General features: G+C 45.6%; 3 protein-coding genes and 1 pseudogene across 11 annotated transcripts; 2 read left to right on the top strand and 2 right to left on the bottom strand.

Moving 5' to 3' along the window:
* Positions 1-3808: 3808 nt before the first annotated feature.
* Positions 3809-13801, bottom strand: LDLRAD1 (low density lipoprotein receptor class A domain containing 1). Its single transcript, XM_056815097.1, has 5 exons — positions 12273-13801; positions 11668-11725; positions 10351-10482; positions 5946-6611; positions 3809-5587 (listed from the first exon to the last, which is right to left on the bottom strand). Exons 1-5 carry the CDS (start codon positions 12291-12293, stop codon positions 5439-5441), a joined length of 1026 nt encoding a protein of 341 aa, XP_056671075.1. The 5' UTR covers positions 12294-13801; the 3' UTR covers positions 3809-5438.
* Positions 13802-26495: 12694 nt separating this feature from the next.
* TMEM59 (transmembrane protein 59) lies at positions 26496-60073 on the bottom strand. 6 transcript variants are annotated; one of them, XM_016427088.2, is made up of 9 exons: positions 59873-60073; positions 53421-53456; positions 52461-52566; positions 49259-49353; positions 47275-47427; positions 45955-46039; positions 45124-45208; positions 44083-44191; positions 26496-26680 (listed from the first exon to the last, which is right to left on the bottom strand). In XM_016427088.2, the coding sequence occupies exons 1-9, from the start codon at positions 60071-60073 to the stop codon at positions 26621-26623; spliced, it is 930 nt and encodes a 309-aa protein (XP_016282574.2). In that variant the 3' UTR covers positions 26496-26620. The 6 variants fall into 6 exon arrangements, with proteins under 6 accessions (XP_016282574.2, XP_056671071.1, XP_016282573.2 ...); XM_016427087.2 differs by lacking the exon at positions 26496-26680 and adding an exon at positions 32276-36765; XM_016427083.2 differs by lacking the exon at positions 26496-26680 and adding an exon at positions 42606-42830.
* Positions 60074-60391: 318 nt separating this feature from the next.
* Positions 60392-103935, top strand: TCEANC2 (transcription elongation factor A N-terminal and central domain containing 2). 4 transcript variants are annotated; one of them, XM_007505884.3, is made up of 5 exons: positions 60392-60529; positions 66664-66811; positions 78744-78885; positions 94547-94740; positions 102327-103935. In XM_007505884.3, exons 2-5 carry the CDS (start codon positions 66710-66712, stop codon positions 102513-102515), a joined length of 627 nt encoding a protein of 208 aa, XP_007505946.1. In that variant the 5' UTR covers positions 60392-60529; positions 66664-66709; the 3' UTR covers positions 102516-103935. The 4 variants fall into 4 exon arrangements, with proteins under 4 accessions (XP_007505946.1, XP_056671073.1, XP_001364305.1 ...); XM_056815095.1 differs by lacking the exon at positions 102327-103935 and adding an exon at positions 102014-102309; XM_001364268.4 differs by having other exon boundaries at positions 60447-60553.
* LOC100617502 (pre-mRNA-splicing factor SLU7-like) lies at positions 61059-63279 on the top strand (annotated as a pseudogene).
* Positions 103936-107847: the final 3912 nt, after the last annotated feature.

Here is a 107847-nt window from a genome sequence, read left to right as displayed (position 1 = left end):
ATTATGCAGGGGGATGGATCAGAGTGGGGAGAGGACGGCTCTTGTCCATTAGTCTGCTGACCGAGGAGGCAGCTCTAGGGCAGGAGGGAGGTGCTCATCTACGGTGGGGGAGGGGGTTTCCTCACTGGCAGTGCCTCCAGGCCCATGGAATGCTAGATGCTGTGACGGAGGTGCCTGATATTCCCATTTCACAGAAGAGGAAACAGAGGCTGGCCAAGCGCAGCTACCAACGATCAGAAGCAGATTTGAACACGGGCTTTCCATGCTCTACCCACTGAGTGACCCAGCTCCCTGTAGACCGCAAGTTTAGGACCAGCACCCTGTGTGCCTGGACCGGTGCATTCGGGATCACGGGGTTCTAGGGCCGAGAGGGCCCCCGGAAGTCCTCTAGTCCAGCTCTGCCATTTTTGCAGAAGAGGACACAGGTTCAGAGAGAAGTGAGTGACTTGGGATTCGAACCCAGGTCTCTTGACTCCCAGTTAAGTGTTCTTCCTACTCTCCTGAGTCTAATTTGGATTTGGAATGAAAATGGCCTTTCCCATGCTCCCTCTGTCAGCCTTCCATCGATACACACACAGCATATCCACTTATGTCCTCAGCCCTAGCGCTGAAGGCTCCTGAGGGCCCCAGGGATGATGGCCCCAAGATGGCGCCAGGGCTGGGGCTCCTTCCACAGTGGGTGCCCATGCTGGCCCGCAGGCTCCTGTGACAGCCGGTGGTGGCCTTTTCCTCTGGGAAGGCCCCTCCTTACGTGGCTCGGCTCAGGCCCTCGAGCGGAGAAGCGCTGGCTGGCTGCTTAGAGAAGCCCAAAACCCCCAAAAGCGCCCCATTGGAGCGACGCAGCGTGCCGGCGAGAGGAAGGCTGGTTTTCCAGACCGAGACCCTCCATTGCGGGCCTCTTTGCGGTGGTTTTCCATGCCTGAAGCAAAATATGCAGGATTACCCAGGAAGCCGAGGGATCGAAGCCACGATGCTGATCTTCTGCCCAGATCTCGGGCCCTGAAATCTGTCCCAGGAGCCTCTCTGGGAGGGTGTCGGCCTCGGCTCCTCCCCCCATAGGCCTACCAAGACGCGAAGCAGCCTTTCCCTTTGGAGCCTCTCCTCGGGGAGGTCTTGGATCCTCAGCTGGGCTCTCTGTCCCCAGGAAGGATTTCAGCCACCAGCACACGGAGCAGGATAAGCTGTGGTCAAAATAAAGGAGAACTTCCTGGTTGTTCTTTCTAGGTTTGCTGGCAGCTGATGGGCTCCTTCGCCCCCATGTCTGGACTTCATTTTTCTGTGCCTCGGTTTACCTCAGAACTGGGCTCCTGCTTATCCTGCTTCTCCAGAGCCTTTTTGTTCTGGCATCCCACTGTCTCTGCAGACTTGGGCATCACAGAGCCAGTCTTGTCGCCTGGCATCAGACTCAGCTTCGGGGAGCAAAGACAAAACAAGTCCGTCCCTGACCTCGAAGAGCTCACAAGTCCTAGATCAGGAGCATAGTGCCTCTTGTGGGACCGCCAGCCTGGCCGGGGCAGGGGGGGGGGGGGGATCCAGGCTCCGGAGGGGGGAGCTTCTTTTTGGGCTCTGATCTTCCTAGTGAGGCAGGGCTTCCAAGTGGCTTGTGCCAGGGGCAGGAGATTTTCCTCCCTCCCTGGCAGACCCAGGAATTCCCAACGTCTGTGATCCGATCCCTAATCCCAGGGCATCTCCTGAGCGTCCCCGAGAGAACAGGTCTCAAAGTAGAGGGGATTGCCTTTCCCCAGAAGCACTTAACAAGGGAATACCTTCCTTAAGAAGCCAGCTTCCCTACCTTCTGTTTTAGAATCTTTTTGGTTTGGGGACAGCTGGGTGGTTCGTGGATTGAAAGCCAGGTCTAGAGACTGGAAGTCTTGGGTTCAAATCTGGCCTCAGATGCTTGTGTGACCCTAGGCAAATCACAGAACTCCAGTTGCCCTGATCTTACCTCTCTTCTGCCCTGGAACCAAAACACAGTATTGATTCTAAAAAGGAAGGAAGGGAGCAGCTGGGTAGCTCAGTGGATGGAGAGCCAGGCCTAGAGATGGGAGGTCCTGGGTTCAAATCTAAACTCAGACACTTCCCAGCTGTGCGACCCCTGGGCAAGTCACTTGACCCCCATTGCCTAGCCCTGACCACTCTTCTACCTTGGAACTAATACACCATATTGATTCCAAGATGGAAGGTGAGGGTTTAAAATAAATAAAAAGGAAGGAAAGAGGTTTTTTTGTTTGTTTTGTTTTTTAAGAAGCATATTGGTTCTGTGAAGATTGGATTTAGCTCTCTCCTGGTTGTAACAATGGAGCTTAGCTCTTCCTTTATAGTGAAGCTAGAATTGTAAACTACAATCTATTTTTAGATCTTAACCACAAAAGGTATTAAGTAACTACAAAAGGTGAATTTACCAAAAAAGGTGTTAAGTAACCCAAAAAGATATAATCTAACCAAAGAAGATGAGAACTAAGAATGGGCAGTCCTGGAGAAAAGCATCTGCTGTGATTGATAGACGTGAAAATTTAGAGGAGGTGACACGAGAGAAAAAGGTCTTTAAATAGAGGGAAAAAAGACTGAAGAGGGATTAGGATTCAGACATTCCTATGAGTTCAGTGACAGTCAGTCACCCTGAGCTTGGAGTGAAGGACGGAGGAGTGACTGGAAGACCAACACCCAGACTTCTTTTAGACTGTTATCGTTGGTGAGTGAAAAGCTGGCTTAGTGACCTCACCTTTCTGGAGGCATGAAGCCTCCAGGAAAGGCCCATCATCTGGAGATTCTCTTCCCCTGGCTGGGGCTTAGAATTTCTAACTGGTATCTGAGGAAACCAGAACTCTCTCTCTCTCTCTCTCTCATTCATTAATATCTTCCTTCTATTGTAAATATTGTAAATAAACTACCATAAATTCTATTTACTTTAGTAATTCGTTTTGGGATTTAGAAATAATATGTTCAAAGTCCAACCACAATTTAAATGTTAACAGTTCTAAGGCAGAAGTTGGACAACTGGAGGTGACTTGCCCAGGGTCACACAGCTAGAAAGTATATGAGGCCAGATTTGATGATTCCAGGCCTGGCTCTCAATCCACTGAGCCACTTATCTTCCTCCCCCCCCCCCCCAATTGATGATCTTGAAAGCTCCTGCCAGCTCCCAAGTTCTGTGACCGGCAGACCTTGAATTCATCACAGCTCTTTTCGTTTTGATTTTGATTTCTAACTAATGTATTATTTAGAACCTTTGAAGTTTGTGCCTTTTTTTTTAACAGCATTTTCATTTCTGGGCATCCACCAACTCTTGGGGACTCAACAATGAATAAAACTGACCAAAACACCAACTACCTGAGAGTGTGTCCAGCATTGCACAACCAGAGTCCCTCATGTCTGCCGTGAAGGGAGAAAGGTACATTTCCTGGACTCTTCTTCTTCATGTTAGTTCTTTCCATGCTATCATCATGTCGTGGGCGTGAATTTCCTGCGTTTAATTATTTCCCAGCATTCCCTCAGGCCCACCTTCCTTGGTTCTCTGAACTTTTCAGTTTTGGCAATAAGAAATCCTTCCATGGTGCCTGTGTAGTCAGTCAATAAATGATGAGCCACTTCCGGTGTAGTACTTAGCAGAGAGGGATGCCAAGGCAGAGTGTGGATGGTCCCTGCCCTTGAGGAGCTTACATTCTCCTGGGGGTGAAAACATCCAAGCAAAGTGTGTGCCAGGGAGGTGGGCGGACTCCTAAAGACACCTAGATGTACACACATGTCAACTATATGCCTGTGTATTTAGTCATATCAATGTGCATGCACATGGAAATCCGTACATATATTTCTTTCTTGAAATAATATTTTATTTTCCCGTTACATGTAAAAACAATTAAAAAAAATATTTGCTTGTTTAAAAGTTCTGAGTTCCAAATCGCCTCCCTTTTCCTGATCCTCCCCCCTCCCTCCACTCTTCCTGACACGGTGAGCAATCGGACAGAGATTTTACACGCGTAATCCTGGAAAACATTTTTCCATATTAGTATTGTGTGGAAGAGAGCTCTACATGTCTACACACACACTTAAGTATGTAAACACACAGGTTATATATAGAATGCATTCTATGTATATATACACATATGTGATACGGCGTGTGTTTCTATGCCCACAACTACGAGCACATATAATATACATGTTTCTACAAATTGCATGTCATGTGCATTTACATGTGTGAATACGTGTGTACCCAGTTGTAGAAGCACACGTGAGTTTTTACATGTCCTTTCACATGTAGGTTATGGGCCTATAAGTGCATCTCTGTGGTGCAAAGGGTACACAAGGTAATCTCAGGGAAGGCCCGTAGCCGAGGGGCCAAGCAGGCCTTCTACAGAGAAGACAGGATTTGAGCGGAGGCTTCGGAGGCTTGAAGGGAGCCGAAGGGGCATCCCAGGCATGGGGACAGCCAGGACAAAGGCACGGAGATGGGAGATCCGGGGATCGGGCTATGGAGGTAGATTCCAGAGCACAGCGTGTGGAAGACGTCAGTGTGAGGAGGGTCAGAGGCGGGCCCTGGAGGTGCCGGGGAGCCCCTGGAGCGGAGGGAACGCAGGGAGGTGCCACGCTGAGAGCGACCCTTTCAGAGGATCACTTTGACGCCGAGTGGAGGGTGGCCTGGAAGGGGGGGTGCAGAGGGGAGGGGGGCGGGGCCAGGACGATGCTGAGCTCCTGAGCCGAGGCGAGGCGAGGGGAGGCCCTGGCGGTGCGAGCATTGGCCGGCCCATCCGGGGTTTTCCGTAGGAGTCTCACAGCGTCTTGTTGGCCTTGGATTGGTTTTTCTGGGAAGCTTTGGGGGGATCGTCGGAGACGCCGGCGCTTTAGGCGCTCCTGGGCCGCCATCTTGGCTCGCCCCCAGCCTGGGAAGTTGGGAAGGGCCGGGTCCGGGGAGAGCCACAGCTGGGACCCTTCGGGAGTTCCAATGAGGCCTCAGACGCCCGGCTGGGTGTCGCCAGGGCCGGCTCTCTGCCCTTCTGCCTGGGAGCCCCGAGGGCACGCCTGGCTCCCAGGACGCAGCCATCTTAGGCCCTTTGAAAAGGTCCCTCCGTCCTCGTGGTTTTCCAGAACGCCGCCGGGCGGCCCTGCGATGCCTCCTTCGCTGCTGGCCCAGCATCGGGACTGCAGCCGGGCCCCAGGCCGGCCGGCCCTTCCCCTCCCACCCACAAGCCCGCCACGGCCCGGCTTTGGGTCACGGAAGGGACGGGCTCGGGTGGGTTGGTGGGAAGTCCGAGGAGCCGGCTTTGGGGTGGGAAGAGGCGCCCGATTGGGCGGTGGGAGAAGCGGATTCGAACCCAGGGCTTCTGCCGTGGAATCCCCAGCACGTAGACTGTCGGCACCGGGCAGCAGGGAGGATCTTGGGTTTCTGCCTCCTGTTAGCCGCAGCCCGGGAGGCCGAGGGGGGAGGCCGCACGGAAGCGTCCTCAGCGCCCGGGACAGGCGTACTCGTCGGACCAGTCGGAGCAGTGCTGCACCCCGTCCCGGCAGAGGCGCCGAGGCACGCAGCCGCAGTACTGGAAGAAGGTGGGGGTGCAGCCCCACCCCTGAGGTCCGCAGGGTGGGCAGCGGGCCACTGGGGAGACAGAAGAGCCCGAGGGCTGCCTCCGCTCCCCGCTTTCAGCGCCTCAGATGGCGGACGAGGGCAAACTGCTTTCCAGCCAGACACCCCCTTGTCCCCCCCTGAGTCCCCCGCCAGCTCTCCATTCCGCAGAGAAGGCCTTTTCCTGCCTCTGTGCCTTTGGCCACATCCTAGCTCTGACACTTCCCTGCTGGGTGACCCTGGACAAGTCACTTGACCCCCCTTGCCTAGCCCCGATCGCCCTACCCCGGACGAGTCCAAGACGGAAGTCAGGGTTCAAATAAAAAAAGGGCGTCTGAGCTTGCCTGGGGCCCCCTCGGGCTCCCGCCAGCCCAAACCTTGGGGCACTCACCGGCGCCTTCATCAGAGCAGTCTCCACAGTCGTTGGACCCGTCGCATCTCTTGTCCTCAAAGGTCCAGGCGGTGGGGCGGCTGCATCGGAACACCAAGAAGCTGGGCAGGCTGTGGGGGACGTTCCCTAGAAAGAGGCCGGCAGGAAAGGAGGTCCACGGTAAGCTTTGTGTCCTGAGGGCGGCTGAGAGAAGAGGGTTCTGGGAAAGGAGCATCTTCCGCAAAGGGCAGCCGATGGTCTGTGACTGGGCGGCCCCTTTCTCTCGGGGCCTCGGTGTCCCAATCCGAGCCGTGGGGCTAAGGGGCAGGCTAGCGTCCCAGGGCGGTGACGGAGACCCCAAGGTCAAGGTTCTGACCCGTTCGGCCCGAGAGGAGCAGAGGCTGACGGGGACTCCCCTTACCCAGAAGCCTCTACACCCCGTCACAGGTCTGGCCAAAGAAATCACAGAGGCTGGGCCCTGGCTCCCCGGGGGGCCGGTGCTCCTCCCCCTCTCCCTGAGGGCCAGCGAGGGCTCGAGCCCACACTTGCCGCATAAAGCCGAGTCTTCATCCTCTCCACGTGGGCAGGTGCGGACGCCGTCGCACACGAGGCTGGCGGGAACACACGTCTGGCGGTCATCGCATAGGAAACCCGTCTGGTTGGAGGCAGTCGCACAGGCCCTGGTCACTGAGGAAGGAAAGGCTGAGCAGACACCAGGGAGCCCCAGCGGAGCGCAGGGTGGCCTCTGGAGGAAGGGCCGCCACCCCCAGCCAATGACTCCCCCACCTCCTGGGCGCGTTCTCAGGCCTTCCCAGCCCTGAAATTCTGCCTTGTGGGCCTTTCTGCCCCGCATGCCTCGCCCCCAGGTGCTGCCCAGCCTCCACAGCCTCTGCTCTGAGCCCTGCCACCGAGCTCTCAGGTCAGCCCACGTTCTAGGCCCCTTCCGGGCCTAACCTTCCCTGTTCTAAGCCTCCTCCTGTTACTGCTCTCTCGGATCCGAGTCACAGGCAGCCCAGGGGGCGGATGGCCTTCGCCAGGACCCCCGGGGGCGCCAATCACAAGAGCCAAGGCACGCGGAGAGGCCCGGAGGCCAGGAGTTTCCTTATAGCGGAAGGAGGAAAAGGAGGTCGGCGGGTCTGGGAAGCCCCTTCAAGCACCTTCTCGGGCTTCTTGCTCGTCTCAGGGCACGGCAAGAGCCGCCGCCGAGCTCCGAAGCTGGCGCCGCTGCGGCCAGGCTGCCGAGGCCCGGCTTTCCGCCCCACACAGGGAACGTGACGTCTTGTGTGCCTTTGCAGGCCACGCAGGCCCGGGAGTGCAGGGGCCCGACTGCTCTCTGGGGGGACATTCCCGGGGGAGGGATTCCTTCTGCCTGAGCACATCGGCCGCTCTGTAGGGGGCAAGTTTAGGCCGGAGGTCCGGGAGCACCTCCTGACAATGAGGGCTGCCCCCTCCCCCACTGGAGATCTCCGGGCAGAGGCTGGAGGACCCTCCCTTGGGGGTGCTGGGGAGGAACATTTGTGCAGGGATTGCACAGACTCCAAGCTCCACGGGGGCTTCTGATGCGGAGATTTGGTGATTTGGTGGGAAATCTGGAACCTTCCATGTTCTCGGCCAGACTCAAGTCTTTCTTTTCTTTTCTTTTTTTTTTTAAATAACCCTCACTGTCCGTCTTGGAATCAATACTGTGTATTGGCTGTAAGACAGAAGAGTGGTAAGGGCTAGGCCATGGGGGTCAGGTGACTTGTCCAGGTCACATAGCTAGAAAGCCTCTAAGGTCAGATTTGAACCCAGGACCTCCTGTCTCTAAGCCTGGCTCTCCATCCACTGAGCTACCCAGCTGCCCCCCTCAAGTCTTTCTAATGATAATAACCAATGAAAAGTCTCTGCCCTCCAAAGGACGTGCTTACACAAAAATACACACAAAAAAAAATTTATAGCTGCTCTTTTTATGGTGGCAAAGAATTGGAAACTGAGGGGCTGTCCATCAGTTGGGGAATGGCTGAACAAATGGTGGCATATGGTGGTGATAGAATACTATTATGCTGTAAGGAATGATGAACTGGAGGATTTCAGAAAGTGCTGGGAAGTGTAAACCTTAAAATTTCTTAGACTTATAAATGTTGGAAATTTCACCATTGGGAAATTTCATACTTGAAAAATTCCCTATTGATAGTGGGTCTTGGCTATTGGAATGTGAACCCCATTGGCATGGGAGGTTCCTCCTCCTCCCTTCTTAAGATTACTTTAGGACAGAAACCTTTTGCTGAACAATGGAAAGGGCTTTGACCTATGCTTAAGCATAGAACAGGAATTTCTTTGAGTCATGATTGATTTTAGAATTGATACAATGGAGATACTTGGAATGACAGAACCAAGTCTTGGAAATTGCAATCTCCACCCTACTCAGTCCTAACAAGATTTAGGAAGGGCTGCAGCATAGATCAAAATTTAATTATTCCAATCTCTACCCTACTCAGGGTAACAGGATTTAGGAAGGGCTGTAGCAAAAGATCAAGATTTAATTATTTGAGAATATGACCTCCAACAGACATGTGCAAAGCCACAGACCTTTGGGCGGTCCTGGGTTAAGCTAGAGCCATCATTGGCACAGGGAAAATGATGGACAGTGATTGGTAGATGTGAGAACTGAGGGGAGGGAACTTGGATGGTTTCCTTAAAGATAGAGGGGTCTGAGGACTGGGGTGGGGGTTGGAGAGTTTTGGCTCTGAGTGGTTGGAGAGGTGCTCTGAGAAGCTTGCTCTGAAAGAAGCTGGAGGTGGAGGCCCTGGAGACTGTTTCTCCATTTTGGTCACGTGAGTAATAGGGACTGATCTCCTTTCCTTGCCCCAGCTATCTAAGGGCTTGGGCCTTTTGGCCCAGCCTAAACAGAGGGGGTATTTAAGCCCTATTCCCTTCTCTCCCCTTTCTCTCTCTCTCTCTCTCTCTCTCTCTCTCTCTCTCTCTCTCTCTCTCTCTCTCTCTCTCTCTCATTCCTTTCTTCCTCCTGTTTGTAATTAAACTCTATAAAAGACTGACGGCTGACTTGAGTTTTCATTTAGGAATTACATAACTGAATTCCTTGGCGACCTTAAATTAATATATATCAGTCTTTTAAAGTGATTTCCTTGTCACAGAAGGGAGCAGCTGAGAGGCTCAGTGAATGGAGAGCCAGGCCTAGAGATGGGAGGTCCTGGGTTCAAATCTGGCCTCAGACACTTCCCAACTGTGTGACCCTGGGCAAGTCCCTTGACATCCCCATTGCCTAGCCCTTACTGCTCTTCTGCCTTGGAACCAATACACAGTATTGATTCCAAGATGGAAGGTGAGGGCTGAAAAAATTTTAATATAATTTAATTTGAAAAAAAGAAAGACTGATCACATGGGTCGAGGGGATCTGATTAGGGATGTAGACTCTAACTGATCCCCCTAGTGCAAACATCAACAACATGGAAATGGTATTGATCAATGACACATGTAATACCCAGGGGAATTGTGCATCAGCTATGGGAGGGGTTGGGAGGAGGGGAGGGAAAGAAGGTGATTCATGTAACTATGGAAAAATATTCTAAATTAATTGATTAAATAAAAATTTTCACATAAAATCACCCATACTTTCTTATTAAAAAAAAAAAAAGAGCTGGAAGACCTACAGGAACTGATGCAGAATGAAATAAGCAGAACCGAGAGAACACTCCGCAGTAACTGCACTATTGTGGGATGATCAACTATGGATGACCCAGCTATTCTCAACAATGCAGGGATTCAAGATAACCTCAGAGACTCATGAGGGAAAATGCCATCTGTCCTCTGAGAAAGGACTGACAGACTGAAACACACTCTCACGTTCTTACTTTTTCTTTTGAGATCTCTCCCACAAAATGACTAACAGAAAAATGTTTTCCCCTAATTACACGCATTGTAAAATTTGTAAAAAAAAAAAAGTAAGCAATTGCTTACCAAGGGGGGGGGGGGAGAGAGAATTTAGAATAAAAACTTTAAGAAAATGAATGTTAAAATGTTGTTTTTACATGTAATTAGGGGGAAAGAAAATATTGTTTTTTAAAAAAGAAAAGTTTCTGCCATTAATGAGCTTAAGTCTGGTAGAAGGATGTAGAATGTTAGGGTGAAGATTCTGACCCAAAGCTAAAAGAGGAATTCCTTCAGCCTCCTAAGGTTCATCATTTCTTTAGAGGCACCAAAGTGCCGCATAACCTTGATGGACACGCTCCCCAGGAGAGAGGGAACTACAGAGGGGTGGTCAGTTTAGCCAGGATTAGCAGGTTTCCTAGGCCATGTTTGGAATGATGAGGTGCCCTCAAGGGTAGGGCTTCCCTTTAGAGTACCCTGGACATAAGGTCATCTAGCCTCCATGAGAAGAGCTGTGGTGCTGGGGAGTATATTTCTCACTGGAAACAATATACCCTACCAGGAGCCGGTGGTGGGAGTCCGAAGCTGCTGACCAGCCAGAGGACGGCAGTCAGAGACACAAGGAGGAGCAAGGCCCAGACAGAGAGCCAGAAACCGCGGCGGCTGCAGCAGGAGAAGGGACCACAGCAATCTGCCCAGGAACATGGAAAAGGTGTGACTGTCACAGGCACAAGGGAACCTAGGAAGCCCTCAGTGACTGCTGGGCACCATACCCAGTATCATATCTGTCATTTACTCAGCATGGTCCATTTCATCCCCTGGGAGCTTTCAGTCAAAATCCCAGGCCTGGAGCAAAAGCTTCCCCTCCAACTCTCCATCTTGCCAAATACAGAGGCTCTCCTCTGGTGGGGTACCCTTGTGCTGACCCAGGGCCCAACCCCTCTAGTCTCCAGTGTAGAGTCTGTAGCCTTTGATGGTACCAAAACAGTTCATTCCCTTGTGGCCAGCATGAGCTACTCCACACTTGGCACTCCCAGGACCCTGACCCCAAGTGCCTTAAGGACAGTGATGCTTCCAGCTCGAATGCCCCTTCTATAAGGAGAGGCAAGGTACGAATATTTAGTAAGTGCCCATTAGGTGCCAGGCCCTGGGTGAAGTGCTGAGGGCACAAATAAAAGCAAAAAGGAAGACTGGCATTTAAAGAATTTTCTACCGTTCACCTTAGAATCAATACTATGTATTAGTTCCAAGGCAGAAGAGTGGTAAGGGCTAGACAATGGGGGTTAAGGGACTTGCCCAGGGTCACACAGTTAAGGAAATGACTGAGACTGAACACTTCTAAGGCATTCTGAAAACTTTACAGTCAGAGGGGAAGCAAGGATGAGTTCTCAGACCAGGGTTCTATTTGACACTGGGCCCTGAGTGATTCCCTTCCCTGATCTGAGACTGTTCTTTCTCTGCAGAAAAGGAGTAAGCCTATATGACCTCCTTCAGAGCACTGGTATGGGGATTCAGTGATGTAATAGATGTGAAATGTTTTGTAGATTTCGAGGGGCGGGGTCCCAGCGGGGACCATTGTTGTTCCATTGAGATGGACAGACAGTTCCTGTACTTGCCATCCTAGGGTAACATGGGGACCATTATTGTTCCACTGAGATGGACAGGCAATTCCTGTGCTTGCCATCCTAGGGTAACACGGTCAAAGGCCCCGCCCAGACCCAGGAAGGTCAGCAAGAGGATAAGCCTGAGGGACAGCTGACTCTGCCACATTAATCTCAAGTCCTTGGGCTGGCTGCTTTGATAACGGGCTCCTGGGCAAGGAAGAAAGCCACCCCCAGTCTCAGAGTATGAAGACAGTGATCCTAGGGGCACCTACCTTCCTCCCCAGCAAAGGTCTTGATTTCCCCCTCTGTGTTTTCTTCCAAGGCCCTTGGCTAGTGGCAAGAAAGAAGCACTGATTTGTAGCACAGAAAAGCTTTTACAACGGAAGCCTATAGTTGCACAGTTTGTGTTCTGAGGCTGCTCCCAGCTTGGGCATCCCATGTTCTAGGCTCCTTTCTCATGTTCTGTGTTCTGCATGTTTCTTCCCAGTTTCGGTATTCCATGTTCTCAGTTCCCTCCCTGCTGCCTAATGGTTAGTGAACATAGTTCGCATTTCTCCTTATTTACTATTACAACAAACTAGAGAATCGAGAGCTAAATAGGGCAGCTGGCACTGTTGAGTTGTTGCCCTCCCTGTTTCCTAGCCAGTTTGCCAATGCCCAGCTTTCTCTCAGGTGGAGGGAATCTTTCTTTTTTTCTGGAGCAAACTGAAGTGCCCTCCTTGGGCTTCCCAGGTATACCTTGGCAGCACGGGACACAGCTCTGTTATTCCCCTTGCCATCCAAAAGGGCGACTGAGCTCTTCCTCACGGGGAAACTGCCTCCCTGGGCCACCCAAGAATTACTCTTAAGACTAAGGGGGTGGAGAGCTGCCCGTTACCTGAGGAAAGATTCTGTTCATGGTTGCCTCAGTGTCCGCAGGGGCCTGGCACAGCAGCTCTTGGATGGGAGAGAGGCTAAGCCTGGTCCGGCTCTGCTCAGACGGAGTCCCCTCCTTGGGTCCTGCGGGTGTTGGCAGCCAGAGCCCAGACTGTTACCTGGTCACTAGGGAAGAGGACAATAAGGAAGGAGGTGGTAACTGCTTCCCACCCCACCCCCTCCTGCCCTTCCCTCCACCGGGCCTCCTTTCCCAACCCTGATTAGCCCAGATCAGCTTTGGTCCATCTCCTGGGTCACAGGGAAGAGACAGCTGAGGATGGGCCCTAAGCTCTACTGGGCGCTCACGGAATGACACGAGCTCAGTCCTTCAGAGGGCAGAGGGCAGAGAGGAGCCCAAGCCCTGAGAGGACAGCACACAGGAAATGCAGATGGAAGGGAAGCCTGGGCTGACAGATGAACTCCTCTGCTCCCTGGCTAATGGGGCAAAGCCTCCCATCCCCCAGCAGGAGATGAGGTGAAAACTTCAGCCACCCCTGAGAGAGGAGGGTGCCAGGAGGCCTCCGTGTGACCTTGGATTCATCATTTCTTCTCCCAACACCCCTGAATCTCCTTTAATAGAAAAGGAGGAGATGTTAGGATCCCTAAGCCCCTTGTTAGATGTCCCAGAAACCTACATTTCTGGTTTGGGGATGAGGTCTGCTCAAAACAACTGGAGGAACTAAGATTCTGTTCTAAGGGCCAGGGGAGCCCTGATATTTTCTATTCTAGGCTCCTCCCAGCCCTGACACTCCCTGTCCTCAGCCCCTCCCCTGACACTCCCTGTTCTAAGGCTCCTCCCAGCCCTGACACTCCCTGTTCTAAGGCTCCTCCCAGCCCTGACACTCCCTGTTCTAGGCTCCTCCCAGCCCTGACACTCCCTGTCCTTGGCCCCTCCCCCTGACACTCCCTGTTCTGAGGGGCCTCCCTGTTCTAGGCTCCTCCCAGTCCTGACACTCCCTGTTCTAGGCTCCTTCCAGCCCTGACACTCCCTGTTCTAGGCTCCTCCCAGCCCTGACACTCCCTGTTCTAGGCCCCTCCCCTCTGTCACTCCCTATTCTAGGCTCCTCCCATCCCTGACACTCCCTGTTCTAGGCCCCTCCCCCTGACACTCCCTGTTCCAGGTTCCTCCCAGCACTGAGACTCCCTATTCTAAGGCCCCTCCTCTTCTGATACTCCTTGTTCTGAGACTCCTCCCTGTTCTAGGCCCTTCGCAGCCCTGACACTCCCTGTTCTAGGCCCCTCCCAGCCCTGACACTCCCTGTTCTAAGGCTTCTCCCAGCCCTGACACTCCTTGTTCTAAAGTTCCCCCCAGCTCTGACATTCCCTCCCCTCTGTCACTCCCTATTCTAGGCTCCTCCCAGCCCTGACACTCCCTGTTCTAGGCCCCTCCCCCTGTCACTCCCTGCTCTAGGTTCCTCCCAGCACTAAGACTCCCTTTTCTAAGGCCCCTCCTCTTCTGATACTCCTTGTTCTGAGACTCCTCCCTGTTCTAGGCCCCTCGCAGCCATGACACTCCCTGTTCTAATGTTCCCCCCAGCTCTGACACTCCCTGTTCTAGGCCCCTCCCAGCCCTGACACTCCCTGTTCTAGACCCCTCCCAGCCTTGACACTCCCTGTTCTGAGGCCCTCCTCATTCTCCCATTTTCAGGTCCCTTCTAGATCTAACCTTTTTTGTTCTCAGATACCTCCTGGTTTTAATGATCTGTTCTAAGGCCTCTCTCAGCTCTACCATTTCCTGTTCTAAGGTCCCTCCTGCTTCTTCCTCCAACATGGCATGACTCTGGGACCTAACTGGCTTCCAAAGCTGAAAAGGGCCCGATGCTGGCTGGAACCCACAGTTATGGCTGGAGATCCAGCCAGGGGATTAGACAGGAAACCTAATAGGTGCTGGAGACAACAAAGAAGGAGGAATGGGAGAGCTGAGGAAGGACAAGAGAGGCAGTGCTGGGGGGCAGGACAGGGGTGATGATCAAAGAAGCCTTCCCAGAGGAGGCTGGAACCTGACCGTTCAGGAAGAACCACAGAGGACGTAGGATGATGTCAGGAGGGCCTCGGCCTTGGGTCAACACTGACTCACTATAAAGCTCTCTGAAAGGGACTTCACTGGGGCGGCTGGGTGGCTCAGTGGATTGAGAGCCAGGCCCAGAGATGGGGCTATGGATGGGCCTCAGTTTCCTCATCTGTAACGGGAGGCAGCTAAAATGGATCCTCTTTCAGCCATAATCTGTCTCTCTTAGGGTACAGCTCACAGAGTGGTGTCCCTCCCCAGAGGCCACTTTCTTCTCATTTCTGCCTCTCTGGCTGGCTGCCCAGCCCCAGGGGACTAGCCTGGGCCTCCCCGCAATGTCCATCTGTGGTTGCAGCAAGAGTGCCAGAATCCAGGACAAAATGGGAGCTTTCCTCATGATCCCTGTAGCCTGGGCAGAGGGCACGGCCTCTCCCATCTCCTCTGGTTCCTGGATTTGGGATGAACCTCAGTTTCCTGCTGTTGTTGGCCTGCACCAAAAGAGGGAGCATGCGTCACAAAGGTCATGGAGAAGGAAAAGAAGAGAATCCGCATTTATTAAGCATCTACTGTATGCCAGGTACTGGGCTAAGCACCTTACAAGTGTCTCATTAGATCCTCCACAATCCTGAGGTACCTGCTGTTATCTCCATTTTACAGATAAGGAAATCGAGGTAGAGAGAAGGTAAGTGACTTGCCCAGGGTCACCCACCTAGTAAAAGGTTGAGATGCCTCACAGCAGCCTCTGAGCCAGGCAGACATCCCGACTTTTTGTAAAATGGGAGAGGATGGCCACAGGCCAGTGAGCTCCACTTTGATTCCTGGTAAAACTGGAGGATTATGGCTCAACAGGGTGCTAGGAGGTCAGGGTGCCGCAGGCCACCCAAAGGAAACTCTTCGGAGCTTTATTTCCCCCCCCCCCCGCCCCGCCTCCTCCCAAGCAGTTCTTGTGGTCAGACACCCTTTGGGGTGTCCTTTGGGGTGTCTCTGTTTCAGTGATGGAGACAAAGGGACTCACATTAATTCTCACACCCAGCCACTGCCAGTTATGGCTGAGGGCCCAGTAGAGGGAGCATCCAGGCCCAGGGCCAAGGCAGAGGAAGACACTTTTCATCCTGGAGGGCTTCCTGTAGAGGACTGGCCTCAAGTCAGCTAGGCTGACAGCAACAGGGAGTGTCAGGAGGAGGGGCCTATAATAGGGAGTGTCAGGGGGGAAGGGCTTAGAACAGGGAGCATCAGAGGGGGAGGGACCTAGAACAGGGAGTATCAGGGGAGGAGCCTAGAACAGGGAGTATCCGAGGAGGAGGGACCTAGAACAGGGAGCATCTGGGGGAGGGGTTTTAGAAAGGAGAGTTAGGGCTGGGAGGAGCCTAGAACAAGGAGTGTCAGGGCTGGGAGGAGTCTAGAACAGGGAGGAGCCTCAGAACAGGGAGTGTCAGGGGGAGGGACCGAGTACAGGGAGTGTCAGGGGGATGGGCCTAGAACAGGGAGTGTCAGAGGAGGAGCCTTAGAACAGGGCATGTCAGGGGAGGGACCTAGAATAGGGAATGTCAGAGGGGGAGGGACCTAGAACAGGGAGTGTCAGAGGAGGAGGATCCTTAGAATAAGGACTCAGAGGGGGAGCTTAGGACATAAAATATCAGAATTTGGAGTGGGGAGAACCTTAGAACAGAGAATGTCGGAGGCAAAATATTATAGGATAGGGCACTAAACTTGAAGTCAGGAGGTCTTGGGTTTGAATCCTGCCTCAGACAATAGCTAACAGTGTTACCTTGGCCAAATCCCTTCCTCTCCTGGTGTCTGTTCCCCATATGTCAGATGAGGAAATTGGCCTCAATGGTCTTTGGGGTACCTTCTAGCCCTAATTCTATGAGCTCTGTGATTTGAGGCCACCGTTGGGGGAATCAGGGGAGGCTTCATGGAAGTGGCTTCATTCTCCAGGAAGGAAGGGAAGGATTTCACCAGGGCTTGGGGGAGGGGTGTGCTGAATGGAAGTCAGGCAGAAAACTAAGGTGACCTCAGAGTAAGGCCTTGATTCTTCTCTATAAAATGAGGGTGCCTGCTTAGATTATCTCTGCTTCGTGGGGCTCCTACACCCCCTGGGAGCCAGAGATGTCCTCAGATTTCACCTTGTTTAAATCTCTCATTTTTCAGATGGGAACACCGAGGTCTGGAGTCTGTGTTCTTGAGTTAAATGTTCCCTGATGGCTGTGGGGACCAGTGAAAAGACTCCTTGATTTGAAGTTAAGAGAGATCTTGGTTTGAGCTCAGCCTCAGACACTCTGTACTCAAGTGACCATGGGGAGGTGAGCCTCTCTGTGCCTCAGTTGCCTTGTCTGTAAAATGGGGACAATAAAACCTGTCCTACCCACCTCCCAGAGTTGTTCTGAGGACTAAATAGTGTATTTCCTGTCAAAGTGCTTTGTAGAGGGAAGTGGGGAGACTTAGTGGAGAGAAGTCAAGCCTGGATACAGGAGGTCCTGGATTCAAATCTGGCCTCGGATAATTCTTAGCTGTGTGACCCTGGGCAAGTCACTTAACCCTCATTGCCTAACTTTTTACTGCTCTTCTGCCTTGGAACACACGGTACTGATTCTAAGACAGAAGGTAGGTTTTTTAAAAAGGTGCTTTGTGAACCTTTATGCCCTATTTTAATGTTCTTTTTTATTGTTATTTATTGATTTTTTTCTTATTTAATGTTCTCTATTCTAAGGTGGCTTCCGATTACGGTCTTGGCTTGGAGGACTGGGGCGGGCAGAAGCCCTGCAGAGGCAGGAAACATCCACCCACAGAAACTCCAATAAACCCAGGAGAAAACCTCATCCTGAATTTTATGCAGTGAGCACGGGGAAAGTCCATTTATAGCCTTGAATACACAGTAACTATTCAAGTTCATCCACCTTCCGAAAAAACCTCCCTCCATCCAACACGGGGCAGTGAGGCCCGCAGTCATGTCTGCTACTTACCTGTCTGTAGAGCTCTGAGGGAACTGGGAGGATGGGGCCTGGCCTTTCTGTCCAATGTAGACCTGCAGGGAGCAGCGGGAGGAAGAACACGGTGGAGGGTAGAGTACTCCGTGACCTCGGAGGCAGAAGAGATCCAAGGTCGACTCTTGCCTCCGTTGCTGCTCTGTGACCCCTTTTTGTTTGCGTTCTCATCTGTAAAATGGGCAGCATGGTACTCGGATCCCCCACCTCACAGGGTCATTTCAGACAGCTCTGGGGATGGGGATCGTTCTCGTCCTGCCCCTCTGGACCAGGATGCAGTTGGAAGACTTCAAAATCTCCATGTCCTCCTTGATGTGTTCCTGGTTCTGCCCTTCGGGGCCAGGGAGGACAAATCTAATCATTCTTCCATGGGACACTGGAAGTCACTGGCTGTCCTCCGTCTCCCATGCCGATTCCTCTTTAGACTGATCCTTAAACACAATTCAATTAGGAAAGGGGTCATCTCATTGGAGTACGGGCAGAGGACAACTCCTCAAGATGCTTCAGGAGATGCTACGGCTGTGGGACCTGCTGGCCTGGGGACCAGGGAGCCTGGGGGTTCAATCTGACCTGTGCTGACAATGAGGAAATTACTTTGCATCTCTGGACCTGTTTCGAAGCCTGTAAAATGGAAAACTGCTTGGAGATGGGAATCTAAGGGGGCAAAGATGATCGTTAAAGCCCTCGGAGCTAATGAGGCCATCAAGCAAGACAGCGCAGAGTTGGAAGAGAAGAGGAATTAACTATTGCCTTGTGGTAAAACCCCTCCTAAGGGGAATGACGCGGATGATGGAGCCAACAATGGAGACTGTGAGGGAGTGGTCAGATGGGTAGGAGAAGAACCAGGAGAAGAAACGTAGGCGCTGCCTGAAGTTCCTAATTAATATTTTTGTGGGTGGAGAATTGTGAGATTTATAATGATTGAGGTCTTAAACTGTAGTGAGTTAAAATGGTGGAAGATATAAATTGTGATAGATATAAGAGAGGGTGAGTAAATTTTGACCTCAGAAATATGTTTCACTACAGTGTCTTGGTTTTTAAAATCAAATATAAGGTGGTTGCCAGGGAAATATTCCCAATTATTCAAATACCCAAGTCAATTGGGTTTTATAGAGATTTTAATTAACAATACAATGAGTAATCAAAGAAAGAGAGAGAGAGTAAGAAAGGAATAAGTATGAAGGGCCTCAAGCCAATATGGCCTAGACCTGAGTCTTAAAAGAGAAATCAGTCAGTTTTTTAACACTCACCACAAGGTCTGACTAAACAAGGATACTAGTGACACCAGGCCAGTGTCCTTCCTCAATGAGTCTTCCAGCCAGAGATTGTTTCAAAGGGCCTCTCTCAAGAGCCTCCAGAGCTCCTACCCCAGAGGGACAGAGCCCCTCAGAGGAGCTCCTCAAGGAGCTCTCCTTCAGAATGAGATTTCCTCCAAGACCACTTCTCCTCAAAGAGATCTATCTCCAAGGAAAGAGCCCTCAAGCATCAGTCCTCAAGGAAATAAGTCTCTCAGAATAAGATCCTCCAGAATGAGAATCAGAAATCAAGATCCCTGAATGAGATCCAAGCTCTTATTTTTAAGGGCAAAAATTTCCTCTGTCACCTCCCCTAAGTCCTTACATCTACCAATCACTGTAGATGTTTCTAAAGGACTGCCCATTTTGAATTCACAGCTGAGTAGTTTTAATCTCTTTAGTAAGTCAGAAAAAAATGCTGCTGTCTCGACAAATTTCATTAAGAAAAAAACCTCTGAATAAGTTATCACCCTTTTAGGTTTAAGTAGTTTACAAGTTGCCCCACCTATATGGGTACCTAGCATCCCATTGTATCAATTTTAAAAACAGGCATGACTCAAAGAACTTCCTGTCCTTTCCATAAGCATGGGTCAAAGCACTTTCATTGTTCAGCAAGGAGTTTTCTGTCCTAAAGCAGTCTTAAGTAGGGTGGAGTAGGGATATTCCCAAGGCAAGGAGTTTTCACATTCAAGTAGAATTCTCACTATCTGCTAGGGAATTTTTTTAAGTAGAAGATTCCCCAATGGGGAAATTTCCAACATTCATAAGTCTGAGAAATTTTAAGGTTTACAGAATGGAGACTGAGGGAAAATGGGTGAAGGGGTTAGAGAGAGAGAGAGAGAACGTAACAAAGGAACAGAGTCAGAGACAAAGAGTTAAAACACATGGGCTCCAGTGTGCTCCTCTGATGGTATTGAGAGAGCTGCAGGTATTCCCAAACTTTTATCGAAGAATCCAGGAATGTGGAATGGGAGGTAGCTAATGAACATGGGACATGACATAGGATTTAACATTGGCTCAATTAACAACCTCATGATCAAAGAGGAGGAGGTTAGTCATACATGTGACTTGGTATGGACCATCTGGCAACAAATGTCCTGCTCAGGAATTCTTTTGTCCTTTGGCCTGAAGATTTGGAAATACATCAAGAAGTAACAAGGCCATGAGTCTGGTTTATGAACACATAGGTTACATTTTCAATACATCAATAATACTTTCAAGATGATAATATACCTGGGATGCTACAAGAAATGCTAACCATTTACAGAACCAGAAGCGAGCGGTATCACCAAAGTCTAGACAGGAGAAAGTATCCAGGAGTTGAGGAGGGTCAGTAGTGTCAAAGGCCACAAAGAGACTGAGAAGGAGGAAGACTGAGAAAAAGCTAGCAGGTTTGGTAATTAATTGGCACCTTTGGAGAGCACAGTTGCCACTCAGTGATCACTCAGTGGCAACTGTGCTCTCCAAAGAAAGACAATGAAGGGTGAGGAGATGGAGGCAATGGGGCAGTGTGTAATTGGAAATCTTGTGCCTTTGAACTACATTTCCCAGGAGCCCACTGACTTCCTGTCATTAAGTGCTGAGTAGACAGGGGATAAATAGGGTGGTCTTCTGTGGGTCCTCCTGGGTCAGGACATTGGTGGAGCGAGCTGTTTGAGCAGGTAAATTACGCATGGGCACATTGGTTTTTTTTGGTTAACTTTTTATTTTGTTACTTCTAGTGATTATTAATAAATCTCTTAAAATATATTTGAAATTGTATATTAATTTTAATTTTTACAGTAAATTGGTTTTTCTCAAGGAGTTTGACCATGAAAAGGAGAAGAGATATAGAACAATACTTTGAGGTACTTAAGGTCTAGAGAAGGTTTTGTTTTATTTTGTTTGTTTTTTAGGATGGAAGAGGCTTAGGAGTGTTTGTAGGAAATATGGCAGAAGGAATCAGTAGATAGGGAGAAAGATTGAAGATCTGAAATGGAAAATAATAGGAACAATCTGAAAGAACACAGGGAATGGGGATTAAGGGAGCACTATGGAGAGGACTGACTTTGACTAGGAGAGAAACACTTCTAAGCCTGGATTAAAAGAGGAGAGAATGCGAGTGTTAAGAAGTTTTGAAATGGAGAGGAGAAAAGAGGAAACTCATAGCAAATACCCTTGATTTTTATCAGTAAATTTTAAGGAAATTTCCTCTTGAGAGGACACTCTTTGCCAAAGTTACTAATGATTGTGGAGAGTGAATCAAACTCTCTTTGTCTATCAATCAATAACTTTTAAGTTAATCAATTAAAACTTAAGTACCCCTACTTAGTACCTTACCAGTCACTAAGTATGAGAGTTCACAAGTCACTTGCTAGAGTGGGTGAAAACTCTAGAGAGGTTGCTCCCTCCCCCTCCCCAGTAGTAGGTAAATTGAAAGACTTCGATTGGTTCAGGTAAAGTGGGGAAGAGCCAGAAAGTGATGTGGAAAAAGGACTATAAAAAGTACTGAATTTCCTGTCCAAGGGACTTCTCCTTTTGAGTTCTCTTTGGGGACTCTGTATTGGTGAGTCAGACTAGAGGAGGATATGCTTTCCCTGGATCCTGTGTCAGTATACTGGGTGAATAGCTGGCCTTCCTTTCCTGACTTTTGGAGAGATTGGTTCTGGAGATTCCTGTTTTGGCTTTGGAGGAGGCTGCATTGGTGGAACCCTGGCTGAAGACTTCTGACTAAGGATTATTGGGAAAATCTATGTGGAGACAGAGTCTCGGGGAAGCCCTGCTGGGGCTGAGCCTGGCTTCTCAGGAGAAGGCTGGTAGGCTTATTAGAATCTGTCTCTTTATCTACATTTTTCCACTTTCACTCTTTCCACCTCTTTGTAAATAAAGCTGCTAAAAGTCATTTTGACTTAAGCTGTAATATTTTTAAATCAGTGACCACAATATTACTTTAGAATTCTCATATTAGCATATAAACTTAAATTTAAATTCTTACATGATCTCTCTTTAAGAAAAAAAAAAGTTTTGATTGATGTTTTTGGTTTCTTTCATCTCCATAGTACCCTATGTATCCCTCTTCTTTTAATGTTCATTATTATTTTTTAAATAATTAAATATTTTCAAATCTGGCCTCAGATCCTTCCTAGATCCCGGGCAAGTCACTTTTTACTCCCACTGCCTTGCCCTTAATGCTCTTTTGCACAGTATTGGTTCTTAGATGGAAGATAAGGGTCTTGAAAAAAATATATATATGCTTTTTCATTTTAACATTAAATTTTTTTAAACACTTACCTTCCATCTTGGAATCAATATTATATATTGCATCAGTTCATATAGGTCTTCCCAGGTTTTTCTGAACACCCCCCTCATTATTTCTTAGAGCACACTAGTATTCCATTATGATCATGTATCATAACATGTTTAGCCATTTCCCAAATGATGGACATTCTTTCAATTTCTGATTCTTTGTCACTACAAAAAGAGCTACCCTCAATCCTTTTGTACAAATAGGTCTTTTTTGTTTTTTTTCTGTGATCTCTGTGGGATTGTTGTTATTTATATTTTGTTTCTGAAGAAGACCCATGGATCCCGTTCTTTTTCTTCTTTAATTTTATAATCCATTATTTTAAAAAAAGTTTTTTTATTGAAAATTTTTATTTAATTTAGAATATTTTTCCATGGTTACAAGATTCATGTTTTTTCCCTTCCCCCTCCCCCCAGCCCTGTAGCCGATGAACAATTCCACTGGATTTTACTTGTGTCATTGATCAAGACCTATTTCCATATTATTGATGATTGCACCAGGGTGATTAGAGTCTACACCCCCAATCATATCCCCATCAACCCATGTGATCAAGCAGTTGTTTTTCTTCTGTGTTTCTATTCCCACAGTTCTTCCTCTGAATGTGGATAATGTTCTTTCTCATAAGTCCCTCAGAATTGTCCTGGATCACTGCATTGCCACTAATGGAGAAGTCCATTACATTCGATTGTACCACAGTGTATCAGTCTCTGTGTACAATGTTCTCCTAGTTCTGCTCCTCTCACTCTGCATCACTTCCTAGAGGTCGTTCCAGTTTACATGGAATCCCTCCAGTTCACCATTCCTTTGAGCACAATAGTATTCCATCACCAACATTTTGTTGAACACAATTTGTTCAGTCATTCCCCAATTAAAGGGCATCCCCTCATTTTCCAATTTTTTTGTCACCAGCCCAACTATGAATATTTTTGTATAAGTCTTTTACCCTATGATCTCTTTGGGTTATAAACTCAGTAGTGGTATGGCTAGATCAAAGGGCAGTCAATCTTTTAAAGCTCTTTGGGCATAGTTCCAAATTGCCCTCCAGAATGGTTGGATCAGTTCACAACTCCACCAGCAATGCATTAATGTCCCAACTTTGCCACATCCCCTCCAGCATTCATTACTTTTCTTTGCTGTCATGTTAGCTAATCTGCTAGGTGTGAGGTGGTACTTCAGAGTTGTTTTGATCTGCATTTCTCCAATTATAAGAGATTTAGAACATTTTTTTCATGTGTTTTTTGATAGTTTTGATTTATCTGAAAATTGTCTATTCATGTCCTTTGCCCATTTATCAATTAGGGAATGGCTTGATTTTTTGTATAATTGATTTAGCTCCTTATAAATTTGAGTGATTAGACCTTTGTCAGATGTTTTTGTTATATTCCCCCCCCCCAATTTGTTACTTTCCTTCTAATTTTGCTTGCATTGGTTTTGTTTGTACAAACCTTTTTAATTTAATGTAATCAAAATTATTTATTGTACATCTTATAATTTTTTTTATTTTTTATAATTTTTTCTAACTCTGGTTTGGTCTTAAAATCTTTTCTTTCCCAAAGATCTGACAAATATACTATTCTGTGTTCACCTAATTTGCTTTTAGTTTCCTTCTTTATATTCAAGTCATTCCCCAATGGGTTCTTTTTTTTTTAACATTATTTTATTTGGTCATTTCCAAACATTATTCATTGGGAACAAAAATCATTCTCTACATCCCGCCCCCCACCTCTCCCATAGCTGGTGCATGATTCCACTGGGTATCACTTGTGTTCTTGACTTGAACCCATTTCCGTGTTGTTGGTATTTGCTCTAGAATGTTCATTTAGATTCTCTCCTCAGTCTTATCTCCTCCACCCCTGTAGTCAAGCAGTTGCTTTTCTTCGGTGTTTTTACTCTCACAGTTTATCCTCTGCTTGTGGATAGTGTTTTTTAGATCCCTGCAGATTGGTCAGGGACACTGCATTGACACTAATGGAGAAGTCCATTACCTTCGATTGTACCACAGTGTATCAGTCTCTGTGTACAATGTTTTCCTGGTTCTGCTCATTTTGCTCTGCATCACTTCCTGGAGGTTGTTCCAGACTCCATGGAATTCCTCCACTTTATTATTTCTTTGAGCACAATAATATTCCATCACCAACATATACCACAATTTGTTCAGCCATTCCCCAATTAAAGGGCATCCCCTCATTTTCCAATTTTTGGCCACCACAAAGAGCGCAGCTATGAATGTTCTTGTACAAGTCTTTTTCTCCATTATCTCTTTGGGGTACAGACCCAGCAGTGCTATGGCTGGATCAAAGGGCAGACAGTCTTTTGTCGCCTTTTGGGCATAGTTCCAAATTGCCCTGCAGAATGGTTGGATCAATTCACAACTCCACCAGCAATGAACTAATGTCCCTACTTTGCCACATCCCCTCCAGCATTCATTGCTTCCCTTTGTTATCATGTTAGCCAATCTGCTAGGTGTGAGGTGATACCTCAGAGTTGTTTTGATTTGCATCTCTCTGATTATAAGAGATATAGAGCACTTTTTCATGTGCTTATTAATAGTTTTGATTTCTTTGGCTGAGAACTGCCTGTTCATGTCCCTTGCCCATTTATCAATTGGAGAATGGCTTGATTTTTTGTACAATTGATTTAGCTCCTTATAAATTTGAGTGATTAGACCTTTGTCAGAGGTTTTTGTTATATTTTCCCCCCAATTTGTTACTTTCCTTCTAATTTTGCTTGCATTGGTTTTGTTTGTACAAAACCTTTTTGATTTAATGTAATCGAAATTATTTATTGTACATTTTATAATTTTTTCTAACTCTTGTTTGGTCTCAAAATCTTTCCTTTCCCAAAGATGTGACATGTATACTATTCTGTGTTCACCTAATTTACTTATAGTTTCCTTCTTTATATTCAAGTCATTCCCCAATTGGGTTATCTTTTCACAGGGTGATGTCTTGACTTGTGAATTGGATTTAGGTAAGGGAGAGTTGCACAAAGTCATCAGCCTCACTCTCTCTTCTAGTGTTCGAAGTCTAGTGGCAAGACAAGTCAGGATGACTGGCGATGGCCCAGGTTGCAGGGATGACCTTGGTATCTTCAATATCTGCCCAAGCTCTAGGTGTTCCACAGTACCTACTTTGAACTGCTTTAATGGCTATTGGAACAAATTGTTCTCATCCACCCATTCCACCAGGGGAAGTCTTCACCTCCTTAGAGTAGACTCTGACAGGTTTGAGGCCTGTTAGTTGCCTTCAACCTTTTGAGATGGTTAACCTGGGTGTAACCACTGCACACACCAAAGCTTCTTGGAGCCACAGGTGTAAGTGGAGTGCCAGGTGGACACCAAAGGTGGAAGAGTAGCCTTGAAAACCCTGGGCAAGTCCTCCTACCAGAGGTGCTAGTCTTCCCTGAATACGCCTACATGCCAATGTGCTACGAATTAGAAGGGGTTGGGCAGTCTACCATCCTTAGGTCTTTAATAGGTTCTAGGGTATAAAAAGGCAGCTTTGGTAGTTTGCAAATTCCTTAAAAGAATTTTCTTGTGAATTGGTCTGCGTCTAGAAATTTTACATAAGCGTTTATCTCAGTCCACTTCTGAAATTTATCTAATTTGGGGTGCCCTCTTATTTTATTACTCATTTTATTTCAATTCTCTAACATACCAGTACATGTTTGGAGTTTTTTGTTTTGTTGGTCTTTCCTTATTCCACTTCTAATTTCAGTGACTTGGTTTGCTCTTTTTTCTTATTAGAATTGCTTCTTGGGGGCAGCTGAGTGGCTCAGTGGATTGAGTCAGGCCTAGAGATGGGAGGTCCTGGGTTCAGATCTGGCCTCAGACACTTCCCAGCTGTGTGACCCTGGGCAAGTCACTTGACCCCCATTGCCTAGCCCTTACCATTCTTCTGCCTTGGAGCCAATACACAGTATTGACTCCAAGATGGAAGGTAAGGGTTTAAAAAAAAAAAAGAATTGTTTGTTTATCACTTATGTTAGTTAAAAAAAAATACAGGTCTTGGTTTGACCATTTCAATGATTTTAAAAAATTGCAGTGGCCTGCTGCTTGGACTTGTCACTCCTCTCTCTTCCCTTCCTCCATCTCATCTCAGTGGTCAGTGAGTGAGTCCACCTAAGGCTGGAGTCTGGCTATGTCACCCCCAACCCTTCTCATCCCCCTAACTTGGGGAAGTCCAGTGGTTCCCTATCACCTCCAAGATTGAATATGAGTTCTGGGGCTCAAAATTCTCTCCATTCTCCACCTTTACACACTTCCTCTTCCCCACCCTTCCAACTCCATGATCCAGTGATGTGGATCTCCTTCTTCTCCACCCAAGACACTCCATCTCCTGATTCTGGGCCACAATGCCTGGACTGCTCTCCCTTCTCATCCCTGTCTCATGGCTTTCCTGTTTCCTTCAAGTTTCAGCTAAAATCCCACCTTCTACAAGAGTGCTAGTGCCTTCCTTCTGGTGATTATTTTCAGTTGATCTTGCCTAGAGCTTATTTCTCCATAGAGGTTTGCACATTATCTCCCCCATTAGACTGGAAGCTCCCTGAGAGCAGGGACTGGCTTTTGCCTTCCTTTTTATCTGCCAGTGCTTGGCTCAGTTCCTGGCACACAGAAGGCACTTAAGAAATATTTATTGCCTGCTCTGATCTTATGGGCTTTTTTTTTGTTGACTTCTTGCTTTTCTGTCATTGAGGAAAAAATCAGGCATTTTTTCTTCTTCTTGAAACGTGCATTTTGGACTATGGATCCATTGATACAGACTGCTTTGGCTTCATTCCACTGATTTTGATAGATGGTATCTGTTGGAGATAAAAGAAATGAATACTAACCCAGTGCTCTGCATTTAGGTACCAATCTGCCACAAACAATTAAATACTTATCTTCTGCCTTAGAATTAATGCTGTGTATTGGTTCCAAGGCAGAATAATGGTGAGGGCTAGACAATGTGACTTGCCCAGGGTCACACAGCCAGGAAGTATCTGAGGCCACATTTGAATCCAGGACCTCCATTGCTAGGCCTGGCTCTCTATTTCCTGAACCTGCACTAAATGCCTTTTAAGATTCTCAAATGCATTAACTCTAATAGAACTGTGACCTCATCAAATGGGGAGGCCATTCTAGAATACAGATTGCCGTGACTTGTCCATGCCCTCCCAAAAATCATCGTGGGATCCAAGGTCCTTTCTGGATGTAGGGAGGGTATTGATGGTAAACACTCTGTCTCCTTCTTGCCCATTTTTTCTTCTTTTCATGGAGTTCCATCATGGCCTTTTTCTGCTGTTCTTAGGAGTTCCTTATGGTTCTATGTCCCATTCCCCATGCTTGATTTCCTAAGGCCCATGTCAGGCAGGACTGTTTGTAAGAATTTAAAATTTTAGGTTTTATGTTAAATATGAAAGTCTAAAGTAATATTGTGGTTGCTGATGTTAAAAATATTGTAGCTTAAGTCAAAATGACTTTTAGTAGTTTTATTTACAAAGAGGTGGAAAGAGTGAAAAGTGGAAAAATGTAAGAAGGTAGAGAATTGTCAGGCCTACTACCCTAAGTGATGATCCAGTGTTCAGCTCAGCCCTGGGATGGCTCGATAATCTTCAGCCAGAGGACCTGGTGGTGTCTTCATCAAGGGTTCCACCAACATAGCCTCCTCCAGGAAAGGAAGGCCTCTCCATAACCAATCTCTCCAGAAGCCAAGAAAGGAAGGCCAGCTTCTCACTCACCAAGCCAACACAGGATCTAGGGAAAAAGTCTCCTCCTTCAGTCCAGCTCATTGATGCAGTCTCCAAAGATGAACTCCAAAGGAGAAGTTCCTTGGACAGGAAGTTCAGGACTTTTTATAGTCCCTTTTCCACGTGATTTCCTGTCCCTTTCCCACTTTATGGGAACCAGTCTCAGTCTTTCAATTTGCCTCGCACTGCCCAGGGGCAGGGCAGTGGCATCTGGAGTTGTCACCCACTTTAGCCAGTGACTTGCAACTCTCTTCGTGACTGATAAGGTACTTAACTTTTGATTAACTTAAAATAGAAAAGGGGAGAGTTAATTCTATCTTGACATGTTTCTAGTCTTGTTGAAGTAGAGCAACCCTAAGAGTTAGAATGGAAACAAGATTCTCATCTAACTTCCTGTATTATAGCTCTTTGTGTTGCTCACCTCCCACTAGGCTATGAGCTTCTAACTTTCCTCTCTATTCCAAGGCCAGGGAATGGGCCCTGAAAAGAATTTGATTGGCTAGTACCCTCTAGCTGCTCACAGCAAGTGATAAGTCCTTGTTACTTTAATGAATGAACAAGTGAATGACTGCATGGTGGGGACTTGGTGACTGGAGGTAGGGTGGAGGGAGCCCCAAGAGTCCAAGGTAGCTTTCCTCATGGTCACTCACTCAGAAGAGCTCTTTGCTGCCTTTGGTGCTCCTTTCCCCCCATTTGATCTTGCTCCTTAAGTAGCTTTATATTCAGCCCAACCTCCATTTCCTGGGGGCCGCCATCTTAGATTGTGCCATCTTCATTTATTCTGGAGCCCAAGCTTGATTTGCACCCCGGAAAAGAAGGAAAGTCAGGCCAAGGACAAGCAAATGACATGATGCCCCTTGGAAAGGTGTTTTGCCAGTTTGTGTGTTTGCTCCTTGGAAAAATAATTTGAGGATGTGGTTCTTAAATAGTAACTTCTTCCCCTTTCAAGGGCCAGAATAGAAAATGATTTAGTCTTTCCTTAAGGCTGTTGGTGTGTGGGAAGGGGCAGGTATGAGATACTAAACAGAAGTGGGGGTAGTGCTGGGGACAAACCCCTATCTAGATCCTCCTCCCTCTCAGCCTGCCTTTTATCATGGTAATTCTTGCCCTGACTCTAAAGTAGCAACAAAAGCCCTTGGGGAGCTTCCACTATACTGGGGAGAAGGCTGTTATAATAATAGAATATACAGAAGGAATAAGGGAATGGGCAAGGTTTCATGTAGATAGAAGTGCTTGGGATGAGCTTCTGAAGGAATGTAGAGATTCTAAGAGATGATAGTGAAGGAGGCCAATAGGATGGGACATCACTGGACCAGAGAGTGCAGGAAAGGGATAAGGTTAGAAAGGCAGGCTGGGGCCAGTTGAATTGTGGAGTGAAGAAGAGCCAGAGAACCTCAGAAGCATACACTTAAAAAATGATTTAAATTCAATTTTTCTAAGTCTTAATCAAGGGGGTCATTAAGTATCTCAGTAGATTGAGAGTCAGGATTGGAGATGGGAGGTCCTGGGTTCAAATTTGACCTCAGACACTTCCTACTTAACACCTTAACTTAACACCTATTGCCTAGGCCCCATGTTGGTGAACCTATGGCACATGTGCCTGTGTATACCAAGGGGGTTGCTCCATTTCCCCTTTCCACACACACACCTGAGGACAATTCTCACAGGATCTGCCCCTCTACCCAGCAGTTCAATGGGAGCACTTCCTCCTTCCTTTGTCTGGGGAGAGGCGGGGGGCTCATATGGGCATAAGGGTTGCAATTTAGGCACTCGATCTCTAAAAGGTTTGACGTCACTGGGCCCTAGCCCTTACCCCTCTTCTGCCTTAGAACCAATATATAGTATTGATTCTAAGAAGGAAGGTTAGGCATTTTGTTTTTTTATTACAAATTTCACATAACCAAATAAAATAAGCATTTCCTTTTACAAAGAAAAGAAAGACTGTACATATATGAAATCATAAATCTCATGTTTAACTTCCTTTTCTTCATGGCTCCATAAATTCCATCCCCAAGTGTCTCAGCCTCTTCCCACCCTCCCTATATCACAGAAGGTATCATCCACCATCATACAAATTAGGTCTTTCTTGTTTTCTCCTTTCAGTTCACACTGGAGGTAACAGTTTTTTTTCCCCACTATTAATTCTGCAGCCATATATGATGTTACTCTCTTCTTCAGGTTTGGAATGTTTGGCAAGCTTTTATCAGCTGAGTGGAAGGCACGGGGTGGTATGTATCATGGATGGAAAGTTTTCTTCATTATATTTTGCAATGTTTGCAAACTGGTGAAAAGCACAGGGTCCCATCTCCATCACTGCTCGCCCCCATCAAAACAACGTAAGCCAGATTTAATATTCTCTTTCCCTTATAAACTTTTGACATAAACTTCACCCACCACCCACATCCCTGAGAAAGCTGCCAAAAGGCTTACAATTGCCGCCATCTTTGTTATCCAGTCCATTACTTGATTGGCTTAAGAGGTCAAATGTCATCAGTTTAAACCATTGTAGCAACTCCCATTTCTTGAAACCTTTGTTTTCTGTGTCTTGGCTCAGGGTCCAGACAGTAGAACTGGGGATGTGTCTACTCCAGGCATGTGAAGGCTTCCTGGCCAATCGTACTGATTTTTGTCTTGAAGCAGGCCTTGAAGAGAGTGCCACTGACCACTCTGCGCAACTCGGCCCCTTTTAATACAACTGATGTGCCAGTCGAAAGAGTACCCGTGAGGTCATTTTGGTCCTCTTTGTGTTCAAAGGACAACTGACCGACTGGTTTAGGCAGGTTTTCTTCACCACGTTACGTTTCTCCTTTCTGCTATCTGCCTTCCTGACGTCCACCCGAAAGATGATCAGGACTACCAGATCCTTTAATCAAGACGCCTTTAATCAAGACGAGGGAGACAATGGTCACAGCCACCACACAGGGCTAACCTTTCTGGGGTGACCACTGGTTCAGGAAAAACAGATCCTTTAGGAAGTATAGGAAAGGAAGGACAATCCACTGGTTACTTAAGCTTGGGACAGAGGATGTGGCTGGGCGCTGGGGAATATGGGAGAGGACTAGAGAAGCCAAGGAGACAAGAAAGGTACTTAAGATTTCAGCTAATCCTGTCTAGGGTGATCAGAGGTGGGTGAAGGACCCTTTGATAAGTTTAGTACTTTGGGGCAGAGGCATAAACTCCAGGAGCTCCGTGAAACTTAGCCAATCGGGTCTGTCGAGCCTGGGACAAGGGTCAGTTTGGAATTTCTTGAAGACAGGTTACGAGGCATAAAGGTCAAGATGGGGGGCGGGGCGGGTGGTAACAGAAAAGGAGGTGGTCACCGGGTTGGCAAGAATGATGTTCTTCACACAGAGATCTAACTGGATCACCCATAAAACTCAGAGTTCCCCCTTATTGCTTTTAGAATGAAGTCCGACGCTCCTCAGTGCTAATCATCATCTGACTTCCACCCACCTTCCTGGTTAGTTTTTATCGTTTCTCTTTCTGCGCCTCAACTTGTGTCTTTGCACACGTGGTGGTCCCCAAGTCTTCCTTCCTCACCCGTCTCTAAGAATCTTTGGCCTCTCTGGGGCCACCTAGTCTTTCCCGATTCCATCTCCAGTCCTACTTTACCATCCTCGGCGTTCTCTTCTACAATGTGCTGGATCTCTCCGGCAGTATACAAGCTCTTAGAATGCAATGAGTAGGCATTTTGCAAATATTGATTATAAGGCTAAAAGTCTTCCACCTGATAGGTTTACAAAAATTAAATTAAGAAACTAAAACCGTCTTACCACCTTAGAATCAGGCAGAAGAGCAGGAAAGGCTAGGAAATGGAGATGAATGACTTGCCCAGGGTCACACAGCTAGAAGTATGTGTGGCCAAATTTGAACCAAGGCCTGGCTCTCAACCCACTGAGCAACCTAGCTGCCTCTCTGAAGTGTCTCTATTACCAAGTTTTCTCTTCTCCAAGCGGAACAGTCATCCTAAGCTCCTCCAACCTGATTTTCACACGGAAGGAACCAAACCAAAGTTCCTCATAATCCTGGTTATCCTGCTAGCATCATCATCAATAATGTGAATCGCTTCCCTGCTTTAGGGTAGCGCCCGCAGCTTTTAATACAGCCAAAGATGTCATGAGCCTTCTTGGCAGCCTCCGACTAGCACTGAGATCACAGCCTCTAAAATGCCCCAATCTTCTTTTTTTTAAACCAACTGCCATTTAGCCACACTTCCGTCTTGTATTCATGAAATGGATTCTTGAACACAGGCTACATTTATTCCTATTTCACTTCATCTTACTATTTAAAAAATCATCCTACTTCTGTCCTTCATAGTGGTCTCTGCTTTGCTATGAACATGTTCAGTAAATGAATCGGTATCCAAAAGAAGAGGATCTGCTGGGGCCCCCGAGCACCCCAGCCTTTGCTTCCAGACCTCCAGGAGGGAGCACTCCGGCACCCCAGCAATGTTACATATTGGTTCCAAGGCAGAAGACTGGTGAGGGATGGGCCCATTTGGGGTTAAGTGACTCACCCAGGGGTGAGGACAGATACAGGAAACTTGCGGGTCAATAAAGGATGCTGAAGGGAGCCCAGAGGCTCTGTCCAATCCTCTCTACCCAAGGTGTGTCCAAGGAAGGTAGAGAATCCCTTTCAGAGGTTATCACCACAACATAACAAGTCTGATGCAGGCAATCTGAATTTTATTTAGGTCCACCATACTTCAGAATTTGGAAACGAACATTCCTTAGCCTCAAACAGAGAGTGCAGGCGATTTATCTCCAGACAAGTCATCAGGGGCTTTTGTTTAAGCATCTTATTCTAAATCAGTGGTTCATTTCCCTCCCAAGCAAACCTTCCGTTATTATTTCCATTCCATCATTCAAGCACTAGAAACACAGAACAAGAGGCTGTAAAATGAACCCAAACCATTCAGAATAGGACAGTTGGAACAAAAATGTTGCTTAACACGACAATAGAAGGAATAGAAGACTCAGGAAGTGGAAAGGACCTTGCAGAAGACTCTGTAGAACCTGTACTCCAACAGGAATGCTGGGCAAAGAGGGCCAACCAGCCTCTCCCACAACATCCATGGCAGCTCTGCTTAGGGAGTTTTTGCCAAAACGGAGAGTCCTTTTGCCTCTTTCTCTTTTCTACAAAGTACTACCAATACGTCGTGTTTCTAGACAAGGCTTCTCCACACGCATCCCTCTATGGGTGCTTTCCCTGGCAGGTAAGCAGGGCTGGTAAATCTCTTGGGAATTTCCCCACCTGTTCTAGTTCTGCCCTCTGGAGCCTAGTACAAAACTGGTCCTCCAGGCTCAGGAAAAGGGGCCCTTCAATAAGTTCTCTCTTCTCCAGGCAAAACAGGCCGTGTTCCTTCAACTCAGCCTTGTCCTGGAGTTACAGCCATGAGGAGCAAAGAGGAAAAGCAAAGACAAAATACAGGAACCCAGAGCTTGGCCATTGCCGAGTGTAGCTTCAAGGCCATCTCCAAGGTTTGGATGGCTCTGAAATGAGACTGTAAACTTGATGCTTAATATAAAACTGTGGGGAGCCAAAGAACAGAAATCTGCATTTACCCATTCAAATCTCAATTGTTCACTGAATTGGGTGAGTTTCTTAAATTCTACTACCAATTCCAAGGCTTTATTCCTAGAGTCATGAATCAGAGCAAAGCAAATATCCCCCAGGGACCTTTTAAAGCTCTTCCAATCCAATCAGGATCCAAGGGAAAGGACATTCACTGGATTAGGAATAAAAGGATTGGTAAAAATCCCAATTCTGCTACAGTGCTCTACCAGGCAGGCCCCACCTTTCCCCTCCGGTCTTGGCTGACTCGGTTATCTGCTCAGGTCCTTTTCAGCTCCATAGTCTCTGAGGAGAAGGAATTTAATACAAATATACCTCCACACAAAAAGTAGAAATACACAGTGAATCATTATGGAAACAATACTATAGATTCTCAGCATTCAGTGATTTATAGTTATATGATCCAAACACTGAATTATAGACTACAGAACAACATGGATCAGAACCTCTAAACAATCTTTCAAAGTTCTTCCTGGTCTGGGGCTGGATCCATTGAACCAGACCTGGGAAGCATCGTATTTATATATATATGCATTTATTTGTATACAGATACACAACTGTATCCAGGAGGTACATGGGGAAACCGTAGATCCAAAGAAACCATTTAAAAAAGTCACCGTAGTACCAAAAGCTAGACTATTTCAAATGGCTATTTTTGTACTGGGAGGGACTAGCAGTTACATCCCTTCTACCGATCTACAAACCCTAACAACTCTCATCCACTGGCCAGGTTCCTAAATTCTACTCTTAAGAGATTCCAATCATTAGTTTAAGGCCTTGGATCCTGGCTGAAACTCTCCCCAGAGTGGAGCCTCTTTTACTGTCTCTAGCCAATGACACTAGCTGAGAACTGACTTTTCAGGTTTTCTTGAGAATGGGTTTTACGAAGAGTGCAGGGCAGGGGAGAAGCACTGAGAACCTTGGGAATATCTCCAAGGGAAAAAAACCAGATGTTAGGGGACTACGGGGCTCCTACGCTCTATTTTGCTTATGGCCTACTACCCTAGAAATACAGTATCCAAAAGAGAGGAGTTATCCTGTGCGAAGACTTATAAAGTAACATGGGGTGAAAATAGATGTTCACTTGATAACTTCTAAGGGTTCTGAGTGGTTCTGGATGTGGGAGTAGAGATGCTTGCTGAGTTCAGGGTTTTCTTCCATACTAGCTAGTTATGTGTGCGCACCTGCCACCATGGCCAAGTGATAATGCACCCAAGTGTTTCGGTATCTATAAACTAGAGATGGCAAACATTTGTACTGCTGTTGGGGTTGCTGGGAGAAAAGGTGGGCAATGTGAGTTGGGCCTCCATAGGTATTAGAGACAGACATTTTAATAAGTGGAATAGCTGAAGGGCAGATGTAAAACAGAAACACTTACATTTTAAATACTGTCCTTCACATTATTAAATGCCTCCTCAATAGCCTAAAGAATGAAAATTTCTGCAAGAATGGCAAGGAAGAGGATACCTGGCGAGAACATGAGCGGGACTGCAAAGAGGTCAGGTCAGCAGCTGAGGGACTGATTCCTGTGATGGGTGGGATGCTGAACTAGATGGGTCTTGTGGGCTTCAACAGTGGTGTGGAGGTTGCAGTAAAACTTCTCTTTAGCTAAGAACAATGGATGGGGTTCTAGGAGGTAGAAAGAGATGGCGGACAAGCATCCTTGAGAACCAGTGGATGGATGAGGTGGGAATAAAAGGATAGAAAATGACTTCAGACTGTATATTGAGGAATTTCCAAGTTAAGAGTTAAAGGTCTTAGTGGATAGGGATAAACTGACACTGAATAAGGCAGGGAGGGATTCTAAAAGGAAGATAAAGATACGATGCATGGGCATAATCCCAGGAGCACCGCTCAGATGGAATCCTGGAAGAAGTTTTGGACTACAACTGTGCAGAAGTGGGAATCAACATGTGGAGTGAGAAGAAAGAATATATAAGGACTATAAAAGACCCCAAGGGAAGGTTAAAGAAGAGGGGATGATTTAGGATGGCAGAAGAGTGTAGCAGGTCTCAGCACACCTGGCCTGGGCAGACTCATACCTCTCTGGGTTGATGTGGATGAAACAGTCTGAATGTAGAGTTATACAACTTCGGTCTCTTTGAACACTAAAATTCTATGAATGAGCTTCAAGAGGAATTCATATATATGTATGGAGAGCGAGCAAGCGAGCACTTTGCATAGAAAAAAATTTTGCCTTTGATACTCTTTAGTTTTGAGTCACAAAAGGTTGTTTTCAGTTAGCCTAGTTCATCATATAGGGCTAAGAAGAACCATACTGGATCTGGCCATTAAACCCAGGACAACCCAGCAGGGTGAGAGGGAGGTTGGCCTGGGGAGTTGAGCCGAAGAGCTCTCCAGACCCTTTCTGCAAACTCTTCACATTGATAACTTCTCTTTTCTAAGCATGCTAAAAGTCAGGCTGCTTCTCTTTCCTAGCATACATCCCCCATGCTTCCTTCTAATCAAATGACTAGGGCAGAGCAGTTTATTTCTCAATCGCTAAGCTCTACTTTGGGCCTACCTGAAACCTCACAAACTGGACTCTGACAACTGGTCCTGGGCTGCAAGATGGGACAGTGATCCCTTTGGGTCAAGGCAAGATTAGCAAACGTGAGGAGTACTAGAAATGCCTTCTCCCAAAAGTCTGGGCCAAGACCAAATCTCTAGAAAATAGATAAGACTTCATTTTCCCTTTGAGCAGTCCTTCCTTTTCAACTTTAAAATGGGGTCCCTCCCAGCACAAACTGTACACTCTCCCCCATCTCTCCAATCAAAGCAGGCAGGTTTAAACCCCTGCCCTGTCATCCCAGACGTATAGCAGCCAATTTTCCTTTATGTTATTCGTATACTATTATGACAGAAGACTGGCAAAATACTCCTGGTAACTCTGGAAGACATTGGGAATCTGTAACGTATTGACACAACATTTATGCACAGTGATACAAATCAAACTTTAATGATATCAACTCACTACAGCTGAAAATTAAGGATCTCAGGAAGGCTCCTCATGCCAACTTTAATTTCCAATCGCATGGTTATGGAGCCATTTCTGAGCAATGACATTATATCTTATCATATACCTTCTATCAATTAGGGTGATTGCCAGGATCATGGTAGAAGGTGCAGGGGCAGGGGGACATGCTTACAGAACTTAGTCAAGGGAGAAATAAAAGCACATTGCAAACATCAATGAAAAGCAGTTACAGATAATAAGACATGAAATCCTGGATGTCTCTCTCTCTTCGATTACTAGAGACCATACAGAGAAGTGACAGACAATACCACCGTCCCAGATTGGTAACTTTATTTGCATTTTCAGTGGATTTCCTAAGCCCCATTTCCAAAGAAACCAATGGGAAAAAAAGCCACACCAGGAACGGAAAGTTAGTGTCTTTTAAATTAACTTTTCTTTTAAAAAAACAATGTTAGATTTCTGAATGAGCAAGATTCACTTTGGCAGGGAGAGGCCCAGCTTCTTCACGATCCTCAGCCTGGCATCTAACCGCCACAAGGGAAGAAGGTGGGCACTTGGGCAGCTTCTGGCCGTTCATGAACTCCAAGTCTCCATAGATGCTCAGCTTCTGTAATGAACCAAAGCACTTTAGAAAACAGCACAGAGATGGTGCTGGCTGGGCAAATGGACACTCTCCAGGCTGGCATAGAGGGCCCCCCCCCCCCCAATCAAGTATGACTTAAAACAGCCTCTGTGTATAGGGGATATTGAAAAGACGGCTAGATACCTGAATTTGGGACCCTTTAAGGGCTAGGAATCTGAAGACTAGCCTCATTACAGGCTGCCTAAAAGACTGCATTCCATCAGGATGAATTTCAGTTAGCTCATCTGGGCTAACATGAGGATGGCCACCTCCTTCCCTCTCTCCCCTTTACAGCTAGGCAGAGTAGAGAATCCCATGAAGTGGTCACATGGATTAGAAAAATCTCCTACGGAAGTCATCATAATTTAATTGGTTTTAGTTCAATGGAAACATCCAGTGTGAATTCAAATGAAGAGTCATTATTTGCCCCGATCCAGTGATCTAGCTGGATCTCAACAGAGTATCAGATGAATAAGTAAAGACTAGGCAAAGCACTCACTCCAAAAGGGCAGCGAATCTGCCATCACAAGACTCCGTTCTGTCATAAAGGGGATTCGGCACTGTGCCCTGGCTCTAGGTCAGGAAATCCTCAACCCAGTCTTGGCTTAATACTTTAAAATCATCAACCCTCAGTCAACAGCTCAAACTGAGAACAACGGGCAAAAGTCTACCCTGAGCCCTTCAGAAGGCACCAAATGAATGAGAAATCGGTAAACAAGCTAAAGGAAATGGCCATCCGTTCTGCATCCTTCCCCACTTTGGGTACCATTTCCCAACTGATTCTTCAATCACTGTTGTAGTCACGGTGAACAAGGCAGTTCTGGTTGTGCTGGTTTCTCTCCTCGGCTCTAATGCTGCCACGCTAGGATTAGGGCTAGGCTTCACACCCACTCCACCAGGATAAAGCTATTCCCCCACACCAGGCTGTCTGTGTACCTCAGAGAGAAAAGGAGCTAATGTATGAAAGTGCCTGGCACAGAGCAGGCTTCCTGCCTTCCAATCCTGTCACTCATGGAGAGCGCACTTTTCCTCTGCCTCAGGAAATGAGGGCTCGTCTCTCTTCTTCCCCACTTAGCCAGATTCCTCGTTGGGCTGCCTTGGCAAAGCCTCTAGGCCACAGTAAACGACGGGGGGTACTTTGTGGAGGGCTGGCGAGCCTATCAGACACAGAATGCAGCAGCCCTGGATTACACAGGAGCCACAAGAACTGCTGATGAAGGGGCATGGAATACGAGAGCAGGAGCCAAGAGTCAGCCACACAGCTCAGCCGAGACTAGCTAAGCTCTAATCTCTAAGATGATTTGATCAATTCAAATAATGTAAAAGCAACATGGGATACATCAACAGATAGCCAGTCATCCCATTACTGCAAAGCATCTCACTGCCTAATTTTTAGTCTAAATAAAGCCTTTGCATGAAAAAATCCTCAAACATAAAAAAAGAGAACTCGTATTTGTGACCATTATCTTTAGGAAGAAGTTAGATATGAAGAATAAAAGTTAGCTAGGTGGTGCAGTGGATAGAGAGCAAGACCTGGAGTCAGAAGGACCTGGGTTCAAATATGGCCTCAGACATTTCTTAGCTGTGTGACCTTGGCTCTTGCCCTTCTATCTCAGGGTTGCTCTTAAGATGGAAAGGGAGGGGGGACATAAATACAATTCGGGGAGGCCCCTAAAAATCAATAAAATCCAACGGAGAATGTAATAGTATAATAGCCCCTGAAAGTAAAAAAAAAAAATGCTCTAAGCCACTCACGAGGATGTCAAAATTCCCAGGAGGATAAAGAACACTGTGCCCAGATCCTCTTTTTCTTAACAAGTATTAATGGAACGAGTGTACTTGGTAAATATCTTCTGAGACCACAAGTGAATTATTCATGTCCAACCATCTGTTTACTCCTCATCCCTGTATTACACACTTTGGAGTAAACTATCCGCAACACTCAGTTTAGTGTGACTCTTTGGGTCCCCATGTGGGGTTACCGCCCTAGGATTTCATGTCCTTTAGTTTCTGGCCACGTTCTGGTTCTTCTTGTAAAGGTGACCCCACCTCCAAACCTATGCACCCTTGATCTCTTCTTCAAACTCTCCCTCTCTTGATGGGTTACTTGCCTATGAAACATACTCCAACTTCCCTCAGAACCCAGAATCCAAGGCACCCCCCCCCCCCCCCATCCCAGTCTGACACTCCGGACACCACATTTCTGCCTTGGATATCTTTCTTTCTGTCTGCCTGCTCCTTCTGTTTTCTCTGCTGGTTTACCATCCCTTGAAAGCCTCTACCAGAGGTTATTCTTAAGGGGCTCTGTCCTAGGCCCTCTTCCTTTCTCTTTACCCTCACCCTCCTCGGCAACCTTATTAATTTCCATGACTGGTCAAGAGTGTCAAATGGTGCAGGTAGGTCGAGAAGAATGAGGTCTGAAAAAAAGACATTAGATTTGACAACAAAGAGACGACTGGCAACTTTGGAGAGAGCCAGATGGCAAAGGTTTGAAGATGTGGAGGCAGCGAGTAGAGGTGGTTATTCTTTCCCTAGAAACTTAGCGGAGAAAAGCAGGAGAGATGAAAGTTTAAGGGGATAAGATGGTAAGGCTGGTCCAAAGTGGTTGGGTTCTTTGGTAAAAGATCAAGGATACTTGGGTAGTTTGAAAGAGGTAGGGAAGGAACCAGGAATTGGGAGATTGAGGATCTGAGAAAAAGGGAATGAATGGAGGAGATGAGCAGAGAGAGGGTGACCTTGGCAAGGAGATGGGGGGAAAGACAAAACGGGAGTCAGAGGGATGTGAAGCAAAGGGAAGGGGAGTCACAGTCGGCGGCCTCACCCTTCTTAAAAAGCTGAGGCAAAGTTGTCAACTAACAGGTGAGATAAAGTTCGGGAAAGCTTGTGGGGGGATGAAAGAGGAAATCGATGAGGGGAGAATAAAGAATCACCTTATTGTACGAGGACCCAGCTGACCCGCATGGCTCTAGGGCTTCTTCCAACACCATGGATAGGGAGCCTAGGGATCAGATGGTGCTGGTGTGTAAAGGGCAACATGTGCCCTTTACAAGGTGTGAGGGAAGTAGAGATAACAAGGAATGGTCTGAGGAAGCACCGAGGGTCAGTCAGTTATACCACGAGAAACAGGGTAACAGGGTCTGGGGGGAAGGAGGGAGGGGGGAGAGAGGGAGAGATTGAGAGAGTGTGTGTGTAGTACACTCTCCTGCCTATTAATTCTAAGACCAAAGATAAGGGCTTTAAAAAGAAAGAAAGAAGGGAGAGGGGAGAGATGGAATGGAATGAGAGAAAGTATGGGCAGAGAGAAGTCTTAAATTAGGGTAATGGAACAATTCTAGATAATGGTTACATTTAAATGTGTGGCTGATCAGCAGCTGATGGAATGGTGCCCAGCGCTGGGCCTGCAGCCCGTTTAGTTCTGTTGCAGATACTTACTGGGTGGGTGATCTTGGGCAAGTCATTCAAACCTGTCTACCTCAACTTCTTCAACTGGAAAAATGGGGACCACAGTAGCCCCGAGCTCCCAGAATTGTTGTGAGGATCAAATAATGTTTGCAAAGCTTTTAGTACAATGCCTGGCACACAGTAGGTGCTGTATAAATGCTCCTTCTTCCTTCCTTAATTAAGGCAGAGTAAAGGAGTGGGTGATAAAATTTAAGGCATTTCAGTTTGATTTAAGGAATTAGAAGGCTTGGGAGATGTTCCCTTTTCTTGAACCTTCACTCTCTTCTTAGACTACCCATCCAATCAGAACTGTGGTGTGTCTACCCTCATGGCACATCTCACATCTGACACCTTCTCTCTCTTTCCACAGCCAATACCTTAATTCAAAAGTCCTCACTTCCTAGGATCAGGGCCTTCAGATCGCTCTTCCCCCCCATGCCTCAACTCTCTCTCCCCCCCCTCAGCTGTCTTATCTTTCACACAGCTACCAAAGGCCTCAAGGGCAGATGCGACCACTTCTCACCCTACTAAAATTTCACGAGGCTCCCCATAGACTCTTCTGTTAAAACCCTCCCCTCCCATTCTCTGATTCAACTAAACTGGGCTTTTTTGCTTTCTCCTCTCTCCTTGGCTTAGCACTGGCTGATCCCGAGGCCAAGCTGATCTCAGCCTCACAGGATCCCTCCCACATTGAGAGCCCTTTCATCCTCTCCCCTTGTCCTTATTATCCTTACTCTGCATACTTGTTCCTCCTGTTGGAATGTAAGGGATATGGGAGCAGGGACTCTTTTTACTTGTTCTTAGCAATAAGAGCTGACATTTATATAGAACTTATTAAGCGCTTTACACATATCTCATTTGAGCCTCAAGATGAGGTTAGGAGGCAGTTGCTATTATTATCCCCATTTTATAGATGAGGAAACTGAGGCAAACAGAGATAAGTGACTTGTCCAGGGTCAGCCAGTTACCAAAGATGTGGGGCCAGATGTGAACGCAGGTCTGCCTGAATGCTCAGTCTAGAACACAGTAAGCACAATGCTTGCTGACTGACTGAAGTGTATTGGATTTGATTCTCCTGCAATTATTGATAATAATGGCAATTTCTGTACTTGGGGGTGAAAATTCAAACGGACAATTATTTCTCTTCCTTACTTTCCCGAGTAATGTGCAGTTCAAGAACTGGCCCGGCTTAATTGGGGGGGGAGGGGGAGAGGGACAGGGGTGGGGCTGCAGTCTCAAAGATCACCTGCCTGAAACAAAAAGGAGTTTCAGTCCATAAGAACCCCCAGCACTGAACGCTGATGCCAGCTCCTATTCCTAATAGGATTCCCTCCAGCAACCTTGTGAGACAGTGCAAATGATCCCCATTTTACAGAAGAAGCATCAGAAAGCTCTCTGTGGGAGTCAGAGCAAGCATCTGCCCATTAAGTCCTGGCTCTTTCCACAACTCCAGATCACCTCAAGAAACGGCCAGCTCATCCAATATACCTGTTGAGGGCCTGGTTCAAACACCTTCTCCCATCTAGCCTTCGGGTTCTCCCCTCTCTGGGGGATGGATGGGGGGGGGGGGGCGCACAGGAGGTGAGAAGAAACGAAGAGGAGGCGGCAAAGGCAAAAGCAGGGTAGAGGCTGGATCTGAGACGCACCCAGGTCAGTCTAGCATTCCTACTCGTGTGTGTAAACGAGAGGCCAAGTTTGGTTTGGAGCCAGGCCAACAATCCCAACAGTCGGGGAGCAACAAGAGGAAGGGGAGAGCAAGGGAAAAGCCAGGGGTGAGGACAAGGCCTGAGCTGCTGTGGAAAGGAAGCCTTTCATGGAGGCCCAAATGCTAATTACATGGGAGAGATGTGGTCAAAAGAAAGGACAAATCCAGTTACACAGCGGCGCTTCTGTGATCTCCTCCACGGCTCCTGAAAGTCTAGGCTAGAGAGGAATGTGGTGACCAATAAGCTTTTATTATTTACTTAAAAGCTCAACTATGGAGCTTCTTCCCATGAAGAGTCAAGAAAGGGAAAAGGAATGTTTGAGGCGAGGTGGAGGGAGATTTGGGCCTCTAATGCTCCTACTTTATGATCTATCAAGGAACCACTGAACATCTGTCTCAGCCAGTTATACAGGGATCTGGGGAGGTGTGTGTGGGGGTTAGTCCAAAAGCCAGTGCTTCTCTCCTTGGTCCTGGGGAAGACAAGTTGGTAAGGAAGGAAGCCTCACCTTCTACCTTAGAATCAATACTATATATTGGTTCTAAAGCTGAAGAGCGGTAAGGGCTAGGCAATGGAGGTTAAGTGACTTGTCCAGGGTCACACAGCTGGGAAGTGTCTGGGGCCAGATTTGAACCCAGGAACTTCCATCTTTGGGCCTGGCTCTCAATCCACCGAGCCACCCTCCTCCAGTGATTCTTAAAGGACCACCAGGAGGAAAGTACTTACGGCAATGAGAACTGGTGCTGGTCTGAGTGGTTTTGGGAGGGGCTGCCCTGAGTTACCTTCCGAAGCAGCTGGCACCTTTCCTTTAGGGGTGTTTGGACATGGCTGTATCCGAGGAGCTCTGCCAGGTGCCCTTTTCTTTTGACTTCTTGAAAACTGTCCATCCTCCTCTTTGCTCACCTCCTAAAAGTGATCACTTTCTAACTTGTGGCACAACTGCCTTCATGCCCGTCTTGTCTCCTTTTAGAGTGGACACTCCACCAGGGCAGAGCCATAACCACATCTTGCTGTATCATGGGGAAGGTACTGTGCCATACAGAGCTTTAAAGGCAAACTCATCAAAATGGGGAAATGTACTAAAGAAGTCACCACGGCTTCCTGACCCTAGAGGAAGGGAAAGGTCCCACTTCCAAGCTTCCCCAAAGCCACCCTCATAATGTCAACAGCATCTTTTTGGAGGAAGCATCCAGTTTTAGGTCCTATAAAGCGCAGAGAAATGTGTTCTCGCTCTGGAGGCTTATGATCTCTATGAAACAAGCTGGCATTTGTAAATGACAAGGAAATGCCACTGAACCACCTCTACTTTGGGCCCCAGACCACTGCAGATCAGGGATAACTCACACTCAACAGCTCATGGCTCTAGTAATAAAACAGAACAAAAGGATTTTATTGGACAACAAGCACTTTCAAGAAATGGCTGTGGGCCAAGAAACCAGAATGTTTTTGTATTAAATTTTCAGTTATTTTTGTGGTAAAGCAAGGCAAGAAATATGCATTCTGGTTGTACTACCAAAATGTGCATCCCTAATTTTTGTGAGAAACAAAAACTGGCTGCCTTGAACCCAGGCTTTAAACTTAACACATGGTTTCACTAACGAATTCTCAAAGCATGACCCAAAGAGCAGGTTTTGGCTTCTTTGCTTAGTTGGTGCTATGCTTGATTCTTGGAATGAGGACTGGCCTTGCACCCTCCCCTTGATGGTCCTTTTCTCCTCTCTGGCTTGTCCATCACCCACTCCTCACTATGGAGCTGTCTTGGATTTTTCCTTCTGTGACACCCTCTTAATCATTCGCCAAACCTTACTGAAGAAGCTGCTCTCTAGAAGGCCTTTAAAGCTCTTTCCTCATGCTGGCTCCAGATGACTTTCCATCCCAGACAGTCTGCACACTGTGGTGCCTCCCAAACTCTAAAGGTTTAGCTTCATGGCCCAGTTGCTGGTCCTGAATGAGACAATCCATCTTCTACCTCTAGGCCTTTGTATACTCCCATTCTGCTCCATAACCTAAAATGTGAATTCTCCTCCTGGACACAGGCCCTTTGTCCACTGAGCCTCCAGTCCTGGCCCAGGCCTAGAACCTCCTACGTTCTGTCCCCACAAAGAAGGTCCCATTGGCAGAGACATTCACAGTGACCAGCCCCTTGCCCCATACTCACCTCAGATGGCACATACTGTTCCATGGCTGTGGCAACAGTGGCGCAGCAGATCCAGAGCAACACCAGCACCGAGAGCACAAGGGTGATGGTCACGATCCAGCCAGAGTTCCTGACAGTCAGTAGGGAAGGCAACTTAAAACTCCACAGAACAAGATGGGAGCCTCTTTCTAATCAGAGTAAACCATGCATGCTCAAAGCCCCTGCCCTCCTCTAGAGGGGAATGGGTCCTGCCAGGAGGCACCATCCTGTACCCCATGGGTATGAACCATCTGGGAAGGAAGGAAGGAACATAGCCTGATGGTAGTCTCTTCTTGCCATGGGATGGTGGCATGAGCCCAACTCTCAGACAGGGGAGGGTAATGGTTCAGGAAGGCACTGTGAACCTTCTAGACCATTCTATACTATTTTTAGAATGGAAGTTCATTTCAAGTAGGGACTCCCTCAGACTTTGCACACTGAACTGCTGTGCCTAGCTTCAGGGCATGCAGTAGGTGTTTAATTAATACTGGCTGAATGATAGCTCTGTGGATTGTTAGCTTATAATGTATAGAGCTGTAGTAAAAGTCTTGAACAACTTGTACCTGGGAAGGGAAGGAGAAGGGGGAGGGGGCGGAGGGAAATGGGGTATTACAATTTGTTTCCAAGGAAAGAAATCATTTTATATAGTAAAGAAATTTCTCATGTTGTTGGAATTCAGTAGTAAGTATTACTGTGGGGGGGAAAGCAAGGAAGTAGAATAGTCCAGGGCAATTTGAAATTAAATTGTATTTTAAAAGTAGCAGGCATTACTGTTTAAGAGAAATTCTCTGTGGAATCCTTTCAAACAATAAACCCTTTGGTAATGTGTTCACGTTCTTTTCTTGGCCTTTTTCATATATTAGCTTTTAAGAAACCAAAACAACCCTAAAAACAAGGGGAAATATAGGAAAACATAAGGGAAAATGACTTTACTATTAAAAAAGCTTAATAATAGAATAAAATGTCCCTCGGGCCCCAAGCAGATCCTATTTCCAGAAAGATAAATAAATGAGAACTACATACAGAGAGAGGCATTTAAAAAAGCTGTCACTTTCTCCATCTTCAAAGTAGCCTCTGTGGGTTTGAGAGCCTGCTGGCTGTGGATTTGCTGAAATACCAATGGATAAGGCACATTAGACTATAGGTCGCCAAAATTCACAACCTTGAGAAGCTAGAGTAGTGTGTGGGACTTGGAGGCTGAGGACCTAGGTCTGAATCCCAAGCCCTGTTGCTGACTTGCTGCATGGCCTTGCACAAGTCTCTTCTAGATGCATATCTGGGATCCTCTTCCTGAAGGGGCAACAAATGGGACACTATGCAATCCTCATGATGCTCTCATGATAATTGCTCTCTAGCACATGAGAAACCAAACATGGCTGCCACCAATGATTTGACAGGTCTCTCTTCTCTTCCCCTCTCCCTCTGCCCCCCCCCCAGTTGTGTGCTAGTTGTTCTGCTGCTGTACATGGATGCTGGTTCACGCTCCTCTATGAGAATCAGGGGAAGAAAGCCTTCTCCCCAAATGTGGGAAAATGGGAATTTAAAACACTGTCCTTTTGCTCTAGAGAAGTTATAAACCAACAAATGTAAATGCAAGTGAACCCTGGCAATCCAGACTGATTTTATATCATGCCATAGGGAAGGAGGAAACACATGGGCGCCATTCTAGTTTTCCAAATGACAGGTTTATAGTGTAGCTTTGGGTTTTTCTGGGAAGATGTGAAAGTCTATCTTAGATTATACAATTTCTGTATAATCCAAATGGGTGTGATTTAGGCCTATCTCTCCATCAAAGCAGACAATCTATAATAGATGACAGCAGTATTTTCATGCCAGTTTTGAAACAGAACTTACAGGCCATTTTTTTTAAAGGTGTGTTTTTCTCATGTGCAGGATGATCTCGATCCACTTGGGTTGGATACTGAATTTCTGGCTTAGACTGAAAGAGAATCAAAGGGTAAGTAATAGCCTCTGCCCAAAGCCCACCCAGGAACAAGTTAACACTTGCCACCTCCTCAAACTATCACTTCATCTCCTATGCAACAGAAATGGCCATGATTCAGCTGTGATGCAGACCCCCTTGCTGAAGTCCCCATAGAAATGGTGATGGAGCTATGACTCCGTTAGGGTAAATCACAGAGAATCCCCATTCAATTTCAACACAGAGTGTTATAGGAATGTCCATAATGACCTGTCATTACAGAGGAGGACACAGTGAGTGGGATCAACTCCCCACAGGCTACCTTCTTGGAGCTCAGGGGGAAGAGAGCAGGTATGAATGGAGTCAGAGGCTAGTCCTACATTCCATGTCTGGCCCTCTTCCCTGCTACCTCAGGGAGTTTAGATTTGTTTCACCTGTAAAACAAGGAAGATCGACTAGACAACCTCCATATTTTGGATTCTCTTTCCTAGTGGCTCCTTCTCCTTCTCCTAATTACCGCCATAACCACACAAATCTAGGCTAGTAAGCTTCCTCCCAAACAGATACTGTAGCTGCTGCCTCCCCGTTGCACTTGGGATCTTTGACTGAAATGGTAAGAATGTTTTCTGTTATTAAGCTACCAGTTTCCAAATTAAGAGTAGAAGGGATTACAGGGCATAGGATGAACAAAATATTCATATTATCCTTTATAACCAGGCCTTCATAATAATGATAAAATGCTCACTTCAATGACCCTATCATTTACAGATATACTGAGAAGTCTATAGGCTGGCAATGGAGGCTACTTGTCTACAAGGATGTTTGAAATATTGAAAAGGAAGGAAGCAAGGCATTCTGTGAAGTAAAGCCCTAAGAATTTCTTACCCAAGTCCAAGGGAAAAGGACCATATGAATCAAATAATTATCTATCTCTAATCTTTGTTCCAGTGTCCTATCATTATTTTTATTAGGTTAGGTAGAATCAAATTATTTATCTTAATAGAATGTTATATTAAACAGTTATGATTTTATTTGATCAAAATTACTGTGGTATTCATAGGCAGATACTTAAAACTATTTGGGACTATTCATTAGGAAGTAGTTTTGAGATCATTTCATGCAGAATACCTGGGAAAGGGGATTGCTCCAGGGAAATCGGCTGTCCTCAAAATCCCTTCTTGCTCCAAGCACTTAAAAATTTTTAAACAAGCATCTGAAGGTGTGACAGTGTCAGTCTATAGTCACGTTCTCACCTGGAAGATGACGATTTTCCCATCATCAGCTTGAAGATAGAAAGTCCACGAAGAGGTTATGAAGCTCTGTGCTGAGTCCATCATGTCACTCCAGAACGATCTTACCAGTGTCAAAGGGAAAAGCAGATGCATCTTGGGCATCAGAGACATGAGCTGTAAGGAGATGCCAATTTTGAAACAGACTACTTTTCATATTTATAGATATAAAAACATCAAAAACCACTGTCATTATGGTCAAATCTTTTAGATGTGTGGGTGGGTGGAGGAAACATCATAAAGCTTGAATCCCAGGCTGACTTTCTCTGCCAACTGGCACACTTGTGGGGTTCTCCTTATCAGTGATGTTATGGTCAGAAATAAAAATTACATTTTAAATTAGTTTAAGCTAATTAGTAAATCTCCAATGTTAGTGGTAGTGTCTCGGTGACCAAGAATGACAATTGTCTTTGTGCATTATTACATGATATGGTGATGATAAGATGATGAAATCTCCAATGACTTATTGAATAAATGCAACCTATTTATTAGTTCCTAAAATGGAATTCCAAATAATGAGTGAGGTTTCATAAATGTAAGCAATGTGGCTTCTCTCTCTTCTCTCCCTCTCCTCTCAACTGCCCTAATCTCCAAAACTGGACAATTAAAAAAAAGACATGTCCAAAAATTGCCTGACTCATTCTGCATTTTAAGTGCCTTGCTACTTTGACAAGGATGGTGTAGCTTGCTTTATTCTTTAGTCCTATGGAGTCATGGATTAACACTGCATTTCCTAAAGCTTTTCAAATTTTTCTTTAGGATATTATTGTTATCATCATCATCATCATCATCATCATTGTCTACAGTGTTTTCTGGTCCTACTCACTTCATTCTGCATCAATTCATAGAGATCTTCCCTAATTCCTTCAAAACTGTTCAACTCAGAATTTCTTATGGATGTGCACACACACACACACACACACACACACACACACACACACACACACATGTTCTAATATCATCACTTGTTTAGCCATTACAATAGGCTGGCACCGTTAGTTTCCAGGTTTGGGGCTACTATAAAAGAGGTGCTATAAATTGTGTTGTACATATAGGTCCTTTTCCTTTTTTGATCTCTTTCGGCTCTGGGCCTACTCATGGTGTAGATGGGTCAAAGGTTATAAGAGAGAGTTTGGTGACTTTCTGGAATAGTTCCAAACTGCTTTCCAGAATGGCTGGACCAACTCATCACAGCTTTACCAACATTTCATTAGGGTGCCAGTTTTCTCTCATCAAAACTCTTTCAACACATTTTCCTTATTTTGAATTTCTGCCAGTCTGATGGATCCTTAAAGTTGTATTCCTGCAGTTATTAGTGATTTAGAACATTTTTATATGGTTTTTAATAGTCTGGATTTCTTTCTCAACTATTCAGTACCTAGCTAGCTACTCAGCAGTGGGCAGGCAAAGCAATCAAGTTTTCTAGGGAATAATATACCTGCCTTGCTTTCCTCACTTTTTGCCCGACTAAAAATATTACTTCAGGCATGGTTTCACCTTTCTCTGCACGCACATCTATCCATATTCGTCCTGAAATGGAATATCAAGAACCAGATATAATATCCTAGATTTGGTCTGACCAAAGCTTGGGATGGACGGTGGGTCTTTATCCTGCCTAATTCTGGACATTTCTATGAATATATCAATGTTAATTTTATAATTATGTTAACATTTCTATTAACAGAGGTTCAAATTATTTTTTGAGTAGCTACATTATAGTATTTGAAATCTACTAAAACCCTCAGGTCCTTTTCCTGTCTCATAGTTGATCTTTATATTTCTCCCTATTCAATGCAGTTGATATCTTTTTTGAGCTTGAGAGTGTTGTGTGGCAAATGCACCCACCTTCCCATTTGTGGATACCTAAAGGTCCTTAGGAGCCATGCTAGAATCACTAAAGAAAGCTGCTGTCAGAAAGGAGGGAAGTTAGGAAGGGCCGTGTGCTTACTTGTTCTTGTCTCAACTCGGCGAACGGTAGCTGACTCTGACAGCCCAGATGGCAAGCGAACTGCTCGCCAGGCTGGGAATACGCCTCTGTGCAAGCTGAGAGGGAGGGAGAGAGAGAGAGAGGCAAGCTTTAGGGAAGGCATGTGAGGCTCCAATCTGCAGTGCTTCACAACAGATTCTAAACAGGGCCCAGATTAGGGCCTCGCCACTTGGTTATTTTTGTGAAGCTCCACATTTCAATCAATGAGTACTGATTAAGGAGTTTCTGTGAGCAGCATAATGAAGTGAGCCGTCCGGATTCTGAACCTATCAGTGGGGTTGGGAGATCAGGAGCTACCCTAGGAAAATTCAGAGACAAGAACAAAAGGACTAAGGGGCAGCTGGGTGGTCCAGTGGTTAGATCCTGGGTTCAAATCTGACCCCAAACATGTACTCACTGTGACTAGCAAGTCACTTAACTCCTATTACCTAGAGAGTTGTTACTAAGACAGAAGTCAAGGTTTAAAAAAAAAAAAGAAAAAGAGGTCTGAGAGCAGGCCTGTCAACTACTAGCCACATAAATATGAGTGCGTCATTTGTCTTCTTCCTGAAAGCTTCAGTTTCTTACCTGCAAAGTAGGAATGGTAGTGCTACATGGCTATGGGGGTCTATAGGGGGTCCAAATAGAACCCACATCAAAGTGCTTCGAAAACCCTCAAATGCTAGGCTGACAGAAGCTGGTGATGATCGTCACACAAGAAGGTATTCAGAATACAACACTACTCAATAGCTCATGGGGTCACAGCGCTTCCTAATTTACAGGATACTTTCCTTCACTTATCTAAGTGGAATGGGCATTGTTTTATTGGAGGAAAGTCCTGGACTTGATCAGGACAGATGACCTGCAGATCTGAACCATGACACTCCGACAGTAACTGATAGGGTCCGTAACATTTGCAATAACCAATGCAAGATTTTTCATGAGAAAAGTGCTTTCTAAGCTTTAAAAATGCTTTATGAATGCCATTACAGAAAAAAACTGTTTTGAAGGGGTTAACAATGATTTGGCCAGGGTCATTCTTTGGTTAGTCTGTGGCAAACTCGGGACTCAACCCCAGGTTTGTCTTGGTCTATCAGCTTTGTGCTTTTTTTCACAGCCCCAGAAACGGTATTCCTTATTCGGATCTTGGTCAGCACAAACTGCCTCCAGACCCCCTGCTGGGACTGTGACATTGTTATCATACCATTTACTTAAGAGATGGAGAGTTAACAAAGAGAACAAAGAAAAAAGGATTAAAAAAATTAAAAATAAAACAATTAAGCAAGAAATGCAACTTTGAACCAGAACATTGTACACAGAGACGGATACATTGTGGCACAATCAAATATAACCAACTTCTCTACTAGCAGCAATGCAGTGATCCAGGACAATTCTAAGGGACTTATGAGAAAGAACACTATCCACATATAGAGAAAGAACTGTGGGAGCAGAAACACAGAAGAAAAACATATGATCGATCACATGGTTCAATGGGGATATGATTGGGGTTTGGGCTTTAAAAGATCATTCTATTGCAAATATGAATACATGGAAATAGGTTCTGAACAATGATACATGTATAACCCAATGGAATTGCTTGTCAGCTCCAGGAAGGGGGAGGGAAAGAGGGGTGGGAAAGATCATGAATCATGTAACCATGGGAAAATATTCTAAAATTTAAAAAGAGGCAACTTTGAGAAAGCTGGGAACATTCTAAGTTTATTTGATTAATTTAGAGTATTATTCCATGGTTACATGATTCACATTCCTTCCCTCCCCTCCTCCCACTCCCTCCTGTAGCCAATGAACAATTCCTGGGTTTTACATGTGTCATTGATCAAGTTCTATTTCCATATTATTGATATTTGCATTAGGGTGATCATTTAGAGTCTATATCTCCAATCATGTCCCCATCAACCCATGTGATCAAGCAAATGCTTTTCTTTTATGTTTCTGCTCCCACAGTTCTTCCTCTGGATTGTTGCATTGTTGCTACTAGAGAGTCCATTACATTTGATTGCACCACAGTGTATCAGTCTCTGTGTACAATATTCTCCTGGTTCTGCTTTTTTCACTCAGCATCAATTCCTGGAGGTCGTTCCAGTTTACATGAAATTCCTCCAGTTCATTAATCCTTTGAGCACAATAGTATTCCATCACCAACATATACCACAATTTGTTCAGCCATTGGGAACATTTTAAAATGTCTACAGATGAGCATTCAAAAACTTGAACTGAAAATAAAGTCTACTGGCAGATAGAGGTACATATAATAGACATAGTCCTTTAATTTTGTCCATTAAAACAATTAATTTTTCCTGACACAGTTCTGGGACACTGAGAATGATCTAAACAAGGACAACTAAATAGTACAGTGGATAGAGTGTCAGGCCTGGAGTTGGGAGGTTCTAGGTTCAAATCTGACCTCAGATACTTCTTAGTTATGTGACTATGGACAAGTCACAACCCCAATTGCCTAGTCTTTGTTACTCTTTTGTCTTAGAACTGATACTAAGATGTAAGGGAGGGTGTGTGTGTGTGTGTGTGTGTGTGTGCGTGTGCACACACACACACACACACACACACACACACACACACACACACAGAATGATCTGAATAGACCAAGGCTAAAATATATCACATTAAAAAAGTTAAAATAACTGCCACTGCCTCTGCTTAGTTATCCTTTGGTTAGAGCTTTTTCAGTAAAATCTGTGATCAGTGATTTAACTGATGAAAGAACTCTAGTTACTCTCTTTCCTGGAAGGATCCACAAATACACTATTTAATATTTAGTCAAAGGCCTAATTCAGCAAACCTTGGGAGACAGTCAGTGCCAACTAACCTATGACTGAAAAGCTTAAAAGAGGAAAATGATACCATCTAAGAAGACGTGGTGATGAATTAGGAGAGCAGTAATTGCCACTTCATTTGTTTTAAGCCAAAGGGTTGGTAAAATAAAGGCATCCTAACTATAGCACAAAGTCAATATTGTCCCAGAAATGAGATGGAATTACAGAAAGAAACCTCAGCAATCTGGCAGTTAGGAGCAGCAGCTACAGAAACTTTGTGACAAGTGCAAAATGTAGAGAAGACTATATAATAGAAGATGCTTGATATTCTTTAAATAAATTAATGTAACAAAGAAAAAAGGACATCAAATGTCATTAACATGTCATCTTACCAGATTCACACTCCAATTTGGTCCGATTTAAGTCAATTCCATCATCCACAAACTGACAAATTGAAAACAGCCTGCAGCCTCTCTGGCAGGCGTACAACTCCTCTTCCTATGGAGTTAGAAGATCAGAAGAGATTACCAAAAGGCCAAAAGGCTAAAAAGAAAGCAAAGTTAGTAGTTTCTGCTAGAAAGTCTTTACTGGAAGGTATTTTATTGAAAGAATAAAGGATGGCAAGGGTCAGGGGCAACACTGAGACATTCTAGACGAGTCTAGAAAGGCTTTTTAGCTTACTTTTGAAGCTGATGTGAGACAAGATGACTGTAATCAAATAAGTGGCTCCTTTTCCTTTCCATCTTCTATGTCAATTGCATATTTCTGGTGAAATACTGATATTTAAAAGGGGCCTGGTATAAACAGGGAGATCCGAGAGGTGAACCTTGGAAGACAACTGCAGACTGGAGGCTAATAGGAGGCAGATTTCTGCCCTAAATGCTAGTGCTGATGTTAGGCACAGTAGGGTCTTCTGAAGGAACCCATCAGCATCTTCCCCTAGGGGGAACACGGTGTCACTTAAGCCCCGACAAAATGACCAAATGGAAGGATTCAGATCAGTCTAAATACAGGCCACAATGTTATATCTGTAGGTAAGAAAAGTCACAGGCCAACACCTAAGTTAGATTTTTTTTGGGGGAAATTATGGCAGTTTAGATTAATACTTAGAGTTAAAACAAGGTATTTCAGTTATTAGACACCATACAGATGTGAATTAGAGGGAAGAAGAAAATCTGGATATACAATTTTCCCTTTCTGGATAATGTGAACTGCTTAACTGGTCTGCCAGTTCTGTCCTCTTCAAAGAAGAAAATTTTGGATCTGAGAACATTGACTTCCAAAGAGCTGAAGGGATTTTTATAGTAAAGAACATAACAAACTAATGTGAAAACCAAAGTCCCTCAACTTACTGTTTGGTCCACCATGTGCAAACTGGCAGCATACCCCTGGTAAGGAAGGAGATGGCACGTTCACACATCAGTTAGTTAGCAACAAGAAATGAAAATCTTGGGCAGGGCAGCTAGATGGCCCAATGGATAGAGAGCCAGACTTAGAGACAAATCTTGAGTTCAAATCTGAACCAAATCTGAACTCAGATGCTTCCTAGTTGTGTGACCCTCGGTAATCCACTTAACCCCTACTGCCTAGTCCTTATTGCTCTTCTGTCTTGGAATCAATACAAAGGATTGATTCTAATATGGAAGTGTTTTTAAAAAGAGAAAGTCTTAGGCATTTTTTCCCCAGCAGAAGATTGTAGATTTTATCCAATCACAACAACCAATTAAGAGAAGACTGCAATCCACTGGGCCCATTCCTGAGGGAGTCCCTTCTTTTAGGTCTCAATTCTAATTCCATTTCTTTGAATGAGAGAACATTTTAAAAGCACCTAGTACACATAGTAGGCCCTTAAATGCTTGTTCCCTTCTCCCTTGAAGGAAGTAGGAGACACGGAAGATGATCATTCCTCTCCAGCAATGCTACCAACTCTGTGGCACACCTACAGGCTACAAGACAGCCTGACTACTGCATTGTTTTGGGAACATTGTGTACTGTCCTAAGCAGAAGAAAGGAGTTTTACAGAATCTTCCCAAATGGATTTTCTTTTGGACAGGCCAGTACACAGAAAGTGATTGTGAAGATCCCTTCCAACTCCACAATCCTTTGATTTCTAAAGTGCAATATAAGGACAATGAACACCTCTTGCAGCTTCAGACTGACTTGAGATCTCAGGCTCAAAAATGAGCCTCCCTCTTGGGAGGAGATCACTTGTACCAGTGAGTCAGATGCCACACTGTTCTCTAGTCTTTTGGTGCTCAACAATGCTAGTGTTAAAAGGCCAAACTGGTTTTGGTTCAATTAAACTCAAAAAAATTATTAAATGTCTCTGATATACAAGGCTTGGTGCTAGGCTTTAGTAATAAAAAATAAAAAACCATTTCCTGCTTTCAAAGAGTTTCTACTAGGGTGGGGGTAAGGTAGGGTAGAGCTGGGATGAGAAAAGCAATGTTTATGCCTATGGTCATTGTAAGAAGTAACTTAAAGGGGTGGGAGGGGAGTAGAATATATGTCTAGATATAAATAAACACCTTGTAATTTTAAGTGGGGGAGAAAAACATTAATGAATGGGGAAGAATCAGAAGGTACTCAAAGCTGAGCCTTGAAGGACAATAATTTTGAGAGCTAGAGGTGGGGAAGGGGTGAATTTCCTGCATAAGGGACCAAGTGAATCTGGGATCTAACTAGTAAGCTAAGCTTGGTAGAAAAGTATAAAGGGGAATAAAGTGAGATAAAACTGGAGACATAGGCTGAAAGTTAGATTGGGGAGGGCCAAGAATACCAGGCTGAGTATCAGAAAATATGCTTTAAAATGGGCACTAACCCAGTGTATTATTCTTGCCACCTATATTTGATCTAGATAGGTTATGTAATTTTCTTCACATGAGGAGTTAAAAAGAAAAAAATTCAAAAAAGCCTAGTTTTCTCCCTTCTCATCTAGCTATCTATTCTCCAATCCATCCTCTTCGCACAGAAACCAAAATAATCTTCCTGAAGCACAAATCTAACTATGTCATCCTCTAATCTGAGGATCTTTGGTGTTATCAAATGCCTCTAAAATAAAACACCCACTTGGCTTAACATTAAAAGCCATCCCTCCACCATCTGGGCTCTAGGACACTGGCCTTCCCAGTGTTTCTAGGTTCATTCCACTTTATCTTCATATCCACATAATTTAGCCTTCTGACTATTCCTAGAACCAGAAAGCCACATTCCATCAATGCCTCAATGTCTTTGAATACTCATCTCCTTTTAACTTCTACTTCAAGAATCCTTTATTTCCTTCAAGGCTCAATTTAGGGTTGCCCTTGATTCCCCCAAACTCTTAGTGCCCCTCCAATTGTCTTGTATGTATCTGTGCTCTATTCCTCCAATCAGAATGTAAGCAACTTGAGGGAAGAGGCTGTTTGTGGGATTATATACAATAAATGCTTAACAAATTATTTAATGGAACAGAAAAAGGCAAAAATACTCTGGATGCTTTCCACCAATGATTAAAAGTACTCAGCCCTTTCTCTCCAGATAGGATACATTTAAAGACATGTCTATTAGGAAGGCAATGTAGTATCATTAAAATAACATGGATTTGAGGGTAGGTAGGTGGTTCTGTGGATAGAGTACCAGGCCTGGAGACAGGAGGACCTAGCACCAAATCTGGTCTCAGACTCTTTTTACCTGTGTAATCCTGGGCAAGTAAGTCACTTAACCCCAATTGCCAAGTCCTACTACTCTTAGAATCAGTAAGGATTCAAAAAAATAAAAGAACATGGACTTGGCCTGGAAAGTTCTGGGTTGAATCCCATTTTTGGCTAAAATGGCCATGTGGCAGTCACTTCTATAGAGAGACCCAAGAAAGATTCAGTTTTCCCTTAATTGCAGAAACCATATGCTTTTGCATCTTTCAGTAGCAGCTGTCTTCTCCATCAGCCTACAAGCTGCTTGAGAGCAGAAAGAGGCTGGTGGCTGGTCTAGCATAGGGTATAGAGAGGAAGGGAGCCAGGGGAGCTGGGATGAGGACAATCCTCTACCCATCCAAGCACAAAGACCCCTTTTCAGTCTTGTGTGTTTCTCAGAAGTTTGGTGACTTACAGAGGGTCCTAAAGTCAATTAGTACAGCAGGTCAGCTCTGACCATGACCTCATGCTGCTTTTTGAGCTCTGCTTAGAATAGATACTTTTACATTAAATTCTGTAGATATTTTAGTTCTGTTTCATAGCCTAGATTGGAGAACTCTACCACCTAAATAGCACCTGCTACCTGGAATGTCTCTCATCTCTCAAGGCTGCTGTGAGATAAGAAACTCAACAAACCATAAATCAGTACTATTGAAAGTGTGCTATTATATTATTATATAGTTAGGTTAAAATGAGTTTTGATGCAAACAACATTAAAGTGTCCCCTTCCCTTGGGTCTCCATGGCTTTGTACTCATAAGTTTCCTAATTTTATGTGAAACGCCAAGTGGAATTAATTGTGGAGGTCTGTTTAAATTCATCAAAGATTATTATTATTGCGTCACTTCCTTTGCCTTCCCCTAATTTTACGCAACAAATCATAGTCTTAAAGCCTTGCTTAGGACTGCCCAGGAGGCAGTCAGTTGAATCTGATTTGTCACCCCACTATTGTACACATGGGACATAGACCTCTCCCACTAAATGATTAAGTGGGATGTTTACACTTTTGGTGATTAAATCTAAAAATGGGAAGGGGTTACAATTTAATCTTCACAATCAGGTGAAAGTTAAATTTAATCTTCACAAGGGCAAGTCAAATTAATATCTCAGTACTGTAGGCCAATTTAGGAAGATTAAGTAGCAGGGACTAACTATATGGCCCACACCAGAGAATCACAGGTCCAGTCCTTACCTCAAATATTGTACATAAAGAGAGCTTCACAAGAACTTAGCTAAGGCCTTGCAGGGAAAAGGTTTAATTGACTAGGTAAGAGTATCTCAAAATTAGCAATCCAATTGTTTTAGAACCAGAATCAGGAAGAGAACTACAGAAAAGCAGAAGGGAATCCACCTGGGTGCTGGAAAACAAACAGCCCACTCACATTCTTTCAGTATGATTTATATCATTTCCATAACATTCTGGCCCTAAAACTCCTGGCTGCCCCTCAATCCAAAAAAAAAAATCGCTCCTTCTGCTGGTTTTCTTCAAGTCTCAGCCAAAGTCCCCAGGCTCTGAAAGAAACTTTCCCTGGGCTCCCTTAATCTGAGTGCATTACCTAAATTGATGATTTCTAACTGTTCTGGTTAAAATATTCTTTACATGACTTGTACCTGTTTTGTACATAGTTTCCCCCAGCAGAAGGCAGGGGCCATTTTCTATCTTTTCTTGTATCCCTAGTGCCTGGCACATAAATCAGTGCTCCTTGACAACCCCCTATATATCTGACTATCAGACTTCTCTTTATCAGAGATTTTTGACGCCCCATGCCTATTTAATCAATCAATTAATTTTTTTTAAGCCCATACCAATCACTGCACTAAATGCTGGAGATATAAAAAGGCAAAACATAGTCTGTGCCCTAAAGGAGCATACAATTTAACTGTGTGACTAATCACTAGATTGAGGAATACTTGGAGAAGGATGTGGTAAGATTAGAAAGGGGGATGGGACAGGGTTATAAAGGCCTCTGAAGGCCAAACAAAACACTCTGGATTTGCTCCTGGAGGAAATAGGGAGCCCATAGGAGTTTATAGAAGAGGGGTGGGGTGATATCAGCAGACTGTGTTTTAGGAAAACCATGTAGTAGCTGAATGGAGAAGGGATTGAAGTGGGGGCAGAATCACAAAGAGGCTATTGCAGTAGTCCAGGTTTGAAGCAATGAGGGTGTGAAGAAGGAGACTGCATATTGGAGAAAAGCTGCACTAACAGGCTCTGGCAAGTTTGGATGTTGGGTGGGGTGGAAGGGAGAACTAGGTTGTGAGTCTTAAAGGACTGGAACTATCTTAATTTGTGTGTGGTAGGGGAAAGTATGTTGGCCTAGGACACCAGATGCCCAGAACCCTCCTCTCTATTCTGTCACTAACTGGCGGTGGAGGGAAAGAAGGAAATAAGCACTTAATTAGGAGCCTACCCTGGGTCAGGCACTATGCTAAGTCCTTTATCTCATTTGATCACAACAACCCTGGGAGATAGGTGCTATTATTACCCCCATTTTATACCTGAAGAAACTGAGACAAGTAACTTGCCCAGGTTGTTATCTTCTAAGGTCAGATTTGCCTAGGCCCAGGATTCTACCTTCTTTATACCTCACTGCTCTCCTGGATATGGGGCCTTGAATCAATCAATCAAGGATTTATTAAAACCTACTACCTAATAGAGGCCTACTCATAATAAATGATTGACCTAAAATAATGATGCTTTACAATCTGAACCCCACTAGTCATTATGTGTTGAGGGTTCCTAAAAGGCAGGGAATGAGGCAATGGATTCCATGGGAACTGGAGGGAGATTGGCTGGGTAGAACTGGTGTCTGCTACACTGGTAACCAGAAAACCTTAAAAGAATCTAGGGAAGGAAGGAAGGGCTCCAGACCATTAGGTCCATCTTCTACCATAGACCTGCAATAGCAGGGGAAGTGGGAAGGGGTGGGCTGGGGTCTGAACTTCCTCTCTACACCCAGGCTAACAGAACTGCCATTGATGCCATCTTCTCTTGGAGACTAATGCTAGTCCCTGGGTTCTTTTCTTCTTCCCCCCATTACTTTGCATCTTTTATACTTAACTGTCCAGATGGAGTTCTACCATTATGCCACTCCCAAACAGAACCCAAGCTAAGCTCCTGGAGGGCAGGAACTGTTGGGCCTGTCTACAGCAATCCCCCCCTGCAGGAGGTGGCACTCGCCAGATACCTGGCTAGGTGCTAGGGATACAATGACAAACCAGAAAGTTTCCAGTGTCTTAAGATGCAAGCTGCTCATCAGTCTCTTTCAGACTGTATTCCACCTCTGGGCTCCTTATGGTACCTGGAGAATCCTGGAGTTGATTCTGACTTGCTGAGGGACCCTTAACTCAACCTTAGTTTCTTTTGTAAAAAGGGGATCCCAATGTACTCATCCTGCTTAACTTAGAAGGGTGCTGAGGAAAAAAATCAAATTCTAAGTGCATTATTAGCTGGGCCAGACAATACAATCCTAAACTCCAGAACTATCCCAGAAAAATATCTCAGATCCTCCTATACAATGGAGTTTGGGGGTAAGAAAAGGCCAAGAGGAACCAGGGCAGTTAAGGATGCTGACAAAGCAGAAGATGTCCAGGGAAGAGAAGGCGGTGGAAGAACTGCAGCAACAGGCCAGTGAAATGAGAAGGCGGAGCCTACAGCCAGGTAAGGGGAGGGACGGGGGAGGGGAGGGGGAGGCGGCGCGCCCTGGGCTTTAGCTGGCTTTCTGGCACTAGTGCTCCTCAAGAGGCCAATGGGGCAGTACCACTCACAGAGCAAGTCTAAACTTGCGGGGTCCGTTAGTGCAAGACGCAGGAGAGATATGAGAGGGTCATGGAGCAGGACCCTGGCACTACAGGCCCTACAGGCCTCCAGAACCACAACAGCGCGGCTGCAGGGTGAAGGGGGCACCAGGGAAGGAGACAGATAAGGGGAGCAGGAAGAGAAAGTGGGGAAGAAGACCCCTTCGAGATAAAGGGAAGCCAGAAGAGAGGGGGAGGAAAAGGGTAGGGAGTGACGACGCGGGGGGGCGGAGCAGCGGAGCAGGACAAGGAGGAAGGGGGCCCCAAAAGAAGGAAGTCACAAGGGGGAGGGGGATACTTTTGGGGAAAGGGGAGGAGGCCACAGGCTGGGCCTACCTTGGGGTATGTGTGCAGAGGATAGGTCATCTGGCAGGCCCGGTGGCAGGACGCCGTGTCGCCTAGCACGGAGTCGAAGGCCTCGGCCGAAGCGGCCCCAGCGGTCCGGGGCAGGCTCAGCGCCACGACCAGCAGCAGCGGGAGCAGCAGGAGCTGAGACCTCGGGAGCCGCGGGGCCCGGGGCACCCCCAGCGCCGCCATCTTGTCTCGTCCCCTCGGTCGCCGCGGCCGCCGCCTCCTCCTCCTCCTCCTAAGGTGGTTGTTTTCCTTCTTTTTCTTCCTCCTCCTTCTTCTCCTCCTCCTCCTAGTTCTTCTCCCCGCCTCCTTCCGGTGCCAAAGCCGCTTCCGTTTCGCAGCCCCGCCTTCGCCCCGCCCTCCAGGACCTCCCAATAAACCGCGGCCGCCTCCTTCCTAACGAACTTCCGTACTAGGCCAGTCTCGCGGGATCCGCAGCCCCAGGCCGCCGCGGGGCGCGCTGGACAGTGGAGTCCGCTCAGCCCTGGGCGGCCCCAAGGGGAGGCGGGGCCTCCGTCCCGGCCTGAACTACGCAGCCCAGAAGGAAGTGCGACCGTCTTTGCTTCCGGATCCGGCACAGGGCGGGGAAAGCGAGAACTTCTTGAGCTAGTGGCTGGCTCGCGCGCCAGAACTTTTTCCCTGGTGAGTCAGCCTGAGCTGGGGGAGGTGAGTCCTTGGGGAGGCGAGAGGCGAGAGGGCGAGAGGGCGAGAGGGCGAGAGGGCGAGAGGGAGATCAGGCGGCAGAGTCTAGACACTCCCGAGTCCTGGGAGGGGAAGGGCGGGCGGGCGTGAGGAGATAGAGGCTGTGGGGGATTGGCTGTCCGTTGTTAATGACCTTTGACTCCCAAAATGATTGGTCGCCCGTTGCTAAGGCCCCTTGGCTTCTACAGGTGACTGGCTGCTTCTTCTTGTTGGGTGGAGAGTGATTGGCTGCTCGTTACTAGGTCACCCGACTTTCAGAGGTGATTGGCTGCTTGTTGTTTCGCTATCAGTTTAGGGGTGGAGAGTAGTGATTGGCTGCCGCTGGCCAGAATAGTAACAGCCAGTTGCCGAGGGAACCCCTTTAACAACAAACAGTTATTTAGCGTTTTAAGGTTTGCAAAACCCCTTACGGACATTACCTAGTTTGGAGAGGCAAGTCCTTCCTCCTTTCGGCGGCAACTGCGGGACCATGTCAGCTACCGAAGTCCCCCTGCCCCAGGGGAATCCCATGTGCTGGTTTTGGACAAATCAAAGAAAATGATCCAGAAAGATTGGAGAAAGAAGGAGCTGAAGAACAGAAAAAGCTGAATTAGATGAGGAAGGAAAAGATATCAACCCTCATGTTCCCCAGCACATCTCTGTGCCATAGTATATAGTAGTAGTCTCTCAGAAGCCGAGAATGATGATCAAAGATACTTGTGCGTGAAAGAGATTTAAGTGGAAAAGTCAGTGCACAGAGACAGTCCCACTCTCTCGGCTTGGAAGCCTGGGTCCAGTGGCACGAAAAATCATTACACTTGGAGACTTCCTCAGCTGCATTGGGTGGCCGCATTGTCCTTTGTGCTCCAACACGCCCTAAACACTCCACCTTGCCTTGCTGCATCGCCATCTCAGCCACTGAACCTTCTTGTTGGTTTCTTCCACCTGTTTCGCAGAAACAGTCTTCGCATGCTGGGTGAGCAAAGCCCTAGTTCTTAGTTCACCAGGGGACAGTGACTCGATGGCTACCCTCACAAGGTTTGGCCGGCCTGTCGAAGCCAATGCCTGGGGTGTGGCCACTGCCCCGTGCTAGCAGCTACTGGGAGCCACAAGTGAGAGCTGGGTGTCAGGTAGGGGTCAGAGGATGGAGAGCTGCCCTAAGAGGGCACGGCAAGCCCTCCATACCAAGGTGCTACCCCTCCTGAACACCCCTCCAAAGGACTGACCCTGAAGTATCAGAGACCTCAGCCTGAGAAACAGAAAGGGCACAATTCATCCAGAGAGTGGTCCAAGGGGGATGTAAAGGAGAATAGAGAGGCTGCAAAATACCATAAAGGAGCTTGTGAAGATTGTGTGGCTCTTATCCACACCAAAGATGACTACTTTGAGAGGCCTTTGAATATTGGGACCAGATTCACAGGAATAAGGATAGTGCCAGATGAATCCAGCGTTGTTGGACTGTAATGGTAAAAGGGATAGGTGGATTGGCTACAACTCAGAGGAACATAGGAAGTGTGTGGAAGAGTATGTCAAAGTCAATGTAGATAAACCTATGCTGAATGCTACAGAAGCTACAGGAAGAATTGGCTTCAGGAGAGTCAATGGAACAAGTGAATTCACCAAAACATCAATGGGAAGAGGAAACAAATTCTCAGGTGGAAAGAAACCATAATAGTGAAGATGAGGACTAAGATAAGTACAATGACATTGATATGCCTGAACAGAATTGTGACTCCAAAAGATGAATTACAGGGTCCATAATATCAGGATTCAAGAAGACATTGCTAAATACTAAATACTTGCAAAATTTAGATCCCAATTCTGCCTACTATGATCCAAAAACAGAAGAAATGAGAGAGATTCCCTATGTCAATGCAGGAAAGAATCCTGATGAAGTTAATTATGCAGGAAACAATTTCATTAGATACACTGGAGATACAATTTCAATGTCACAAACACAGTTGTTTGCCTGGGAAGCTTATGACAGGATCTGAAGTGCATCTCCAATTAGAACCAACAAACTGGAGTTGTTATATAAGTCATTCAAAGTCAAGAAAAATTATTTCAGAGAACAACAAAGAAAATATCCTAGAGAAGCCTGGAGGTAAAGAACACTTGGATGCAACTCCTTCTGAGTTACTCTTAGCTCAAACAGAAGAAGACTATGTGGAATATTAAAGACATGGATCAATTTTCAGAGGACAAGAGCAAGCTATTATCTGCTCTAAGTATGAGGAGGATCAAAAGTGCTGTAATTCCTTGGCCAAATTTTCCCACTATATTGGAGAACCTGGGAAGGAAATTGCTAATGCAGATGAATATATATTCCTGATGATGCCATGAGAGAAGAACAAATGAGCAGATCAAAAACTCTGATGGAGTTTCACCAAGAGAAACAAAGAAGAAGAAACACAGGAAGAATAGTCAGACAGAGAGAGTGGAGAAAAGAAGAAACATGAGGAACTGAAAAGTGCTGAGGAGACCTGCTTCCTCTATTACATGGCTAGATGAGAGGAAGAGGCCTTATAACAGCATGTATGATGCTTGGGAACTTACAGAAGAGGAAATGGAGGCATTTAGGATGAAATGCTAGCAGCTAGATTATCCCAGGTTTTTTTTCCTTGGACAACAATGACATGATTTGGAGATTTGGGATACTTGACTTTTATACATCCTTTTTTACTCTCTTGATAAACAGAAATGGAAAAATCCTCATTTGTTTTTCTTACTGTCTATTAAATAAAATTTTGGAATTCTTTCATTAAAAAAGAAACCTTAAAACAAAAACTTAACCAGATATTATCTAGTTTGAACCTCACAAGAACTCTGGGAGGTAGGTGCTGTTACTATCCTCACTTTACAGATGAGGAAACACTTCAGAGGAGACCTTACCTAGAAGTGACACCCAATCAGCAAGCATTTATCAAGAACTCATTTCATACTAAGGGCTAAAAGTACAAAGAAAGGAAAAAAAATCTGTTCTGCCCTCAAGGATCTCTTAGTTTAATAAAAACATGCAAACAATATCTTATGGGGAAATGAACCCAACCAGCATTGACATATAGTGCTTTAAGGTTTATTAGATACTTAGTGAATATGATCTCATATAATCTCCTAACAGCCCTTGAGAGGGAATGCTATTATTCCCCTTTTACAGATGAGGAAATCAAGGCAGGCACACATTAAGTGACTTGCCCAGGCTTGGGTACATGTCTGAATTGACAGTCTGGTTGAACTTGGGTCTTCTGGTTCCAGGCCTAGTTCTTTGTGCACTGTGAAATTGATGTGGAGAAGTCACTTAAAGGGATTGAGGAAGACCTATTGTGGAAAGTGAGATTTTAGCTGACTTGAGAGAAGCCAAGGTGGTCAGGAAATAGATGAGGAAGGAGAGAATTCTAAGCATGGGGGATAGCCAGTAAAAAGTCACAGAAAACATAGCCAAGAAATGTTTGAGGCAGGATTTGGACTCTTCTTAACACCACTCCCAGTGCTGCCTCAACTATGACTTGTTTTGTAGTACTTGAACCCTGATGGGGATGGGATTCTTGCCCTTTATAATTTCCTGGTAGTGGAAACAGTACAGAAATGGCTTTGTGAGAATTCCTTGGTGACCTTAAATTAATATATATCAGTCTTTTAAAGTGATTTCAATATCACAGTTGACAGCAAATGATTAATTGTAGGAATTGAGTGAACTACATTGACTCTATTTTATGATAGTTCTGGAGCTAGCTCAGTTCCCTTTCTATTCAATTATGGTTCTGGTCCAAATTCTGACCTGCAAGAAAACTTTATTCAGTTTTGGGAATTGGGAGAAAAACTTACTGCATTGTTCAAACCTAGAGAAATTGTACCACCTATACTACTGTTTATCAGAAATGCAGTTAGATCCCAAGACTGATATAAAGAGTTTCTCATAATTGTACATCTCAAGCAGCCTATATGTCTTATCTGAAAACTGGCCCCCATACTGATCAGCCAGCTATTTCCTCGTTCCTTTGGTTTTTTAAGGACACTTGGGAGGAATGGGATGCCTCTTTTCTTGAAATCAGGGAATAGTACTTGTTTTACTCTTCCTCTCTCAACTTGAAAAATCCCTAATCTTTCATCTAATTAGAAATTATATTACTTAATGTTGTATTATTTCCTTTTAATTAATTGGTTTTATTTTCTTGATTGTTCTTAATGTATAAAAGTCTGCCTCTCTGTCTGTATTTGAGGTCCAGCCCCACCTGGTGGAAGGGGTCTGGTCCTGATTTGTTGGGTAGTTAGCACACATTGCTTAATAAATCATTAGGGTTAATCAGGAATATCAAACCTATGTGTCATCAGCCATTTCACCTTTTGCTTGTTACAGTCTGAATCCATTTACTAGATCTGTGAACTTAGGGAAGTCAAGCCCTCAGGGCTTTCACTTCTAAAATGGGCATATTACTTCTTTACTTGCCCACAACCCACTATTTAGTTGTGAGTATTTAGTGAGTATGTATGTGTAGGGGGTGTTATTAGGAGAAGCCAAAAGATATTGTCTCTCTGCAAGGGTGAATGGTCTCATTGGCATGATTAGTGTTCTTGATGGAGGCATGAATTGTTATATTATCCAGTTCACCTTGATGATATTGAAAACTTTTTTCCATGGACAGTATGACTTTGTAAATCTTCTCCCCAGAGGTAGCTCTTGTGTCACACATACTGGACCCTAGAGTCAGGACAGAACTGAGTTCACATCTGGCCTGAGATACCATCTAGCTAGGTGACCTTGGGCAAGTCACTTAATATGTCTGCCTCAGTTTTCTTAACTTTAAAATGGGGATAATAATAGCACTTACCTCCCGGGGTTGTTGTGAGGATCAAATAAGATAAAGTCCTTAGCACAGTTACTGACATTTAATAGGTACTTAAGAAATGCTTGTTTCCTTCCTTCCTTTGTGTAATAGGAATAGATGCCTGTACCTCCTAGGTGAGTTCAGGGAGGAATTAGGCTTTTGTAAATCTAAGTGCTGGGACCCAGACCGCTGAAGGGCAGTGATCCTCCCATTCAATTAGAAAGGAAGCCAGTCCTATGAGGATTGATGACATTCTGCACAAAAAAGCACAATGACTTGATCATGTGTGAGACTTGAGGTTGAGGCTGTTTAACACATGTTAAACGCAGGACTTCCTTGTACCACACTCTATATCAAGCACATAACATTGATAGTTCTGGCTCCATTATCCTTGAAAGGGAAGGAAGTTCCACTGATGAATTTTCTTGTGGGTAAAGGGAGATGAGAACTCACACTGAGTCCAGAGAGACTTGGTGCCCGCAGGGACCATATTTCCTGGGCTGGGAGTCTGTCCCTCTCAAAGGTCATCCCTGGGACTCTAGGCTCCCTGTAGAGGCAGCAAAGTAGCCCCAGTGAGTCCATCTGGTGAAGCTCCATCTTTTCCCAGTCTTGTCTCTGAAGGCCTGAGGCACGGGGCGGAGGGAGTTCTATGGGCCAGTTAAGGGGCCAAGGCGGGAAAATCTTTGGAAGTGGAGGAGGAGGAGGGGGGACTCAGAGCCACCTTCACTTCCTGCTTCCCAGAGGCCTCCTCCTATTCAATTAGCTTTAGAAAGGGTGCCATGTAGAACATGATCTCATTTGAGCCTTTGGTAGAATGGAAAGAAAACTGGCATTAGTGTCAGGACACCTGAGTTTGGCTTCCTGTTCTGCTCTGTCCTTACTGTGTCCGCTGGATAAATTTTCATGCTGTTGCAATTGAATTTCCTCATCTTTCAAAAGTATGTATATGTAAATAATGTCTCCTATTTACCCAGTGCTCTCATTTTTATATGATGAGCTATCATAAGATAAGTGGTGGTACCAGTATCATTCCCTCCACCTTAGAGATGAGGAAGCTGAAGCTTACAGGGGAAAGTGACTTGTTTATAGTCTTCCTATAGTAAGTGTCAGAGCCATGACACTAGTACTTGAGCTTTCTACCTCTAGGGTTAAAAAAGTGTTAAGTCTGTAGAGATGTGAAATGATGGAGATTAGTGGTAACAGATTTGAGGAGTCTTTATGCCTTGCATAGTCAACTCTCTCACCCATTGCTGTATTATTACTTGATAGGTTGTAGAGGACAGCTTCCTTCCTGATCCAGTGGCGCTTCCTGGAAATGGATAAATTTGTCATTCGGAAACCTCTGGTTCACAACAGCCCTCAGAAGAAAGATTCTGGAGAAAAGGTTTATAAGCAAGCCACTCTTGAATCTCTAAAGGTGAGACATAAGGAGTGAGGGAATCCTTACCTAGGGTTGCTTGAACATGGCTGTGGGAGTATTGTAGTCATCAGCCAAGCCAACATTGAACTCTTCTGAAGTCAGTCTCCTCTCTCCTGAGCCTGATGTCTTGCTGGACATCTTTACCTGCATGATCCATAGGTTGCCCAAATGTACCAGAGCTAATTTCTTCCACAACCCTTTTTTCTTCCAAATTTCCCATTTTAGGTTGAATAGATCACCATTCTAAGAAGCACCTGACTTTGCCACCTTGGGGTCCTCCTTAACCTTTCTTTTAGGTCCTCCATCTTATTTTTCCTTTTTATTCTTCTCTTCCTCTCAATCTTTACCTGCTGACATATTTTTCTTTCTGACTACAACTTCTCTAAGTTCACCATCCCTTTTGTCTGTCCCTCTTCCCCCCTTACTTCTCCATAGGGTAAGATGGGTTTCAATAGCTAATTGAGTACAGATATCACCCCCACTTTTTGCCAATTCCTCTGAGAGTAAGATTCAAGCATTGCCTGCCATCCCCTCACCCCATCTTCCCCTCCATTGTATTAATCCTTACCCTCCTCTTCATGTGAGATAATTTACCCCCACTTTTCTCTCTTTTTCTCTTTTCCCAGGATATTCTTCTTTCTTATGCTTGTTTTGGTTTTTTTTTTTTTTTGGATATTATCCCATCATATTCAACTTCCTCCCTGCTCACTGTGTATGCTTTATTTATTATCTTAATATATTTGTTTTTAAATTAATTTATTAATAATTTTAATTAATAAATGAATAAAGTTCATATTTTCCATACTTTAAATATCCTAAGAATTTAGGTACTTCAACTATCATAGATAGTTACCACCTTATATATCTTAATAGTATCTTAGTTATCACCTTATGAAGTAATGCAGTCTTTTTTAACCCTGTTGGTTCCTTTGATCACCTTATCAGGTAAAAGAGTAAATATCTTTTGTATCCTAGATATCCCAAGTATTCTAGTTAATGCTTTCCCTTGCAGGAATGTGATCAGTTTAAGTTTAACCTATTGAGTCCCTTAAGTTTTTTCTTTTCTTTTTATCTTTTTATGCTTCTCTTGAGTGTTAGATTTGACCATCAGATTTTCTTTTTAACTCTGGTCATTTTTTTTAGGAATGCTACTGGCATTACAGGACTTACAGAGTCTTTCATTTCATTAAATGTATATTTCTTCTCTTAGAGTATTATACTCAGTTTTGCTGAGTAGGTGATTCTTGGTTTGTAGGCCTAGATAGACCTTTGCCTTGGAGAATATCATATTCCACAAATCTTTTTTGACCTTAATGTAGAAGCTACAATGTCCTGTGTAATCCTGATTGTGGTTTCATGATATTTGGATTGTTTTTTCCCATTGCTGCTTATAGTATTTTTTCCTTGACCTGGGAGTTTTAGAATTTGGCTATAATAATTCTTTAATTTTAAAATTTGGGCTCTCTTTCCAGAAGCGATTAGTGGAGTCTTTCAATTTCTATTTTCCCCACTTCAAGAATATCAGGGCAGTTCTCCTTGATAATTTCTTGTAGTATGGTGTCTAGGATTTTTTTTTTTTTTTTGGTAATGACTTTCAGGTAGTCCATTGATTCTTAGGCTATGTCTCCTGGATTAATTTTCCAGGTCAATTGTATTTTCTTTTTTTTCTTTCTTTTTTTTAAAAACCCTTACCTTCCATCTTGGAGTCAATACTGTGTAGCAAAGTGGAAGAAAATCTGGTGTTAAAAGTTCATCCTGCATAAATATAAAATATAAAATGTGTTGTAACAGATTTTAAAAGGCATTATTTAAAATTTGCCTTTCATGAGAAAAAAATACAGTGGAACAAGTTGACCTAATTTAATTCATGTTAAGATAAGATGGTAACATATCAGGTGAGCACAAAAGGTTTTGTAAGTGGTAGAAGCTTAGGGAAAAACACTTATTTTGGAAATAAATATCCTTATCTTCTAACCCTTCAGAAATAGAGGGATATAACTGGCCACAATTTAACTTTTTATCACTATTTTAAAAATATTTCATACACAAATGATAGTCATTTCACTGGAGGGGGTACTAAATTGATTATAGTGCAGTTTCCACTTACAATTCTTGATATCCAAATTGAGCAGTGGCAGCCCTCAACTTGATTTTTTTTTAAACTCCCTACCTGAAGACTAATCTGTGACAGCAGCTTTTCTTTCCTGAGTTAATCAGTTTTTATTAATTAGCTCGTGCCATATGAGCCAAAATTCAGTATCTTGCTGTATTTTGTATTTTCAGAGTTCAAACAAACTACATCTCTCACCAGAAACTCAAAGTAGAGCTTTTAAAAATTGTTCCTTTTATATTGAATTTAAATGAATATATAGTAACAAATCTATCATCTTTTACCTAAATTTCATTTTATCTCCTAAGGGTCATTTTTTGTTGGCAGTGTTTTGGTGAAGTTTTTTGGTTTGAAGGTTTTCTTTTAAGAAAAAAATGATATTTTCACAAAAGGCAAGTTTTAAATAATGCCTTTTAAAATCTGTTACAACACATTTTATATTTTATATTTATGCAGGATGAACTTTTAACACCAGATTTTCTTCCACTTTGCTACACAGTATTGACTCCAAGACGGAATACTCCAATATACACAATACTGTGTATTGGCTCCAAGGCAGAAGAGTGGTAAGGGCTAGGCAATGGGGGTCAAGTGACTTGCCCAGGGTCACACAGCTAGGAAGTGGCTGAGGTCAGATTTGAACCTAGGACTTCCCATCTCTAGGCCTGGCTTTCAATCCACTGAGCTACCCAGCTGCCCCCTTCAATTATATTTTCAATGAGATATTTTAGATTTTCTTCTATTTTTTTCATTCTTTTGAATTTGTTTCATTGTTTCTTACTGTCTTTTGGAATCATTAGCTCCCACTTGTATAATTCTAATTTTTAGGGAGTCATTTTCTTCTTTGAGGCTTTGTATTTCTATTTTTAGAGTTATTTTCTTGTTTGAGGTTTTGCATTTCCTTTTTAAGGGGGAGCTATTTTCTTCAGTGAGTTTTTGCTCTAAGTTGTTGACTTTTTCTATATATTTTTTTCTAATTTTTCTTCTAAGTCTCTTACTATTTGTTTTTTTATCTCTCTTTGGAGCTCTTCCAGTTCATTTTGGGCCTGATGTCCTTTCACATTTACCTTTGAGGGTTCACAAAACTCCATTTTGGCATTTCAGTTCTCTTCTGAGCTTGCATTTTGATCTTCCCTTTTGCTGAAATAATTTTCCAGGGTCAGGCTTTTCCTTTTTCTATTGCTCATTTTGGAGGGATTTTTTAAAAAATGATTTTTGCTTATGTGTTGAGACTCAGGTCTACTTATGGGGTGGAGGGAGTGCTGTCCCTGGGTTTTCCTGGGTGCCGTGTACATTGGATTTAACTAGACCCCACTCCTTAGCTGCCAGCTCCCCCTGGTGTTGTGAATGGTGGCTGTTCCTTCTGTTGAGGGCTCCCCTGGGTGTGCCTACACTGGGTCAGTCCTCAAGCTCCTGATTCCACTGTTCTCACTTTTTACCCCAGCAAGACGGCCCTTTCCTATTGTTCTTTTATGTTTCCTTTGACTGAAACTCTGCTTTACTCTGACTTCTGTTGGTTCTTTCACTTCAGAATTTGTTTTCAGGCATTTTTTTTCTTTTGTGGTTATTTGGAGGTAGGTTTGGGCAAGCTTGGAATGTTCTTTACTCTGCTATCTTGGCTGTTGGAATCAGAAGTCCCATCTGATTTGTTGCTAAGTCTTGTTGATTCTTCCTCTGTGGCATTTCTTACTTCCCTGCCCTTCTCGTCACCTCCTGTCTAGACTTTGACAAGAGCCTTTCTAGTTAGGATTTCTCCTTTCAATCTTTCTCCTCCCCAAGCTGACACCTTTATAGTCCTCAAACACAAGATGCCCCTACTTGACAATCTGCAGTGGATAAAATATATGATTCTCAACCTGGTATTTATAGCTCTTAGACGTTTGGGGGCTGTCTTAGAGCCTTCTCCTTAGACTGTCCTCCATTAGGCCTGATGTAACTCCAGAACATTCTCTATAACATTCCTGAATTTTGTTCTGGTGGTTCTCTGTGTCCAGAACCTGCTGCTTCCTTGCCTCTAGACTCCCTCCCCTCCCTCCCCAAAGTAAAGTTTAGGGGCCAGCCACTCTTCAGGAGGCCTTTCCTGATTGTGGTTCCCCCTACCTCCCCTAGTTATTAGTAGACTCCCTCTCCCTCCTCTCAGTGACCTTGAATTGCTTTTGTAGGTTCTTTATTTATCCAGGTATGTATTTAGCTTCCCAGGAGAGTATATGGTTAGCCTTTGATCAGTGTTTGCTCTGAACTGAAGGTATGGTCAAGGCCACAGTAATAGTCTTTCAGGTCCTATAAAGCAGGTGTTAGGGATAAAATTAGGGCTTATGACTGCATATGTTATATTAGTGGTCTCTAGGGATTAAAATTCAATCCCAATGAAATACTCAAGTCAGTTTGGGATTTTATGGTGGTTTAATTACAATAGAAGGAAGAAATTAAGAAGAAGGAGAAGAGGGAAAGGGTAGAAGATTTTCTCTGGCCTGGCCTAAGCCAAGGGAAGTTCAGAGGCCTCAGCCAAGGGGCCTTCTCAGAAGATTAAATCTAACTCGGCTTCCAGCCACAAGGCCTCCTTCAAGATGAGAGGTCCCCTCGGAGGATAGTGCCTTCAGAAGGTCAAGGAAAAGAGGAGGACTCTGCCTTCTCACTCACGAAGGTCCTTCAGGGAAACTGCCTCACCTAAACCATGCTACAGAGCTCCTCCCAGTGACCTCCACTGCCAAAGTCCACCAAAGCCACAAGCATACTAAATGCTGCCAAAAGCTCCCAACGCCGCCAAGAGAGAGCTCACAGGAAGTGACGCAAAATATATAGGCAGTTCTTTACATCATTTCCTATGTCTCACATGTGCCAATGGTGGCTTAAACTTGGATTAGGACAGCCCAGGGGGTCAGTCAGTTGTTTCTGATTTGTCACTTGGTAGCACATGCCAGTCATAGGCCATCCTCCCCACATTTCATCTTTAAGTGGGGGTGTCTACATTCCTTGGTTGCTAAAATTCTAAAGACTAAGCAGGGTTGAGTAAATCTAAAATTCACACAGGGCAGTGGGCCCTGTGGGCAAGTGAAGATTTTTCCTCCTGTTTCTGCATTTAAAAATAGAGGCTCAGAATTACCCATAGTTCCCCAATGTAAGAGAGGCAGTGTTGGAGGCCAGACTTGTAGCTTCCTTCGAGGAAAAAAAAAAGCCTTGGATTCATAGCCCAAGGATCCAGGTTTGAACCTCAGCTCTGTCCTGTGACCCTGAGCATCTCCTTCAGCTCTTCAGGTGTCGTTTTCCTCACCCATTCGTGAGTTGAGGAGGTTGTCAGATGCGATGATACTATGCATCTATGCCTTCATGCTCTCACCCTTATAGTCCCATGACTGGAAGTCCACAGCTTTTCTCCATTCTGCTGGGGAAGAGGAAAATGTCAATCCTAATAAGAGAGATGACAGTCATCTAGCAGCCCCCTTCAGTGTGGGCCCAGCTCATTGTCCTAGAGAGTCACATGTTGTTGTACATGGGGTACACCGAGATATGTGCAAGAGGAAGTGTGCCCTGGTGGATTGAGACCTGGCCTTGGAGTCATTTGGCATTCGTAGAGATCAGTCTTCTAGGCCACCTTTGGATCCTTACCAGCTGTGTAACCATGAGTATAAATTAGTAATGCCTGTAAACTGGGCCCAGTAGTGGCTGTCCATCTTCTGGCACTGTGGTGAATATTAAATGAGGTGTAATATAGGAAGGCCCTGTGTAAAACTTCCTCTTTTCTTCCTGCTGTCCTTACCCTGTGAGAGCATGTGTCTTCCCTGAGGAGGATATCCTGTGTGGGCAGCATACTTATTCCAAGCAGAATCCTCATCATTGCCTGACAGCCGCCATGAGACCAAAGCTTTCAGACTTATTTCTTGTATCCAGTTTTAGGGGATTAATAGTTTGCAGTGAATCCTTTGCAGCCAGTCAGTAATCTGAGACCAGGAAGCATGCCTCATTGGACCTTTGGCCTATCCCCAGACTATTCTACCCTCTTCCCTGATAGGTAGAAGGAATAGCCAGCAGAGAATGGGTTAGACTTCCAGGGTAGGCACTGGTGCAAAAAAATGCCACTGACTCAGCCACCCAAGAGGATCTGTGATCTCATCGATACTGACTCTGGCCACTGTGGTGGAGGAAATCAAGCAATCAGTCAGCATTTATTAAGTACTAGGCTCTACTAGGCAATCAATGAAATCAATCCCCATTGGGCCAAAGGCACAGAAATGGGAAATGGAAAGAAAACATTTCCCAGCTCTTAGAACTGAATGTAACTGAATGTAACAGGCCTACATGGGGCAGGTGGTGGGACCCTCTGAGGCCTCAGAGGAAGGCTTGGGATGCTGGGGTGTCAGGTATGGGTTGCATGTGTGATATAGGATGAAAGGACTTTAGAGGCCCTTCTAGATCCCCTTCTAGCTCTTCTTCTTCTTCTTCTTTTTTTTTTAATAACCCTTACTTTCTGTCTTAGTATCAATTCTAAGACAGAAGAGTAGCAAGGGCAAGGCAAAGGATATTAAGCAGTGTGATACTGAAATCACTTTAAAAGACTGATATATATTAATTTAAGGTCGCCAAGGAATTCATTTATGTAATTCCTAAATGAAACACTCAAGTCAGCTGCCAAATTTTTATGGTGTTTTAATTACAAACAGGAGGAAGAAAGTATTAGAGGGAGAGAGAGAGAGAAGGATAAGGGAGAGAAGGAAATAAGTTTAACCCAGACCCACTCTGGCTCAGGCTGAGCCAAAGTGGGCTTTAAGGCCTTGGATAGCCAAGGCAAGGAAAGGGATTAGTCCTTATCACTCACGTGACCAATCTGAAGGAAAGCAGTCCGCGGGGCTCCTCCAACTCCAAGCACTCAAACTGACTCCAGCCCTCCTCACAGGAAGTCCTCACTTCCTGCATCTCACATGTGTCAATGGTGGCTCTAGCTTGACCTAGGACCACCCAGAGGTCTGTCCTTTTTTGCACATGTCTGTTGAAGGCCATATTCTCAAATAATTAAATCTTGAGTTTGCTGCAGCCCTTCCTAATCTTATTACACTGAGTTGGGTGGAGATTGTAGTTTCCAAGACCTGATTCTGTTATTCTAAGTATCTCTATTGTTATTGATCAGGAAATAGCTAAATCCCATCTTCTAAAGAAAGGTCTGAATATGTGGAGTAGTTTTGAGATTCATAGCAGCTTGCCCAGAGTCATACAGCTAGGAAGTATATGAGGCCAAATTTGAATTCAAGTTCTTTTGACTCCATGCCTGCTCTCTATCCATGCCCCACTGTCTACAGATATTAATGGAATACTCCGAATGTGGATTTTGGTTTGGCCACCCGCAATTGGACATGCAATTGAAGGATTTGAACCAGATCCATACTGACATTCCTGTGAGACCCTGGTGGCTGTCTGCCTCCTGTCCATATTTTCTCCTTTATTACCCCTCTCCAAGCCTTTGCTTGGGTCCAGGATCTGGTGGTGTTGTATAATTTCTAACCACAGGAATGCAAATGATAAGCAAAGTCTCCAAGCTATAAAATGAAGATAGGTTTATTGTAGAAGGGCTGCTCCCACAATAAAGCCGGACTTCTGGTCAAGACCAAAAGACCCCCAGCACTGAGAGAGACCTTCCTATATACCCCAAAGAGTATCACAACTTATATATCAAGTTTAAAATACTGTGTTAAAAATAGATCAGGAAATACTTCTCATTGGTAGAAGAAGTCACTTGGTGATGACTTGAAAGTCACTTGATGGAAAAGGGGGGAGTGGTAAAGCCTGGACTAGTGTTGCAAAGATAAGAATTGGTGGTGTTGGGTGGTACCAGGCTTGGAACCCTGGATCCAGACTATTTCAAGAGTGCTGAGAGTGCATGATATAGCAGCTTTGAAGGGAGGGGCTGACACTATGGCCTCTGCTAAAGCAGTTATTTACTTAATTCAAAACCTTAATACTTATACTAGAATAATCACAAAAAGCCTACTGAAATCATGACGTATGCTACCTATCTTAGAATTACAATTATGATTATCTCAAGACTACTGCTAACATTGAAATCTAATCCACATATAAGGGGGTAGGGGATTTTTCATCCACAGTATCCCTATGTACAGCAGGAGTGATCTGTGCCCACATGGGCCCTCCTCCTGGCCCTCAGTTGTGCTCTTGTCTCCCTGTGCCCATCTGGCCTGCCCTTGCACCCTAATCTGTGCATAGTAAGTGCTTAATCAGGGCTTGTGCCACAAATGGAGGGCAGTGGGGTTCTGTGAGCAGAAAAGCTCAACATGGTAAATGTGTGGGTGGTCAGTTGGTGACTCAGTAAAATAACCTTGCTGACAGCTGTGAAGGCCTTTCAGTCCCCACCTTCTCTTGCCCCATCCCTGGGGGGTCCATTCTTCACCCACTGAGAAAGGTAGGACCAAAGGGTGTCATTCTCTTCTCTGCCCAGCACAAACCATTACTTTTGTCAGGCAGGGGTTTTATTTGCTATGGCTTGTGACATTGCCCTCTTCCTGAAGAGGCCATAGGGCATATTCAGACAGGGCAGAGGGGAAAGGAGCTGGGCTTAGCCATCAGAACCTGCAGGGCTGTCCGTGTGTGTGTGTGTGTGTGTGTGTGTGTGTGTGTGTGTGTGTGTGTGTGTGTGTGAAGGCTATCTGCTTCTCTCCTGAGTTTGATTCCTCTTTTATAAAATGAGGGAATTGATCACTGAGCTCCCCCCAGGCCCCAAATAATATAGATCTGGGTCTGGAGGCAGCTGCCTCAGCCACTTTCTCCCTGTGGGAGCCACCTCTTCATCTCTGAAATGATGGAGTTAGATTTGTGATTTCTAGGGTCCCTTCTAGCTCTAAATCTGATGATCTTGGTGTCTAGAAGAAAATTCTGTGGTTTGGTTGGACAAAAGCTTTAGGTCATGCTTTGCTTCTAACTTGCAGTGTGACCTTGGGTAAATCCCCCAACTTCTCTGGGCTTATTTTATTATTTCTAGTTCCAGCTGGTTAGGTTCGATTATCTATAAGGTCTCTTTCAGCCCTGTTATGCTGTGACTGGAGTGACAAAGTGGGACACCCTGAGTTTATGCAGCCTGTGCTTCTTTGGAATGAGCTTGTGTGTGCAAGCATGCATTATACTGGCTAGAACTGCACTGCTTAGGCAGAACCCCTGGGCCAGTGGGCACCCTTCCATCTCCATGGGGGGATGAAATGTATGCACCTCAAGTCTCCAAAGTAAATCAGAGTTCAGTGTTTAAGGTTCTTCGGCAACTTTAGAGTATTGCAGAAATGTCAGGAAGAGAGCAAGGGAAGGAATGAAGACGAAAGGAAGGCAATGAGGAATGAAGAAGGAGAAGGAAGGGAAGGATGGAGAGGGAGGGAGGAGGGAAGGAAGGGAAGAGGAGGGAAGGAAGGGAAGAAAGGAAGGAAGGGAGGGAAGAAAAAAGGGAAGGAAAGGGAGGAGGGAAGGAAATTTTTGAATCACCTGCCAAATGTCAAGCTTATTTGAATAGAGAAGAGATAACCTATATAAGGGAGGGAGTGGTGGCCAAAGACCAGTATGGATTTGATTCTAGGTCCAGTAGGGGAAAGGGGTGGGGAAGCATGCCCTAAGGCAGTGGTTCTCAACCTTTCTAATGCCGTGACCCCGTAATACAGTTCCTCATGTTGCAGTGACCCCAAACCAAAAACTTATTTTGCTGGCTACTTCAAAACTGTAATTTTGCTTCAGTTAGGATTTGGAATGTAAATACCTGATATGCATTATGTATTCTCATTGCTACAAATTGAAAGGTTGAGAACCGCTGGCCTAAGGGGTGGTGAGATGGCCCATGAAGGGGGAGGAGAGGAAAGCCTCATTGTCCCCCCCAACCCCCCATAACTCACCTGTGAGACAGTGAAGTAGGACTGCAGCTAGAAGGGCTCGACCTTGGACCTGTGATTTCAGTGGGATAAGGAGCTCTTCAGGGAGGAAACTCATTCCCTACAATATAGACAGACCATCTTTTTTCCTGAAATTTTACTGTCTTAAAGATAGCCCAAGGGTGCTGTCAACAGAGTGCAATGCCTGGAAAGTTGTACTTGGAGTCAGAAAGAACTGAGTTCAAATGTGGCCTCAGACACTAATTGTGTGACCTGAGCAACTTTCATTTAACATTTGCCTCAGTTTCCTTAATAGTAGAGAAAATAACAGTCCCAATCTCTTGGGCAAGTGAGTAGCACAATGGATAGTATTCCCAGCAATGAGTCTGGAAGATTTATCTTCCAGAATTCAAATCCCCCCTTAGACACTCACTATCTGAGTGGGCTTGGGCAAGTCACTTACCCACTTTTTGCCTCAGTTCTTCATCTATAAAATGGGGATATGCTTGAGAATGAAATAGCAAATTACTCTAGTATCTTTGCCAAGAAAACCGCAAAAGGAGCCACAAAGTGTCTGAAAGGACTGAACACGACTACTACACCTCCTGGAAATGTTGTGAGGATCAAATGAGATAATATTTATAAAGCACTTAATAAAGTGCCTAGCATAAAAGAAATGTGTGTTGCTATTGTTGTTCAGCCATCGAGTCACGTCTGATTCTTAGTGACCCTATGGTTTCTCATGACAAAGATCCTGGAGTGATTTGGCTTTCCTTCTTCAGGGTATCCCCATTTTACATATGAGTGTTTGAGTATAGTGTCTGAGGCCAGATTTGAACTCAGGTCTTCCTGACTCTAAGCCTGGGGCGCTATCCACTGAGCCACCCTAGCTACCCCTAAAAAATAGGCATTATATTTAGGTATTATTATTAAAGCTATTATCAACAGGGTAGACCATTAGATTGAATCTAATCAAGTAAAATTCCTTTGGAAGATATGTAAAAATCTTAACTCTTAGGTACAAAGAATTGACTTTACAAATATAAGATTGAGGGAGTGTGGTTAGGTTGTGAATAGAAGAAAATCTAGGGGCTGTGGTGGACCACAAGCTCTAGGTGAGTCCACTGCTTGATCCCATAACTCGGATCACTGATGAATTGTAGAGACATTAGGAGCTTCCTGCAATGAGGAGGACCTTGTCCTCCGTCCTGATCAGGCCTTCCTGGAGACTTGTGTCACTTGCCAGAACCATGCTCTCATTGGACATTGGTAAGCTAGAAAGCATTCAGAGGAGGGTACCCCAAATGGGGAAGGACTAGAGGGTGCCACAGGGAAGTCTAACCTGAAGCAAAGAAGGCTCAGGGGGATTTGATAGACCAGGCTCTCCTGTGGAGTAGTCTTGTTCTGCTTGACCCCAGGGGGCAGGGCCTAGATTTAGGCCACGTGTGAGGGAGAACTTCCTTTCAATGAGAGCTGTCCCAGCATGGAGTGGGCTGCCTTGGGGTGTGCCCTGGTTAGTGGCCGGTCAGTGGCTGGATTGCTACCTGGATGTGTTGTAGGGAGGCTTCTTTGGGGGCTGTGGGTTGGCCTCAAGAATTGCTGGATAGACACTGCGTTTTTATGGGAGTAGATGGTTTTTTAGGGCTACTCTGTCCTCCTTCAAGGCCCCCTTAGACAAAACCCTGTGTCACTTCTTGAGTTGACTTGCTCTGGTAACTGCTCTCTCCCTCTTCCCTGCCACTCATTGTCAAGTGCCCCCTGGCAATAGATCCCCCCGCTTCTTGATTTGCAGTAACTAGGGCCTGCTCTTAAGCTATTACCCATCATTTGGGCCATCCCACACACTGGGCTTTGGTTCAGGTCAGAATCAATAATTCAGCCATCAGTAAGAGCCCCATTAGCGCAGGTGAAGGCAGACGTCTTTCTAATGAAAATGTTCCATTTTCCAAATGATGTTTCTCTTTCTCAGAGAGTGGTGGTTGTTGAAGACATAAAAAGATGGAAAGGTGTGCTGGAGCTTCCAGGGCAGCCCCAGGAAAACTTACTTGAAGCCTTGCGGGAATTAAAGAAGAAACTACCCTCCAAGGACGTGTTAAAGTCAACCAGGATAGGTGGGTGCATTTGACAGCTGGGAGGTGTTTGGTTTGTCCTCCCTGCCTCTTTGGTCTAAGTCGAAGTGTTTGATGCGGAGCCTCAAAGGGGTGGCTAGCTGCATTGGTGAGCTGACCCATCTGCTGTGATACCGATGCCCTTTAGAGGGAAGCAGAGTAACAAAACTGACCCTGCTACTCCTGTATGGTGTCCAGAATGTCACTGATGTGAAAGGGGGGGGGGGGGGTCTGGTGTGGATGCCACTCACAGCCCTGCTTGCAAAGCCATCCATCAAAGGGAAACTCTTGATCTTGGCATTCCCTCCCCAATCCTGGTCTAATCGCAATTCCATCCTCATCTCCAACAGCTGTGGAGTTTACATTCCAGCCCAATTGGATAGCTTTTTCTGGACATTCCTGTCCTGCTCTCTTCTGTCTCTGGGCCCTGTTAGGCCCTTCAGCTGAGACAGGGTCCTCTGCCGATCACAGAGGTCAGGATTTTATATTTAGGATCCCCTGGCTTTATAATTCTGCCTTACCTCCCCAGTGTGACGGGTGCTCAGTAAGGACCTTCCTGCCTTTAGGGCTCAACCCAGGGGCCTCCTTTTTCCAGAAGCCTTCCCTTCCCCACTGCTCACCCCTTTTAGGCCTCTCCTTTTCATTGCCCTCTCTCCCTCTGGGCATCTGCTACTTACTAGAGTCCTTAGGACTAGGGATAGGATTCAGCTCAGGTCATTCTTTTGGATCACATGAGCAGAGAATTGAGAGGCTACTGGTGACATGGTAGATAGACTGCTGGGCCTAGAGCCAGAAGACCTGAATTCAGATCTGGCCTCAGATACTTAGCTTGTGATCCTAAGCAAGTCACTTACTTTCCATTTAGCTCAGTTTCTCTTTCCTACCCTCCCTTTCTTCCTCCCTCCTTTTTTCCTTCCCTTCTTCCCTTCCTCCTCTTCCTTCTTCCCTCCCTTCTTTCCTGCCTTCCTCCCTTCTCTCCCTCCTTTCCTTCCTCCTTCCCTCTCTCCTTCCTTCTTCTCTCCCTATAGGTCATTGGTTCCAAAGCTTTCACTTTCCAGAGGAGGAGGCTGAGGCTTGAAGAGGCTTAGGACTTCCCTAGCTAACCATCCCCTCTAGGAAGGCTTCCTAAAAGGCAGAGGGTGGGTGAACTCAGAGGGTGGGCAGGTTGGTTTGAGCAAGGAGTTGAGTGTGGTCCAGAGAGTCCCTAGGTCTGGGTTCAGGAGGCCTTCCTGTCCCACTTTCCTTTGCCTTTTGCAGCCCATGTGACTTTGACCAAGTCTCTTGGACGCTCTTGGCCTCAGTTTCCTTCTTTGTCAGAAACAGAAAGGGTTGTGCTCTGTGCCCTCCAAAGTGTTTTCCAGCTTGCAATCTATTGAGACTTTGATTCTAAGACATAGAGGAATGTTAGTCAGCAAGCACTTATTAAGTGCCTGCTTTGTTTTAGGGACTGTGCTAAGCTCTTTGGCTATAAAGAGAGATAAAACTCCTCAAGGAGCTCACCATCGAATGGGGGAGACAGCCTACAAATAGCCATGTTCAATCATGATGTGTCCAGGATAGGGGCAGCTAGGCGGCTCAGTGGAGAGAGCACCAGGCCTGGAGAGGGGAGGACCTGGGCTCAGAGGTGGCCTCAGACACTTCCAACTGTGTGACAGTGAAGTGAACAAGTCACTTAACTCCCATTGCTTTGCTCTTCCACTCTTCTGCCTTGGATCCAGTACTCAGTACTGATTTGAAAGCAGAGGGTAAGCATTAAAAAAAAATAGGTACATCCAGGATAAATGAGGCAATGACCAGGGAAAAGGCAATAGTTAACCTTAAGACTATGGGGAAAGGCTTCTTGCAGAAGGCAGAATTTTAGCTGGGACTTGAAGAAAGCTGGGGAAGCCAGAGATAAGGAGGAAGAGCTTTTCAGGCATGGAGGACAGCCAGAGAGAATGCCTGGAGTAAGGAAATAGAGTGGTGTGTGCAAGGAATAACCAGAAGGTCTGGGTCGCTTGGATTGGAGTAAGGTGTAAAAGAAGGTGGCAAAGGTAGGAGAGGCTTTGTTAGAAAGGGCTTTAAAAGCCCAAGAGCATTTTGCATTTGCTCTTGGAAGTGAGCAGTTATTACCCCCATTTTATAGTTGGGGAAACGGAGACAAAAGGAAGTGAAATGACTTGCCCAGCGTCCCTCGGCTAGTATTTGAGGTGAACTGGGTCACCCCAAGAAAGGTTCATCCAGTCTTTTCTAGAAGATTTGTACCTTGGAAGCAACATGGTATAGGGGACAGAACCCTGGAAGAAAGATGTCAGGAAGATCTGAGTAGGCACTTCTTAGCTGGGTGTCCTTGGGCAAGTCACTGACCAGCTGTTTGCCTCAGTTTCCTTATGTGTAAAATGAGGGTGTCCAACTCTGCTCTCTAAGAAACCTTTTAACTAAATAGGTCATATCTTGTGAACCTGTGTAGAACCCATTTCATTTTTGTTTAGTTTTAATTGTTAGGAAATTTTTTTAACATTGAGGCCAAACCTGGCAGCTTTTCCCCACTTTTCTGGTGTCTCCTTTTGGGGTCAGGCAGAGCCAAATCTATTCCTCTCCTGTGTGAGCTTTTCAACTCCTTGAACCCAGCTCCCATCTTCTTCCCCATTCCCCCATTTTCTCCTTGTCCAGTCTTGAGCCTCTTTCCCTTGGCTGCCCCGGTCTGGCCCCTCTGCCCTTTAGCATGTTCTTCCCTACAATGCGGCTCTCACAGCTGATGCCGAGAGGCCAGTTTCCTTCTGACCAAAGCAGAAGATGGCAGAAGTGGCCCCTCCCGGGGCCCAGCGAGCTCTCTGGCTGCCGTCTGGCCCTCAGCAGCCCCCGCCTCAGGCCCAGCCGCTTCAGTGATTCTTCCTCTTCTCTCTTGGACCACCCCAGGGGTGCATGGGAGGGGCTAGAATGGCAGGGAGGGAAGAGAATCTGGATTTGCAGCTGCCTCCAGGGCCTGGCTCCCAGGAAGGCTCACGGATTCTCTTTTGTCATTCGTTTGATATTCAAGTGCCTGCCCTACGGACTGTGGCCAGCCAAGGTGCTGCAGCCTCAGCGCCCCTGCGGGCCCTGCACAGGGCTTCAAGAATGGCCCCTCTTTAGTAGAAGCGGGAGCTGAGAAACGGGGGTGCTGAAGGCAGCGGACCTTGGCTTGCAGGCAGATGGTGATCGGCCTCTGCGGCTGGCCTGCATCATGGCCACCAGGGGGCAGTCAGCCTCCATGGGTGAAGGCAGGGGCCCGCTTGGTCCCGGAGAGCTGGGAGGCAGAGGGCTACACTGGCCCTGGGAGGGGGTCAGATACCAGAGAGGAGCAGGGCTGACTGTCGACCACCTGCCATCAAAAAATCATTTGGGTTTGCTCTGGAATGTCCTTTTGAATGGAGGTGGGCGTGTCTGAGGTTCTGGGCATTTGGTTGAAAGGAAAGAAGGGGGCCTCAGGGTGCAGCTTGGACACAGGGCAGTTGGGGAGCTACAGGCCTGAGCAGGGCTTGACATTGGCTCCAGTCTTTCCTGAGTCACGTGGAGGCTAGAGTGTAGCTGGACCCTTAGTGCTTGGAGGAGTCTGGGGGGTCTCTGGGTTCTATTAGCACTGCTACTGGATGATTGCCTGCAGGTATTCATAGCAAGGACCCTCCCCCACCTCCTGGCTCTCTTCCTAGGTCTCCGTGGGCCCCTAGAAAGAGTAGGATCTGGGGCTTGGGCCTTGGGATGGACACATGCCCAGGAGGTGCAGAGACCAGAGACCTAGGGAGGTGGACAGGTCCTAGGCCGGATCCACCAAAGCCCTGAGGACCCACTGCAGGCCCCCAGCTCCTCCTCAAGTCTAATCATGCTATCTCCCCCCTTCACTCCCCCTCCCCCCCCCACCCCTTCCCTCTTTTCTTTGTTTGTTTATTTAATTTTAGTTACACGTAGAAACAATCTTTGACAATTGTTTTCTGACATTTTAGGATTTCGGTTTTGTCCATCCCTCCCTTGTTCCTGAAGGCAGTGAAAGTCTGCTATTGGTTATACCAGCACTTTCATATGTTACCCATTTCCGTATGGCTCGTGCCGTCTTTGAAGACAGCTGTGGCACGTAGAACAGAAATCTCATGAAGGACATACAGTGGGAGATGGCCTGCTTTGTTCTATGCTCAGACTCCAGCGGCTCCTTTTTGGGCTGTGGATGGCATTTTCATCATGACTCTTGGGGTTACCCTGGAGACTTGGTTTGCTGGGGATGGTTTAGTCCTTCCTTCATCACTGTGCGGCGTTTCTCTTTCTGTATACACTGTTTTCTGGTTCTGCTCACTTCACTTTCTAACTGGGGCACTTTGGCCTCTAGTCTTGGGACTTCCTCCTTTCTTACTTTTCCTGGGAACATTTTTCTGGGTCCAGGTTTTTAGATCTGTGGCCCAGCACTATCTTTCTTGCTGTTGGCACTGGCACCAGCAGCCTCTTCCCATCTCTCCCCTGCTGCACGCACTGCAGACCACACAAATGGGATTGCCAGAAGAGATACATGTCCAAAAATAAGATGTCAGTGGGAGGGGGCATTAGACATGTTCCTAGCCCCAGCCTGGCCCATCAGGAGCCTCTGAAGGCCCAAGGGTCTGCTCGTACATGGCTCCAAAATGGAAACAAGGCCTCTCCAATGGAAAAGAAACAACTTCAAGCCATATTTATGGGCTCCTGTGGGTGCACCACTTAGAACATCTTTTCCTAGTCCTCAGTGCCAAGTCTCTTGGTCATATGGTGGGTTTTAGTCTTATTGCCCAAATGATAGCGTGGGGGGCAATTGGTAGAAGTCACAGAGGCAGGTTTCTATCATTTCCACCAATGGGATGAGCTGCCCCAGGAGGTAGTGAGTTCCCCCTTCCTGGAGGTCTTCAGCAGAGACCAGGGATGGGGGACACCAGGAGCCTCTGGGTTCCTGCAGTTCTGTCATTCTGGGAGTCATCCCTTAGCGAACCTCTCCCTGCCACAACACCCTTCTCCCCATCAAGGGGAGACAATGTCCACCTAATAACAGGCAGAATAATTCACTGCAGATTCGCAGATCATCTTCTCCTCCTTAACAGCTTGTTTGCTTCTCTTGAGGCCTTTCTGTCCTCTGGCTTCCAGAGAGAGCTTGTCATTTCTGACATTTACCAGTTCTGCAGCCACAGGCCAGTCACTCAACCTGTCTGAGCCCCAGTGGGGACAACACTATCTGTCATGCCTGCCTTGAGGGGTTTGAAGGAGTCTCAAAGGAGTCCATCAAGCTCTTTGAAAATCATACAGAGCTTGGTCAAAATCCATGATGAGGGGGGTAGCTAGGTGGTACAGTGGATAGAACTCCAGGCCTGGAGATGGGGGTACCTGGGTTTAAATCTGGCCTCAGATACTTCTGGCTGTGTTACCCTGGGCAAGCCACTTCGCCCTATTTGCTTAGCCCTTGTGCTCTTCTGGCTTAGAATTGATTTTAAGGTAGAAGGTAAGGGCTTAAAAAAAAATCTAACAGAACTCAGTCAGAATCTAGTGATGATACCCTGATGCAGCCCTGTTCTTACCAGTGGGTCCTTCTGGCAAACTTACTGTTGTTCCCATTCTTTAGGAAAACTCACCATTGGAGTCCAGTTTTCCATCATTCAGGTTTTTGGAGACTTAGAGAGGAGACTCCTGGTTAGGTACAGGGACAGGTTGGTTGAGATGGGCTTTGAGTGCCCTTCTGCTGAGAAGTGGGGCCAGCCATGTTTTTTTTCTCCTTGGAATCCTCCATAAAAAGATTGGTGTGCTCTGCACAGAATAATAGGTGGTTACTGAGTGTTTGGGGAATGAATGGGCGCACAACATGCTCTAGTTGAATCTGCCCACCCCTTCAAATAATCCGTTTTCTCCCCTGTAAAATGGGAATATTTACACCTGGCCTATCTATCTCTCAGGATTATACTTCATAAATCCTAAGGTACTATACAGTATTGTTGTTATTGATATTTTCATGTGGTATCGGGATAATACAGCAGCATGCCCAGTTACTTGTTCTTTATAAGCTCCAGATTACCCACATCTCTATCTTCCTGAGACCAAGCACAATCTATCCAACAGATACCTTGGAGATCATCACAGTATTCCTCCTGAGAGGCCATCCAGTCCTGAACTAGTATTTGGGGTAGAAAGAAGGGGATGAGGTTGGGGAAAGATGAATCCCCAAGATTTGGTGACTAGGGAAAGAAAAGTGCTTCCAACATGGTGAACACAGAATAGGTATTGCATGATAGCATGTGTGTAAGCTTTATCAGATTACTTACTATCTTGGGAAGGGCAGAGGGAAGGAGAGAATTTGGATCACAAAATGGCAGAAGACAGATGTTAGAAATTGTTTCTACATGTAATTGGGGGAAATTATAATAAAATATTACTGGAGGAAAAAAACGAGAAAAGAAAAGGGCAGTGGAAGACAAGGAAAAACAAGCTGTCCAAAGCAAAGTGACTGGGAGAAGTTGGGGAACAAGAGAAGGGTCAGGCGCTGTCCGAAGTACTTAGCAAGTATTATCTTGTTTGATCCTCATAATAACCCTGTGAGGGAGGGTAGGTCTAAAACTCCCACTTTACAGATGAGGAGAATGAAGCATGGAGAGACTAAGTGATTTCCCCTATACATATCTGAGGCAGATTTGTACATAGGCCCAGCATTCTACCCACTGGGCCTCCCAGCTGCTTGCTGAGTTTGATTTGAGGCCTGTGAATTCTGATATCACAGGGAAAATAGCCCAGGGGGGAACCCTTTGTCTGACTGTGTAAACCTGGACACTGTCCACATGGTAAAAGAGTTGAAGCTATGGGGACGGGGTGCTCAGGGCAGGAAGAGAAAACAAATATTCATCTTGGGGAGAGAATTTGTAGAGAAAAGACAAGAGAGCCAAGAAGTGGGCATTTGGAAATGTCCACAGTTAAGGGGCAAGAAGAAATGGGAAAAGTTTTTTTTGTCAAGTAAATTTATTTTATTTTATTTTCAACATGTATTAGGTGCCAAGCAATTCACTAAGCAACGGAGAGTAGAGGAAAACAGAAAAAAGTATCTCTCTCTCTCTCTCTCTCTCTCTCTCTCTCTCTCTCTCTCTCTCTCTCTCTCTCTCTTGAGATTAAATAGGCTTTGTCCTTTTCTTTTCGTTTAATATTTTGTTTTTCCATTTACATGTAAAAACAATCTTTTATATACTTTTCCCAAAATTATAATACCTAAATTGTCTCCCTCTCTCCCTTCCCTCCCCTCTTCCTGAGTTGGTAAGCAATTTAATCTGGGTTATACATGTAAGATTTTGCAAAATATATTTCCATATTGGTTATGTAAGAGAATACTCTTTTAAAACCAAAATCCAAAAATAAAAACACACAAATCCAATGAAAAATTGTATGCTTTGATCTACATCTGACTCCTACAGTTCCTTCTCTGGTGGGGAAGAGCATTCTTTGTCCTAAGTCTCTTAGAATTGTCTCAGAATCTTGAATTGCTGAGAGTAGCTAACTCTTTCACAAATGATCATTGTACCATATTGATGTTACTGGATACAATGTTCTGGTTCTGCTTAGTTCCTCTGCATCAGTTCACATGGGGCTCTCCAGCTTTTTCTGAACTCGTCCTGCTCATTATTTCTTATAGCACAATAGGATTCCATTACAACTGTACATCACAACTTGTTTATCCATTTACCAAGTAATGGACAACATCCCTTAGTTCCAATTCTTTACCACTACAAAAAAGAGCTGCTAGAAATATTTTGGTACAGATCCCTTTTTTTGGATCTCTTTAGACTACAGACCTAGTTGTGGCATATTGCTGGATCAAAGGGTATACTTAGCTTTAGAGCCCTTTGGGCAGGAGGAGGGAGTCTTGAGGAAGACAAAAGAGCAGTAGGAGAATGAGGTTAGCTCAGCACCCTGGAGGCCAAGAGGTAGAAAATGGCCAGGACATATGTGTGTGGACTGCTAGTGTCACAAGGGGCCCAATGGGCATGCAGTGGGGAGAGGATCAGGTTGATGGTGACTGCTTTCAGAAGAGGCAAGTGCCCAGGACTAGAAGTTAAGGATCCTTCTATACTTGGCCCTGGTCAGGCCCCCTTGGGAGTTTGGATTTTCCTCCCCCCTAGTTCTGGCTGTCAAAATTTAGAAATGACAAAGATAAACTGGACATTGTCTAGGGGAGGGCTGCCAGGATGTTCAAGGGGGTTAGGTATGTGCCCTTTGGGCTGGCCTGGGCATGTTTGGCTGAAGAAGAGAAGCCTCAGGGAGCATGAAAGTTGTCTTTAGCCATGTGGAGGGTTGCCCAGGGAGGAGGGCAGCACCAGGAGAGATGTGGGGAGGAAGAGTGTGGCAAAGGGACTCCAATAAGGATTGATCTAGAGCAGAAGGGGCTGCCTCGGGAATATGGTGGGCTCCTCTCTCACTTCAGGCCCCTGTATGATGGGCACCTGTTCTCCAACATGGTTTCATCTAGGTGACTGCTGAGTCCCTATCCACCGTAATCCTGGGATTGTATGATAGAACCGAAGCCCCTGGTGGGGAGGGACATCCCAGTATCCCAGTAGCCAGCGTGGCACCTGGTAAGGAAAAGTCCCTGGATTACAAGGCATTTAAGAAGGAAATTTCCAGAGCTCAGGTGGTAGTGAGGAACCCCACCTCCCCCCATAGTACATCCCCTGCTTGGTGGGGTTCTTAGAAAAGAGAGGCCTTGAGATCCCATTTTCCTGCCAACTTCACTTCATTGCTATTTTTTTCCTTTGGCTGCTTTTGAGTTCCCTGGGTCCCTGACTTCTGGCTCCTCTGCTTCTGAAGAGAGTCAGTTTAGTTCTAAAGAAAATCCTTTTGTAAATGGAGCAGTCCTCCAGATGTATACATCGAGGCATTTTGGACTTGACACCTCCATTGGCCCTTTGTTCGTCTGGCTTTCTGGACCTGTTGACTCTGCCCCCTCCTTCTCTCCCAGCTGAAGCCTGGCTTTAGAGAAAAGCGGCCAAGCAAGGGGCCATCTGGTTGGGGGATAATGTTGGCTCCCTCCGCTGGATTGAGAACTGGCTTGTAATCTGTTTAAAGGCCTCAAGAATGGCATAGGAGGATGACTGGTTCCTGGAGGAAGGGTCAGCAAGGTGTCTGGCATGAGCCAGGGAAGGGATGGGCCAGGGGACTCACCTCATGCTCTGAGCCTCAGTTTCTCCAGTACACTCATCGTCTCTGGGGCGGCTGTAAGGGGAAGGCCCTCGGAGGCGTGGCCAGCCTTCACGTGGTCTGGCCAGGCCAGTGCTTGGTTGTTGCTGATGCCCTCCTGCCTCACTGGCCTTCCCCTCCCTGCTGGAGAGTTCTTTCTGCATGTCCTCAGGTGTCCAGGAGCTTCCAGAGTTACAGCTTGGAGTAATGGTATCAAGGGAGCACTATTGTGCATAGAGCACTGGGCCTGGAGTTCGAAACCTACCTCCGACATTTAACTGGCTGTGTGACCCTGGGCAAGTCAGTGAAGCTCTGTCTGCCTCGATTTCCTCATTTGTGAAATGAGAGGAATAGCCCATCCTTCCAGAGATCAAACAAGAATTAGTGGAAAGCACTCAAAGTGCTCTGTGCTGGGGAGCAATGGTCATCCCATTTGTTTCCTCTCCAGAAAGATGATCGTTGACAGTCTTGGAGCTGGAGGAGCTGAGACCCCCAGTCTGGAGATGGAAGTCCCTCCTGCTTGCTCCTTTCTACCCCTATGCATTCCCATTCTCGTGCTTCTTCTCTGTCTTCTCTATGTGCATCCTGGCCTTTTTTTGGCCTTTTGCATTGGACAGTACCAAGCCCTTGGGGCTTCCTGAGACTGGCTGAGGGATGTCTGCGTCTGCGTCTTCTCTCTTCATCCCCAGGGTCAGCTGGGGTCTGTGCAGCTGGACAGCCGCTGCCGCTGCCTCTTTCCTGACAGGGAGCTCTTTCAGGCCCATCTACCCACTGCTTCTCCTCCTTCTGGGTGCCCTGAGCTGCTTTACCAGTTGTCATTCTGCTAGGAGAGGCCCCTTCAGGGCCTGAGGATGGCTCAGTGTGCTTGACTTCTCCACTCCAGTGTCAGCTCTAGCAGAGTGGAATTGGTTCATTCTTTGTATTTGCATCTCTAGTGCTTTGCTGGCAAAAGACCTGGGTCTGCCCAGATGGTAGGTGCTTAATCCATAACTGTTGATTGGTTGACATCTTCAATTCAAGCATTTGTTAGGTGCCTACTATTTTCGGGGCTCTGAGGGTTGCTAAGTTAGACATGAGGCAGACTCCCTCTCTGGGTGCTTTCAGCCTGCTGGGAATCCAGTCTTCAAGACAGCCATGCCGGAGAACTTGTTCTTCTCCCCATCTCTCACCTCCATGCCTTTGTACTGAGTGTCTCCTGGAACTCTCTCCATCTTCACCTCTGCCTCATGGGATCCTGAGTGTCTTTCAAAACTCTCACATTCCCCAGGAGGCCTTTCCTGGTTCCCCTTTCCTCGCTCCAGCCGCCAGCTTCTCTTCTCGAGCTACTACCTTCCACCTGCTCTCAATGCAGCTGTTAAGTCCCTATTTGGAGTTCTGTGCTGGTCTGCTTTAGGACTCTGAGAGCAGGGATCTGTCTCTCCAGTGAATAAAGTGCTTGGCACACTGTAAGCACTTAATAAATGCTTTTAAAATTTTGACTGTAATCTACAGGGAGATTGAGATAAGTGTGTGAACGAGAAGAAAGTTGAGGAGAAAGAGAGACTTTTTACAGGAGGTGGGAGAAGAGGACTTAGGGATAGCTTCATGGGAGAAATGGCAGCCGAAATGGACCTTGAAGGAAGGGAGAGGACTTCAGTAGATGGACATTCAAGGAAAGCATCCATTGTATGGACATGGACAGCATTAGAGGCAGCTATGGCTCAGGATTAAGAACACTGGGCCTGGAGTCAGAAAGACCTGAGTTCAAATTTGACCTCAGATACTTCCTAGCTGTGTGACCCTGGGCAAGTCACTTAACCTCTGATTGCCTGTCAAAAAAATCCACTGGAGAAAGGAATGGCAAACCACTCCAGCATCCTTGCCTAGAAAACCCTACGTATATCCATGGTCCATGGTGTCACAAAGAATCAGACCCTACTGAGCAATGACAATAGTATAGACAGCATTAGCCAGGGGTTCTTCACTTTTTTTGTGACCTGAACCCCTTTGGGATCCTCCTGAAGCCCTAGAGCCCCTTTCCAGAATACTGCTCTTAAATGCATAAAATACAGAGGATTATAAAGAAAACCAATTGAATTGAGATGAAATCAAAATCCTTTTAGAGGCTTCCAGGCTCCAGATTGAGAAGATGGTTCTTGAACTGAGCTATAAAGGAAATGAGAGATTCCCCAAGATGGAAGTGAGTAGGGAGGTGGGAAATACGTGGAGATAGTCACTGAAGGCTGTGTAGGTAACTTAGAACCCAACTGTGGAGGGCCTTGAATGCTTGGAGCAGTTGTGTCTGCTTTATTCGATGGACTTCAGGGAGCCATTGTGGGTTTGTTAGGAGAGAAGTGATATTTCTGTTCTTCAATGGGCATCTTGCCATAAGGTATGTAGCCCTGGCCAAAAGATGGGGCCCTGTGACCCAGGCGCCATATGCAGTGTGTGCTGCCTTGTCTCCATAGGCCCAGGGATCTGAAGGACTCAGCCCAGCCTGGCCTGTCAGAGCAGGGAGCCCAGAACAGGAAGAGCTGCAAACTCCTCTGGGCTCCACTCAAGGCACGCTCCCTTTTCAAGTCCAAGGACAGAGAAAATGAGCTTTCCTTCCTGGTCTCTATGACTGCCAAATTGGGCAGAAAGATCTGGCAGCTTTATCATGGTTTTTTTAGTGTTTTAGCACTCACAAATCACGTGTTTATCAAGTCCTACTATGTGCGAGGCACTGTCCTAAATGCCAAGGTCCTTGCTCTAATCTCATGGGGGACACCATGTACAAAGGAATCAGTATGAATGAGATAAATACAGGATAAATTGGAAGTGATCTGCAGAGGGAAGGGCCTAAGTTAAGGAGAGCCCCGCAAGGCTTCTTGCAAAAAGTGAGACCTAAAGGAAGCCAAGAAAGCCAGAAGATGGAAGTGAGGAGGGAGAACATTCCAGGCATAGTGGCCAGCTAGCACAAAGGCCTGGAGACTGGAAATGCAGGATCTTGTGAGGAACAGCTAGGAAAGCAAGGTCACTAGATCCAAGAGTAGGTCAGGGGGAGTAAGCGTAAGAAGGCTGAAAGTCAGAGGGGGCTCCATCATGAAGGGCTTTTAAGACCAAGCAGAGGATTTTAGCATTGATCCTGGACCAATAGGGAGCCGCTGGAGTTGATTGAGCCATGCATTAGGACTTTTCTCATAATTACTTTGGGAGATACTACAAGGATTACTATTCCCATTTTACAAAGGAGGAAACTGAGGAGACTGGAAATGCCTTGCCTAGAGTCACACAGCCAGGGAGTATTAGGGCTGAGTTTCCAAGCCAGTCTCTTCCCCCTACCCTCAGCTCTTTGCAGTATCCCTGTGATCTCTCAGCACAGTCAGCTCTCATATCTGCCTGGTAGATTATCTCCAAAGATTATCCACCATCATTTCCCCCTTTGAGTTCTCATCCACCGAATAAGGTAAAGGATGTGATAAAGTCTCCCAGGTTGCTCTTCTCTGTTATTATTGCTCCTAGTACTTTAAGCCCCCAAATCTGCTCATTGCTTCCTCCAGGGGAGGAAAGCTTGGGCCCGCCAGTTGTGTTTTCCTGGTGGTCTGAGGGCTGATTGGACCCATGACCCAGCCTGTAATGATGAGGAGTGAGGAGGGCTGGGAGGCTCTGCCTGCCTCGGTTCTTCCTAGTGGAATTTTATGTTTTGTTTGAAGATCTTCGCAGACCTTGGAACCCATCCATGGTTCCATGCAGAAGCAAAACTCACTGTTTGAGAGAGCAGTGTAGTGTCCTGGTGCTGTTTGAAGCCTATTCAGTCTGGCTTTCAAAGTGAAGGTAGACAGTCAACCTCTGTGGACTCCTGCAGCTGAGAGGGACCTTGAGGTCATCTCTTCCAGCCCTTTCATTTAACAGAGGAAGAAACTGAGGTCCAGGAAAGGGGTGTCTGGGGACCCCAGGTCTGGCTCTGCCTGGTTATTGCCTTGCACTCAGCCTGGTGACCCAGCTCAGAGAGGCCTAGACCCCCAAGCCCAGGAGAGGCAACTTTGACACCTCTGGTTCAACTGGTTTGGGCCTGTGTAGGTCAGACCTTACCCCGTAGAGCCTCCTTGACAGTTGGTAGAGGAGTTTTCCTGATGCGGGGCCAGCTACCTTTCACCCCCAAGGAAGGTTTTCCAACTTCCATTCATTGTTCCTAGCTCTGCCTTCTCCAGAGTCCCTCTTCTGCCCCAAATGCCTTTGTGTACTTGAAGAAGCTCTTGTGCTCTGCTGGGCTAGGGGAAAAGCCCCCAAGTCTCTTCTTCTCCAGACCATCCCTTCCCCTTCAGTACACGTAGGGGACCATGGAGGTAGAGTGGGAAATAGCCTGACTTGAGAATTGGGACCCAGGTTCAAATCTTGTCTCCAACTTGTATGCTTTGTGGGATGTTGGATCAGTCCATTGACTTATCTGAGCCTCCGTTTCCTCATTTATCAGATGGGGGAGTTGGGTTGGACCAGACGAGAGGGCTTCTGTGATCCCTGGCCAGTCTCAAGGTCCATCAGCTTCCTGTTGTGCTCCTGCTGACAATCCACCTTTTTCATATCCTTCCTGTCGTGCAGCATGTGTAACTTAACCCAGAGGAGAGCCAGCAGTAAAGCCTGCCTCCTCTCGCTCTCTACTCACTCTGTGCTGCCTCACACAGTGGGTGCATGCTTGTTGTATCTGCAATCCACTAAAGCTCCTCCAGCTTTCTGTTTTTTAAGTGTGATACTTATTTTTCCGTTAATGAACAACATTTTTTTTCCTTTCTCCCCTGAAAACAAAACAAACGAGGAAAATAAAAACCTTTGTAACCAAGATGCCTAGTCAAGCATGACAAATTCCTACACTGGACATATTAAGGAGTGGGGCAGCGAGGTGACTCAGAGAATTGAGAGCCAGGCCTGGAGATGGTAGGTCCTGAGTTCAAATCTGTCCTCAGACAATGCCTCACTATGTGACCCTGGGCAAGTCATTTAACCCCCATTTGCGTAGCCCTTACTGCTTTTCTGCCTTGGAACCAATACACAGTATTGATTCTAAAGTAAGGATTTTAAACAAAAAATGAGTCTTCTTCATACTTAGTCCATCCCCTCCTTGGGAGGAGATGGGGAATGTTCTTCATCACTAGTCCGTTGGAGTCAGGGCTGCTCATTGCATTAATCGTAGTTCTTAAGTCCTTCAAAGTTGTTTATTATGACATTGTCATTATAGCATAAATTGTTCTAGACTCACCTTCTTCCGCATCTGCTCCTACAAATCTTCCCAGGTTTCTCTGAAATTCATGTGTCACATTAGGATTCCATTTCATTCGTTACCATGATTCGTTCAGCCATTACCCATTTAATGGGCGCCTCCTTTTCTGGTCACACATATGGAGGACATGTATAGATGTATAGAGGCAGTTCCCAGGGCTGGAAGGGTCCCCATTTACTTTTTGGGACCCCAAAGATACGGTTCTTCTCAGATCACGGAGTTCTCACTTCCCAGAAAGGCACTACTCCCGGGAGAGTTCAGATTGTTCCTCGTGTTTAGGACAAGAACATTTTGGTGTTGACACCTGAGTTATAGAAGGTCTGTGTGGATACCTCTCTTGATGTTAGACCTGAAATGGCATCATTGGGGATGACTTCAAAGATTTGGATTTTCTTGCCCCATCCAAGCACTAGTCCTTAGGAGATCCGCTCAGGTCTAGATGGGAAGTAGCAGTCTCTCACATTTTTTTTAGGTTTTTACAAAGGAATATTTACACATTTGTTTCAAAGCTAGTGCAAGAACCCTCCTATAAATGTTCTTCCCAGCACCTGTACTGCTTCAGCCTCTGGAGATGCCAGGAAGATTAGCTACACAGTTGAGCTTGGCTCCTAGAGCATCAGTGTTACCAAGTTCTGGGCTTGCTTCCCAGCACCCTGCCTTCTCAGGGAGTCCCTGCTTGCTTAGCCGCAACATTTGGCCTAGAATCCTGGCTCCAAAGGCTTCATGACTTGAACTCCTGCATCCAGTGACTGCATTACTTGTGCCTGGAGTTGAAAAGGACAAATGGAGCAGATTAAAAGCCCCCAGCCTGATTCTCAGGGCCCCAGAGCCTCAGAGAGAGGAAGAAGGGAGTCCTTCCCCCTACCCAGCTCAGTGTTGGGGGCCCATTGCTGTGGGGGAATGAGACCTTTGGTGGTAGTCGATTATCAATTCTTGGGTGTAAAAACATGTTCGTGGAATTGTCCAAGAAATGTTTGAAGCTCATTGAACCTTTCTCTCCTTTGCTGTTGTCTGACTCCCCAGAGTGGTGATTACTCTTTGTAAAATGGGTCTGGGGTCATTCGTGCTATCTAAAATCATTCACTTAATCTTGACCTAGTCACCTTGAAGCTTTCTGGACTCACAGTTTCTTTATCTACAAAAAGGGGCAGAGATGATGTCCAAGTAGCTTCTTCCACTCTGACCTGATGTTGGGTTTGGCAGAGGCAAACAGAAACAACCCTCTTTTCCTGAGTGTCTTTCCTTTTCTTCTAGGTCACACCGTGAACAAGATGCGCAAACATTCAGATGGAGAGGTGGCCAGTCTTGCCAATGAAGTTTACACTGAATGGAGAACATTCATTGAAAAGCATTCAGACAAGCCCTCCATTGTAGTCCGCAGTGACCCCCAAACGGAGGCCCTTAGGAAGAATGCCCAGAAATTATTATCTGAAGCCATGGAGTTGGAGGTAATGTTCTTGCCCCAAAGGCTTGGCCAGGCCATCCCATGGCAGCTGTTTGTCTGCTTCAGTCAGAGCTGGCCTCAGGAGCATTCCTGGGCCTGGCACTTGGCTTCATGGATGTTTGTTAAGACTTTGGGGTTTACAAGCAGTTTCATAAATTTGTCTCCAGGACCCTGAAGCAAGTATTTCAAGAAAAGCTTGTTACCAAATACAGGGTCATTCACTGTTTCCTAAATTGAATTCGGCAGATCCCCAGGGGTTCTGGGAGGATATTCCAATGATAATAATATTTTGGGCTCCATATATTAAATATGAAGTGCATTATCATTATGTGCAGCGATTATTGGTATAAGAATAGACTTAATTAGTAGCCTATACATTTTCCCTTGGTCCTGCGGTATAAGACTTCCCCACCTTGACCAACATTTATGGGTACCATCAGTAAGATTTCATGCCCACAAGTGTTCCATGGCCCAGTTAATTCTGGAAATATTAAATTAGATAGCTGTCTAATGGGAGTGAGGGACAGCTAGGTGGCTCAGTGGATAGAGAGCCAGGCCTGGAGACAGGAGGACCTGGGTTCAGATCTGGCCCTAGACACTTTTTTTCATGTTTAAAATTTTTTATTAGAAAAGAAAAAAGAACATTTAATTAGCCAGTTCAAATTCCTCCCATATTGAAGTAACCAAACCCCTACAAGATATATTACCCACCTCTTTCCCCAAAATTTACATAAAAGACAAAAGTTCTAAACAACTTCCCAAGTGCTTGCAAGGACTTAATCCTCAAACCTATCAGGTTGGTCATTTTCTTAAAGATTATGGTCCCATGTCAGTTTTTCTACTGGCAAACTGCATTTCTCTCCTTCAAACTATTACACTACTGTCATTGAGTAATGAGATTTGAAGGCTGTGTGACTCCCATTGCCTAACCTTACTGCTCTTCTGCCTTGGAACCAATACTCATTATTGATTCTAAGACAGGAGGTAAAGGTTTAAAAAAAACAGAATGGGGAACCGTGTCCAAGTGTGGGCCACTTGGGCCCAATTGGCACCCGCAGCCATACCTAGCTTTGTAAAGTGGCTGTAGTATGGTGCAAGTGTGAAGATGATGGTCTGGGGAATGTGTGGTGGGAGGAAGCCTGTTTGTTCATTATTTTGCTTCTGTCTAATCAGGAAGCCTGAATTCCCCGAGGGTCCTAGAAGAATGTTTGAATGCTTCTGACTCATTCCTCCTCTGTCAGAGGAAAGCTCTGGATCTGGAGTCAGGGGACTGGGCCTGTGGCTCAGTTTTGCTGCTGACCGGCAACAGTGGCCTAATAGAGCTCCCGACCCTGGGAGAGAGCTGGCAGCTCTGCTCCATGTCACTTAATCTCTGACCTTGAACAAGTCCTCCTCTGCCTTTCCATCTAAACAGGAGGGTTTGGATTCGACCCTCTCCATGGCCCCTTCCAGCCTGAAAGTTCCATGGTTCTCTTGAGTACTCATTATGGACTAAGTGCACCTCAAGGTATCTTTCCTAATAGGGACACGTGTAGGAGGAAGAGAAAATAACACAGTAGTTTGGTGTCTGTCTAATTTTCCGGAATATCGATTAGCTGACAAGACTTGTTTGGTATTTTAAACAAAGTGTATTTTTGCAATAAATCAAAATTGATTAGAGAAACGTACAGTAGGGGTGAATAATATATAGTTAATGTAGTGGTAAATATCAGCTCCCTGTGGTATCTTTTTAAGTAAATGATTATAACGAAGCCTTGCTGTAAGGATTAATGAGCAGTTTGCCTGCTATATTAAACTCCATAATAATTATCCTTTTAGTTTATCCATTAATTATCCTTTAAATGGCACGTCAAGTGCTCAGTACTCAAGTGTTACAAAGCAAAGTTAAAAAAGTGATACTTTCGCTAGCGCTTTCCAATTTAATCCGGAAAAAAAAAAAGATTCTATTCAGCAGAACCGAATGGGTTAGTTTCCAAAGCACAAATTTTAAAAAATTAAAAGTCTGACTCTTAGGTCGATCCTCATTGAGAAGAAAACAGACTCAATCTGTTTCCCTGGCCTAAAGAGCTCTCGATGGCACGTTCATTGGTTTCATATGTCATGGAATACAGAGACAAACACTTTGGTGTACTGCTGAGCAGCTCAAACTGCCTTCAACGTTTCTGTATTGGCATGGACTGGTGATCCTTCTAGTCCTGCATCGGCCTTCTGACAGTAACCAGGGTTGAATCCATTGGAATCAGACGGTGGATCTCCATAAAGATAATTCATCAGGCAGGAGAGCACACCCCCTGGGATCACGTATCAGCCCCGGGACTGAAAAGCCTTCCTTTTGTTTCTGGCCAATATTCTCCCAATATTCTCTCCAGGTCCTGAGAAGGAGTTCTTCTCTCTTGCGTCTCCCCAGCATCCTGTTGCTGCAACTGCCACAAGTTAATATACATGCAACTAAAAAGTACATCCCTTATTAATATAAATGTGTTCCTTTTCCGTTCAATGACTGCCTCCTTGTTCTTGGAATTGTAGATGAGATGAATAGAAAACCCATCTTCATGGCTATGACTTTTTCTTCCTTTATTTTCTCTTCTTTATTCTCTCGTACCTATTAGATCTTTCCTCATATGAAAGTCTCCTGCCGGGTCATTCTCTTAGCTCCCCTTCCTCATTATCCACTCGCCTTCCCACCTCTCTGCCTGTGATCATTAAAAAAAATGAATGTCGTTCTAAAAGCGAGCCTGTATTGTCAGTGTTAAGAAAGAGTGTGCTGGTTAGGGAATGGTGCTAATGAGATCAGGGTCAGGGGGACAGTCCCCTCATGGGCCTGCTAACTCGGCTTTGTTCCATAGCCACACAGGACCCCCCTAACTTGGACCAGCCTTCTCATCAACGTGCTCCATTGGTCATGAGCTATGGGAAATCCACTTAGGGACAAGCTTGGAAGCAGAGAGTGTTAGAGCTTGAAGGCAGGCTGGGCTCATAGGAAGGAAGATACCTTAGAAGGGAGGATGTCACGAGAGACAGGGGCCGACTGAAGACATCATCTGCTCTAATCTGCACATTTTACCTCCTTTGCCCCTTCCCAGCCACCTTGTATTTATGTGTGGCTTCTTTGAGGGCAGAAACAGTTGGGGTTTGTGGTCCGGACTAGTTGCTTAATGACTGGTTATTGAATTGAATGAAGGCCTAGGCTTTGAGCAGTGGCTTTCCTGAGGTCTCGCCCCTAGCCAAGGCAAGGCTTGAATCTGGGTTTCCTGCTTCTCAGGGCATGGGGCTTTCCCTCCTTGTGGGGGCTTGTTTGCTTCTGCTCATTATAAGCACGATAAGATGTGAGACTCAGCCCTGGAATATGCCTTCTTGGTGTAGAAAGATTTACTCAGATGGATCTGTGTTCTCATCCGTAGGGTATTTCCTCCAGCAATGCCGTTGGAAGCTCTGCCATCTTGGGCCCTTGGGTGACTCTTGTCCTTGTCTGTCTATCAGTGTGCCACAGGGTGTCCTCCCAGAATGCTAGGGCTTCCCTTGGCTCTCCAGACCCGATGGTGGTTTTTCTCAGCCAATTCCCTGTTTGTCATGTAGTGTGACCCCCTCACACCATCAGGTGGCCTTGTGCTTCTGGATCAGTTCTTGGAAGGCTGTAATGTTCCTTTTGACTTGTGCCCATACAGCATATCCTTCATATTGGAATTAAATAAGATTGCTTTAAGAGATAGCTGGGTGGCTCAATGGTTAGAGAGTCAGGCCTAGAGACAGGCGGTCCTGAGTTCAAATTTGGCCTCAAACACATTTTCTAGCAGTGTGACTCCAGGCAAGTTACTTAACCTCCATTGCTTAGTCCTTACTGTTCTGCCTTGGGACTGATACTTACTATTGATTCTAAGACGTTAAATGTTTTTTAAAAAAATCATCTCGTTTCAAAGGACTGCTAGGAGCATGAAATATAGTAGTGTAATGGACAGAGTAGGAGAGTCTCTTAGCCCTCCTGGTATCTACAGAATACCTTGGGAGCATTCTTCAGAGGCACACCTCCCCACAGGCTTGTGGTGGTCTCCACCTTGCATTATTATCCATCTGCCCATTGTTTGAGAGTGAAAACCTGAGAGAAGCATGACCAAGTGACCAGATTCCCACACAGGGCCCATCCATGCCAGGGGAAGGGCCCAGGTTCAAGTCCTTTATTCTGTTTCTTATTATCTGTGTGATCTTGGGCAAGTCACTTGATTTCCTTGGCTCTCAGTTCTTCTGTGACATGAGCAGGTTAATACTAAATGGTCCCTGAGTTCCCAGTTTTAAGATCAATGACCCTATGATCATGAAGAGAAAATTCCAGTTTCCCAAAGGAAATCTAGCTCGTTTTCTTCTGCTTCTTATTTAGTTCTGGGCCTGGTTCAGGACCCAGTCATATCTAACCAAGAGAGCTGTAATGGACTGTGGCTTGGCCAATTGCAGCTACTTACTATAATATGGACCATAAGTGTTCCTTGTCCCCTAGGCTTAGCTTCGAATGATAGTTAGGCTAAACTCTTTTGAGGGGTGTTCAGTCTCCTCCAAGATGTGGGATTGATGAGCCTTGATGCAGTCAGCACTGTGTGGACTTCGTTTTCATGTTTTAAACAAGTATTGGTATGTTGGTTATCCCAGAGCTATTTGTTAAATAAATAGTCTCTTAGACGCATGGTTTTAAAGCTAGAAGAGACTTTAGATGTGTACACATACACAATAATATATATATCATTATCTTTGTAGTTCAAATTCTCAAACTTGATGTATTCTGTAAAAGACAGATTCCACCAAGTCTAACTTGTGGCATGGAGGGGCCCTGAGTTCTAAAATCCCTGGCAGATTCTACGATGCTGGGAAGGCTTCAGAGATAGGTTTGCTTTCTAAGGACTAGCCTAGCCAAATACAGGGAGTCCTATCAGTACCAAAAGGCTGACCATGTGGTGATTCATTTTTTGGCCATGATCGCCATGAGACAGGAATGCAATAAATGATTCCCAGGCCTGTGGAGCCTGATGGAATCAGAGAAGCCAAAGATATTTAGACCATCTCCAATCCTTCTCTTGGACTTAGCTGATCCTTGTCCAAAGACCTAGAAGGTGGCTATTCATAAGCAAGAATGAATTATGTCAGTCTTAACGTACTAAATATAAAGCCAAAATAAATATAAATTAAAAAAATAACGGTATAGGTGAATGGAAGGATGGTTCATAGGTCATCCTTGTGAGAAAGGTGTTGGAGAAGTGGCTCTTATCCTTTATGCAAAGGCAATAAGAAACATTTCAGTTGACATTTGAGTGGCTCACATTGCCATGCTTGTGGTAAACACTTATAGAAAGGTCACTATGAAAATAAAATGGAACTTATGAGCCCACATCAGTTGCACAGGATGAAGAGGTAAAGGAATTCTAGACTATCTCAATAAGAGTCACCAAATTAAATCAGCATGAAGTGATATTAGTGTAGAGGCAAAGATGACACAAAATATATAAGGAAGCATTGATTAAAAAGGAGGAATGAGAGGCCAAAGACTTGTAGGCCCAAGAAGCTCCTCACTTTCATATCATGAATACTTTCTTAAGAAAAGAATCAGGGGGCAGCCAGACCTAGAGGCAGAAGGGTCAAATCTGGTTTCAGACACTTCCCAGCTGTGTGACCCTGGGCAAATCACTTAACTACCATTGCCTAATCCTTTCCACTTTTCTGCTTTGGAACCAATACACTGTATTGATTCTAAGATGAAAGGTAAGGGTTAAAAAAAGTTGCTTTTTTTGTTTGTTTTGTTTTAAGAAAAGAATCAAGGCACTGTACATGGCAACTTGAAAATAATATTACAAAAAAAATGACAAAAAAAGAAACATGGTTGGTGTGGAAATCTCGAATCAGTTATCTGTATATACTGGCTTGTCAGAAGAAGAATTAGAATTAGCAACTAGAAAAAAAGAATGAGAAAAAGCATGGCATTCTGTTGAAGCAACTCAATTCCAAACTATTTAATGAGACCATTGACAATGAAAATTGGGTAATGGACAGCAGAAATGACATTGACACCAGTGATTTCACAGAAAAGTTTAACTGATAAAAATCAATTGCCATAACAAGGAAGCCAAAAGGTCTTAAAAAATTCTTAATCAGCACACTTTTGGCTCAGTCAGCAGAAGAGAAGCGATGGCCACCAAAGGCAACACTGGTTTCAAATATATATATAAACTTCTTTACAATTTTTGGATGAATGATCACACATGACTATGAGCAGCATTGCTTCATAAATGAGAGAGAATCTGGGAAGGATAAAACCAACTGAAAGAAAGCAGTCATCCCCAGGATAAAAGTGGAAGAAAACCCACAACAGAAAAAAGGTAGAAAAGATCTGCCAAGATTTCTGTAACAAACTGTTTTTGCCATCAAGGGTAGACAGATGAAGCATTTATTACGTGTTTATTGAATGCCAGGTACTGCACTAAGTGCAGGAAGTTCAAATACAAGCAAAAGGAAGTCTTTACCCTCATAGAGTTTACATTCTAACTGATGTATAAAGCATGCATATAAGGCTTATTCTAAGTCAGATCTGAGAATACAGAAATGAGCAAGAAAACCAGGCCCTGCTCTCCAGAAGCTTACACTCTGATAGGGCCAGAGAGCCATAAATAGGTATTGGGGAGGGGGAAGGGGAGAAATACCTGTATAGGAGCAAAGCTGCTGGCGTGGAGGTAGAAGAGTCCAGAAAGTGAAGAGGAACTAGGAGTGAAGTGAGCTTGGTCTGGGCACCTCATGATGGCAGTCCAGGGCAGAGATTCACCATTCAGAGGAGAAAGCTACTATGTTGAACAACTAAATTCAGGCATCCAGACCTACTAGCTGTGTGACATGGGGCGAGTTTCTCTCAGATCCCCAGTTTCTTCACCTGAAAAATAACAGCAATGACACTTGGCAGTATCTCCCCCTCAGGCTTCTTGTGAGGAGCTCACTTTGCAAATTGGAGAACACGACAGAAATTCAAATTATTGTCATGGCTAATAGTGGGCAGCCCTCACTGGAGGTCCTCCAGCAAGGCTGCCTGACCATTTGGGGTGTTGTAGAGGGGTCTCTCAGGCAGGTTCTGAGACCCCCTTCCAACTCTGAGATTTTGTGGGTACTCTGCATCCCCACCCCTGGCTTCCCAGATCACCACCGATGTATTTCAACCCTCCCTCCCCCCATTCCGGGTCCTGTGGCCTGATGGCCCTGTTGTCCTGATTAGAATACACAGTATTGTCCTCATTTCTTGTTCTCCTTTGTAGTTCCCTGAGCTCCAGAGTAGCAGGCCTCAGGACCAGTTACTTAGTTCAGGCAAGTTTCCTGTTATAATGGCAAATATTACCACCCAGCTGGGGTTGTGAATGAGGTCCCTGTCACATAGCACATGGCCTTGTTCCTTAATTGCCAGGGTGGAATTAATTTGCTCTTCCTGTTTCTCTTGTGACAGGAAGTAGATTTCCTTGAATTTAAGTTGATTAATGAAGGCCTCTGGGCCCCTAAGCTCCAGTCTCTGCCGCTTTTAATCCTTATGAAACGGAAGGTCCTCATTTGATAATTTTGCTGTGTTTTTTTTAGATGGATCACCCACTGGTTGAAAATATTGAGCGTGAAGCTTTTCATCTCTGCTCCCGTCTCATTAATGGACCGTATCGGCGGACAGTGAGAGCCCTGGTCTTTACATTAAAGCACCAAGCTGAAATTCGAGCTCAGGTCAAGAGTGGCTTGCTACCAGTCAACACGCTGGTACAGACTTACAAAAAGTGACCTTCGTAGTCGTCCACACCCCAGGGAGTGGCTGCAGGCCCACCAAGCACTGGCCGCTTTCCTCTTTTCAAAGGCCTCTTTGAATTTGGGTGGGGGGGAGACCCAGTCGCCATCAACCTTCTCCCAGTGCCATTCCATTCAGAAGGAGGGCACAAAGAACCACAGGGGATGGGCCCAGGCATCATTATCTGTAACAAGTGGCACTGTCTAAAGACATCAATGGCGCACCAGGGTCCTCGGAGCGCCATATTTGTGATCACAAAACTAGGCCAGGAGGGTGATGGGGCTTATTGTGGGCTGGCCAAGGAGGCCTCTCAACTCCTTTCTCCTGTCGGGCCAATAGTGCTTCTCCCTCATTCCCCCACCCTGCAGGTAACTGAAACTCAATTACTACCAGTGCTTGGTGACGTCCCCCAGAGTTTAGATAGCCCTGGTGCCTCTCAGAACTCACCCATCTGTCTTCCCTTTACTGTCCCCCAGGGGTCAGCCTGTGGGAGTCCACCCACTCCCCCTCTCCCGATTGCCCTTATCGGAATGTCTCAGCTCTCCCTCGAAGACCTTCAGCGTTGGTCTCTGAAGCCCCCATGCTGGGGCTTCTAATGAGGATGTGGCCTTAAGCGGCCAAACCTCACGCTTTATTTGAATGCCTGGCTCTTAGAGACGCATAGAAAATGCAGGAGGACGTTTCTCTCTAAACAGGTTGGTTGGGAAAATCCATTTTAGCAAATGACGACTGGACTGCAGGATGCCTTGAGTGATCATGTAGATGCAATTTGCCTTTTTAACAGTATAATAATAAACCAGGTGGTTTAAAAATGTCGAAACGTTGACTTTCTCTGAAAAGCATTTTGGATTGAAAACGTTCTGCTGTTTCACCTTCATATTTGTTCTTCGTTCCTCGAGTGAAGAGCTTTCCCTAGCCCTGGGGCTTGCAGAGAGAATGTCCAGGCATCACCCAGAGGCGTGCTGGCCTGTCATTCTTTTTTTTTTTAGTTTTTATAACCCCTTTTCTTTTGTCCTAGTATCAGTTCTAAGACAGAATTAGGATAGAAAAGCAACAAGGGCTAAGCAGTCAAGGTGAAGTAGACTTGCCCAGGGTCCCATAACTAAGAAGTGTCTGAGGCCAGATTTGAACCCAGGTCCTCTTGTCCCCAGGCCTGGTGATACCCCACTGTGATACCTAGCTGCCCCTTGCCATACATTCTTGAATACTATCAAACTAGGACTCCTGGGATCAGAGGACACGACTTTCAAAAAATAGGTGACATATGTATGTCGCCTTGAGGCTGGGGATACGGTATGGATTTGGGGAATTCCCACGGTGCTGCTTGTGACCATCCTACAGCTCTTCTGGAAATGGGCTGGGCTCTCTTGAGTTGCCTTGTCTACAGTAGGTGCTTAATAAATGCTTTCCTAATTACGTTTGTGTGATGAGTGTGTGCCCCTCTCTTTGAGAGTAGAACCAGTGCATTTGGTGTGGAGTCCCAGGATTCCTGGGGAGCCTCTCCATTCATCCCCCTCCTTTCAGATAGGAGGGGGGTGTCCAGAAATACCCCCCCCCCTTTTATTCAAACACCTTGCCTTTCATCTTACAATCAATATTGTGTATTGGTTCTAAGACAGAAGAGTGGTCAGGGCTAGGTAACTGGGGTCAAGTGACTTACCCAGGGTCACACAGCTAGGATGTGTCTAAAGCCAAATTTGAACCCAGGGCTTCTCATCTCTAGGTCTAGCTTTCAATCCTCCAAGCCACTTAGCTGCTTCCCCTTCTCCTTTAAAAAAAAAATAACCCCTTGGCCAAAAACTGGAAAACGAGGGGATGCCCATCAATTGGGGAATGGCTGAGCAAGTTGTGATATATGTTGGTGATGGAATACTATTGTGCTCAAAGGAATAATAAAGTGGAGGAATTCCATGGAGACTGGAACAACCTCCAGGAAGTGATGCAGAGCGAGAGGAGCAGAACCAGGAGAACATTGTACACAGAGACTAATACACTGTGGTATAATCGAACGTAATGCACTTCTCCATTAGTGGCGGTGTAATGTCCCTGAACAATCTGCAGGGATCTAGGAGAAAAAACACTACTCATAAGCAAAGGATAAACTGTGGGAGTGGAAACACCGAGGAAAAGCAACTGCCTGAATACAGAGGTTGAGGGGACATGACAGAGGAGAGACTCTAAATGAACACTCTAATGCAAATATTATCAACCAAGCAATGGGTTCAAATCAAGAAAACATCTAATGCCCAGTGGACTTGCGCGTCGGCTATGGGGGGTGGGGGGGAGGAAAAGAAAATGATCTATGTCTTTAACGAATAATGCTTGGAAATGATCAAATAAAATATATTAAAAAAAAAAAAAACCAACCCCTATCTTCTGTCTAAGACAGTAGAGCAGTAAGGGCTAGGCAACTGGCGCCACACAGCTATGAAGGGTCAAACACCTCCTGTCTCCAGGCCTGGTTCTCGATCCACTGAGCAACTAGCTGTCCCCCCCAAATATATTAACTAGATAAGAAGGAGAAAGACCTGTGATGTCACCAGTCTAGAACCCCAATGCAGATTGGCACCATCTCTATTACTTACTTTTCTTGGACAGCCGCCCAGAGCTCTGAAAGGTAAAGGGACTTGGTCCCACAGTCTGTGTCAGAGGCACTGCTTGCACCCGGCTCTTCCTGGTTTGGAGGGAAGCCTTTATCCCTCCTGCCATACCCTTAGTAGCCAGCATTTCTACACACACTCCTCATTTGATGCCCTCCACAGTCCTGGTGCTGCTTTTATTCCCATTGTACAGAAGAGGAAACTGAGGCAAACAGAGTTTCCGACTTGCCCAGGCCCTCCACCCTCCACCGTGCCACCCGAATCGCATTTATTTCACAGTGACAGCCACCGCCCTTACCATGCCCTGGCAGGCATCACCCAAGAACTCTACGGGTGAAGACACCGAGTCACCGATCCCATCGGTGAGTGTTCGGCCTGTATTCCATGGCTCCCTGCTCCAGTGCCAGCATTTCTCCTGCTCCTGGCTGCCCTCCTATTGTCTTTTGGGTCCTAACTTCAAGCCTTCCTGCTATAGTTTGTTGGCTTCCTCTTGGCTTCAGAGAGGCCTCTGGTCACCTGCACACGCGTGCACACACGGTCGGAAGTGCCCTCTCCAGTGACCTTTTTGGGAGCGATAGCTCCCGTCTAAGGGTGTCTCAGGGCCGTGTGGATCATGGATGCTGGCCAGTAATTGACTTTCCTTCTGGGCCGACAATACCAAACAGCCACCATATGGTGGAGACGTTTCTTTCAGAGAAGTTGGGTGCCATGATAGCATCTGCCTTAGGAAGACAACCAAGCCAAACGGGGTACGTAGAGTGGATCGGACTGGCTGAGTCCTTGCCAGAGGCCACCCCGTGACCTTTGCTTGTGATTTTGTGAGTCTAAGTAATAAGCGATTTTATGTAAACCAGGAAATGACTGGGATGTGTACCAAGGCCGCCCCCAGAGAGCCTGAAAATGTTCCAGAGGGAGGGGATTCTTGTTTCACATAGGCTAGGCCACAGGCGCCGTGTGGTCTAGCCTGAAAATGTAGCCTCAGAATTCTGGCCACTGGGCCTCAGTTTCCTCTTTTGTAAAGTGAGTGGGTTTGACTAGATGAATCACAGCATCTTTTTTTTGTTTTTTTTTAAATATATTTTATTTGATCATTTCCAAGCATTATTCGTTAAAGACATAGATCATTTTCTTTTCCTCCCCCCCACCCCCCATAGCCAACGCGTAAGTCCACTGGGCATTACATGTTTTCTTGATTTGAACCCATTGCTTTGTTGATAGTATTTGCATTAGAGTGTTCATTTAGAGTCTATCCTCTGTCATGTCCCCTCAACCTCTGTATTCAGGCAGTTGCTTTTTCTCGGTGTTTCCACTCCCATAGTTTATCCTTTGCTTATGAATGGTGTTTTTTTCTCCTGGATCCCTGCAAGTTGTTCAGGGACATTACACCGCCCCTAATGGAGAAGTCCATTACGTTCGATGATACCACAGTGTGTAAGTCTCTGTGTACAATGTTCTCCTGGTTCTGCTCCTCTCGCTCTGCATCACTTCCTGGAGGTTGTTCCAGTCTCCATGGAACTTCTCCACTTTATTATTCCTTTGAGCACAATAGTATTCCATCACCAACATATACCACAGTTTGTTCAGCCATTCCCCAATTGATGGGCATCCCCTCGTTTTCCAGTTTTGGGCCACCACAAAGAGCGCAGCTATGAATATTCTTGTACAAGTCTTTGTGTCCATTATCTCTTTGGGGTACAGACCCAGCAGTGCTATGGCGAATCACAGCATCTTAGAAGGGACCAATTCACACCCAGGAAGACCTGCTAAAGCCAGCCTAACAGGCTGTGTGCGGTATGTATCCAGCCTCCAGCCTGGGGAGCTCCCACTCCCTCGGGACCTCATGCCTCTGGGCTCATGGGGTGGGAAGTTCTTCCTGACTTCAAGCCCCAATTGTTTGCCACTTGTACACATTTGCTTCCAGTGCTGCCCCCTAGGGCCAAACAGGACAAGTGTAGTCCACTTCTGGTAACAGAAGGTCTGTCACGTGCTCTCTCCAGGCCACACATGCCTGCTTGATCTCAAAGCCCTTCCCCATCCTCTGCCCTCCTTGGCTGCTCTCTAGGTTTCCACACTTTTATCTGGTTGTTTCAGTTGTATCCGCCTCTTCATGTCCCCATTTGAAGTTTTTGTGGCAAAGATACTGGAGTCATTTGCCATTTCCTTCTCCAGCTCACTTGACAGATGCAGAAACTGAGGCAAATAGGGTTAAGTGACTTGCTTGGGGTCACCCACTGAGTAAGTGTCTGAGGTTGGATTTGAACTCAGGAAAAGGAGTCTTCCTGACTCTGGGCCCAGGACTCTATGCACTATGGCGCCACCTAGCTGCCCTTTGGTCCTTCCTAACGTGCGATGCAATATTCCAGGTGCAGTGTGACCCCAACAGAGGCAGTTCCTAAATACTTGCATGACTTTGGACAAGTCACTTACCCTTCATCCTCTACTCCACCTCTATCTTTTCCACAAGAATAGGATGAGAGACTATCAAAGACTCTCTAGGAGCGTTCATTATGGCCTGTGGGGGATGGACCCACATCTTCATTGTCTACAGGTTTTCCGGTCATCTTTGCCTTCAGATCCCATCTAGGATCCTGCCTTCCACAAGGAGCCTTTGCCAGCCTCCCTCTGTTGTTATCTCCACTGAAGCTGCGGAGAGCTTCCTTGTGTCTAGATGTTTGCCTGTTGTCTCCTTTCCCTGCCTTCTTCTGCCTTGGGCTTCATCGTGCTCAGC

The sequence above is a fragment of the Monodelphis domestica genome, chromosome 2 (assembly GCF_027887165.1).
Source record: "Monodelphis domestica isolate mMonDom1 chromosome 2, mMonDom1.pri, whole genome shotgun sequence".
Taxonomy (NCBI): Eukaryota; Metazoa; Chordata; class Mammalia; order Didelphimorphia; family Didelphidae; genus Monodelphis; species Monodelphis domestica.
Note: the sequence above shows the minus strand (reverse complement) of the source record. Positions and strands in the feature narration are given on the sequence as shown.

Excerpts from the sequence above, each read along its gene's own strand:
- LDLRAD1 (XM_056815097.1), bottom strand. The coding sequence starts at position 12,293 with ATGAACAGAATCTTTCCTCAG. Across the intron at positions 11,726-12,272 it reads TGAACAGAATCTTTCCTCAG|CCAAGGGCCTTGGAAGAAAA; the intron begins GTAACGGGCAGC and ends TCTTGCCACTAG. Across the intron at positions 6,612-10,350 it reads ACTCCCACCACCGGCTCCTG|TGACCAGGGCCTGTGCGACT; the intron begins GTAGGGTATATT and ends TTCCTTCCTCAG.
- TMEM59 (XM_016427083.2), bottom strand. The coding sequence starts at position 60,073 with ATGGCGGCGCTGGGGGTGCCCCGGGCCCCGCGGCTCCCGAGGTCTCAG. Across the intron at positions 46,040-47,274 it reads GGAAAATCGTCATCTTCCAG|TCTAAGCCAGAAATTCAGTA; the intron begins GTGAGAACGTGA and ends ATTCTCTTTCAG. Across the intron at positions 44,192-45,123 it reads TTTTTTAAATGCCTCTCTCT|GAACTCTGGCTGGATCGTGA; the intron begins GTATGTAGTTCT and ends ACTGACTGTCAG.
- TCEANC2 (XM_007505884.3), top strand. The coding sequence starts at position 66,710 with ATGGATAAATTTGTCATTCGGAAACCTCTGGTTCACAACAGCCCTCAG. Across the intron at positions 78,886-94,546 it reads GTTAAAGTCAACCAGGATAG|GTCACACCGTGAACAAGATG; the intron begins GTGGGTGCATTT and ends CTTTTCTTCTAG. Across the intron at positions 94,741-102,326 it reads CTGAAGCCATGGAGTTGGAG|ATGGATCACCCACTGGTTGA; the intron begins GTAATGTTCTTG and ends TGTTTTTTTTAG.